General features: G+C 45.8%; 1 protein-coding gene across 6 annotated transcripts; it reads left to right on the top strand.

Annotated features, from left to right (window-relative positions):
- The first annotated feature begins 5131 nt into the window (after positions 1–5131).
- On the top strand, positions 5132–122173 carry INSC (INSC spindle orientation adaptor protein). Of its 6 annotated transcripts, none has more exons than XM_045194210.2 (13): positions 5132–5339; positions 36896–36996; positions 61609–61954; positions 62924–62976; positions 64111–64234; positions 76283–76396; positions 82940–83065; positions 97971–98142; positions 102353–102531; positions 110487–110553; positions 114627–114782; positions 116175–116251; positions 121528–122168. In XM_045194210.2, exons 1-13 carry the CDS (start codon positions 5322–5324, stop codon positions 121654–121656), a joined length of 1662 nt encoding a protein of 553 aa, XP_045050145.2. In that variant the 5' UTR covers positions 5132–5321; the 3' UTR covers positions 121657–122168. The 6 variants fall into 6 exon arrangements, with proteins under 6 accessions (XP_045050145.2, XP_045050147.2, XP_024414749.2 ...); XM_024558981.3 differs by lacking the exon at positions 5132–5339 and adding an exon at positions 6093–6228; XM_045194209.2 differs by lacking the exon at positions 5132–5339 and adding an exon at positions 6178–6228 and having other exon boundaries at positions 36896–36989.
- Positions 122174–126065: the final 3892 nt, after the last annotated feature.

Below are 126065 nucleotides of genomic sequence, written 5' to 3'. Positions count from 1 at the left end.
CAGGCATGTGTCCTGACCAGGAATTGAACCAGCAACATTTCGGTTTGTAGGCCGATGCTCAACCCATTGAGCCACACCAGCCAGACCCCTCGGCTTTCTTAATGCGGCATGGGCATGGGTGGGTTCTGGAGAATTTCCCTGTGTGAAGAAGGGGTGTGTCGGAGGCCAGAACTTTTAAACCATCGGTGAGTGTTGATGGCAGAGAATTTAAAGTAGATCAGTTTTTTTCCTTCCTACAAAGTCCAGGGCTGTGCATGGTTTCTATTGGAAGACTCCTTTCTGGGTAATTATCCACCCATCCTCAATAATGTGTCTGGGCATTGGCATTAAGCCTTTTCAATTATTCAAATTGTTAGAGTTTTCAGATCCTGGAGAAACTTTTCTGGAAGTTCCGATGGCAGCTCTTGTGTGTGCTTGATAGCGTAGCTGAAGCTCCTGCCTTCGTCCTTGACAGGCCCTTTGCCAAAGGTTGTAAATCTGGGAACCGACACGGCAACTCAGCAGCTTTCTGGAGGGTCCAGCGCATCTGTAGAGAGATTCAGATGAGAGGGGGGCTGTGGGGATTTAGAGAGTTTGTAGGTCTTGGCTTTTCTCTGGGTTCTGGTTATTTTCCATTTATACTGGCCACCCTCACCTATAGCTTTTCCACCCCTTCTGCTTCTGCTCTGTGTCCTGATAGCTGGGCCTCAGGTCACATCATCTAGGCTCTCTGGTTGGGTTCTACCTATGCAGGCATGGGCTGGAGATCAGAGGGAGGAGTGGAGAACTTCCCTGCTTTGGTGGCGAGGCTTTGAGATGTCCACTTCCACGCTTCCCCCGGAACACCAGCGAGCCATTTCCCCCCTTACCCCTCTAGACTTAGAGGTGGTGACAGCTTCCCAGTTGTCTGTCCCTGGGGGCTGGAAACCAGTTGTCAACTCTCTTAACATTGACCACAAATTCCCCTTTGTTAAATTGTCTTCCACACCCCATCTGAGTGGACTTCTTTTCCTGCTGGGACCTGCCTGGGATATGAAATTGTGCAGAATATGCAATGTGCCTGAAGATGACTCTTCTCTTTACTTTATGGGCTCAGAGGCTTTGTCAGATACAGCTGAGAGGACGCTTGGACTAGATCTCAGGTGCTACAAATCCTGCAACTCAGAGGAGAGACAGGGTCACAGAAGGAAGAGATAAGCCTCAGATTCGTATCCCCTGTGCTGTGCTCTTCCCGTGAACTGCTGGGTCTTCCCTTGGTGCTGTCTTTATGGAGGAGATACAAGGTGGGGGTGCTTTCCATGGTTTACCTTGTGTCTGTCTCACCACAATCTAATAATGTAGTTATTACCACCTCTGCTTTCGAGGGAAGGAAAGAGGGGCTGAGAGGTTTAAGTAGCTCTCCCAAGATCACACAGCCAGTGAGTAGAAGATCAGAGTCAAACCCATTTACCCACGTGAGTTTCACAGGTGCGCACAAATGCAGATGCAGAGGTGCACCTGGGTCAGGAGAACACCTGCTGCTGAGAGGCCGGGTACTGGCTTATATAGGATGGGGGAGGAGAGATAGAGGGATCCTGTGCTAAAGCTGGAGGCCATGTGACTTGTGGTGGCTACAGGGTCTTGAGGAGTCAAGGAAGGGAACAGAAAATGCATAGTACAACAGTACTAGTGTAGAGGAAAACATCAATACCTGTTAGTGTAGCAATAGTCATTTTTATTATTATTTTGTGCCTCTCCCCCAAACCTCACTTTTTCAATTACCCTCAAACTTCATCTTTCTCCCTGAACCTAGGAACACGAGAAGCAGAGAAAACAACAGACTCATGCTGGAGAGGCCACGTGGCTTCTAGAGCCAGGCCCTGGTCAGACTTCCTTCCAGAAGGGCACCCGAAGCCATCCCTAGGCTAGCCAGAGCAAGCCCCTGAGAATCCAAATGGCCAGGGAATGTCCACTGAGTCACACCCTCAATTAGGCACCAAGACAGTCACAGAAGTGACATTTCCCTGGCGTGCCTCTGCTGTGGTCGTCCTGCTGTTTTTGGAAAGGTGTTGCCCCTCGGACTTTGGAAAGGGGGCCTCTGTCTTAGCTCAGGGGGCATGGCCACAGCTCAGACTCCCCAGATTCTTCAGGACCATGGGGCTAAGGAGGCTGGCCAGGAAGGAGTGTGACAGGCCACACAGCTGGTGCTGGCCTGGCAAGTCAGATGGCCCTTCTTCCTGAGTTAATGGTCTTAGATTCAGTTGTTAGGGAGGCAGAAGCTGTAGCTCCTCCTACCAGAGCAGTGGTCCTGCCAGTTTAGCAAGCATTAGAATCACCTGGAAAGGCTTGTTAAACCCCAGCTTGCTGGACCCTAGCCCGAGAGTTTTTGTTCAGTAGTTCTGGGGGGAGGCCTGAGAATGTGCGTTTCCTGTACGACCCCAGGGGTTGCTGGTGCTGCTGGTCTAGGACCACTCTTGGAAACCCTCTACCCTGGGAAACTGGATATTTGCACACTCACTGTTTTTCTTCCTGTCTGAGGGCTAGATGTAGGGGCAAGACCGAAGTGCAGGACTCTTGAGTTCTTATTTCTATTAACTTGCTCCATGGCTGCATTTCTAAAGGTGGTTTTGGTTGTGAGTAATGGAGAATAGCTTGTTAATTTAATAAGACATGTCTTACGTAAGACATTTGTTGGGGTTTGGGAATCTCTCTGAATTCAATGAGGAGTTGAACAGCTGGGGCTTGGGAAGGGCAGGGCAGACCTGGACCCCTCAGCACCTGGAATTCACATGCCTGCTATCCAGGGCACTCCAGTCAGGTGATCTGGCCACCACTTACCTCTAGTCCTTCCTATTCAAATTCCAAATGCTGATGAGAGGCAATCCGATTGGCCCACAAGGGGCAAGACCTTCCTGCCCCACCCTTACTTAGCCAGTATGTTCCCTGAGGTGAGTGGTGGAGGGGACTCAGCAGAGGGGCCAGAACGCAGGCAGGGCTGCCCCAGTCCCGCCCACCTTGAAGTGAGCAGCTGGGATCCCACAAAAAGCTTATGAACGTGACCATGACTACGATTCTTCCCCTCATTGTAGAATGAGGCTTTGGGGTCAGAACGTCAGGACTGGATCAGTGTTTCTTTCTCAGAATGGGTCGGCATCATAGCTGCTGCGGTGCTTGAAAAAAGAGGCCCGTGTGCTCCACAGTGTGCTGTTGAACAGGCCACGACAGGTGTCCCAAAACAAAGCAAAGTAAAACAAAACGAAGTGCCCTGATTTGTGGTGTTTGCCCAGTTTCCAGGCTGTAAGTAAATACTCCCACTCTGGCCAATTTCAAGCTTGTAAAGTGAAGTCGGTGTATAAGGAGTTGGGAAGAGAGGCGCACCGGGCTCCAGACTACCACTGGGTTACATGGTCAGAACCTCGGAGGGAGGCCTGGGAACCTGCATTTTACCTCCCACAGGTGATTCTGGTGGATGATAAAATTTTCAAACCCCTGTCCCTAGAGATCTCTGAGGGCCTTGCCAGTCCTTCCATTGCCTCATTCTAAATGTGTTGTGAGTTCTCACACTGGCTCTGGGAGTCAGGGAAAATTTTCTCATCCGAGAGCAATGCACAGGGAGGCCTGTAGAGACTGATGGGCCCAGCTGAATCCACGGTGCATTCGCACCTGCCTGTGTGGCACCCTGGGGCCAGGTGCACCTCTGCCTGTCCCCCGTGAGTGCCCTGTCCCACCATCGCTCCCGGAGGCAGGGCAGCAGCATATCCGTGTGCACGTCTCAGGGATGCAGGAGGGGACTGCAGGACGGGAGGTCACAGCTGTGGACACTGGGATCCTGGCCCATCTCTTATCTGTCTGGGCGGGCTGGCCTTGCAGCTGTGTTCATCACCAACTTCTGATCTGGTGTCTCCGTCTCTGGGACAGAGAGCCTACCCAGTGTTCAGCTATTCTTGTACAGAGTTCTCTCCTTGCTAACCTTCTCTGAGCAGGTGGAAGACAGGGTGGAGGATGCCATCCCTTACTGGAGATGTGCTGAGGCAGAGAGAACCACCTCAGAGCTCAGGGGAGGCCCTCCAACAGACAGCAGGGCTGGAGCAGAAGCTGGGAAGGTGGTGGCCGGGGAGGGAAAAGGCCAAACTACTGACAGGAATGAAGGTTCTGTCTTTAGGGACTTTTCAGAAGAAACCATCTGCACTCTGAATTTAGGTTGCAGGTTTAGTTTTGAGCTGGAATGATCTCTGACGTCCTCTTCTGCTCTAAAGTGGTGGTTCTCAAAGTGTGACCCCCCAGACCAGTAGCATCTGCATCACCTGGGACTTTTGCAGAAATGCGAATTCTCAGACTTGGAAAGTTCCCCCCTCTTAGAGCCATTGCCTGACAACAAGATTCCAGGTTCATTCGAGGGGGTTAAGCAGTTCTCTCTCAAGGAACCCTTTTTCAGTTCAAATGCCCCACAGGGCTGCCAGGCTGAGCTGTCCTTCGACCACAGAGTGGATGGGCTGTGACAATAGAAGTGATCGGTGATTCTGGGCTGGGGAGGAGGGTGGAAAACCACAAGAGACATAAGAGACTGCTCTGAATAGGATAGGCCTTTCCGGGTGCTGTGTAGTAGGGCAGCCTGGGAGGGGGCCTGGGGCCATCACAGCCTCTGCTCGGAGATGTCCTGCTTAGTGTGGAAACTTCAAGCAGTAGACAAGTTCCTGGACTGTGAAACTCTTCTCCTCTCTTCTTCTGCAGTTCTCTTAACTTTCCTGGCTCTGGATTCTGCTACTTGTCCTCCATCATGGCCCTGCGCTATCTTCTCCTGCATTCTACCTCCCACCAGAGTCTTGCCTTCTCTGAAGTATGGCTCCAGCCTGTGCTCTGCACTACCCGAGGCTTCAGCTTTCATGCTCTACCTTGTTCTATGGGCTCTGTCCAGACTCATCTGATCTTTGAGGCCAGAACCCTCCTTGGCCATCCTCTGGACAGTGCCCAGAGTCTCTGAAGAGCCCCCTACATGATCCCTTCTGAAAAGTATACCTGCTCCTTCTCCTGGGAGAAGGCTCCAAACCTGGCTCCAAATCTGCTGGGCCAACTGGATTTGGAGCTGAGCCCGGGGATTGACCATTGACCTAGCTGGCTAAACTGTAAACCTGAAATCTTCCCTTCATTTAGGTCTGAGCTTGTCCTTCCTGAAGTGACTTGTGAAGCCAGTGGAGCTGGGATCAGCTTTGGGGAGAGCTGAAGAACATGGAGTCGGGCTGCACGTTTTCCTGGTGTAGCTCTGGACCACTCCTGAGGCTTCTTTGGTAGAAGCAACTGTCTGTGGTTGTGCCTCTGAGAGTGTGTGCGCCTGTGTCTCTGCTTGTGCATCTGCCTGTTTATCCATGAGGATTCCCACACAGGTATGTGTGCAGTCTCCCTTCATCTCACAAGCTGCGAGTCCACAGGCAGGCAATTGGAACTATCCAACCTTCATTTTCCTTGTCTGTATAGCAGGAATAGTTTCTACACACAGTTACTGCGGTGGTGAAATGGAACGATGCACATAAGCCCCTCATCACAGCTCCTGGTGCTCCTGTGGGAGGCTATTATTACTAGGTGCCTTATGCAAGTTCCCCTCCTTGTGCATCAGTTTCCTCATGTGTAAATTGAGGATAATACCAGAACCTAGTGCTGTGTGGGTTAGGGAAGTTGATATTTGTACTTAGTACCATGCACTGAATATTAGTAATTATAATGCTTATTATCTTTCTGTGTATGCATGTGTCTGGGTAAGAATCTCTGTGTTGTGAATGCCTGTTCATCTGTGTGTGTACATATGTGTATATGTGTGTATCTGTGTTTATATGACCAGGCAGCCTCCTGTCTCTGGGTGGAGTTTGCTGTTGGCCCAAGCCTGGACTCTGTGAGCCAGCCAGGGCTGGCGCCGGGGATGGAATTTCCATTAAGAATTAAGCAGGACAGCACTGGGAAGCCAGGCAGGCCGAGGGGAGGGAGGGGGTCGAGGGGGATGATGCTCCAACTCTGATCTCCCTTGCGTGGCCTCAGTTCTGGACTGTTTCAGAGAACGACTCCGCCATCTTCGCCTTGAGTTTCAGGCCTTGCCATGGCCCAGAAGGATGGGCAAGCAGAGAGGAGTTGCCCCCATGGGCCTCAGTAGGGAAACTTGGAGTTGCTGCAGCCAAGACTGGAGCCATGAGGCGGCCTCCAGAGAATGGAGAGGCAGCCAGCAAGGGTATAGGCGGCGGGGGCCTATGGGGCCGACAGGAGCCGAGGAGGCTGGGCTGTGCAGTACGTATCTGGGAAAGTGGACGTGTGGATGTGTGTATGCACGCATGTGTTCGAAAGTGCGGGTGCACACCTTGTGGGGTGCAGGTGGGGGATATTCATACTAAGTGTCCTAAGGGAACATTTAGCAAACCAAATCTGTTTGTCTCTTGCCCTGACACCTAGGCATTGAATTTGGTCCTGGGAATAAAAGATCTCTTAGACGTTTTGCTAATATTTATCCTCACTCCATTTCTAGCACACTAAAAAATATTTTTGCTTTCTAGGTACTTTTACATTCCTGATCTCATCTCATACTTTCAACAACACATAAGCTATTATGATCGCCAATGTAAATATGGGAAAACTGAGCTTCAGAGAGGTTAAGTGACTTGTTCAAGGACACATAGCTAGAAAGTAATAGAGGCTGGAGGCAAAGTCAGGTCTCTTTAAGGACAAGGTCCAGACTACTTTTATTGCACTACCTGATCTACCAGAAACGTACTCAGAGAAAACATTCTGCCAACTCCAGTGTAACTCCATGTGAGTGGCTGGGGCCCCAACTCTGCCCCCAGGCTCTGAGACAGCCTTTGTTGAGATAGGAACTGAATCTACACTCAGGGGCTGGGGGACAGAATCAGACTGTCCCTGGATGGATGGGGGCTAGAGACAGCTGGCCTGTCTGGGGGAAATGACTTGGACACCACTCAGGACTGGGGTCCCCAGAGCGCTGAGGCTGTTGAGCTAATGTCAGGAGCTGCAGTGTGTCCAGGGCCAGAGATCAATGGTCATTTTTAGCCAGGGCCTAACAAAGGGAGCAGGGATATTAGCGTCAAGGAAGAGAAGCCTTGGAGTGGTCATTGGGTGTGGAGATGGAGCCAGCCTCCCTCTCCCTGAACACCTACTGCAGGCACATTGACATAGTTTGCACACAAGGGATTTAGGTTAGACGCCAAGGAGAACTTCCTGCCAATGAGAGGATGCAAATTTGGGGAGAAGGCCCAAGGGAGGCTACGGGCTGTCTTTCCTTGGTGATCCTTAACAGTGAGTAGAGGCTCTCCAGTGTTTCCCCGCCATTCTTGGCAGGGTGGAAGGAGTTGGATGGAATGACCTTGAAGCTTCCTTCCAGTTCAAGAATGCAACATTCCTGAGCTTTTGGGTAGGAACCAGCCTTTTCTCTAGCCTTAGCCATGGGACACAAAGAAACCCAGAAGGGAAGTTTGATGTGCCCCAAGTTAGAAGGCGTCTCTGCCATTTTTGGCAGGTTGGTGATCTGGAGGTCCGTGATCTTATGAGGGGCTTCGGTTCCAAAGGGAAGCACCTGTGGTGAATAAACCAAGTCGCATTCCAGGCATTTGGGGGCTGCTCAAAGTCTGGCGGCTCCCTCCGCAGAGCGTGTGAACCGCACCCAAACCCCTCCTTACTTTGTTTCAGCTCCAAGGGAACAGATCGGTGCTCATTCCCTTCCCCTCTCCAGATGCTGGCATGAGGGGTGCATGTGGGCCACCCCCGCCTGACCAGCTCTGAGGCTCCCGCCCAGCCCGGGGTGAGCCAGGTCTCTAATTAGACTTGACTGCGCCCCCATTCCAGCGCTCCCCACAGAGCGCGACGTTTCCACTGCCGGGGGCACCAAAATAGCCTCGCGTCGGGGCTGAGACTCCAGGCAGCGGAGGCTGACGCTGGACGGGACAGAAGCTTGGCTGGGAGCGCGCTGTTGTTGAAGGTCCTGCCACAGCCCCGGGCGCTGGCGCGGGGGCAGAGCGGGGCGGGGGCGCGGGGCAGCGGGAGGCCCCTCGGGCTGGGCTGGGCTGGGCCAGCACAGCCACTTGCACACGGCCTCTGGAGCCCCAGCTGCGCCCTGCCACCGCTGGCTGCTGCAGGCACCCCCTCTAGCCCGCCAGCTTCCTCGGAGTAAGTAGACACACTGCTGGCCGGATTCAAGGGCCGGTGCTGGACCTGACAGCCTAGTTGGGGACAGAATATGTTTGTGACTATTTGGATAGTAGATCTCCGTGTGTTAGCGTGAGTGCCAATGGACGGGAGTGTGTCTGGGCCGATGTGTTAGCATGTGGAACATTCTAGCATATGCCTCATGGTTGAATGTGGGTGGGAGACTTGTCAGTGTGTATGGGGACTCACACGTAGGTGGGTCCAGTGTGTGCCCACAGGTGGCGTGTGTGTCTGTGGCCCAGGCAGCCCCATGTGGACCATGTCTGCTCCCCTGGAAGTGCATTCACATGTGTGCTAGGAAGGCTCCCGGTGGGCTGAGTGAGTGCACGTGCGGGTGGATAGGTGTATGTGAGCGAGCCGATGACGGCAGAAGCTTTGGAGTAAGGTGTGTTATCTGAACTCAGACTTTCTAGGGTGACCTGACTTGTCACCACCTGGGGTGTCTCTTCTGTGGGTCATGCGGCTTTGGTTTCTCAGGACTAAGCTGGGCAAGAGCTCAGAGCCTTCACCCAGCATAGAGTGACCCCAGCTGGCTGGCCAGAGTGGGGAGACAGCTTGGGGGGACCCCACTGTCACAACAGAGGAGACAAGAGGAAATTGAGAGGGGTGAACAGACCACAGCTATGCCTGCTCACAAACACTACAGAGCACCCACACCCACACACTCACAGCTGCCCATGAGCACACACTGCTGCCCGCACATGCCATTCTTGCATTGCACTTCCTCTCAGGACATCCATGCAAATACTCGCGTACTTCCAACGTGTGTTACCGCAGGCAATGACATATACGCAACAGGCACCTACATATGTGTAAAATATGCATATGTGCAAACACACAGCCTGGTTTGACCCACTCGCAGCCTCCAGGCCCCCTCTTCCGTTCCCCTGTAGCCTACATATGGCACCTCGGACAATGAGTCCAAGAAACTGGCCTCGGTAGGGAATGTCTTAAGTCAGGGGCTTTGGCTGGGGGTCAGGGCAGAAGGTGACACAGTGCCTTTCAGGTGCCCCATTGGATCTGGAACTGAGGCTGTCCATGGAGCCTGGGGCCTTAGGCTCTGGGCCTTAGAAGCAGCTTTGCCCCCCTTACAAGTGAAAAGGCCAATCTTGCAGGACTGAGGTGGAACTCACACCTGTAATTTGCTCCAGGCTCTAGTTTATACTCCGGGTCCTGTGCAGCAGAAAAGCAGTGGTCCTTCTGTGTGTGGACTGGGGCCTGAGCAGCCATGTAAGTGGTAAGTTGAGCTGGGTTGATTCCATCTCTTCTTCCTTTTTAATCAACACTATTTTGAGTCTCCCATCTGCAGGTGAGGATAGAGGAGCTGGCCTTTGCTTTGATCCTCTACCCTCTCCCTCTCTTTCCTTGACAGAATCTTGTTCTCCCTGACCTCCTTTCCCTGGGGACACACTAAACAGTACTTGGAAGAGTAGATGTCCTCAAATGTCATTTGGTTCTTGTTATTATTATTGTTTCCAGACCTCTCCCATCCTGGTCATTCTCCTCTGGACAGGCTTAGTGAGGTGTCCAGATTAACTTCTCCTTCAGTTGGGACTTTAGAAAGAAGACATTGGCTTTCTCTTCTTTAAGTGTTTGTGGTTTGGTTGGAGAAGTGCCTGAGCTCTCATTCCATTAACTCCTCTAATGCAGGGGAGCAGATGGGCTTCAGCCATTTCCAGAGAGGGTTCTGGGATCTACCTTCACCTGGCCTGGTCCCCGGGCTGACCCTTGGCAATGGTTAAATACAGGCAGGCTGTGGTCAGCCTGGCAGCATTCTTGCAGAGTAAAGGTAGGGAGGGGTTGGAGGAGGAATTCCCTAGCCTTCTCTTTTGTGGGGGTCCCCAACAACTTCAGAACACCAGAAAGGCTCTGGAAAACTGGAGGAATCATGGTGACTCAGTCTCAGGCTGCTTTCCTATTCTTTATTAATCAAATAATAGATCTGCCAATGAGAGCTTCAGACCATCAACAAGGAATCACAGAGCATCATGGGCAGCCCCACTAAATTAACATAATTTCAGTTTAAAGAAGAGAAATCAGACAACAGAATAATGATAATAATTACAACCACCATTTGTTGAATCTAAAATATGCTTTATTTCATTACTTTTCACAACAACTGTTATGTCAGTAGTCTCCTCAACCCCTCACACCCCCTTTTTTTTCTGACAATGAAATTAAGGCTTAGAAAGTTCAAGGGATTTCTACAGGTTTGTGTGACTCCTAGGCTGTTGACATAATTTGTGTGTTTCCCTTCTTACTTTGGCTGCTAGGAAGCTCTTAGTCCATCATATTGCTCCATTCTAGTAACTATGTTAATTGCAACCCTGGCTTTGACTTCTAATTTTTGCTTAAACAACTTTATAGTATATACATCTTTAACTGTAAACTCCCACATTCTTTGTAGAGAAAGATTAGAATAGAATAAGTGAATGAGCAACCAGCAATTGAGCATCCTCTTGGTCTCTGAGGATGAGAACCGTATTGCATAGATTTTTTGGAACATCTCCAATTTCAGATACTTTATCTGGGTTTCAAAGCATATGTCTCAGTTTTGGCTTCTGTATCTTTGGGCTCTGGTTTGAAACCATGTCTTGGAGCTTTTCTTCCTCCAGCTCTGGGAGATAATGCCCATCTCTGTGCTGGCTCAGACAATGGGGATTGTTGAGAATGAATTGGGCCTTTGATAAGTGGCTTCTGCTCTGAGTGCTTCAGCTGCCAGCTCTTCCCTGTCTCAAAAGCATGAGTGTCTGGGTGCCTGAAGGAGCTTGACCCCTGCCTTAAGCCTGGCCCTGTCCCCATGGCCACCCCTTCCTATGTGACCTTGCTTAGGCCCTGGGCTCTGCTGGGAGGTCTGTGTCTCTTGGACTTCAGTTCTGCCTCCCCCGGGCCACGTGGTATATAATCAGGGATGGCCCTTCTGGACAAGGAGTGTGGGCTTTGAAATGTGGAGGGACACTTGAGGGGGTTATTCTGCCCCCTCCCCTGGATCCGTGAGGCCATAGGCTAGTGCTAACTCCCTTCCTTCTTCCTCACGAGGGTGTCTCAAGTCTGCCAAGTGACTAGGGAGTCATTTATCACGTCTTACTTGCAAGAGATGTGGGTTACCAGGGGCATCTGAATGCAATTCAGGGCTCTAACCACACTGCAAAGTTCATGAAGCTTCTAACTAACTCACTGTAAGACTGAATATTTTGCCCTGCCCAAGGCTATTAATGTTTGCAAAGGGGAGCAGTGGAGGGCAATGCTTAGCATGAAATAATGCTTAGAAGGACTCTGATGGGGAGCTTAGCCGTTGTGTTGGGATTCTGCTTCTCAGTATGCAGTAGGTCACTCCACACTGGTAGCTGTTGCCCATGTTCAAGACTAATTTTTCCAAAAGCATTTGGTTACAAAGTGGGAAGGAGGACTCATTGGTCTGAGGCTCTGGGTAATGTGCTGGTGGGTTGGGTGGCGAGGAAGGGGATGAGGTGTTTGTTTCTTCCCAGGTAGATGTCATCTTGAAAAGATAAGACTAAGACTTGATTGCATCTCTGCTGAGGATTCTGGTTGTTCCCTTGACTTTAATCATAAACAGGTGGAAGCAGGTTTAAAATCCAGTCAGAGTATGTTGGGTGGGACCGTCGGACCTTCTGTAGGGGGAGGCTCACTCATGGTTACTTACGTTTACTTAGTATCTACTAAGGCCAACCATTTTGTTTGGTTATTTGCACCTTTTTGTTTTATGAAACCTCAGGACCAGTCCTGTGAGACAGGTGCTACTTTTAAAAAGTCAGGAAACCGAAGCACATGGGGTTAAGTGATTTGCTCAGGTCAGAGCCCACATGGATTCCATCCCAGGTCGGAATGTCCACTGATCACTCCCCAAGTTCAGAGGCCTTGAAAGCAGGAGAATCCACACCTTTAGGCCACCTGGAGAAGGTCTAAGGGCCTGGCTTCTCTGCCCTGGGACCTGAATGTCATCAGCACCATTGGCCTTTCCAGCCTGAGGCAGAGACTGCTGCTCTGTGGGAAGCAGGGGTGGGGTGGAGAAGCCCTCCTGGGCTGGTGGGGATCCCCCCACCCCCTTGGGGTGGGCAGCACTGGGCTTCTATGGCTTCACTTCTCTCCTGGAGCAACCTCTGTCCTGGGAATGGAGGCTTCACCCAGATTCTGTGATCCAGCCAGCAGGTTCCCCTCACCCAGCTCCAGGGTCCCCTCAGTGCCAAGCCCTGGGGCAGTGCTGGATCCTCAGAAGACGTCTCTGGGCAGACCAGACCCCGTTTGGTGTGATGCAGCGTCTGTAAGCGTCAGCAGTTTGGCTGGATAATTGTGTATAGTGTTCACTTTCTGTTGGAGAAATGGAGGTGTTGTCTTACAACCCAAATATCCTGGGTTTGGAAACCATGTGAAATGAAGCCTGTGGCCTGGGAGTGTGGGCGCCTTGTGGGCCTGTGTGTGGTGCTGGTTTCAAAGACACTGTTGAGGGACAGAATGATTGACTCAGGCCTCTCCTGTCCTCTGATGGAGGGTCAGGGCCTACACATGGCAATGCACAGAGAAAAGAGCATGGGCTTTGCAGTCAGACAGATATGACTTGGAGCCTCGGTTTCCTTGTCTGTAAAGTGGGGCTTCTTACAATGTAATGATGATGCTAGAACCAGCAAGTTTATTCAAAGCACAGAGTCTGACACAGACTAGGTGAACCACAAGTGGCATATCCTTCCTTCTTGTCCCACCCACCTACCTTCTGGGAAAAAACACTGGGCTGATCGGCAAGAGATCTGGTTCCAGCTATAGCTCAGCTCTGGGTACACTGTTATCTTATCCTTTCCAGACCTCACTTTCTTTGTGTGTAAAATTAGGGAAGAACTAATTTACCTCAGTCTCCTGTATTTTTTGAGAATAACAAGAGAGACTGAAGTCAGGGCCTCTCTAGGAAGATGCGGAAGGTTCAGTCACTATTATTCGTACTGCAAATGTTAATTGAGATCCTGTGATATGCCTGGACCTGTGCAGAGCACTGGGTGTGCAGGTGAATGGGAATCTGTCCTCAAGCAGCAACCAGACCATGTGACAAGGCAGGCTTGTAAACCGCATGCAGCAGGCCTGTCTGTGGGACATGACCATGGCAGGCAGTGGAGGTGTGCATGTGTCAGAAGTGACTGTCATTTCCCACTGGGGTAATCAGAGAGGCTTTCCCAGAGGTGAAAACTCTTGGTCTGGATCTTGAAATCTAATAGGAAGTTGCCAGGAAGGTAAGAGAAGGTCATTCTAGGCCAAGAGACCAGCACATGCTAAGGCACGGAAGTGTTGCCTAGTATGGTGAACTGGGGGACGTTTAGCAGGTAGTGTGATGGAAGCATGCAGTGTGGGTGGCCACCAGTGAGGAGAAATGGGACGGGAGATATCACAAAGGGCTCTCGGTGGATGTCAGCCTTTGAAGGCTGTGCTGAGGTGTTTGGATTTTTCTCGTGATGCCTATGAGAAGTCACGAAGGTATTTTAAGCAGAGGAGGGTTATGGGTGCATATGGGCTCCATCATTCATTCAGCAAACATAAAAACAAGCCGTTTTTCTGTTTCTTTTAATTTGAATATTATATCAAATGAACAAAAATTTGCAAGAGTGGTCATAGAAATCCCTCTTTAATCACTCATAGAGTGCTCCATTTACTTTATGGCTTTCACTGCCTTTGTCTCCAATAATATAAAAACATTATCTTTGTTATTTATTTATATTTTAATTATCTATATAATTTATATTTTATTGTTCATTTATTATTATATTTACTGTTTTATTTATATGTACACATAAATTGATATAATACTCATACATCTGATTAGTTGAAGAGTAAATTAGACACTTGATGCTTGAAAAGCATATATTCTTACCACGGTACACGTCTGTCCCAATAATGTCTTCATAACTCTCCCCTCGCCCCTGCCCCATTCAGGGCCCAACCCACAGATGGCATTTAGTTGTCATGTCCCTTCAGTCTCCTTTAATCCAGAGCAATTCCTCTGCTTTAGCTTCTATGCCTTTTGTTTTTGAATAGCACAGGGCAATTATGTGGAGTATCCCTCAATTTGGGTTTATGTGATGGTTCTGCATGATGAGATTCAAGCTATGCATTTTGGGCAGGAGTACCACTGAAGTGAGGTTGCATATCAGCAAGCACAGGGTGTGGGCTTCATCCTGAAGCTGGTGATAGAAGCCTTCATTCCTTACTTAAGGTGATGCTCATCAGTTTCTCCACTGTGAAATTACTATTTTCCTCTTTGCATTTAATACATAATTTGTGGAGGAATACTTTGAGGTTATGGAAACATCTTGTTCCTCATCAAACTTATACTCACTAATTTTATCATCCTTGATACTTTTGGATCCATAATTTCTTTTTTATTGATTACTGCTAGTTTGCATTCTACTGTAAGAAAGCTCTCTCCCTTCTCTTTCTCTCTCTCCCTTTCTTTCTCTCTCTCTTTCCTCCTTTCTCTTTTTTCCCTTTCTTTCTTCTTATGGACTCATGTATTATTAATTTATTTATTCAGTGCATTATAATCAATTAATAGATTTCATTTGGATATTCAAACCATCCCAGATTGGATAGTGGGAGGCTCTGCAAACTGGTCCTTGTTTATTTTGCCTCATCCCCATGGTTCTCTGAGCCCTTGCTTACGACCTGCTACAGCAGGATGTTCCAGGATCATTTTATTCTTTCCTTGCTCCATCCATGGAATTAGCCATGTTTCCAAGGATCCCTGGATCTTTTTAGTGGAGAATGGTATTTAGAAATCAAGCTCTGGGGCCACATGTGTATCATTGCTTCTATGCCCTCTTAACAAATGGAACTGGACATATATGTATACATCCATATCTATTTCTATAATAAAACTACAACACAATATTATATGTTTTTAGAAAGTAAAACCTCCAAGTGACTGAGTTAGAGAGTAATAGAGTAGGGGTACTTTAGATTGGGTGGTCAGGAAGAACCTCTTTGAGGAAGCAACACTTAGAAAGACCTACAGTGTGGAATGAATGGATTGGAAGGAGAAAGAGCCTAGCCTGGAGATTGTTTTAATTATCCAGGAGATAATTATAAGGACCTGAATTCAGACAAGATGAAAAGCAGGTAGAACCAGGTAGCTAATTGAATGGAGAGAATAGGAAGCCAATGGAATCAAAGGGACTCGCAGATTGACATTTCAAAGGCCTCTCAAACTCAGCATGTCCAAATGGAATGTCTGTGTTCCCCCTCAGCACTATCCTAGTCATGTGTGGTCCTCTTCAGGTATTTCATTTCTCACTGAGTAGCTCCTTCATTTATGCAGCTTCACAAGTCAGAGAGAGACAGCAACCATCCTCAGCACCTCTCTCCCTCTCCCTCAAAAGCCCATATTCAATTTATCACAAAGTCTGGGTGGTGTTCTTTTTTTATTTTTCAATTAATCAATATTCTTTTATATAAGTTTCAGATGTACAGCATAGTGGTTGGATATTTATATAATTTATGATGTGATATCACCCATAAGTCTAGTATTTGTTGATATTCTCCTAGGTCTTCTTAAATCCATCATTCCTCCATCTCCATCAGCATCACTCTAGTCAAGGCACCATTTGCATCTTTCTGGGGTACCACAAAAGCCTCCTAACTGGTTCACCTATATTTTGTTCTCCTCTCCGCAGCCAGAGTGCATTTCAAGACACAAGTTGATCACATCATTTTTCTCCTTAAAAATGCTTCAGTTGTTTCCTATTGATCTTCAGATAAATACCAACTTTTTAGTAAGTCCTGCAAATGTGTCTGATTCCTATGTCCTCCTGCCCAGGTCTCCCCTTGCTCTCTCTTCTTTCACACTGGTCTTATCTCAGTCCCTTGGGCTTGCAGTCTACCCCTCCTCCCCACCGCCATAGGCTTTTGCATTTTCTGTTCCTCTGCCTACCACACTCTTCCTTTATGTCTCTGCCTACTGAATTCCTACCTGTCTCTCAGATTACAGCTCAGCTATCACTTCCATGACCTCCATAATTAGGTCAAATCCTATTTTATAAGGCTTTAAACACCACATACCTCCTTCAAGGCTTTACATTTGTTTACAATTATTATGTGATAATTAATGCTTATTTTTCCTATTTGATAACAAACTCCATGAGGTCTGAGACCCTATCTGGTTTTGCTCATTAGTTTGTCCTAGCCAGGGGCACATTACTGACTCATGCCACAGATATTTGTTGGGTGAGTGAATGAAAGAATGATTGAAGTTTTATCAGCTGAGCAACCAGACAGATGGTGGTACCATTCAGTAGAATAAAAATTCTAAGGGAGTGCTAGCTTTGGGTAGGAAGAGAATTCATTTTAGGATATGTTGCATTTGAGGTGCCTGTCAGTCAAATGTCTGACCCCCAAAGTGTTTGCCATCCTCTGGGCAAACAAATTAGACTGTCATTCAGGAGCTTTGGGGGCACTGGTGAGAGGTGACATCTAATTTGTGGACAATTCTAAGGAGCTCCTTGGAGGAGGAGACAGTTAAGTCACATGGCATCCCTAAGCTGCGGCTTCTTCATCTAGGACCCTGCCTGATTTGTAGAGGACACAGGAGATCTGAGGGGCCTTCAGTGGTTTTGAATTAGCTCCTTGGCTGCTTTTATGAAGGATCTTTACAAACCCTTATGAAGGCTCCTTGGAGCTTGAGAGTTATTTGCATAATTTACACCAGTCAGGAGTTGCCAACTCCTTCCTACTCCTACTCTACCTGACCCTACCTTTATCACATAGGCCTAAAAGTGAATTCAGAGAGGTCTTACTAAGCCCAGTGAGCCTTCCTTACAAAGATGCCATTAGCAGTAGGACAGAAATCCTATTTAATCTCTCTGGCTCACTCACTCTTGGCATTTCTCATTCACTCATTCAATTACATATTTGCCTTCACTCAGTCTCTTAACTATCTACCAATCTAGCAGCCACCTCTTCATCCACAAACAGGAATTTATGTTGGATTTACAGGAGGACTCAAGGCTGAGTCACCCTCACACCACTCTCCCTCATCCCTCTTTCATATGGTCCTCCCAGCCCAGACCCAGGTGAGGAGACTGCTGAGGTGGGGAGATGTCCCTGTGCTGATTGGGTGCGATTGCAGGGTGCCGACAGAAAGACAGGGAGACTAGAAGCTGCCACACTGATTGCTCTTCTTATCTTTGACTTCTGCTTTTCTAGCCTCCTATTTCCCTCTTTTAGTGGTGATGAGAGCTTAGGAATTAGGCTCCTTGATCAGATAGATAAAAGGTGGTAGCTGGGCTCTGCAGAGGGGCTTGGGACTCAGGCCCCAACAGCAAAGAGAAACACAGCTCCCTATGAGCCCTGCCATGGAAAAGAGGATGCCTTTGTTTTCTTCATTTTCTACTAGGATTATACTTTTAACCCTATGGAATATGAAGAGAGGTTGTGGGCAGGGTGGGAGAACAGGATTTTAAAATGTGGCATTTAGAAACCAGGCAGTAGACGAATCCTGGCCCCACCCCTCCAGAAGGTTTGTCATTTACAAAAAGTGCCCCCCCCCCGCCCCGGAATGTGTGTTGTCCATCTGCCACGACATTGGACAGGCTGGAACTGAGCAGACAGGGGACAATGGCATCCACATCAGATAAGAGCATCTTGGAAAAATGCCCAAAGTTGCTAACGATCTAAGTTACAGACTCATTCACTCATTCCCTCCCTCCCTCATTCATTCAGCAACAATCTACTTAGCACCTACTCCATGTCATGCATTGTTCTAGGCACTGGAGATACAGCAGTGAGCAAAACATGTGCTCTTGTAGAATTTGCTCTCTGGTGGGAGAAGACAGTAATCAGGTTGATATACAGTATGGTGCTGAGTGCTATAAAGAAATAAAAGATCCCTGGCTGGGTGTCTCAGTGGATTGAGTGCCGGCCTGCAAACCAAAGGGTCACTAGTTCGATTCCCAGTCAGAGCTGGTGCCTGGGTTCTGGGCTAGGTCTCCAATATGGGGCGCTCAAGAGGCAATCACACATTGATGTTTCCCTCTCTTTTCTCCTTTCCTCCCCTCTCTAAAAATAAATAAATAAAATCTTAAAAAAAAGAGAAATATAAAGAATGGTAAGGGAGTGCTAAGGGTTGGAAGGGGTTTGTACATTTATCCAGGGTCAGGAGGTTCTCTCTGATATGCAGATATTAAAATAGAGAACAGGAGGAAGTGAGAGGGACATCCATGTGGATGTTGGGGGGAGAGCAATCAAGTAGAACAGTAAAGGCAAAAGCCACAAGGAAGGTTTGAGGAAGAGCATGAGGGTCAATATGACTGGAGTGAAATCAGAGTCAGTGCAAAAACGGGGGCTAGGTCATGAAGGCTCTTGTACATTACTTGGAGAATTTTGGATTTTAATTTGAGTAATATGGGTGGACTTTGGAAGGTTTTGCTTAGTGTAGCTTTTTTGCTTAAGCATTTGCATCACTATTGGTGCTTTGAAATCAATTTTAAAAACATGCAAGTTATAAAAACAGAAGGAAAGAGCAACTTACCAAACCTAACCTAACAAAGACCCCTGAAATTTTCCCTAAGACTATGCAGATTTCAGTTCTTCCATTCCTGTAAGTTGATCCAAACATCTGGAAGAAAATAACTAAAATTGTCTACATCTTTGTATGCATTTATTACTTGATATAATAAAACTTATTTTCATAAAATATACTCTGGCTGCTTTGAAGATAATAGATTATTGAGGGGAAGAAAGATAAGTTGGGAGCCTGTCATAGTAACATAGGTGAGAGATGGTGGTGGCTGGAACCAAAGCTCACTTATTTATTCATTTATCCATCCATTTCACTTTTTAGGCTACCCATGTCTATGCAACACTGCCTATGTATGACACCCTGCATCACCATTCAATATTCATTCCTTCTGTCCTTCAGTGATCTTTGCAGCTATCTTCATTGCTTTTGAACAAGCAAGTCTTTACCTGCTACATGTACAGCATTATGCCAGATGCTGGTTGATATGGGCATATTCTTCTGGGACTTTGGCCCTAGCAGGGGAGATAAGATGTGCCCATAGGAGATCACTAGTCAGAAAACCAAGCAGGCCCTTGAAAGCACAAGACAAATGGTATCAGCACTTCAGTATTCTAGGTGCTCGGTGGTCTGGGGATCAGAGTAAGCGTCCAGGTGGAGGTCACATTTAAGATGAATCTTGGTGGGTAGGGACAGCAAGCAGTCCTGAAGAATGGCAGGGGACTTGCCTTGAAGCTTGAATAGAAGGGACATGTTGGTGACTATAGAATGGAATTAGCCAGAAGGGGTAGGGTGGGCTGGAAACAGGGTCTTAGCACCAGGCTAAGGAGTTCAGACCTGAGTTGAGAGAGACTGGGGAGACATAATAGGTTTTCAAGATGTTACAATGAAAGCTGTGTTTTAAGAGGCTGAAACTAATTTTAGCACAAGAAGGGACAGGCTGGGAGCTGTGAGACCAGTGAGACGACAGTTGCCTTTTTAAGTTCTCTTGGCCTTATGGCCAACAGGGGCCCTAAGGTTGAGGGGACTGTTGGGGTGGCCCCCAGATGCATAGTGGGCAGGGCTGCAATGATGTGGGGGGCTCTAATAGCCAATTGTGCAGCAGGTGATATGCATGGCTGTCCCTGGGACAAACCCCAGAGAGCTCCTGTAATTTGAAGCTGTCTTTGAGCAAAGAACACACAGCAGCCTGGGCTCTGGGCAGGGCAGAAAGGAGTGGGAGCTGGCCTCTTGTCATGAATGGCTCTTTTGGAAGCTTCTGGGGAGGGGGGTCATTGGATCGTAGGAGCATTAGGGTCAGAGGTGGAGCTCATCTAATCCAGCCTCCTCCTCTTACAGAGGGGAAATTGGGAGCCCGGGAAAAGGGCCTAAATTGTCCAAGGCCGTATAGAGCACTTGTGGCAGAGAAAGGTTAAGCATCTTATTTGCACTCATGTTGGAGAAATCATTGTTCTGTTTAATTATGCATTACATATCTATTTCAATGGAACAGGAAATTTGAAGAAGAAAATCACTTTATTCACCTTGTTCTCTGTCATTTAGCTGGGGCCTGATACGGAACAGATGCCCTGATGACCCAGACTGAGGCTGATGTTAGACTGGCCTCAGGGTGGGCCACGTGTGGGACCCAAAAGACCTGCCTGTGGATGCAGGTAGTGCCTGGCTCCTGATCCCTCATGCACCTGCCTGTCTGAACTGTGACCATTTCTACCTCAATTACAATGAGAGCCCATGGCAGAGGCTCACTAGGGGCCATAAATATGTGTGATAAAGGGGGCTTCTCCCACAAAGGTGCCTGCTGAGAGGGAGAGGACACAGGTGTGGATGAGAGCTGGCATGTCTTGTACCTGAGGCTACTACAGGAGAGAAAGTCCCTGCTCAGCTTGAGAGAGAAGAGCAGCCCACAGGGGTTTACAGTCTCCAGGTGAGTACCTGGGATGCTTATTTGGGGCTTAAGTCTAGTGCTTGGTCTAGTCTGAGGCTGGGACCCCAGGGATTTCACCAGACCCACTTAGTTGCTAGCCTGCTGTCCCAAGTACCTGAAGGCTGCTGCTTGAAGAACGCGCCCTGTTCTCTTCCCACAGCATGCAGTGGTCTATGACTTGACACGGGATTTCAGATGGAATTGTCCTTTGTCACGCTTCCACCCTTGGATTCAGGATCCTAGTGGGGAGGACTGAGCTGGAGCCTTTTTCCAGAAAAGTCAGAGAGAGTTGGACTGTAGTCCTGCCCAGTCTAGCCCAGGCCCCTGGATCTGTGTTAGTGCTGGATAGGTAATTGCTTCTTAAGCTCATTGTCAACAGGTTCTGTTTGTCCTGTGCTTTGGAGTTCGCAGAGGGATTTCCACAAGGAAGAGGGTGAGCTATACTCATGAGCAAACTGAACTTGTAGACACAGGGAAGTAAGTGTCTCAAGTTCAGCATTCAGCAGTGAATGTCCTGGGGAAGACAATGGTATCATCCAAGGTAGCGTTATGGACCAGGCCAGGTTTTGGACAGAACCTGAGAGAGAGGGAAGAAAGAACTTGGGTTCCAGTCTGGGTTCAGCCACAAATTTACTCTGTGACTTGGGCAAATCCTTTGCCCTTTCTGGGTCTCAGTTTACTTTGTCATAAACCATAGGAAAATAAATTCACGAGGATCTGCCCTCTGTCCTCCTATAATATCCTATGTTTCTTGCTTACATTATACTAAAAGGAATTTTGGTTAGGACCTCACTTCCAGAATTCTATCTTGGCTAAGGGCTTGTTTTTCACTTTGTCTGAAATTCCACCTTCATAGATTCATTTCTTTGGGTCTTTTCGGAGACTCTTAGTTCCTCAGACCATGTTGCCTAACAAAATCCTTCTTATTTTTATGACCTCATGTAGGAATACAAAGCAGTGTCATCCTAATTATTATATTGCAGTGTTTACTACAGCTGTGCCAGGTGATCAGAGATGGGTTATCTCCAGTTTGCATGTGAACCATCCTTGCATCACAGGGACAAATACCACTTGATCATTCAAACTGAATTCAAAAGAACACGTTAAAAGGACTGTATGCCTGGTCTTCGTAATTAACCTTCCACTTCTCATTTTCAGAAGGTTGTCCTGGAGATGGGCTGGACTTTTCTGTCTGCAGAAGAGGGCTTGTAGAGCAACCCTCTTAGCTGTTTCTCTCCAGCTTGGACCAGCTAGATCTTTGCTCTGGGACAAGAGGGAAGCTCAGGTGCAGGAGTCAGGGAGCAAGAAGGAGCTCTCTCCTCAATGCCAGGCAGGAGCAAGAGTGGCGTCACCCCCCCTCACCCAGTTCACCTTCTGTTTCTGGTGTGAGATGTGTGTGTGCTCTGACTCGGTCTCCCTCTCTTTCCCCCTCTTCTGCCAGTAATCAGGTGTCCCCATTTCCTTTGGTCTATTTTGAGACTCACTATTTAATTCTCTAAGTTTATTCCAGTGTCAATATCACATAGTATTGACTCTTTGAAAATAAGTCATTGTTTAGCAAGAAAGTCCCCCTAATTTCTTTTTCCTTTTGAGGAATAACTTGTTTATACATTTCAGAGTCAACTCATCAGGTTGTAGGAGAAACTCCTGTGGGGCTTTGATTGTGTTGAGTCAACAGATGAGTTTATGGTGAATTAACATTTTCCTGTCTAAATACATGAAATAGTTCTTCATTTATTTTGGCCTTCTTTCATATCCACTAATAACATTTTATAATTTTTTCAGTGAGGGACTTGCACGTTTTAAGATTCTTTTGTATATACATTATATATATTTCTTGCTATTGTTCTGTCCTTTCCTAAATTTCACCTTATGTTTGCGCTGGTGTCTGGGACTATGTAGTACTTGGTTTTTGTATATTCATGTCTAGCCAACTTTCTAACCCCTTTTATAAATTAAAATAATATATTTGTAGATACTTTTGGGTTTTCTACATTGACAACGAGGGTGACCAGCTAGATCATGCTGCATTTTTTTATAAGAATTGGGGAAAGAAACCATGTCAGGGAAGACATGGACCCATGGAGATTCGGCTTGCCAAGTGGAATGCAGGTTTGTGTCTGGTGGGCTCAGCCCTGGGTAGGGCGTGTGGCTGGGCAGGGGCGTGGCCTCCACTTGATCCCTTGGTTGTGTGCTGTTGTGTGCAGGCAGATGTGGTCGCCCTATGGAAAATCATATCAACTGCAAATACTGACACTTTTGTTTCTTTCCCTTGTGCGTTTTATTGCCTTCTGTACTAGCTAAGATCTGTAACACAAAAATGAATAGGAATTGGGAGCTGGGAATTTTTATTTTATTTCTGACCTCACAGGAAATGCTTTCAACATGTCATCATCATGTATGTTATTCTTGTCCTTTGTTTTTTTGGTAAATGCTCTGTAATCAGTTTAGGGAATGTCTCATATTCCTAGTTTGCTAAAAAGTTTTGTTATGAATGACTGTTGGATTTTATAAAATTATTTTTCTTTATCTCTTGAGATGATCATAAATGTTTTATTCTTTTTTTAATTTTAATTTTTTATTGTTATTCAATTACAGTTGTGTGCCCTTTCTCCCCATCCCTCCACCCAACCCCAGCTGGCCATCCTCCCTCCCCCACCTCCACCCTCCCCCTTGATTTTGTCCAAGTGTCCTTTATAGTAGTTCCTGTAATCCCCTCTCCTCACTGTCCCCTCCCCACTCCCCCCTGCCCATTGTTAGATTGTTCTTAACTTCAATCTCTCTGGTTATATTTTGCTTCCTTTTTTCCTCTATTTATTATGTTCCAGTTAAAGGTGAGATCATATGGTATTTGTCCCTCACTGTCTGTCTTGTTTCACTTAACATAATGCTCTCCAGTTCCATCCATGCCATTGCAAAGGGTATAAGCTCCTTCTTTCTCTCTGCTGCATAAAACTCCATTGTGTAAATTGTTTTATTCTCTAGCCTATTAATATAGTAAATTTCATTAATCTATTTTCTAATCTAAAATAGCCATGTATTTTTAGGTTAAACCCAACTTGGCCATGCTGTATTATTTGTTACATATATAGCTGAATTCTGTTTACTAATATTTTAATATGTTTTCATCTATGTTCACTCATAAGATTGGCCCATAAATTTCCTTTCTTGTGTTCTTGTTTAGTTTCAGTACCAAATTATATCAGTTTCATAAAATGAAAATTTTTTTCTTTTTTCTTATTTTCTGGAAGAGTTTGGGTAAGTTTAGATTTCTTTGAATGATAGAAATTTACCTGTGAACTTCTTTGTTCCTGGTATTTTCCTTATGGAAAGATTTTTAACTACTGATTAATTTATAGATCTATTTCTTCTTGAGTCACCTTTGGCAAATTGTATTTATCTAGCTATTTATGCAAATATTCTTTTATCTTTGCTGCATCTGAAATAATAAACTTCGTTGTATTGTTAAAATTGATTATTTGTGCTTCCTTTCCTTTTCTCCTGCTCTTAGAAGAAATTTGCTTTATTTATGTTTTCAAAACTAAATTTAACTCTATTGATCATTTCATTTGTGTTTACATTTAGTTTTGTGTTTATATTTGCCTTGTGTTTTTGTCATGTTTTGCCTAGTGTTTGCTCCCATTTTAGTATTTGTCTTCTGCTATTTTCTATGGAATTATTCTTCTCTCCTTTTTAAAATTTCTTATGTTGTTGGAAGTTAGACGTTCTTTTAATTTTCAGATTTTCTAATTTAAGGCTGTAATTTTGCTCTCAATTCTACTCATCTGTATACTATATGATTTTTATGTGTATTATCATAATGATTCAGGTTTTTTATAATTCCCGTTATAATTTCTTCTTTGACCAATTATTTTTATGTTTAAAATATCCAAGTGTGTGAGGGTATTTATATTGGGGTAGAAATTGCAATCTGCAGAGCACCAATCATTGAAATTTGCTGAAACTTGCTTGAAGATCTAGAAACTAGTCATTAAAAAGTGACTCATTAATCTTTGAAAAGAATATGTATTCCTGATAAGTTGAATGCAGTGTTCTATTCATGAATATTAAATCTGACTTAATCATGCCAGTCATATCTCCCGTATTGTTACTGATAATTTTCCTACTTGACCTATTAATTAACAACAGAATGTGTTGGAATATCCATCTGTGGTTCTGGATTTGTTCATTTCTTTTTGAAATTTTATCAGCTTTTACTTTGTATAGCTTAAGAATATATTATTGTTTTTAGGTGCATCCTCATTATTGTATCATCTTGATGGGCTGAACTTTTTATTTTTATGTAGTGAATCTCTTTATCTCTATAACACTTACTGTCTTAAAGATTGTCTTGTCTTTCGTGAACTCATTAGCACCAGAATGCTTTAGGTAAATGTGTCTCTAGTATATCTTTTGTAACCTTTAACTTGAAGCTGTTTGGGTTCATGTCTTTTTGTTTTACAGATGTTTCTTGTAGCACACTTCTTCTCCTCTCTATCTTACATGCGTTGCAATCTCTGCTTCCTAGTGGCTCGGTTAGTTCATCTCCACTCACTGTGAGTACTATTATACATTGATACTCCCTCCTTCACACATTTTTCTTTCTTCTTTTGTTTTTTATTACTCATTTATTCCTCCTCTCCACTGCCCCTATGTATGTGAAAGGTGGTATCTATTTCTTTCTCTATGTATACTCCTCTAGTTGATTACCCTAGATATTCTCTCCTTAATAATAACCTAAGAAGGCTAAAGGTAATTTACATCTCCATTTTCCTCCTCCCCAAATGAAAGACACTTAGAACACTGTAACTTACTCTAGTCATCCCTTCTGAATTTATCTTTTTTCCTTGTCCCACAAATGAGGGATCATAATTGTTTTTTACAGTTAACATATCTTTGAATTTACTCCCATAGTTATATGTAAGTTTACTCATCATCCTCTCTCATGTCTGAAACTCACCAGCTGGTATTACATTCGTTCACCTGATATAAACCCTTTAGAATTCCCTTTAGTGTAGGATTTTTACTTGTTTGAAGAGACATGTATTTCATCCTTATTCTTGAGAGAGAGTTTCTCTCAGTGTGGAATTTTAGGGCAATTGTTTCCGTAATGAAGTTATGTTCTCACTGCCTGTCGACTGTCATCATTGCAATTAAACAGTCTCCTGTTGATTTAATTCTTTGGTGTTCTTTAGTCTTGTGAGTGGTTGAAGGGATGAATATCCTTTCTATTTTTCCTGCTTGGTATTTGTTTGTATCCTGTATTTAAAAGTTGTTTTGTCTTATAAAAATTCTTTAAAAAAATTATTTTATTGTTTATGCTATTACAGTTGTCCCATTTCCCCCCTTCACTACCCTCTGTCCTGCACACCCCCTTCCGCCCACTCCCCCCCTTTAGTTCATGTCCATGGGTTGTACATATAAGTTCTTTGGCTTCTCCATTTCTAATACTATTCTTACCTCCCCCCCTGTCTATTTTCTACCTACCATTTATGCTACTTATTCCCTGTATCTTTCCCCCAACTCTCCCTCTCCCCTCCCTGCTGATAACCCTCCATGTGATCTCCATTTCTGTGGTTCTATTCCTGTTCTAGTTGTTTGCTTAGTTTGCTTTTGTTTTGTTTTAGGTGTGGTTGTTAATAACTGAGTTTGCTGTCATTTTACTGTTCATGTTTTTTATCTTCTTTTTCTTAGATAAATCCCTTTAACATTTCATATAATAAGGGCTTGGTGATGATGAACTTCTTGAACTTGACCTTATCTGAGAAGTACTTTATCTGCCCTTCCATTCTAAATGAAAGCTTTGCTGGATAGATTAATCTTGGATGTAGGCCCTTGCCTTTCATGATTTCAAATACTTCTTTCCAGCTCCTTCTTGCCTGTAAGGTCTCTTTTGAGAAATCAGCTGACAGTCTTATGAGAACTCCTTTGTAGGTAACTGTGTCCTTTTCTCTTGCTGCTTCTAAGATTCTCTCCTTATTTTTAATCTTGGGTAATGTAATTATGATGTGCCTTGGTGTGTTCCTCCTTGGGTCCAACTATTTTGGGACTCTCTGAGCTTCCTGGACTTCCTGGAAGTCTATTTCCTTCGCTAGATTGGGGAAGTTCTCCTTCATTATTTGTTCAAATAAGTTTTCAATTTTTTGTTCTTCCTCTTCTCCTTCTGGAGCCCCTAAAATTTGGATGTTGAAACGTTTCAAGATGTCCTGGAGATTCCTAAGCCTCTCCTCATTTTTCCGAGTTCTTGTTTCTTCATTCTTTTCTGGTTGGATGTTTCTTTCTTCCTTCTGGTCCACAGTGTTGATTTGAGTCCCAGTTTCCTTCCCATCACTATTGGTTCCCTGTACATTTTCCTTTGTTTCTCTTAGCATAGCCTTCATTTTTTCATCTAATTTGTTACCAAATTCAACCAATTCTGTGAGCATCCTGATTACCAGTGTTTTCAACTGTGCATCTGATAAGCTGATTAGTTGGCTATCTCTTCATTGCTTAGTTGTATTTTTCCTGGAGCTTTGATGTGTTCTTTCATTTGGGCCATTTTTTTGGTCTTGGCCCGCACCTATTATGTAAAGGGGCGGATCCTTAGGTATTCACCAGGGCAGGGTAAGTCTCCTAGCTGCGCTGTGATGCTGTATGTTGGGGAGGGATCTGAGAGGGAGCAATGACACTTGCTCTGCTCTCTGCCGGCTTTCAGTCACTTCCCTGGCTACCCACAATCAAATTGGGCCCTTCTGGTGCTGATTCCTGAGTTGGTGGGTTTATGCATGTTCTAGGCCCCTGTGGGTCTCTTCAAGGAACTCTCCTGTGAGGCTGGGAGTTTCTCCTGCTGCTGCCTCAACCCCCACAGGTGTTTTCAATCAGAGGTTTGAGGCTTTATTTCCCTGCACTGGAACTCTGGGTTGCGGCGCAGTCTGTCACCTGGTCAACCAGCTGCTGTTCCAGCTTTGCCCACCCCGCTCCACAATCTGCCGCCTCACTGGGTCTGCCAGCCGCCTTGCCTTGAGTCCTCTCTGCCCCTCCTACCAGTCTGGTGACTGTTTCTTCTTTATCTCCTTGGGTGTCGGACTTCCATACAGTTTGATTTTCTGTCAGTTCTGGTTGTTTTTTGTTTTTAAATTGTTGTTGTCCTTTTGGTTGTGCGAAGAGGCGCAGTGTGTCTACCTACACCTCCATCTTGGCCGGAAGTTGTCTTATACAAATTCTGAAAAAAAAATATTGCCACTATTTCTTTGAGTACCACATTTTTCCGTTTTCTATCTCTTCTGTCCCTTTGGAAATCTGATTAAATATCTGTTAGACTTCTCTCTATTCCTTAGTTTTAGTTCTCACATACTTTCTCTCTCTTTGTCTCTCTGGGCGGCTTGGATAATTTTTTTGTCCTATCTTCTAATATAGCAATCCATTCTTTAGCTGTGATCAATCTGTCCAATGAGTTTTTTTCATTTTAATTATTAAATTTTTAATTCATAGAATTTAATTTTGTTGTTTTTCAAATCTTCTTGGCTATATTTCATAGTCTTTGTTCCTCGAAAATGTTTCCAAGATTCTCCTCTATTTCTTTAAAGTAAAGTCTTTAGTGGAGTTTATACTCCCCTCAGGGATGATGCGTGCTGAGGCTGCAAACCTGTGTGAAGGTCATGTTGTGATCATTAATTCTTAAGATAGATTTGACTTTCCTTTACCCAGCACCCAAGTTGTGACAGAAAACTTCTGTTGTTTGCACCTTCTGGATGGGAGATTTATTTCTCATTTACTTTTATACTGAGCTTCTGGCCTTCTGGACTCCTATTTGATTCTTTTCCTAGTCCCTAGGCTTTATCCCTAATCTATGTACCCACCCCCCACACCCCCCCATGAAACAGAAGCTTAGGAAATACAACTTTCAGCAGATGATCTCAGGGTAAAACCTCCCTTCAACTCTTGTTTATTATCCCTGGTTCCTGCTTTTGCTTTCCTTTTGGACTCTGCAGATTTTATTTTCACCAGCTCAGTGATACTGAAAAAAATTAAGACTGTTGCTATGAATTTTTTAAAATTCTTCTTATGAAGAGGCATTTTAGAGTAATGGTCTATCATATTGCCGCACATAGAATTTGTGTGTGAGATTTCTTTATAAAAAGAGGAATCAATTGTCAAGTAAAAATCAGGTGCTAAAAAAGTGTCATAGTATGGAGTTCCTTAAAAACAGGGTATAGCCTTTCTCCTCACTCAGCTCACTAGCTGTGTACCTGAGCGAGTTATTGAATCTCTCTGTGCATTTATTTTAATGTCTTTAAAATGGAGTAATAGTAGTATTAAGTATTTTGGGTTTATTTTTAGAAATAAATGAATTTATTTATATGAAGCACTTAGAAGAGTGTTTGGTACATAGAGCCCAATACCATATTTCATTGAATTTAAGATGCCATAGATTGTAAGCTGCCCTGTTACTTCATAAAAAAGGAAATATGCTTCCAATTAAACTGTGACACAGTGCCAAGATGTCATCAACTGAAACATACATCCCAATTTCAGATGTTAAAATATGAAAAAATAATGCATCTTGGGACTACCTGGCTGTAGTGAATTAGTTGTTATTATGAATGGATGCGTAGGAGCAGAGAAGGCTCCAGTTGAGAAACAGAATCTTAGTCTCAGAAGTGATAGGATTTTAAATGTTTGTAGGTATTTATTTCATCCCACCCTCACCTTATCAACTTCTGGACCCCAGCTGTATTGTGCATGAACTAGAGCTAGTGTCCAGTGGACTGGACAGTGTCTAGCAAGTGTCTGTAAGTAGACGAACACAATATTTCACCCTCTTCTCTAAGTCTGAGGAAGAAAAGAAACATTTATTAAGAGGCCACTGTCTAGCATAATTTGGGTGCCTTAGACATAGCATTTATTTTGATTCTTAAAATTAGTCAGGTTAATGAAGATTAGTTGCTGTAACAAACAACCTCCCAAGTATTATTGGCTTGGCACATCATGCTCATTACTTGTGTACCCCACAGGCTGTTGTGGGTTGGGTGGCTCTACTCAAAACTGTGATTCAGGACTCATCTTCTTCCATCTTTTAGGCTTGCCATATTGTGGTTTTCTGGCTGCTCTGGCATCACTCAAGTAGGCAGACAGGGGAAGAGAGAGAAAACATACTTCCTCTTAGAATGTAATTTAAAATTGTTCAAGAGCTTACAGTTTTATTTATTCCTAAGTAACTTTTCAGAGGGAGAAATTACTGTAAGTTAGGGTGATTTGAGAATGCCTCCCAAATGAGACAAGATTAGAGCTGAGTCCTGAAAAATCGGTATTACCTGGAGATAGAAAAAGAGAAGGGAGGAGATTTCAGTCTGAATGTGCTGCAGTGCCAAGACCAATGTTTAGAGTTATGGAAGAGCAAGGTTTTTTAGAGAACCATGGAATTCTCTGTTAGGGAATGACGAACATTTATTGAGCTCTTACTTTGTACTGGACACCATATAATGCACTGTTTGGATGCCTGTGTCACATGTGACATACTAGACATAAATGAGCCTTGGTAAGATAACACCATGAAAGGGGTGTTTTTTATGGTTGATTCATTCCGTGCCCCAGTGGATTAACTCAAATGGTCATATGTGGACTGTGTGGTTCAGGTACCTGACACCATGCTCCAACATAAAGGATTCTTTACCTGAGGATGTTGTGACAGTGACAGGAGGGCTTGTTGAGATTGGTTGCACTGTGCTTACATCACAGGACATTCTGCTTGTATACAGTGACTCTAGAGTAAGTTCTGGTTCTCTGTCTTTGGTTCCTTTTATTAATGAGCGGGTGAGAATTTGTGGCTGAGCCACGGTTCTAGTTCTGTCTGGATTTTCTGTTGAATGCCGCATACTACTTAGTTCACAGAGTGTATGAGTAGGATGTCAAATACTTCTTCAGGGCCAATGTTGCAATCACAGAAAATGTTTTAGTGTTGTTGTTTGTAATTCTTCAAAGCGTAGTTTTCTATGTACTAGGTCTTTATCAAATCTCTCCTATGGAAAGCTTTCTTTTGCCCAATGTATTTAATATATTTTGCTTTTTAATCCCCTAGTGGGAGGCTGCTTTTTGGGTCTGAGGTCTGTGTTAATGGTGTGTAGCACCATTAACTAGCCTCCTGGGTCAAAGTGGTTTATTTTATCATTATTTTACTTGCTCTTGTAAGTATTATGCAGGATACGTGACCAGTTCTAACAACAACCCTGAGAACAGGTCCTGTCCCCATTTTACGGATTAAGAGACTAAAGGAAGGTAAGTGAGGCCCAGAAAGAGACAGAACTGTGATGGGAACCTCAATCCTGAACTGCGGATTTCCATGATCTCCTCATGAGACTTCCCAAGTGTTACTGAGCAAACTACAGTTTGGAGGATTTGAGAAGGAACTAAAAAATCAGAGAAGAAAATTGGATTATCATGGTTTTGTTATAGCACTATGATCTGCTCATGTCTTTAGAGATAAGAGAAAATCATATTTGTGAAACTACAAAACATGATACAGTTCTCTCTCCTGTGTTCATTTTCCCAAGGGTGTGCAGACCCCCTCAACCCGGGTCCTCATCATGACTCAGAGAGCAAAGTAGCTTGCCCAGTATGACCTCTGGTTGTGATTTATGAAATGGGATATATCCAAATTTTCACCACGTTGGAGCTATTCAATTTTCTCTAATGGCTCTTATCTGAGAATTATGTCTATTTGTGGCGGCCACAACCAGTAAGTCATTAGCTTAAAGTATACTTATTGTTAATTTTAGCACCCTGGGACCTGGGCCCAGTGAGAGAGGGCTCTCGCTTTTGCAAATCAACATTCGGGCAGTTGGCTAACATTCACATCAGGAAAAGTTAGAAAGTAAAATAGGATCATTAAAAAGTTAAAGAGTAAAAAGCAGTTGACTAGCTGGACATAGTTCATAATGGCCTCCTTTGGGCTGCCTCCCTATTGCTAGGCACTGTCGGCACCAGAAGAGAAATTGACCCAGTCTTCCTCTCAAGCACCTCTGTGTGCCAGGTACTTCACATGCGTCATCTCACTGATCCACACGGCGTGCCACGAGGAAGGAACTGCTACTTCCATTTTATCATTTATCAGTTCTTTAAAATTCTTCTTGAACCTGAGTGGGGCTGAAGTCTGGGTGGGCCCCTTGACCTGATGCGCAGGTCCTTCTGGGCTGTCCAACCAGAGTTTTCAGTGCCTTAGGGGACAAGGTCTGGCTCTCTGAGTTCTGCTCTGCCTACTTGTGGGGCTCTGTTGCCTGGCAGCTGTGAGGGGCTACTGGGGCTTCCTCCAGGGAGCCAGAGCTCTCTATATTTCATGAGGCTCAGTCCATTCAGCAGGGCTGGGTGACAGCTTGTGCCTCCCCTGGGAATGAGGGCTTTTCAAGTATCTGATTGCTGCAGGATGCTGGCCATCACTCCTAGCAATACTGAAATATTTCTGATGACTATTGCCACCCTCCAACAGGTCAAACAGAGGCCCAAAGTGGGGGTGAGGAGGGAGGTTTATCGTCGTTATTTTCCAAAGCTCATTGCAGTCCTTCTTTCTCTTCCACGCCCCCACCTGTCTCCAGTCCCAGGCTTTTGTGGTCCCCCTGGGAGCTTGTGTCTTTCTCTTAAATAAACCCCTGCTGCTGGTCTTACTTCCTGGAGTCCATCCACGCTGCTGGTCAGCATGGGAGCTAAAATTCCACTCTGATCATTCACTGCCCTTCTCAAATACCTTCAATGGCTCCCTACCACCCACAGCAGAGTCCAAAGAACCAATTTCTTTCACTTGCAGGGTGATAGAGGCACCTTCTCTCCAGCCCCTGGGAGATATCTGCATCCCTGAATACCTGCTACATTTTCTGGTCTCCTTGCCTTGGCTCACACTGCTCTCTTGGCACTGAATGTCCTTGTCCTGGCAAAATCCCCCCTTGCATTTAAGGCTGAGGGGTCATCTCCTCTAACAAGTCTGCCCTACTCCCCCAGCTGAAAGTGACCACTCCTTTTTCTGCATTCCTGTGCCACTGGGATAGTTTCCTCCATACCCCACCACCAGCCCAGCATGCTCAGGCCTTCTAGATACACTTCCATGCTCACATTCCTGTGCTTTCACTGCTCTCCCCTCTGCCTGCATTCTCTTACTTTCAGCCCCTTCCCCTCCCTTTATTCCTTCCAGTGTCAGCTTTGGGGTCATGTCTTGAAAAACTCTGCCTGACCTCCTCTTCCCACCTTCATTCTCATTTAGTATTTCTGGACCTCCCTTAGCATCCTCTTGGTTACCTGAGACTGTAGTTTTCATGAAGCATTGGGACTATCTGTCTGTCTGTCTGTCTGGAGAACATGATGAGAACAGAGCTTGGGTTGAGGAGGGAGGCTGCCCAGCTGGGTATGACCAGACAGTGTGGACTATGAGAGCTCAGGAGGAATAGAGGGCTTTGTCTCAATGAATAGTAGGATGCAGAGCCCTTTCCAAGCAGCAACTGTAGTGGCAAGAGGCCCTCCCACAATCATCTCCCTGAGTACTCTTAACATGTGAGTTAGGTACCTTCATCTCCTGTTACCAGTAAGGAAGCTGAGGTTCTTTCAGGGAGAACCCATCCAGTCAGTCAGCAAGTGTTTACTGATCTGACTGCTATGACTGTGGGAGGCACTGTGTCAGGAAGGGGGAACTGGGAATGCGGCAGTGAGCAGGAGAGACTACTGGCCCCTGCCCCTGGGACCCTCACTGGAGAAAGATGGCAAGCTAACATTGAATTGTTTAATTATAATTGTTATACATTCTGTGGGGTATGGGGTCATATAATGAGGGACTTGACTGATCCCTAGGTCTCATTCCTCTTTTAACTCCTGCTCACCTGGGATGCCTCCTCCTACCTAGCACTGAGCTGGAGCTTAACTACTTTCCACAATATTTACTGTCCTGCCCCTGTGGACAGCCATAATGGATTCTGCAGATTAAACAATCCTAGCCCTGCCTTGAGCTGTACTTGGATTGGGCCATTAGAGAACGGCAGAAGCTGCCCTTGCTCCTGGTTTTAATTGAATAATTTACTGTAAATAGCCTCCCTTTCCTCCAGAGCCCAGGCTGGCTTGTTAGCCAAATGGAGGTGAGCAAGGGCTGCCTCTAATGGGATGCAAGAAAGAAATGAGCTGTCCAAATGAGCTGTTGTCCCAGCAGGCATTGAATTAAATCAGAGAACCTTAAGGCTTCAAATCTTTTTCATAAACTAGCCCCTCCTGTGAAGGAAGCTCAGCCAAGAGCCCTGCAGAACCAAGACCACTAGTGCCAGGGTGGGATTTCCAATGAGTTAGAGAGGTCCTTGGGGTGGGGGAAAGGTGATGGGGTTTTTTTGGTTGTTTGTTTGTCTGTTTTCCTGTTCACTCCTACACGTGTCCTTCTCACCTCTTTCACAGGCAAGATAGCATCTGTGCCCTGAGACATATGTCTCAGCTCCTACTTCCATGAGGAAGGGCAGTCCCTTTTTGAGGCTACTGTGTGCCAAATACATGATGTGATATAACATAGTAATATTATCCATTAGGGACTTTGTGAGTGATCTCGTTTAACCCTCATGAAGCTCCTGGGAGGCAGATATAATTGAAGAAAATGCATTCATGGGGGTTGATGGTTTTCCCAAAGCCATGTACTAATGAGGCATAGAGTCAGGATTTGAATACAGACCTGTCAGATTCCCAAATTCAATTTTATTTTGCAACACCAGTAAGGACAGAGTATGGGGCAAAGGGAATATCTTGAATCCATTCTTGGCTCCCTGACATGCTGTGTAGCTTTGGAGGGGTTCTACTCTGAGTCACTGCTCAACAGAATGAGTTTGGCTTAGGGCAGTGGGTGGCAGGTGGGGTGGGGTAGTCGCCAGGGCAGCAGGCTCAAAGCAGGTTTTTCTAGGAACCTAGAATTTTGTGTTCCTGGAATCAACCTCTTCGAAATTCAGAACATCTGCTTGCATCCAGGCTTCTGCTCATGGCAGCTCTCCCTCTGGGTCCAGATCCAGAGGTTCCCTCACTATTCTCGGGTGTGCTTCACCTCGTTGCAGAATCCTGACTGGCTCACACTTGAAAGGACCTTAAACTTCCTTATTGTCTCTGTCTTTTCACCTGCTTTAAGCTTTAATTCCCTCTTTAACAGTTTTTCTCTTTTCCCTTTTTGATATGTCTGACTAAAGAACCAAAAAAGTAATTCTAGTTTCTCCAAGTGAAAGTTATGATGTGCTCAGAGAGTGTGAAGAAGCAGGCCTTACTTTACCAGGGTCTTCATCACGGGGAAGAAAAGGGGACAGCATAACTTTTACTTGGAGAAGTTGGTACTACCTTTTTTGGTTCTTTAGTCAGACATATCAAAAAGGGAACAGATACCTCATTTTGTTATTTCTAGCTTTTTTCTTTTGTGTCATACTTTTCAAACTAGTGACTCACTGGGTTCCCAAAATATATTTTCTCAGTAATGATGATAATGATAGAAACAACAATGCTGAGCCCAGTGACGCACGCTGTCCTTGTGCTGGGGGCTTCACGGCTTTATCTCATTCTCTGCATCTCCGCTATCTGATCATGGGGCTGAGCGCACAACAGACTCTCAGGATACAATAATAAGAACAGCTTCTATTTACTTTGCTCTCATCTCTATTCCTTATCTCATGTCATTGTTATAAAGTTCTGTAAAATAGGTAGTCTCTGTTATAGATGAAGAATTAGAGCTCAGTAGAAAGGTATTAAAAAATCATTCCACTCATTCTTTCAAAGGGCACATAGAATGCTGGCTAAGTGTCTGGCTTTTGGCTATGTCGGGACCACAAGTGGTTCTTGCCCTTAAGCAACTCACAGTCTAGTAGGGCCCATAGTGGCAGTGAGTCTGTGGAATTATCTAAAGCCCTATTTTATTCTGAGCTTCTGCCTCCTCATACTTTTTAGATTGATGCATTCTTTTTTTTTTTTATTCCAAGCATCATAAGGGGCTCTTTATGTCCAGCCACATCACTATTAATTAAAGTCCTCCTCCGTTCTTTTTCATAAGGGTCACTTGTAATCACAGAGTAAGAGTTTGATTCTTCTGGGCTTATCTTGCCCACCTCCACTGTATCTTTCCACAAGTTCCTACTTGTGTTTTCTTTAAATGTCTTAAAATCTATTGCCCTCAAGCTCAGGGCACATCAGCTGACAGTAAACGCTCTCTTTTAATACATTACCTAGGCAAAAGTAACAGAATCTCTGTTTTCCTCAGGGAGGGCTTTTTTATTGGCTTGGAAAAGGAGTTGGCAGAGAGGGAAATATGGGAAGGGGGCAAGGAAAGGCAGGAGGGGACAAACTGGTGGGCAGCTTGTTTTATGGAAGAAGAAGAACACCATTGTCTTGATCCAGCCTGTGAAGCACAGGCAAGCCAAGGGGATCCTTGGTGCTGGGACTAGAGCCCTGGAACCTGGTTCACCTTTATCATTTAGCCTGCTTTTGTCTGTAGAGAACCCAGATCCTCACTTAAACAATGGGAACTTCGTTATCTTATATAACAGGAAGCCCAGGGGTGGGACCCACTCCAGGATCAGTTGATTCAGTGGTTCAGTGATCAAGGACCCAGAGCTTCGTTCTCCAGCTAGGTCCTCTGTTGATTGCAAGATGGTTTCTAGCAGCAATGAAATGACATTCTTCCTTGTTCAGGTTCAATGGGAGAGACACAGTCTCACCTTTGTGGCTTGCAGTTAGGAGAAAATTTTTCCTAGAAGCACCCTGTGTTGGCTCATGGGTCTGAATTGAGTCACATGCCTGTTCCTGGCAGTTTGGGTGAAATTACATCATCAGAAGTGGAATGGATTTGGGGAAGCAACCACCAAGTCCAATTACAAAGTCACATTTTCCAGCCATAATCACAGTGAATAAACCAATGCTGTGATGGTATACAGTTAGGGAATTAGCATGTAGAGTTGCCAGATTTAGCAAATAATATAGGATGCTCGGTTAAATGGGAATTTTGGATAAACCATAGACTTAAGTATAAGTTTTTCCCATGCTATGTTTGCTGGTCCCTGTGTTCTGATATTTGGTACAAAGCACAATGCGTCAGGCAAATATTTGACAATGGGAGATAAAAGAAAGTAGGAGTTTATAGTGGGCTAGGGACTTAGAACCAAGTCCAAGTCTGAGTCTTGTATTACTTATGTGAGGACAGCAGAGTATAAACTGGTTCAAAAAGCAGAGGAGGACTAGTGTGCCTTTTCTCCATTCCTGCTGCAGCCAGCATCTGGGAGAGAAAGAGATTGCACCTCCTCCCTCAGGGCCCTCATTGACCCCATCCCCATCCTGCCCTCTCTTTCCAGGGCCCCGACCACTGTGGGCAGGCCCTGCTGCAGATCGGGATCAACATGATGGCACTGCCTGGAGGACGCCATTTGGATTCCATCCCCCTGCCAGGTCAGCGGTAAGTCCCACAGCTGTCTCTCAGGGACAGACCTGGATCCCGAGGCTGCAGGTAGCCCCTTCTCTCCATTCACTGTCTTGGGGAGGAAGCTTAGGGCAAGGTATTAGGGATGCCCAGTTCACTCAGCAAATATGCATGGAATTGGAGCCTGGGACATGGAGGAGTCTGGCACGTCCTATCTTCCAAAGAGCTGCAGTCTAAGATCCAGGCAGGCAACGAAGCAAAGAATTGAGGGGGGTATGCTGCTAAGACAGGAGGCCCCAGAGGAGGCTAGGTGATCCCACCTAGGCCAGGAGACTTGAGTCACTCGGGGCCCTCGGGGTTAGTGAAGATCCTCTCTGAGCCTCTTGGTACGATCAGCCTACCCTTAGGTGTCTTCTTTTTTCCCACAGAGCACCAGGGAGAAAACTGAGCTCAGAGCTGATCTTTAGGAAGTACTTGTTACCTTGAGTTGGGCAGTAGGGGCACCAGGAGGTTGAGGGAGGAATACACTAAACAGGTAAAGCCTAGGTGATGAGGGTGGGAAAAGGAGAGACTCAGGAGCCCAGAGGTGCTTTCACACAGCTGAAAGGTGGGAGACCAGGCTGGTCCTAGAAGCCAGAACCAGAACCAAAGATCAAAGGACCAGGCAGCAAGTCTTTGGTGACCAACTGTCCTGATTTGTCCAGGACTGTCATGATTTTGCCAAAGAAAGTCTGTGTCCTTGGAAACTCCTCTGTCCTGGGCAAACTGGGAAGGTTGGTCACACTAAATGCAGGTTTGGTCACAAAGGAACTTTGCATCCAGAGTGCTCAGGGCTTCTGCCTTGGTTCTTTTGTTCTTTCTTTCTTTCTTTCTTTCTTTCTTTCTTTCTTTCTTCCTTTCTTTCTTTCTTTCTTTCTTTTTTTAAATTATTTATTCATTTGCAGGGGGACTGGAAGGGAGGGAGAAAGAGAGGGAGAGACACATCAATGTGTGAGAGAATCTTCGATTGGCTGCCTCTCACAGGCCCCCAACCAGGGATCTAGCCCACATCCCAGGCAAATGCCCTTACCAGGGATTGAATCAGTGACCTTTCAGTTTATAGGCCGGAGCTCAGTCCACTGAGCCACAGCAGCCAGGGCTCCCTCCCTCCTTCTCTGTCTCCCTCCCTCCCTCCTTTCCTACTTTCCTTCCTTCCTTCTTTCTCTGAGACATTTTCATGGGGCCATACAATCCAAGTAGCTTGGGAACGACTGTTAAGTCATTGTTGTTTTGTTTTGTTTTACATATTGCATGTGTCACTGACATCCTATCTTTACTCTATCTCTAACCTCCCATCTGAATCACAGGGGATTGCAGCTTCTTATCTCATCACGTTTATATTGTATTTCGTTTTTGAGTACTTTAAAAAAATGTGTGTTGCTTTGAAATCACAGGAAATTATTAAATATTTGCAAAACGTCTACTACAACTGGGTTAACTTCTATAAAACTGTCAGTCTGCCTCCCCAAAGCCATCATGATAAAGAGGTTTGAGTCTACAGAATACAGCTCATGCATGTTACTAAGGACTGAGAACACTGTTAGAAATGTAGTTAAGAATTTCCTGTGCAGCCTGAGGCTGAGAATAAGGGATGCCATCGGGGCCCAGATATCTTTCCATGCAATGTGACTAAGATAGAGGTCAGAGATCGTGAGATACAGACCTGTTGGAATGCATGTGCACTTTCAGAGATGGGAACTGGGCTCTGAATGGCTGATGGCCTTTTAGGAGATGAGCATCATCAGCTTTGAACACATGACTGCCTGGCTTTAAAGCTAGAATTTTCCTGTCAGTAGCTGTGTGGCCTTGTCCAAGTTTCTCAACCCTGTCAGCTCCTTGGTTCTCTCATGTATAATCATACCTGCTTCATAGGGCTGATGTGCAGATTAAATGAGTTAATATGTGTCAAGTGTCTGTCATGCGGGAAGAGCTATACAGGGCAGCTTGTGTTTTTGAGTGCCTACTGTGTGCCAGGGACACTGTATGGCTCTTCATGTAGGTGGTATTGGGGAATTCTTCCAGGTATCTCTCCTGTGACCCCTAGTGACCTCACTGAGAAAATAAGAACTTACAGACAGACACTCTCAGCAGTATAATGTTTTAAACCAGGAGAAAGCGGAACTGATCTAGATGAAGTGGGATGTTAGTCTTCCCAGCTCCTGTCCCAACCAGGTGGCAGGTCCATACCTATGTGTTCAGATGGGCAGGAAACAGCTCTGACAGTAGGACATTGGGACACTTGCACAGAGCCTCCTGGATCTGGGGATGGTCAGAGTAGAGCCTGTGCTGGGGGTGGAAAGCTGTTGTCACAGGGCAGTTGAGGACAGTGGTTAGGAGTTGGTACTGCCTCAACTTGGTTCTTGGTTCTATTACTTATTAGCTGTAACCTTGGGCTTCAGTTTGTCCAACTACGAAATGGAGATTTTTTACTTACGTCATTGGGTTGTTATGAGAATTTAAAATAATGTTTTATAAAGCACCTGTCTGCACCTAGGAACTGCCCTGTCAATGTTAACTTCTTCAGATGAAGACTTGGTCCCTGGAGTAGAGCATGTGGGGCCAAGGTACATCAGATCCTGGCGCCGTTTCAAGCCTCTGGGAACCACTGATATCTCTCTCTCCCATTTCCAACCTCCTCAGAAGTTAGGAGGATGAAAGCAAATTAAGTCACACAAAAATGATGTAGAAATTAGATTTCACTTACCGGTGGTCATCTGAGGTCTGAAAATATTAAATGGAAAATTCCAGAAATAAACAATTCATAAGTTTTAAATTGTGTACTGCTCTGAGCGTCATGATGAAATCTTGTGCTGTCTTCCTCTGTCTCGCCTGGGGCATGAGTCATCCTTTGTTCAGCAGCTCCCGCTGCAGACGCTACCTGCCTCTTAGTCACTTGGTAGCTGTCTCAGTTATCATCAGATTGACTGTTATAGTGCTCGTGTGCGAGAAACTTTTATTCTATTTAATGATAGCCCCAAAGCGCAAGAGTAGTGACACAGGCAATTTCAATATGCTAAAGAGAAGCTGTAAAGTGCTTGTGAATGTATCATTAGGAGATTAATATTAGCCTCATGACATGCCAGTGCCTACGTCATTCATTCACCCCATCACATAGGCATTTTATCATCTCACATCACAAAAAGAAGGGTGGGGACAATGCAAGAAGGTATTTTGAGAGACCACATCCACATAATTACTTTATGATATTGTTATACTTCTGTTTTGTTGTTGATCATTTACTGTGCCTAATTTATGAATTAAACTATCACAGTGTGTATGTATAGGAAAAAACAGTATGCATAAGGGTTGGTGCTATTATTCGTGGCTTCAGACATCCACTGGGGGCCTTGGAATGTATCCCTCGCAGATAAGGGGAAGGAGATACTCTCTTCCTTTGGTGGCAGCATAGGGTTTCTAATTGATGTTGCACAGCAAATACCTTGACAGAAAAAACCCAGACTAACATGACTCGAAGAATTCTAGCTGGCCACAAACATTGCCACTTGAGAAAATGTTTGTTTCGAATGTCTTCATCCTTACAGGGTGGGCTGCAAAGAGAAGCTGATATTTCCTTCAGTGTGTTCGCAGCCTGGCATTGGCAGGCTCTCCCAGAACACTGAGAGAATATAATCTCTGTGCCTCCTAACCTACCAATCGTGTGTGTTCCGGGGGCATGTGCATGGACCACCTTCACAGAGAAGACTCATGTGTATTTGCAGGATGTCAGAGGGGTTGATTTAGCCACTCTGAGGCTGCATTATGGGTAGACAATAGCAGCCACCTCTCCTTCCCTCTCGTTCCAAGCTGCACAGGCCTCTCTCATGGGGAGTAACACCATGGTTATTGTCCCCAGATAAATAATTAATGTTAGATAATTGAATTCTTTCTGTTGTGTTCCACTGAAACTCGATTTCACTCTGTAGTGCCATTGTTCATCTCAATATACAAAATAAATAAATGCTGTCAAGTTGCGTGGGGCCATTCAGCAGCCTGGGTGAAGCATGTGGGTTAGGCCTGTGGAGTATGAGACGCTTATGAGTAAATAGCCTCAAAAGGGCTCTTCTAGGTACAGTCTCCTGGATGAGAGTAGAGGGCAGGGAGCAACAGCCTCCCAGGCCAGGAGTTAGGATCCCATGCTGAACCGGCCTGGGCCTTAGGAGCGGATGAAACAGGGTTTGCAACTCTGACTTGCATCTGAATCTTCTGGGAAGCTCTCATGTTTAAAAGTAGTAATGAAATAAGCAAGCCAAAGTATAAAACCCTACTCTTGGAAACTTGAATGTGGGCCTATGTGGTGAAAGTTTATAAGGCCTTGGAATTGGAATTGGGCTTGAATCCCAGCTATACTTCCTACCAGCCATGTACCCTTGGCTGGCCCTTAACCCACCTAAGCACCAATTTTATCTTCTCTAACAGGACGGCAGTGATCATTGCTTGTGTAAGTGCTGGGGTTCAGGAAGGAAGGTCTCTCAAGGGCCCAAGATCCTTGGCAGTGCGTGACCCACACTTCACCAGGCCATCCCCTTGACAGTAACCAGCCCTCCTTCCATCCCTCAATAGTAGAAACACTTGCAAGCTAAGGTCCAGATACCTCCCTGGAGGTTAAAGGATTTATTGGTGGGAGTGAAGAGGGCAGGAGATCAGCTCTCCAGAGAGCAGGAGGCTATGGCTGCCATGTCCCTAGCTGATCTTTGTTTCCTTCTCTGGCCTCTGGGCATGGGGGTGGTGCTGCTGGAACCTAGCCTTGGTGGTCAGTCATGGTGGTCAGCTTGTTGGCATCTATCTGCACACTCCCTCTATCATTACACACGGCTCTCATTTTCTGCAGGGATCCTGATGGCGCAGTTCTTTCATTAACTATCTCTATGGGTAGGATCCTGTGGGTGGGTTGGAGGCCAGTCTGAGGACACACGGGGCTGTGTTCAGGCTTCCCCTCCTTCTCTCCCTTTCCTTCCCTTTCCTTCCTTTTCCTTCCTTCCTTCCTTCCTTCCTTCCTTCCTTCCTTCCTTCCTTCCTTCCTTCCTTCCTTCCCTCCTCTACTTCTTTTGACCACAGATCACATTGGGACACCTTGACACTTTCTCTTTGGGTTTCTGCCAGCAAGGATGGGGATACTGATTAAAGGGCTGGCCTTCACTAAACTCCACAAGAAAGTTGGCTCGCTTTTACTCAGCACTTGTATGAGCTGGGTGCTTTTACACACAGGCACTAATTTAGTCTTTAGCATGGCCTATATACATACTTATCTCTATTTTGCAAATGAGGGGTCATAGGTTGGGTTCTCTGGGAAGCAGCCTTGCACATGGAGTTTAGAGTTCAGGATGGTTATTGGGAAGTGGCTTAGGGATTAACACCTGAGGTTGTGGAAGGGAGAGGAAGGAAGCAGTACCAGGGAGAAGGAGAAGGTGAGCTGCAATGCAGGCTGAATGACAACCTCAGCTGTTCTCCTGGGGAGCTTTGGAATCAGAGTTCTTTCTCATTGACCAAACTGGCCAGGGCCTTCATATCCCACCTTGACCTGTCATGGGAGTGAGCAGTTCTAGGCAGGGTGTGACCTCAGGTGAGGTGGCCCTAAGACAATATTAGGAGGGCCTGATTGCTGGAGGCTGTTCATTAATGATACTCCCAGCAGCTGGAGGCAAGTCTTCCCTTAAAAGGGAATCTGAGCTGCACGTACAGCATTCGTCCATGAGGAAACTGAGGCTGGAGAAGGTTAAGGGACCTGTCAAGGACAGAGCTGGTAAGGGGCAGAGCTGGATACATGTTCCCGGGAGGTGCCCGAGCCTGAGTGCTGGCCTGCACTTTGTCCAGCCTGTCTTCTCCACAGTGTTCTTGGGGGCATCACAGAAACAAATTGTTCACGTGTTTATTCATCAGCTTTCAGCACAACGTTTCTACAAATATGTATTAAGTGCAGATCATCTGCCTTGTATGTTGCTGTATTGGTAACCGAACAGGGCACAGGCCATTCCCTCATGGAACTCACTGACTTATCTCTTGACTGATCAGGCCTGGATCTGTAGCAAGTATACAACTCGGGTGTTTCATTAGGGATCTCTCACAATGAGCAAGTCACTTTCTCACATGGTTTCTGTTCAGCCTGGAGTCTGAGATGCACCAGGGCTGGGTGTGACTGCAGGTAGTGACCGGCAGCCTCCTGGGTTGCCCTGGGCCCGCTGGCAAGGAGCTGTCAGCCTTTCTGAGCCAGTGGGGACCGTCACAGGCCAGCCTGTCTCCAAGCAGATAATGGCTTGCATGTGTGTGCCCCTGGTTTGTGGCTGCTTTTCTGCCGCTGGGCAGATTTCTCTGCCTGTGCTGCAGTGTGCAGACTGTAATTGTCAAAGGGATAATTGGATATTTTTCTCTTGTTTAAACCAAAAGGAAGGCCAATCAAAGTTAGAATCAAATTCTCTCCCTTCTCAACATTTCCCAAGAAAAATCCACAGAAGCAAAGGGCCTGACCTTGTGAAGGCAGAGGCACAATGATTCAACAGTTATTTTTAAGAAGAGAGTTAGATTTAAATTTCCATACAGTGCTAGGAACAGGGATCATAGAAGCATGGAATGCGGTTGACGGACAATTTCTCAGAGCTCATCTGAGTCATCCCTTCATGATGAGATGGGGAAACTGAAGCCCAGAGAAGGGGTTGGAGCTGTCAAAATGCTCTTCAGGCTACCTCCTGCACATTGTGCTGTCCTGCCTTCCCTGGGTCGTTTCTTTTTACGCTCGTTTTCCCACCCAGCCTCCAGTAAGTCCTAGAAGCTCTGTGTCCAAGCTGCAGTGTAATTCCCATTAGCAATGATCTGTCATAGACATCATTTCATTCATTCATTCATTCATTCATTTGAATGAGATTTACTTTGGACTAAGAACTTACTTTGGGCTAGGCCCTGGGTAGTACAATAATGATTTATATAAATATCATATTTCTTAGTAATGAGAGTCCCAAGGGGTGAATTCATTTATGATTCATATTTGTACTGCTATGATTATAATGTAGACAGTAGAAGCTCAGTAAGCAGTTGTTGGTATTTAACAAGTGTTTGATGAATGAATGACAAATGGATGAGGAATCTCAGGTGACTATGAGAAATTAAGTAGCTTGGATTTTTCTTCTTTCTCCAAAATACACCTGTTTCCGGCAAGCTATTCTCATTTTTTTTTTTTTGGTAGAAAATGGAAAGAGTAAGCTAGAGTTTTATCTCCATTAATTTAAATACTCTTTCTGAGTGAAAGCCAAATGTTTAATTGGTTGATGGAGTCAGAGAGCTGGGGAGACATTTTTTTTCTTCTAAAGAATAGTAATTTGGAAATATTTTTAGTGTTTGGTTTTAAATTCATTGGAAAACATTCTGCAGTTTTTTCATTAAATGTCTTGCAGGAAAAGAGAGTGCAGTGGGGAACATGGACTAGGAGCCAAAGGCTGGTCTCCCTTGCCTTCCTTCCTCCCTCGCTCTCTCTCTCTCTCCCTTCCTTCTATCTTTCATCCCAGCACTGCCTTTCACTAACCTGCTGTGTGTCATTGAGCAATTTCCCCCCATCTCTGTACTATAGTTTCTTCATGTGAGAATGAGGAGGTAGGCAAAACGTCCCCAGAGACGCTCCAGCTTTACTCTTCTAGGAATCTGTTTTGGATAGTCTGTTCCCTTTTCTGGACAAAAATATCCCACTCTAGTGCCTCAGGGTTGAGAAGGAAATCCCATTGACCAAAACAAGGTCTTCTCATTTTCTTCCTATGAAATGCACAGAGGTCTAGTGTTTGCCTTGCAGCTGGGATGGAAATTGTAAGATATAGAGGCTTAGAAGCCCCTTCCAGTTTCTGAGGCTGTGCCCTGTTCAGGTTTTACAAAAGCCTTTGTTATATTCAGAAGTGTTCTATGGAGGAGTAGGGGAATAGAGGGGAATATGGGACACAATACAGCTAAATCCATACATCCTAGCACTCCCCCATGCATCATGATTTGAAGTCCTTGCTTTTGACCTTTTGAAGCCCTTGCTTTTCACCCCTCTGATTATACTTAGCAACTTGCCATTTTCTCAAAATGTGGTCCAATGCCTTCACTCCTTTGCACAGGCTGTTTCTTCTCTCTGTAACCTTCTGCTTCTCCTGGAGAACTTGCAGGCATCCTTCCAGTGTGGGCCTGGGGAGCTTTCTCAGAGTCTAGCTTGGGCTAAGCCTTTCTTCACTGTGCTTCCCAAATTCTTTATGCTTACCTCCAAATGCCATGTAAAACTCTGTGAGCCGCAATTGCTTATTTGCAGTCATTTATTTATTCATTCAGTAAATGTTTATGAAGTGCCTACGATGTACCAGGTGCAGTGCTAGGTGGAAGGAATGTGTCGCTGTGCAATAGAAGGTCCTGTCCTCTCTCGGAGTTCATGTTCTCATCATTTCCCCTCTGTAATCCCAGGAACTTAGCCCAGTATCTGACACACTGGGGCACCCACTGAAGTTTAGCATTTAGCAAGTGTTCTCAGCTTAGTAAAGTGTTCCTTTACAGAGAATTCACCACTTCACACAGCAGGTGGAATAGAGTAAGGCAGAGACGTCCAAACTCTAGATTTTGAGAGAACAATTAAAGTCTATTCTTAGTGATAAAGATTAAAATGAACCAACAAGAGTTCAGGCATAGATCTCCACAAATGATTGGCCCCCAACATTTGGGGAACACTGGAGGCCAGGCCAGCAGGATTAGCTGGGGATGAGGAACTGGTACCAGCAGCTGGGAGCCTATGCATCTGCTGAGCTGGGAAATATTATTCCCTTTGGCATCTGAAGGGTGAGGCACCTTCCCCCAGTGATGTGCTTTCATGAACGAAGCGGGAAGTCTAGGGGCAGAAACAGAGGCAGGGCAAGGCCAGTGAGGGGTGGGGAGAGAGCTCTTTGCAGCTGGAGTCCTGAGAGGGTAACTTCCCACCTGTTGTGCATGGTCCCCCTGGCGTCCCTGCTCTGAAAGTACTTCTGGTGCAAACTCATCAGACGGCTGTGACGGTGGGGCCACAGGGCCAGCAGGTCTGTTCTGACTTTAAACAACGTATAACCAGATGACTAGATACATCATAGTCTAATTAATCACAAGCTGTAAAAGAGCATTTATATGTCACATAAAGGCAGTCCAGTAGAAAGAGCCCTGGCTGTGGATTTGAGGGTTTGAATATCAGCTAAATTGCTAAAGACATCAAAGAGCCTAGTATAAGAGTCAAGACTGCCTAGGTTCTTATTTCTACTTATCCACTCAGTGATCTTGGTCACATCACTTAACCTACTAAATCTCAGTTACGTGAGCCTCATGGAATTGTTTTGAAGGTTAAGTGAGTATTTAAGATGGAAGCAAATGCTTAATACAGTGCCTAGAATGTAATTAGTAAATCATTTTAGCTGTATTATCACTATTACCAGTGAATTTTTGGATACCTTATGTAATCCCTCTAAGCCTCAGTTTCTACATCTGTAAAATGGGATGGCAATCTGCAGCCATCAAAGTGCTATAAGGGGGCTTGCACTCACCTACCTAGAGTGCTTGGTCCATAGGGGAGCTCTATTGCTGATGGTTCTCCCTGCTTGCTGTGTGCATAGTTAATTCCCTCTGACTTTAGAAACATTTTAAGGAGCCCATTGTTTCCTACTGCAATTTCTTGGTCTGATATTATGCTACTCCCTTCTCCTACACCAACTCCACCCTGGATAATTCCAGCTTAAAAAAAAAAGTTATCCAGCCAGTACCCTGGGATGTAGAGATGACTGTGGTTACATCTGGCTTTGTGTTTAGAATCTGCCAGAATCCAGAAAACCCAGATTTTGTGGCTCAGTCACCTCCTTTTAGATGTTCCAGGAAAGCTGCCATCAGAGAGGAAGGAGTGGGGTGACTTGGTGAGCAGGCATCTGCTGAGAACTGGGCAGGGCTCCTGTGAGCCTCACTCACTGTCTGGGATGCCCTCCCTGCTCCCCCGGCATGGGGGCAATGTTTACAGCATCAGGCTCAGATTCGAGTTCACTGTGGAGACAGAGGAAATCCAAGCCCCATCCTGGCCCCTGGCCCCTCCAGCTCCTTGGCCGGAGACCCTACCGGCTTCACGAAGGGAATGCGATTCATTGCCAGTCCATCTGTTTTGACCTCAATGTTCAATTTCCTTCCTCTGTGTGAGTAATCAGAGCAGTCGTTTCTACTTGTAAAGGGAAGATTTCATGCAGTGAGATGGCAGCTTGCAGTTCATGGCTGGGGACCATTGAACCCCTGGGAATTGTGAGGTGCCGGGATAGCAAGCAGCTCCCACTGCACAGCACGAGCTGCCTGGTTTAAGCAGACCTGGTACATTAGGGTTAATCAGCAAATCCAATAGGAGAGGTGGAACCCAGAGGACCAGAAGCTAATGACAGAGTCAGACGAGCTCTGCAATTATGGGATGCTCTGTGCTAACACAGGCCAAACCTTAATGAGCTGCAGTCCCTAGACTCCAAAATTGAGAAGAGCAGCTCATTATGTGGCGGCACAGTGACCAAGTCTGGGAGTGGACTGGTGAATGGTGGGGCCGTGTGGGGTTCATCAGGCCTGGCCCCCTCCCTGGCAAAGTTTGGGGCCTCTTTGATGGATCTCTCTGCAGGACCTGGCTCCTCCTGCTGTGGCCTTGTACACCCCCAGCCCCTGCCTGGATGGGTTTCCTGTCTCAGCCAGGGCAGTACCTTCACTCAGACAGGAAACCCAAGAGTCAGCCTTGCCCTCGTATTCTGCTTCACCCTCACATTTTCTTGTCTCCCTCCCGGGTCACCCACTTCCTCTTATCCCACATCACGGCCCTTGTTCAGGCTTCTGTCTTCTCTCTTTTATAGCCATCACCTCCCATCAGGCCATCTAACCCTGCTCTGGTTCATTTTCTACTAACGCTCTGCACAGTCAGGTCACTGCCCTGCCCTAAGATGTTTTCAGTGGCTCCAAACTGCCTTCAGGAGTAGATTCAAATTGCTAATCCTGTCAAAGTCTTTGATCAACTGGTCCCTGTCTCTCTTTTTAGGCCCCTTTCTGGCCACTTCTTCATAGGCCCCTGGGGCTTGTGTGAGCCCAGTGAAACTTCTTGTCATGTTGCTATTTTATACCTCAAGGCTTCTCACATTTATGTACAAATCCTTTTGCCCTTGTCATCCCAGCCAACTGCCCTCCTCTAAGAACCAGGGCAGATGTCACTTCCTTTGTGTACATATTCCCAGGCAAAGTCAGGCCCCCTGTCTCCTGTGATCCTAGCCTCCTGCAAACAGCTTTTTGATGGCAGTGTGGTTTTCAGCTGATAAGACCAGAGACCCTGGACTGTAGACACGGAGTTTGAGCAGTAGCTCCAGCACCCGTTCACCGTGTGACTGACCTCTCCTGGTCTGTAAACGGGGGTGATAAAGCCTTTTCTCACATGGTGGTGGGGAGAACTATAGGAGATAACACAGAGAGAGGGCCTAGAACACTCCCTGGATCGTTGCTGGTACTCAGCGCATTAACAACTGTTATAATCATCACCAGATTGCCTTTCTGGTGCTCTTTTGCCTGCTGAGGGTCTGTATAGAGCTGGGGCATTTTCTCCTGGTCAGCTTTGTCCTCAGCTCTGGGGCTGGCTGGTAAGCAGGTGCACAGAAAACGTGAGCATGTCAGGGCTCCAGGCCCGGCCCCAGCATGCACTGTCTATCGGACCTGGTGGGACATGCAGCTTCTTCTGGCCTCTGCCAGTGGGGGCCCTTCTGGAGGGCAGCCCTGCCAGTACAGCCCGATGGGAAGGATCTTTTGTCCCTGCAGTCTGCCCACAACTAGGGACAGAGAGCCCTTGGTCAGAGCCTGAGGCTTGGAGATAGGGTGAGGGTGTGCTGGAGGAGAGGGGTCCAAGTGGTGGAGCTTGGAGGCTGACCTGGGAGTCTGTGCAGCCCTGCAGACTGGGTCTACTGGCTCTTGGTACCCCTCTAGTGGTGACTGCTGTACTCTCACCTGCATTTTCCAGAACCACAGGGAGGTACCAGTTTTGCAACTGACATACTAGGTCTGCAAATTCTCCTAAACAGTTCACTTCAGCAAATGAAAAGCTCTCCCTAAAGAAAAGAGGAGAACAGAATGGGAAAGACAAAGCCAAACCCTTTTTAGTTTACACATCAGGTCCCATGTTCAGTCATGAAGGTCGAAGGCAAACTAAGGCGGAGTTAGTGCATGTGATGGTGCATTTATAATGTCACCTGGCAGTACTAACATGCTGTTTGGACAGAGCACAGTCTTTTATAAAGCAATTTGGAGTAGCATTAAGAACATGGGGTCCAGAGTCTGATGGGCTGGGTACAGAGCCAAACTTTGCCACTTACAAGCTGGGTGATCTCCAAGCTTCAGTTTCCTCATCTGCAAATGTAAGATGGTACAAGGACCCTCCTCCCAGGGTCACTGTGAAAACTAAATGAGATGATACATGAGAAGCCGGCCGCATGACAGCTGGCACAGGGCCCAGTCTCAATAAATGTTAGCAATAACTATTATGGATTTTTATCTCCCTTGACCCTCACAACAACCCAATGAGACAGATAGTACAGCAGCACAGATTATTGTCATTTCCATCTGATACTTAATTCAGTTTTATAAATATACACTGAGCATCTTCAGTGTATCTGGTACAGTGCTAGGGGTGGTGTGTAGGGGGGACATGGCAGACACAAGCCCTCCTGTGCTGATGGCCTAGGACAAAGCAGATATTAATCAAAGAGTTCAACATTTGAGACTGGTGTCTTGATGGGGGAAAGACGGGGTGTTGCAGACAGGAGGGACACACGGGACATAAGCTCATCCAGGGGTCAGAGAAACCTCCCTGTAAAGAGTCACTGAGGCTGAGATTCGAGGAGGCACAGGCACAAGCAAAGTGAAGAGGAGATGGGAGACAGGGATCAGTATGTGCAAAGTCTGGGAGGCTGGATGTCACAGCAGAGGGGCCGGGAGTGCGGCTGGGGCACTGGTTGGAAATGAGCGAGAAGGCAGGTCAGGGACTGAGGCTCCGAAAGGGCAAGTAGCATGTTCAAGAACGCACAGATAATAAGGGGTAGAAGTGGGAGGAAGACACAGATGGTGCTGCTCCATCAGGTGTCCTTGCTGGCTGTCACACAAGTACTGGAGAAGCATATGCTGATGTGTACCCTCGTTAGAGGTTTAAAATGAGTTGTTCCTGAGTTAATAAAGGCCAGGAAATGTTAACAGTGCCCCCGCTCTCTCTGAGGGCATCTAAAAAGTGCCAGTTAAGATGATGAGCTCTGAGTCATCGAAAGGAGGCAGTTGTCACACGTACGCACTGGCTCATTGGACAGGAAACAGTTACCTGGAGCCAAATTCATGTTCTTTGGCTTTCTGAGGCAAACAAAAACCTGCTCTATCAGGGTGCTGGGCAGGCTGGGGAGGAGGTGAGGGCTTTGGAGCTGGGCAGACCTGGACTGAAGTCTGGGTTCTGCCCTTGACTAGCGGTAGGCACCTCTCTGAGCTGCAGTTTTTCCTCCTCTGTAGAATGGGGATGATAAATAGTCTTGCTCTGAATACAAGATAGATATTATGTATGAAAGCACTTGATATGTGCCCAGCAAACAGGAAGTACTCAATGAAGTTTTTTTATAGCATACTTGGAAATAGGCTAGTTTTTTACATTGAATTTTTAGAGTGGTCAAACCTCTTCCTTACCTTCAAACGCTTCTATAGATTGATGGAAGGCTACAACCTGGAGAAATGGATGGAGCGAAGTGACATTATCCATGCTCCTTCACAAGTTACTCCCAGTCATTAGCTCCGAGGTATAAGGTAGGCTCCGTTTCCCCTTTCCCAGCATTCCTGGCAATATCTGAAATGTAGGATCAACTTTTCCTACCATGCTAGATTGGGAATTTCTGGGTAACAATCTGAAAGCTCTTTCCAGTGCTGCAGCTTGGAGCAGAGGGTCAGTGCAGGAGATGGCAGAGAACACAGGATCACAGAGGGAAAGAGGCCAACCCCAGGGTACTAGGTGGGTACAGGAGGCATTTTGCAGAATCCAGTGAAGGAGACAAAGCCTCCTTGCTAGCTCCGGCATTGCACAGATAAGTCAGCTACAAGTTAGAGACAGGACTGCTGTGACCTGTCCAACACCATACCCTGCGAAGGCTCCGCACTTGAAGTGTGAGGTTGGAGTCAGAGATGGAGAATTGTCTGCTCCTCACACAAAAGCCCGGATGCACAGAAAGGCCTGTGCCAAAGCAGCTCAGTGTGGGATTCAGAAGTGGATCAGAAGCAAGGTCAGGAAAACATTGGAAGATTTGAACAAGATCAGAGAAGCGACCTTTTCTTCAGTCACAACTGGCTGGGCCTTCATCAGTGCTTAGTGAGGAGGGGCTGGAAGTTAATGCCCTAATCTGTAAATTATTTATAGCTTGTTGCATAAATAATTAGGCTTAAATGAACTATTTAGTAAATAGTTTATAATTCACTGCATAACAGAGGCTAAGACATTCTAAACTAATCTATGTGTTGTTTTTATAAAGCCCTTAGTGAGAGGGTCTTCCAGGTTGGGTTGTAGAGAGGTGAATGGGCAAGGTGGACCCAGCTGACATCCGGTGACAAGATTCCTCAGAATACTTGGAAGGAATTCTCCTGTTTATTTGTGTGAAACCCGGAGTGCTTGCAATGGCTGCCAAGGTCCTCCATGATGTAGCCTGAGGCCCTTCTTTGAGTGCGCTCCCTACTGATCCTTCCCTCGCTCTCTGCACTCTAGCCCACTTATGTCTGTACTCTTTCCCCAACAAGCCAGGCATACTCCTGCCGTGGGGCCTTGCACTGTCTGTTCCCTCTTCCTGGGTGCCCAATGCCCATATTGCAGCTTAATAGATTCTCTAACCTTTTTGAAGTGTTTGCTCAAGTCTTGTGTTCCCAAAGAGCCCTGCCCTGACCACTTCTTTCAAATGGCAACTGCCTCCCTGTCCCCTACATGAACAATCTTGTCCGCACTTATTCTGATTCTACTTTCTAATAGAAACTATTGGCTTTTAACAAACTATGTGCTTTAAATGTATTATATTTATTATTATTGTCTGTTTTCCCTAGTTATAATGTATCCTTCACAGGGGCAGGAATTTGTTGTTGTTGGTTGGTTGTTCACTATTGTATCCCAAGCAGCTAGAAGAGTTTCTGGCACATAGTAGGCACTAAGGAAGTATTGAATGAATGAATGAATGAATGAATGAATATGCAGGGTGAGACGCATGAGAACATGTAGGCTGCACATTCTGCAGGGAAGCTGAGAGTGCCTGGAAGTTTTTGGAATGCAGGTTTTTGGGAGGTCCAGTCTGTGAGAGGGCCTGGGCAGCTTCAGAAAAAGACACAGTGGGTCCATTAGACTTAACGTGCCTCAGACAGAACCCATCTTCCTATTTTCCTAACTTGTTTCTCCTATTCATTCTGCTCCTCAATTTAAGAAACTGCGTCACATCTTTGATTATATTTAGTCATTCATCATCCATATGAATCAGCATCCGGAGTCCTGTTGATTTTGTCTTTTTAATTATTCTGGAACAATTATTCTCTAATGTCAGTGCAAGCACCGTGGACATGTAGAGGGAGGCAGGGTTCAGGAAAGCTGTTCTAAGTACATAGAGCTTCATTATCTTTTGTTTTTGCGTAGGATTAAAAAATATGGTGCCCTGCTCTCTGAGAGTTGCTAGCTCTGTTATCACTCCTCCCACTGATGATCTGACATCCTTTGTCTCTGATGTCCTTGTCCTGCTCCATTCTGGTTCTATTCCCAGAAGCTTCTTCTCAGTGTGGTACTTTGCTGTAGGAGAGATTCCTACTGGACCAGCTTTGAGAGTTCATTTGATGCCTTGCACTCACCTGGACATTGGACAGGCAAACCTCCTCCTAGGTTCAGTTACTATTCTCAAATTGTCCTACTGGGCTTCCCAGTAAATACCCCATAGCTGCTTTGGGGGTGTCTCCTTTCTCATATTCACTGGATGCCCCCTTATTGCTTCCTTCTTCTTCCTCTCCTACAGATGACACCAAGCAGGTCTTGGTGCTGTAGGTGACTTGTCCTCACCTGCCTGTATTTAGAGGTTTGTGGGGATATTTTACCATGTAGTTTTGTTGTAAAGACTATCTATGGGATTTTGGTTTTGTTGTTTAATTGCTCTGTCAGTTTTTATGTGGGGATTTGGAGAGATTAAAAAACTATGCTGCCACCACTGCCATCTTGTGAGAATTTTTCTTATTTCCCTTTTAAGTAACTAAGTTCTGATGATATAGCTTCTTTAATTAAGACTGCTTGAATAGTCACTAACACATAATACTGCTTGTCAGGGATGATTATTCTCAGCAGATGTGTAGGTAAGAGAAATGGTGGCTGTGTCAGCCTGAGGTGTCTAGTAGGGTCCAGACAGCATGAGACTACCCAGAAGGCAAGGCGGTTGGTTATGCTGGGTGGACCTGGCAGGACCTGGCAGCTAGAGTAATGCCCACTGCAAGGATGCTAAGGGAAGAAAGGGTGACAGAATCATCCAATGCAACCTTGTGGTTGGCTGCACTGGTCTTTTTTGGGGGGCGGGGCTGGATGTATGTGAGATGAACTCTGGGGACTTGTGGAAGTACTTGAGACTCATGACCCGTCACTTTGGAATGAGAGTGAGGTTGGGTTACATTTGTTTACGTCTGGCTCTAAAGTGTGAGCTTTCTAAGGGCAGGCAGTGATCCCCAGCACAAGGCCTGGCCCACGATGAGTCTCGAATGTGTTTCATTAAATCAGGGTGGTCAGGGATTGACCAAGAGACACTGCTTAATGTTTTAAACCTTATCGAACTGGTTGCGAGTATCTTATGTTTATGACTGGTATCATGTGGGGACAGACACTTCCCCAAAGAGCTCAGATCTCCCTTCAGCCACTTCCCCAGGGCTTGAGTAGATCTACCCACACCTCACCAGAAAACCATTTACCTGTAAGTTCTGGGAAGTGGGACAATGGTTGCTAAGGATGCAAGCTCTACCCAGCCAGAGCATTGCTTTAGTGGAATATAGGAATGCTTGCAAAATCTCTGGTTCCATCAATACCTACTTCAAGTATTTCTATTAAAAAGAAACATTTTTATTATCGTCTTTTGGGATCTAGTTACTTGCCCAACTCTCAGACTTTTACCACAGTGCAGGCAGCTTACCTACATTTTGCCTGAGATCCCAGCCAAAGACAGAATCTGCAGTCCTGGCATGCAGTTGAGAACAGAGGAGGGAGTGAGTTCAGGGGGTCCTATGTGCCAGGCCAGGGCCTCATGCTCCTCTTGAGTAACACTCTGCAAGTTCCGAAAATACTTTCAGCTGGTGGGGCAAGGCTTACAACAATGTTTCCCAGGCAGTCTCTGGTTTACTTGATTCCATTAAATATTTATGGATACCTACTACGTGTCAGTACCGGTGCCGCTGAGATAAATCAGGCAGTGCGTGCCATTGAAGATACCTCAAAGACTGCTGGAGGAGTCAGACAGCTAAAGAAACTGTCTCGTGTAGTCAGTAGCTACACAGTCTTTGGAATCAGGCAGCTTGCATGGAGTTCTAGCTCTCATCAATCACGTACGTCTTCTGTACCTGTACATTTTCATCTGTAAAGTGAACACAATAACAGTGTGCACTAAATTAGGTTATTGTCAGAATAAAATAATGCATGATAAGTGCGCAGCCTTTGGGGCACTCCACACAACTGTATTATTATCTGAACTGTTTACTTGTAACTTGAGCCGTTGGGATGCAGAACATGCTGGGAGCAGTCAGGCTGGGTGGGAGGTATGTAGATGCCCCGAACAGCCAATCCACTTTGCCCTCCACCTGCTGGTGGGCCAGAAGCTCCTGATGTCCTCCCTTGTCTTGGTCAGAGTTGGCCTTGGACCTAAGTGGGATGTGTCTGCCTGGCAGGAGCTGGGGACTAGCCACTGAGTGGGGCTAAGAAGAGCCAGGGATCCACGCCTTTACTTATCTGCTGTGTTTATTCTTCTCCATGTGTTTGGTTGCTAGTTGGAGAGAAGGACGAGGTATCGAAACAGAAGTTATTTTAAGCTCATTCTTAAAGAAAACCAGATTCTTCTTTCCCCACAGGCGCCCACTGTCCGTCCTCATTTATGAGGCTGTCGCCCTGGAAGGGCTCCTGCGGCTGGACAGCCAGGAGTGGGTGTGGCCTGAAGGCAGCAATCACATCTCTGGGGCTGGAATCCTGGTCTGCCAGCCATACCAGACTTTTGGGCAGAGTTAGGGGCTCACAGCTCCCCTTTGTCTTCTTTGTTGATAAGCAGCCCAGAAGAGCTTACTTGGAAATGGTCCTTTCTGTCTCCCTGTGTTAAGGCAGCCTCATCTTGCTCTCTGCTCCTCTATTTATTTTTATTGAGAGGTGGGCAGAGTGAGAGCAGTAAAGCATAGAAGCTAAGAGTGGTCTGCAGTCAAAGAGACCAGGGTTTCAATCTCAGCACTACTACTTTCTACCTGGTGATTTTTCTCTGCATCTCAGCTTCTTCATCTGTAAAAACAGGGATGACAATGGGACCTAACTCAAACATTTGTCCTGAGAAACAATCAAACAATTCACGTGATGCACTTGGCACAGTGCTCAACATATGGAGTGTGTTTAACAAATGCTAGCCACTTCATAGTTATTTTTCCTGGTGCTAAAGGATTACACGCGGGAAAGGACAGCAAAGAGAACTCACATTTTTGAGCATCTCCTTTGTGCCAGGCAATGTCCCAGGCCCTTCACATCTACCATTTAATTTAATTCTTCCAACAACCTGGTGTGGAAAGTTCTGTTATTATCTCTGTTTTACAGATGGAGACGTTGAGGCTCAGAGAGTTTAAAAAACTTACTCAAAAGACTAATATATGTTGTCAAAAATCAGGATGCTGGTTGCCCTGGTTGGGGAGTGACCAGAAGGGGGCTTAGGGGGACTCCTGGGATGCTGGTACCATTCTGTTTCTTTATCTGGCTCCTGGGTACATGGGCATGTTGACTTTATGAAAATTCTTTGAGCGGCAACTCGATATTATGATGTGTTCACTTTTATGTGCATATGTTATTTCAATAAAAATTTCAGAAACAGGAAAAAATAAATAGCAGCAGCAGACTGCCTTTGGTCATACAGATTATGGGGAGCATAGCCAGCAATTTCTACCCCCGCATGCTGACGGGGAGCCTTGGCATGCCAGAGCTCCTCGGATGCTCGACACCCTTACACCACAGGCTGTTCCGTCCCAAGGAAGCTCTGGTTCAAGGCCTGTTCAGGCAATTAAGGAGGGAGCAGGATCATCATGAGCTGGTCTGAGGACCTGATTCTGCCAAAGGGAGGCTGCCCCGAGATGGCTGAGCACAGAAGGTTTGCCTGGGACTCAGCCCTTGGTGGGCTCTAGGGCAGATAATGGGGCTGACAGGAAAATGAACCCAGCTGGGCTTGCTGTGTGTCTTTCTCCTGAGAGAACGACTTCCATCCCTTAGCCTACATAGGGACCCCTTTTTGTCCACTTTCAGGTTCTCTGAGAGAGCTCCCACTCCTGGCCCCCTAGCTAGGTTCTAGCTACCCATCCACTGGCACTTGGTTCCTCTAGGTCTTCCTTCCGTGGGGCATGCACCATGAAGCCAGAGAGGCAGCCTGTCTCTAAGCCTGTGCTTCTGGTTGGGGAAGAAGCAAGATAAGTGAAATTCTTTCTGGGGAAATGGGGTAAAAGAAAAATTCCCCAAGCCTATCATCTAGACTCTACCTCCTTCCCCAAACCCTGTATTTGTAAAATAAACTTTTTCTAAATTTTAAAATAATTTTAGATTTGCAGGAAGCTGCAAACATGGTACTGAGTATTCCCCTCCACCCAGTTCCCCTGACTGTTCACATCTTACATGAGCAACGTATGTTTGTCACAACTCGAGAACCAGCACTGGTCCCTTGTCATGAACTAATTGCCAGGTTTTGTTCAGATTCCAATAGTTTTTCATGAATGTCCTTTCCTCTTCCAGGGTTCCATTCTGGATGTCCTATTACACTCAGTCATCTCCTCTGGTCTGTGACAGGGTCTGATTCTTCCCTTGTTTTTGATGACCCCGGTGACCTTGAGGAGTGCTCATCAGGTGTTTTATAGAATGTCCCTCAGTTTGGGCCCCTTATGTCCTTCCCATGATGAGACTGAGGCTTTGTATGTTGGGGAAGAATGCTGTAGAGGTGAAGTCTTCTTCTCAGCACATCACATTAGGGGTACACACTGTCAACACAGCTCATCAAGCGGTGAGGTTCACTTTGGTAACTTGGTTAAGGTGGTGTTTGCCAGGTTTCTCCACTGCAAAGTTACCTTTTCCTCCACTTTCTAAACTCTTTTCTTTGGAGCTAAGTCACTAAGTACAGGCACTCCAGCCCCATTGCATGTTTTTAATCGAGTTTATCTGATGCAAGACCTGTAAACACACACTCATCCGAGCACTTGTGCAGGTAGAGACACAGAAACTCACACCCAGATTCCCAGACTCAGGCATGCAGATAATATAAACAGACACCAAAATGAATTCATATCCACAAATAGACACGCACGGGGACAAATGCACAGATACTGGAGAAATCAATAGTTTTGTCATCCTATTTCTCTTATCAGCAGAGTGATAAATCAATTAGGATTTTGATCAGCACAGCAGCTGAAATCCTACTTTCTTTCTAATTTTTAAAGATCTTGAAGAGCAAGAACCAAGTATGCCTCCGTGTTGAGTTGGGAGTGGAGGGGTGACAAAAAATGTGAGTTTGGGATCTAATCAGGACTCAGTTGGCTCTTCCTCCCTTTCTCTCCCTTCCTGGATCTTCTATGGCCCTGTCCTATGCAGGCCAGGAGGGAAGGGGTGTGGATGTCTCCTGCCTGAGGGTCCCAGAGCCCCGCCCCCACAGGGAGACATGCTGTGAACCCACTCAAGTACCACAGGTTTCCTCTGTGCCAGGTGCTGTGACTTGGCAGTCTTTCACCCCCTCTAGTCTCCATCTCTGTTGCCCTTCCCTGTGACCCTTCAATAGCATCTCAGAACTTTCAGCATAAACCTCAACTCTGGCATTCAAAGCTTCTCAAGACCAGGGCCCTGGGCCACCTCTCCTGCTTTTCCTCTCATAGCTCCCTCTTTTCCAGAATGTAAAACTCAGCCCAACTGACCTACTCATTGTCCCATTGTTTGCCCCAGCCTGGAAAATGCTCCCACTGTCTTCCTGTGTCCAAACCCTACAGCTCTGAAGCCACCTTCTCTAAGCACCTTACCCTGTCCTCTAACTGGTAGGGACAGCCCCCCTCTTTGAATTTCCAGAAAACCTTTTCTGTAAGGGATGGCACTAACTCAGTTCTGCTCAGTTATTTGTGTACTTGTGTTTTAGATAAAGTTCTTTTCATTACAGGCAATAGAAACTAACTCTTGGGCTTATTCTTTAGGTCTAATTGAAGTTGCTGTCATGAATATGACTCATATTCAACAACTCTAGCCTCTGTAACTCTTGGCTTTAAAGTTTCACACTTTGGGGGGACGGAACTGGATGTGTGCAGCTTGGTTCAGGTGCCCACATGTGGATCAACAGCAACTATGGCTGGGGACATTTTCACAGCACAGGCGTGACCCCTGGGAGAACATTCCTATGTTTGGAAGGAGAAACCTTTCCCAAAGAGAGGGGGAAAGCTGAAGCCCAGGTTGCCATCCCAGGAGGCAGCTAAATGTAACTTGTCTTTGCTATTGACAGAAGAAGAAGGGGGAAGGATGCTGAGAAGCCAAAAACAACAGATGTCCACTGTGAAGTGTTATGGAGTGAATGAGTCAGTGAGTGAGTGACTAGATAATTCGTTGCCTTTTAAAACCCCAAGATCAGTTTGTCTCTTAGTTCTCTGTTTCTAGAACATGATGGTCATATGCTCTTCCATGTTCTACATCCCCTCTCCAATCCTGAGGTCCTGGGGCAGTCTCTGGGTAGCCTGGGTGGTGTATGCATGGGGCATCTTCAGCAGGGGGATAGCGGTCAATGCCTGCCTCTCTGCCACTCATTCACTGGCGAACATTTACTGAGTGGCTGGTGTATGTTGGGCACTGGCAATAAACTAGATATGAGGGACCGTCCCTCATAGGACTAGGAGAGTTTCAGACAAATACACCAGTTACACTAGAGTATTATTAGTGCCCCAATGGAGGGTGCTTGAAGAGGTATGGGGACCCCAGGGAGCAGCTGATAAGCTCTGGCTGAGGCTTTTCAAAGAAAGTATGTTACAGCTGGGTCTTGCAGGATGAGTAGGAGCTTGCCAGGTAGAGAAGAAGGAAAGAGGATTCCATTTGGAAAGAACCATCTGTGCAAGGCCACAAGAGTGTGTAAAAGAAAGTGGTAGTGTTGGGAAATAAGGAAGTTGAGTCTGCCTGGAGTGTAGTGTGTGTTTTTGGCAAGGGTGCTAAGAGTTGGGGGTGGGGGAGCATGGAAAAGGGAGGGTTGTGGGAAGGGAGTCCGGGGCCAGGTCTTGGAAGCCCCTGGTCCAAGCCTCAGGAAGTTTGACGTAGGCAGGGCACAAAGGTGGGGGGCACACAGGGAATAACTGCACACACACACACACACACACACACTCCCACTTCTGTAAAATTAAATATGGGTTCATAAGGATAGAATGAGCAGCAGGGTGCTGTAATTCGAGGCAACTCTCTCTCATTATATTGATTTACAAAACATAATAGCTATTTTTATGAAGGGAGAGGGAGAAAGAGAGGTCATTGGTGTTTTTGTTTTTAACAATTTAAAAGGCAATTTGGTATAAGAAACCACGTGCACAATTTCCCTGGTTAAACATTATACGCTTTGTGGTTAAAAATTACATTTAAAAGCCTAACAAACAGTTTCATCATTCAGAAAGGCCTGCTCATTCTCAACAAGTGACAGTAAATATGAAGGCATGATTTTAACATGCTAATTGGAGCATGCCAGTATAATTTCAGTTCTGCTTGATACATAGCTGGCCTCATCAGTGCCATGTGTGTGCCATCCTGACTCAGAATAAAGTCCACTTCCTCCCCTCATCTTACACAGCCTTATGGGAGCTGCCTCCACCGCACCCCCACCTTCTACCTCTCTCACCTCACACCTCACGTCCTTCATCCCACTCTGCCTGACGACTATGGCGTCCTTGCCAGTCCCCACAGATCTCAAGGACACTCATGCCCCAGGGACCTTGCACTTGTATTCTCTCTCCCTGAAACAATTTGCCCCCAGATATCCACGTAGCTCACTCCCTCATGTCCTTCAAGTCTTGGCTCAAATGTCCCTTTCTCGGTGAGCCTTATCTGACCCACCTATTTTGAATTGCTATGCCTAAGGCCGCGTCTACTCCCAGCACTCTCCAGCCTTCTTTCCTGTTCTCTCTTCCTTCATAGCACTTACTGCCTCCAACACATTACATGCATTGCTTGTTTATTTTGAAAATTACTTTGAAAGTTGACTGTCATCTCATCTGAATATAACCTACTCAAGGGAAGTGAGTTTTATCTACTTGTTTGCTGTTACAGCCCAGGGCTTACTACTTGGCACATACTAGGCACCCAATATGTTTTTTAGAATGAGTGGAAGAAGGTGGCAGGTGGAGAATGGCTTGAGGCAGGCAAGGTTAGTGACCGAAATACTAGTTAGAGAACTGTTGCAAGCCAAAGACAAAGGGACTTGAGCTTAGCCTTTAATGATTAACTGCATGTCTTCTGTCATAATCTTCAAATGGTGTTGAAATCTGCCATTTTTCAATTTCTCACCACTTTGTCTCAATTCTTTCGGCAGATCCAAAGCTCCATGAGAGTGGAAGCTTCGCGTGTTCATCTCCACTTTTTTCTGTAGTGCCCGGCATTTACATAATATTAAATGCGAGGCACTCGACAAATGTTCAGTACTTCATTAATGATGTTATTACTGAACTTAATTTGACTAAGTAAATTTCAGAGTAAATTATATTCTTGGGATCTAATCTATATTCTCATGCTGTTGTACTAAATAGAGTTAATTTTGTTCTATTACAAAACTAATATACATGCTCATGAGAGAAAATTTAGAAATTAGGGAAAGTTGAAAAAATAAAGAAGCCTTAGTTCCACCACCCATAAAGAACCACTAGAATTTTAATCTTTCCTTTAAATATTTTCCCAGATGGCTTTTTAACATAATTACAATAATTGTGTATTTACAGTCGTGCATACTGCTTCCCTCTACTTTATTAGTGGACACATTTTTCTCTTCTACAAACTTTGGAAAGCACTGTTTTAAATAAGTGCACACTAAATAACCAAGTAACTGTACCATAGCTTACTTAACGTAACTAATATTTGATAGTTACACCATTCCCAGTTGCCTCTTATTGCAAAGATCACGTGCTACTCTGAAGACTTACTGCCTGTTGTTTGTCTGGTCATCTGCCCCCAAACCTTCTGTGTCTCAGTCTTATTATCTGTAAGATGGGCATAATGAGAAAAAGAGGATTAAGGTAAATGAGTGCAAGAAACAGTGATGAGAACATTGGTGTTCAGTAAACATCAGGTGGCTTGGAATTGAAACCTCTGGAAGCTGAGGAGTGTTGATAGCCATCACTCGTGTTGTTCCCTGGCTGCAGGCTGCACCTGATGCAGGTGGACTCAGTCCAGCGCTGGATGGAGGACCTAAAGCTCATGACCGAGTGCGAGTGCATGTGTATCCTGCAGGCGAAGCCCATCAGCCTGGAGGAGGACGCACAAGGTGATCTCATCCTGGCGGGTGGCCCTGGCCCTGGAGACCCCCTGCAGCTGTTGCTCAAGCGGGGCTGGGTCATCAGCACCGAGCTGCGCAGGATCGGGCAGAAGCTGGCCCAGGACCGCTGGGCGCGAGTGCATAGCATGAGCGTGCGCCTGACCTGCCACGCCCGCTCCATGGTCAGCGAGTACAGTGCGGTCAGCAGGAGCTCCTCACAGGAGATGGGGCAGGTCAGTGGCCCTGGGTTGGGCATGGGTGGGCATGCCTTCCAGAAGAATGGGTCTGAACTGTGTGGTATCTGAACTCTTGTTGCCCCAGGGACCTCCTTCCTCTTCCAGTAAAGCAGGGAAGGCAGCAAGGACCTTTACTGAGTATATACTCTGTGCCAGGAATTGTGTGAGGCCTCTTTACACACATCTCATTGAACCTGCACATGCTCTGAAGCAGATAGAACCACTACAAGGGGCTGTGCGGTGGTTACGTGTGCCCACTTTAAGGCCAGACTGCCTGGGTTCAAATGTCAGCTCTGCTGTGTGACCTTGGCAAGTCACTTAATTTCTTGTTCTATCATCCTAATGAGTATAATGATAGTGTTTGTTTCATAGAACTGTTGGGAGGACTGAGTTATTACATGTAGAACATTAAAAACAGTTGATTAAAAATATTAGCCTGTATTATTGTCCTTCCTTTATAGATGAGGAAACAGAAACTCAGAGAGCCCTAAGTAACTTGCCTAAGGTTATGCAGTAAATGGTGTAAGCAGGATTCAACCTAAGTTTTTCTGATTCCAAAGCCCATGACTTTGAATCTTCTTCTCCAAACCTGAAGTGAACCATTGATAACCCTCCTTACCCCCCTATTTCTCTTTTCTTTGGCATTTACTTTCTACCTCAGCTCTTTTCCTTGCTTCACTTTGCAGAGAATACACTTCTATTCATGCTTTGAAGCCCAGCTCAAATGCCCCTTCCTCTCTAAAGCTTCCCAGATTCCCAGGCATAACTAGTTGCTCAGTTTTCCGTTTTTGAGTGCTCCAAGCAGCTGATGATGATCCCTTTTGCCGTATCACACTTGGCATAGTGTATGTGCCTGTTTCCCAAATCAGATGATTTGATACTCCATCTTTAGGCCACAGAGGGCCCAGTGCAGCAGTTGGTCTTCAACCAATGCTTATTGAATAACATCGATCTGTTTTTCTGCAGATTGAGAAACTGCTAATGGAGAAATGCTCAGAGCTCTCAGCAATCACCGAGAGGTAAATCTGGATGCTGGGTAAATCTGGACAGAGTCTACTGACCTGTCCTCAGGCAGTGGAGGGGGCTGGTCTCTTCTCTCAGCAGGAGAGTGGGAGTGGAAGGCCTGGTGGTGGTCTGGGAGTTTCCTTCTGCTGACTCCCATCAGCAATATTGAAAGACTCCCCTGGGATTTTCTGCCCCATTTTCAGGCCCTAGGGACAATGTAGAAGCCAGAGGAGAGGTGTGGGCTTGGGAAGAAAGGGTTCTTAAGGGTTGGTAATAAGGAATAGGTTTCCCACGGCTTTGAGAAGCTCCCCTGATCTCAAGTCAAGGCAAGGTGAAAGCAGACGCTCACACCTTATACTCACATACACACAGAGAAGAGTTTCATAGACACCCACTTGCTCATACGCAAAAATATAAACACACACTCATGCAATCACAGAAATACACTCCCGCCCTCTTCTCTGTATCTCACACATACCCATACATCGTTTATTCTCAGACACATACACACACTCAACCTCACATGTACACACACGCAGTTATATGCTGACACTCTCCCTTACCCCTTCTAGCCCCCATGCCCTGGAAGAAAAATCTGGAAATTAGCATCTCCTAGGCCCCCATGAGGCCTTTGGTCTTTCAGTGTGGAACATTCTCAGGGCACAGGGATACTTTGGGGCCTAACCCCAGAAGTTTTTGCTGTCTGGGGTAAAAATCCTCAAGGCTCCTTTCTGCACGCTATAGGGAGCTACTCCTTAAAGGGCATTGCCATACACCTTCGGAGTGATCACCTGCATAACCAGCACTCCAGCAGCCCTCCTCTGCAGCCCCCAGCCCCTATCCCTGGACGCTGGCTGCCATGATGGCAGATTCTCCCAGGGAGAAGCCCAGGGGTAGGATCTGGCTGCTTTCTTCCTGGTGACAGGGACTGTTACCTGCCATCTCAGGCCAGCACTTATCCAAACACTAGGAGGCCAAGGGGTGAGCCATCTATGGAATGTTCCATCTTGGCTCCCCAGGAATTGATGTGTGCTCCCCAGGCCACTTGTACCACCAGACCTGCAGCAGGCCCACGTCCGGCCTGTGCAACGCTCTGGTCTGGCCGCCTGCCCCTTCCAGTGGCCCACCCCATGTTTTACTTTCCCCAGGTGCCTCCAGGTTGAGAATGAGCATGTCCTGAAGTCAATGAAGGCCTGTGTGAGTGAGACCCTGAGCACGCTGGGCCAGCACTTTGGCCAGCTGCTGGAGCTGGCCCTGACCCGGGAGGTGCAGGTCAGTGAAGGCTGGGGCAGAGGGGGGAAGGATGGGCAGAGAAACTGGGCCAGGCTGGGGGAAGCTCCGAAGTGGCTTTTCTTGGGAGACATCCTCCTTAGGGCACCCAATCCAGTGCATGAGAGACAGCCTTGTCAGCACCAAGCAGAGGCTTCTCAAGCAGTTAGCTGGAACCTGCATTTTCTAGAGGTAAAAACTATAGCCCAGAGAGAGAAGAGGCTTACCCAAGGTCCCACAGCAAGACAGTGACAGAGTCTGATGTTGTTCAGTTGCATGTTCAGATTTGCTTCCCCCCTCCCTAAATCTCCGTTGAGTTAGCGTTCACAGTGCACACATGGGATTTTTATCGTCTGGGAAGACTGAAGAAAATAAGCTAATGCTGGAAATTGTGGCAATAGGCAAGAATCTAGAAAGATAACATAGTCCAGCCCCAGCCTCTAGGCAGGCTCAAGCTTGGTTCTGGAAAGAGTGAGGGTTTTGGAGCCTGACAGATCTGTTTTCAGCCTGGGGTCCACCATTGGACCTTGGTCTAGTTCTTCAGTCTCTTAGCTTCATTTTCCTCATTTATAAGCGCAACACTTGCCCAGGAGGAAAGTGAGAGGACTAAGCAAACAACATATGGAAAGTGCTTAGCACGTAGTATGGGTTAAATACATGTTATTTCTCTCCTGCATTTTTCTATTTTAAAATACTTCCAGTAGAGCAGATTCCATAAGGTTTTCATTATGAAAGGTATTTACATGTTATTTATAGTTGCAGAAATATTGTGTTACATATTTGCCATTCTTTTCCCACCACCAAATAAAAGCCTTCCACAAATAACACACCCCTTTGCATATCGGCTTTTCTCCAAAGTCTCTACCAAGGCCAGACTTTGCTTTCTCTCTTTCCTGCATTTGGCTCCATTTACACGTACACAGGCCCTTCTGGCCTGGCTCACCTGCTGGTCAGTGCAGTTGGTCCCACGCATTCTCACCCTCCCAACCCAGAAGGGTCTGCAAAAGCCGCTCTCCCTGTCTTGAGAGTCTGGGACAAGGGGAATGAAGGGCCAGGGCTTGGGTGCTGGGGTTGGCATTTAGAGCTGATGAGCAAATACTGACAGTCACATGTAGGGGCAGCAGAGGTTCAAGCTGGGGTCATTGTGCCAAACTGAACCCAGAGGAACCCAGTGGAACATAGAGGCCAAAGTGGGTGAAGAAATCAAGGGAGTGATGAGTGAAAATCTTGAAGTTAGTGGAGGGGAGGAGAGGAGCCCGGAGGAATTTTTGAGCAGGGGCATAGGTGCTGCTGACTCTCTTTATGCCACTTTTGTGTTCTGTTGCCTGGAAGTACCAGGTTCAATGAAAAGGGCTGAAATCGCAGGGTTATCTTGGATTGTAAACAGAAGGCAGCTGGGTTTGGAAGTACCAGGGGCAAAGGTTGGGGTGTCTTTTTGATGCTCTACTCTAGGTCACAGAATCCTGAGAAAGCTCCCCAGGCTGCAAAAAGCCTACTTGGGCTTTTTGGACTACATGACTAATTTCTTCCAAAGGTCTTCTCCACACATTAATAGTATTTCTTATCTGGACTATAGCTTTCATAGGCAAGGATTTTGGTGTGTTTTGTTTATGGATATATACCTGGTGACTAGAACAGCACCTGGCATACAGTAGGCACTCAATAAAGATTAACTAATGAATAAATATTAACCAGTATATTCCAAAGTTTCATAGTCACAGAGCTTTTTCATTCTTAAAAAAACACTCCCTTATTCTGGAATGCTGGTGTTTTAGAAAATGCAACATGGGAAATACTATTTTTTGTACCATGGAGCCACATAGGCTCTTGAACAGAGGCACAGTGTTCTTCCCACTCCCCCACTCTCCATCCCACCTCCCCCTCCATACCTGGTAGAACAGTGCTTACAATAAGGGCAGTGATCACCTAGCAGTACCCTGCACTGGCCTGGTCCATCCTGGAATATTATGTCCAGTTCCAGACCCCAGAAGTGTCATCAGCAATGATTGTGCCCAGAGGCTCCTAGAAGGATGGGCAGGGCTGATGATCAGCATATGTGGGGAATAGGTGGAGGAGCAGGGGATGCGTACTCTAAGGGTGGACACTGCTATCTCCAAAGTTCTGTGCTTTGGAGCCCGGAAGGGATGAAGGACCTCAGCCAATGGGGCAACGCTGTAAGACATTCCATATAGAAAGGGGTTTGTGAAGCAATAGGACTGCTCCACAATAGAAGGGCCCCTGTAGGAAGTCTCCATCCCTGAGATGGGCAAGTCGTGCCTGGAGGACCCGGCAGTGGATGGAGGTTGGACTGAGTGTCTGGCAAGGGTTCTTCCAAGCTGGGAGTGTGTGGCCTGTGAGTGTGGGCACTATGGGGTTGTGCACTGAGCACAGAGTGTGCAGACACATCAGGGTTCAAGTCCTGGCCATGCTGCTTACTGGACATGCAAACTTGGGCACGTTGTTTAATTTCTCTGATCCTCAGCTCCTCACCTCGGCAGTGGGTTGTAAATGGACAGCACACACGTATTTGGTGGCACTCTTCTGAGTGTGTCGCTGAGTAATTTACAAGCTTTGCCGAAAGAACTTGTAATCACCTAATAAAGTGTTTATTAAGATAATTTACTTGGTGGGCATGGAAAAATGTAAGGCTTAAATATAAGGAGTCACCAATGGGAAATTAATGAGCATTGATAATTAGTCCATCTGGGAATAAAGGATTAGCCATGTGGGAGGTAGAGGGTAGAAGACTTGACTTATAAAACCTGATTTACTTGAAAATGACTTCTAGGGGACTCTCCATTGAATCCCTGACTCATCTTCATGTGGACAGAGGTTATATTCATTCATGCATTTATTCCATCAATCCATTTTTCTTTTAAAGTCACACCTTTATGCTAATAAAACTGACTGGGGACTGTATCCTTGGCCCTATGCCTGAGGGAGCTTGTTAAAACTTTGTCTGACAGTTAAATTTCCCCTTAATGGCCCAGGCAGAGTTGGACAACCTCAGGCCCCACCTGAGGGACAAACACCTACCCTGTGACAAAGGTCAAACCAGAGACGGACACTTTCTAAGAAAAGAGGGACAGGCACCAAGCAGAACGTACTCAGGTCCTTCTTTTGCACTCACTAACCCTTCCCTTCCCTCTCAGCATGGCGACATGGAGCGCTGGGGAGGGAAGCCAGTAGAGGTGGTGCTGCTGAAATCCCAACCTGGGGAACAGCAGAAGTCGGGATCAAGTGCTGCTCCCTGGTAGTTAAAAGTTCTTGTTCTATTATCTCATTGGCTTTATCCTTTAGGCTGTGCTGAGGCAGGCGTGTGGCTGAGACCCTTGGAGGAGGAGGTTGCCTGCCTGCAGAGTGATCCTTTTCCACCTTTATGAAGCCATTTCCCTGAAAAACAACTCCTACTCCTTTGTACATTCTTTTGGAATCACAGTGGGCAATTTTGACTTTGCTCCCAGCAGGCTTGGAAATGACTCACAATATTACGTTCATTAAATTAACTGTAAGGAGGCTTTGTAACTAACGCTCAAAATTGCTTTCCTGTTTTATTCCCCGCTCTCAGATTTTGCTCAGCTCTGTTGTCTGAAATAAGTAATTAGAGGCTGCGATGTGATTAAATGGCAACACAAAGATAATCCAAACATAATTGCCAGATGAGAAATATAAAGACATCTAAAAATTTAATATAGTCTCCAATCTCATTTTAAAGTTCCCTTGGAGAAAATAATGTATAAGAAAAAAATGGAATCTCTTTACCCTCAGGAATAATTCAAAGTCCCAAATTCTTCAGTTGATAACAATTCTCTTCAATTTCCTTATTTCTGCTTGTTCTCTGCCAGGAGGGTTTCATCCCAGCGTGTGCAGAGATCCATGTCTCCTGGGGCAGGCACAGTCCAGGCTGTCTCCCGGGCAGTGAGCAGGGGCCTTCAGGGCTGCTCACTTTGTCTTTCCCCACCTTCCTTGAAAGGGCCCGAGAGTAAGTGCATTGGATACACAGTCTTCTCACAGTACTATCCCACCTTGCAGAAGCTCATCCTCAATTTCTAGGGCAGGGACTCTCGGCAACATGTTGTCCCATCCTTGCAACCAAAGTCCCTGCAGATACTCACCTGTACCTGGGAGCAAGAGGGTGGGACAACACCCTCTTGGGTGCAGCTGCAGCAGGTTGTCAGTGTATTTCCTTGTCCGTAGTCCACAAGGATTTATGATCATGCGTTCCCTGGGGAAAAGCATCCCTCATAGGTTAATTGTGGTACAATGTTTACCATATATGGGAGAAAAATGTCTCCTTTCTCTTAGAGAGCATTTGGCAAGTGTTCATCTTCCTGAGAAGTCAGGCATTTGCGACTCCTTCACAAGGACTCTGATTGATTGGCACTCTGTCCCATCCAGTATTTTCACCAGTTCTTAATTTCCAGCTCCCCTGTAAACATTGTGTTTCTGCCAGCCAGCCCAGGACGCGTTGATATGAAATCCTTGAAGTGACTCAGGCCAGAGGTCTTCAAACCACTCCAAATGCGCTGGTTCTCCAAAGGTTTCCTGGGAGAAATGCAAGTACATATGGTTTTAAGGAAATTAATTTCCAGATCTTCAATTTGCACTTGTTTTTTCCCATGAAATGATCTTCCCAATACTACACTGAGTTTTTTATAGTCCTATAACTTTCCAAAAGAAAGGCATACGCATCACTCGTCCCAGATCTTACAGTGCATTGCCTGGCTGTGCCGAAACCTTGGGACATGAGTGGGGAGATCAAATAGAGGAGAACCTCCATGCATGGACCATAAGACCCTTCAGCCTCCATGAATTGTTTTACACGTATTTCTGTTGACAAAGGCACTAGAAATTGTGTCTTTTGCCCAGTGTGGGGATTTTCTGAGTTCAGATATATGGTTGTGTGTGTGTGTTGGAGGGCACGTTATGAAAGTTTCCAGTTTATCTTATCCCTCCCACCTCCATTCATCTCAAATTTTGCATGGCTCCTGAGGGACATTCTCCTTAGACAAAGCACTGGTAGAACACGCTGAACCCTAAAAATGGTTTTTGGGGGGCACAAAAATTGAATGCAAGCAATTTTTTCAGGTATATTTCATAGTCAGTCCTATTCATTAGCTATAAAGAAAAGTATCTTGAAAAAGCCAGAGACTTGAATGAGGTTAATGAGACGGACTCCTTTAAATGTGACTGGGATATTTTTGGGAACCACCAAATTTTTCAAGATATATTGGTTAAAATCCACAAAGACAAGTTTTACATGATTTTTTTTTCAGAATTGGTACACATGATTTAAGAAAGAAGTTAAAGCCTATTTTGTCAAAACATTTTATGAGATATTTATGGTAATTTCTACTTCCTGTTAACAAAAGATAAAATTAATTGCTAGCAGTAGACTAATTAGTTTAAGCAGTAAATACTTTTTTGCCTTCTTTAAATACATGGAGTTTGATCATGAGAGCTACTAAATATAATTGAATGCTTTTGAGATTTTTCTTCTCAGATCTTGTTTAATTGTTCTGTAAAATGAACACCAGAGTTTAATACATATATACACATCTATTTACTGAAGGAATGCAGTGCCTTTTTAATCATATTTCTAGATTTATAATTAATTTACAATGTTAGCTGCATGCTACTTTGCATTATTAAAATTTTAGTAAATGGTTTTATTTTGGCTTTATAACATATACAAATAAATCAAACTTTATTTTAGGTCTACATTATTTTCATATTGACAGTTTTTAGCATTTTCCCTTAGAGAATGATTTCCATTAATTATTGTCAGTGGGTTTTTTTTTAGCATTTTTTGAATGAAACACATATCAAAACATTTTTTAATTAAAAATGAAGTCAAGTATTTATTGAGAGAAAGTTAAGTTGATTTCGCTAATTGGCTTGACTAAAAGAACTGTCTTTGCCAACTAATTTCTAGGGTAGATATTTTCCACAAATTAAATAAGAAAAACCTATAGCTTCAAGGTTTTGGTAAAATGTATTTGGAATGCACAACAATATTAGATTTTAAAATTGTATTGGCAATAAAATTAATAATATTTTGACTTTCCCAATCCTTTCTGAATAATTTGGATAACCCCAAGGTCCTCTAAGTGAAAGAGTAGTGGGCATAATTAATCGTTACTTGATAAGCCTTGGTAAAGTACTTTTGGAATTCTTCCCAGAAATCAAGATAGTGAATAAATGATTTTAATGATAGGGTAACAAATGCCTTTGCAAGTCAAATGGTTTCCAATTCTTTGCTTTTACCAATGTAAAGGAGGACCAGTTTAGAAGAGTTATCAGCTGGCAGATCATTAAAAATAGTGTTTGATGATAGATCACTGTGTGATTACATAACTAAGAATGTGCTCAAAGGTTTGACTAACTTGGCTGTACAAGGTGGCTATAAAACTCCCATTCCTCTCTACAGAATGATGGGAACAAGATTTTTCAGGGTTTACGTGGAAAGATACAGCATTAAGTCAATAGTCAATCATGGATATGTAGATGAATTAGAAAGTCTTAAAATAATAAAAAACTTCATTCATCTCATTCAGAGATCTATTTGTACTATTTTAATTTTTATGATATATAATTATTTATTAAACTTGTAATCTATACTATTTTTGACTGTTTGTACTGGTTATGATTGTAGTGGTAACGCAACCAAAAAGAGATTATTTTTAAACACTTAGAGTTTTACAATCAGAGGAAATAAAATAAAATGTCCCAAATGTCAATGTTAAATAATAAGGATGATCAATAAAACACTTTAAAACTTAAATGTATAACATTAAGATAAAATTCTGAGGGAGAATTGGAGTGGGAATATAAATATAAGGATGGAAAGAAAAAATGCAAATTGTTCAAACATTAAAGAGATAATTCATGTATTTTTAAGTAGGTGATGATGGTATCGAGTTGTTTTGATATTTAGATTTCATTTAGATTTCATGGAACACATCTGCAAGAGTGATGCAGTGGTTACACTTTATGTCGATATTTATGATCTGCTGAAAATTACATCCTTCCCAACTTTGTTTTTAAAATTTATGATGAAAAATTTTACCTGTCAAGTTAAAAATGTGCAAGAGGTCATATATTGAAAACAATTCTTTTAGGGCTTAATGAGAAATAACACTTGACTGGGACACACAGGCACTCTGGTTCCATGTCCGGATGGCTATTGTCCCTGCCCCTTGCTGGAGAATTGCTTAGGCCTCTAGGGAGGCTGTTTCCTTGGGATACTCCTGAAGTCTGGTCCCTGAGGGGCCACGTGAGTCCCTTTGTCATGTGCTTCTCAGGACACCTTCTTTCCATCTCTTTGAATATTTTAGTCTCAGTAGCATTTCTGTCTGCTACATCTTTTTTTCCCCCCCAGTAATGAATTCTGCCTCCAGTGGCCTCTTGCCTTCTGTTACCCCCCTATTCTTTTTGGGGAGACTCAGCTGAATGTCCAAGTTTACCCCACATCTCACGTGGGTTTTTTCCTTCTCTAATTCATAGAATGAGCACTAGTTGCTGGATCAGATGGGCTTTCCCATCTTGACTTCTCTTTCTTTTCTGGCACATTCTTTTATTTAGAAAAAAACAAAAACAAAAACAAAACACCACCTCTTCTAGATTTGGGGATTTGCCTTATTGAGAGAAATGAAATTAATTCAGGTCCAGGCCTGCCCCAAACCTCCAGTTTTAAGAGGTGGAATCCACATTTGCTTCCCTAAATTGGATATCCCCTCCCCAGGAGACATTTCCCCCATCAAACCAACAGCTAATCCAAGCCTGGATTGAGTTATTATTTTTTCTGTCTCCTTTTGAGTAGGTCCAATCTTTCTGCATCTTTCTTCAGAGTCCTAATTCATGCATTTCTTCTAGCAGGGGTGTCCAACCTTTTGGTGTCTCTGGGCCACACTGGAAGAAGAAGAGTTGTCTTGGTCCACACATTAAATACATTGTGACACATAATCACAAAAAGTCTCATACTGTTTTAAGTAAATGCATGATTGTGTGTTGGCTGCAGTCACAGCCATCCTGAGTCACCTGTGGCCCATGGGCCGCAGGTTGGTCACCCCTATTAGGACAGAGGTAATACTGTATCCACATTTTCAAAACATTTCACCTGGAAATTTGTCTAGTAATCCCTTGAATGTTTCATAATGATCTCTGTTTTTTTCCCATGTTCTAGAACTCTATTAACGCATAACAGACAACTCCAACAACAGCCATTTTTATACTATCTCATAATTTTCAGGGTTTGGGCAGGCTGAGAGAGTCTTATGTTCCATGAGGCACCAATGGCGGTCACTTGATGGTGTTTGGCTGGCAGATGGTTTGGAGAGTGGTAGAAAGCTTCATCTCGTGTGCGGTATCATGGTGGGGATGGCTGGAAAGCTGGCCTCAGCTGAGAGCATTGATCAGGGGTCCTACACATGGCTTCCCCGGCACAAGAGTCGCAGATTATCAGACTTTTTACATAGTAACGCAGGACTCCGAAAGAGTATTCCAAGGAGTCTGAGTGAGCTTCAGGTTTTCTTATAACCTAGTCCTGGACATCCTAGAATATCACTTCTGCCAAGTGCTGGCTTCTGTTGGTCACCGAGGCCATTCCAGATTCAAAGGAGGGAAAGTAGAACCCATGTCTGTGGGAGGAATAGCAAAGCATTTCCGACCATCTTAAACGCACTGCACCATGTCAAATCAGCCTGTATTTACAGCTCAGCTATGCAATCCTCTTGCATAGCTGAGCTGCCCCAACTCTGTGTAACTACGGGTTCTCTACCTGAAGCTTCAGGAAGAGGCTTCATAACAATTCTTCTGGCTCCTTCTGAGAAACTCATTCCAGGCTGCTGTGTGGGGGCTTACCTCTCTTGAGAAGTACCACTGGGAAGCAGTCATTCTTTCTAATTGAAAATCAATTAGAAATCTATCCTCATTTTCTAATTCCTTATTTAGATCAGTTAAATTGTGTCCATCTCTTTAACTCTTTCTCATCCCTTTCTCCTGCTTTTCAATATCTCATTGTTGTGTTTCACATGTGCGTAGTCTGCCTTTTAAGAAAACATGTCATCATTCAGCCTAATCAGTTCATTTTCCTTTGTTTCCATTCTTTCAACAGTCTTTTCATGATAGAGGATGAAGCACATTTTTGAAACTTATCCAATTCCTCATTGATTTCCTGAAAAAGCTTGACTTTAGAGACTATGTGAGTTTAAAGCTAACAGCAACATAGAATTTTATAAGAAATGTCCATGAAGGATAAAGGGGAGGAAGCAGGAGCAGGGGTAGAAAACTACATTGCAAGTCTGACAGCTGAGAAAAAAAAGGAGCAAGGAAGAACTGAGTAGAAAGAGACTTGGCATTTTCAAGTCAAAGTCACCCACTAGAGAAGTCCCCTGTCCCACAGTGATGGGCCTGTGCTGTGGTCAGGTACAGCTGGGAGTAGCTCAGGGGAAGTATGGGCTCGGCAAGAACCCAGCAGCTGGGACTCAGTCAACTCTGCCCCCTGCAGCAGGAGCCCTGGCCACCAGAGGGCAGAGTGTTGTAGATGCTTAATGGAACGCAGGATGGGGAACCACTCTCCAACTTGGTGAAAGCTGCTAAGGAGGCTGGATAACCTCTTTGCCCTGATACTTGCATCTCTATTGGTTCAGCTGAGGTTCCGTCCACTTTGAAGGCGAAGGATTCACCAACTTTTGAAAACAGGACATTGGATTCATGTGGTTAAGGTCCAACCTCATTATGTACCACTTGTCAGACTTCTGTGTCTCAGTTTCCTCAATTTGTAATGACGTTTGTACAAGACTTTTGAGGGCCCTTCCAGTTCTGACATCTGATGATACTTAGGGCCCTGGTGATTTCAGAGGAGTCTCTGAGCTTGCCTTTCCAAATTCATACCTGTGAAAAGGATGCTTAACCACTCTTCATTGTCAGAGAGATGATTCAGTGAGACATGTCTGGGGAGTAATTACTGTAATATGCATATAGATATTAAAATAAATTATTCCCAGAAATAAATTGTCTAATAGTAGCAGATGATTGCAAAAGACATTGGGTTTGAATTGTTTAATGTAATGCTAATTTGCTTCAAGTGCAAACACTAATCAGGAACATTAGGTAATTATCATTTAGGTACAGGACCCCAATATATGAAATCTGCATTTTCATGCGAGCATTAGTATCACTTATTTAACTGCTTACCGTAACGACGGGGAAGGATTCTAAGAAATACGCTCATTATAGAGATTTGTGGTGACAAATCTTGATTATTAATTTTACCTTTTGTTGAATATCTTACAAGAGGCATCTATCAAACCCTAGGGATAATTTTTATATTTAATTTAATTTGATTAAATACACACTTAATCTTAGTGTGAAGAATCCTGTGAGTTTGAATAAAGGAGAAAAAAGGGAGAGTCATTTATCTGGAGCCTCAAACCCCCTTAATTTTCATCATTTTACAAATGGGAAAACTGAGGCCTAGGGAGATTATCTCGATTGCTCAAAATCACAAAATAATAACTGCTAACAATTTTATTTTTCTTTTCAGTGCTATGTACCTTTAAAAGTCCTTTATATGTATTGACGAACTTAATAGATGGGTACAATCACCATAAGAGATACACACTTATTTCCACCATTTTGCAATTGAGGAAACTGAGGCATGCAGGGCTAAGTTACTTGCTGTAGGGCACATAGGTAAAAGTGGCAGAATCAGGATTTGAACCCAGGCAGTTTGGCTCTGAAGTCCATGCTTTTATCATATACACATTTCCTCAACAACATAGTGTTTTTTAAAAAAGGCAAGCTGGGACTAGAACTCAGATCTCCTTGTTTCCATTTAAGTATCTTTTAAATAATACCAGAGTTAATTAAAAATTAATCCATTTAATATTTCAAAATAAACATTGCAACCGAAAGTGCAAAAGTGATTGCTCACAGCACCCATCTCTGAAGATCTTTCTTTCTTTCTTTCTTTTTTTTTAAGATTTTATTGATTAATTTTTAGAGAGGGGAAGGGAAGGAGAAAGAGAGGGAGAGAAATATCGATGTGAGAGAGAAACATCAACCCATTGCCTCTCATACGCACCCTGACCATGACCAGGGACCACACCCACAACCTAGGCACGTTCCCTGACCGGGAACTGAACCAATGACGTATTGCTTTGTGGGATGATGCCCAACCAAATGAGCCACACTGGTCATGGCAAGATCTTACTCTCTTTCACAAGGCCCCCACAAGCCACTGTCCCCAATCTCCATCTCCATGCTTCTCAGGAAAAAACTCAAGAAGCAGGTAGAAATTATTTATAATCAATGAATAACATGCTTCAAAGCAAATGGCTGATTATGAAGTGAAAAGCTTTTCTCAGAAATAAGCTAAACTCCCCTAGGAATAATGTTCTTACCTCCTTGATAATTTTTTCATGTGCTGTTCTTCCCAGGCCTCCATGGGTCCTGTGTTTAGTATTCCCTGCCCTCTCTCCACTAGCCTTGGATCCCTTTGCCTTGATACTCACCGAGTTTACTCACTTTTGACAGGACTCCAGGGTTGCTATTTTGGTCTGGCCAGAAACCTAATGCAAGTGACCCCACGCAGTAAGCTACTGTAGAGTGCTTCTTTTGACTCGATCCCTTAACCCATTCAAAATCAGAAACTCCTTTGGTCACAGCTGTAGCTGTGTTTTCAACTTGATGGCTGGCTTATTTAACTGATGGTTTCTGTTCTCTTAGGAGTCAGTAGCATAACAAAATGGTACTCGCTGAGAACATCAATGCTGGGAGCCGGTTTTCTGATCCGCTGGAGCTGCACATGTTTGTCATCCATGCTGTAGGGGTTTGAAACCATCCCATGTTCTTGAAAGGCAGCTCTGATTCCATGCTGACTCATGTCTTTTCCGAAGTTAGAACCTCATCACCCCCATAGTAGGATGGTGGATGGGACAGGATTATAGATTCTAGGGGACTCTTACGAGACCCACTGATATTTTGTTAAGGAAGTTGCACAGAAGGTACCTGGGGGTGAGTAACCACTAAACCTTGCTCTTTTCTTAGGCACTTGTGAGAAAAATTGATGCCTCGGACAATATCTACACCACGGAATCCACCACAGGAAACCTTTTTAGCCTGACCCAGGAGGGGGCTCCCTTGTGCCGTATAATAGCCAAGGTGAGTTTCATGGTTAGGGGCCAAAAGTGGCAGGCCTTCGGAGGGTGTGAGGAAGCTAGTTTGGCTCAGGAAGTTGTCCTGGCTGTAGCATTTGCTTTCTGTGTGACCTTGGAAGAGCCACCTCTCCTCCCTGGGCCTTGGTGTCTGTATCTTTAATGGGGGCCTGCCCCTCTGATTCCCTCCCTACTTGATGTCCTGGGGCCTTCAGACCCTCTACTGTCTTTCTTCATGTAAGTTGTCTGTTATAAATATCAAACATTTTCCCTCATCTCCACATATCCTACCAAACCCAGACTGAAAATATGCCCAACTCACGTTGTTGGCTGGACCCCAAAAATGTCTGCAGCCACTCCTATGTAAGGGGGAGACACAATGGAAGAGGGTGGTAGTTTTCAGAAATTACAATGGGAGTTATAAATCATTAGCTTCATGACCAATTTGCCTGTGCACTTGAGGTCCAAACATTTAGGGCAAATATAGGCAATTGATAACCTTTGAACCTCACCAGCGTCTGTTTCATTTTCACTCTTTTACTTGAGAAATGACGTCACATTGGGGACAGAACCAGTGGTCTAACTTGAAGCAAAGTAATGGCCTTCAATAGACTTAAGACACCAGTCACAGGAAGGTGCTCCAGCCCAGTGGTTCCCAGTCCTGACTCTGCCTGGAAAACACAGATCCTTTTGCCCCACCCCAGACTTAATGAGGTCCATGGTAAGACTGGGAATCTATAGTTTCACAAGCTCCACAGGTGATTCTGAGGCATGGCCAGACTCTCAGAATCACTGATCTAAGCCCTTAAGGAAATCTAGAAGAGTAGGTAACTGCTTATTAACCCTGATCAACAAACAGAGAATGACATTCGAGTATTGCTGTCCACCACACTGAATGGCTTGCATACAATATTTCTTTTTAATCATGAAATCACCCTATGAAGAAGGTATCGTGTTGTTTCCATCTATAGTTGAAGAAATGGTTTAAGGAACTTGTTCAGGGTCCCACAACTGGTAAAGACTGGGGTCAGAACTAGAACTGAAGTTTCTTTAATTTAGAGTTCATAGTCCTAAAGCCCACTCAAGTTGTGACTTCTGGTTAAATCTTTGGTCTTTCAGGTTCCTGGACCAAAGTGTGACTCAGATGTTCTGAACTCTACACATTAGGGTCACTGAGGAGCTTTAAGAATGTTCTGATTCAGATTTGAGTGGTCTGGAATAGGCTTGGGGGTGGACATTTTAACATTCGGCATGAATCTAATATGCTTCTTGGGTTGAAAACCATTATCTCTTAGTGATTTAGATGTGATTTTACTTGGGAAGTTGGGGCAAAGGGGACAGAGAAACTTCAGATCTGTCCTCTCCAAGGATTCGGTGACTCAGTCATTCAGCCCTATCAAGAGCGTTGACTCTGCAGAGGTCGGCCCAGTGCCGTGGGGGCGGAGAACTGCTCCAGCCTGGGGCTGGGACTGACTCAGCGTCAGCTCAGTGATTAACTTCAAACAGAAATGAGCTGACGCTCTTTTGGAACAAGGACTATTTTCTCCTTTCAAACTGAGTTGCAAATATTGGCTGGATTTGGAATCCAGGAATGGATCTGAGGTGTGGAAGGAGCAAGGGAATCTTCTGAAGGGCACTGTGGGGTCTGAAATCATTTTTTTGCCTTGGAGAGAAGAGACCTTAAACCTTTGCTGGGAAGAAAAGTTCACTAAAGCTCTTATTCTGTTCCAGGGCCTGGGCACTCCCGAGCTCTGTCCCCACGTGCTGTAGGTGACTCCTACTGCCTGTCGACACTTCAGAAAAGCAGAGAGGGATCTAAGCTGAAGATGGCTTTATCTCCTCTAGGGACTGGGACTTACCACTGGTCAAATATTGATCCCAAACATTTCTGGTGTTAAGAAAGCAGGGGAGAAAGGTTTGGGCTGGGACCTGCTCCTCAGCTATTTAACTACCCCCAACCCCAGCACCAGCCCTGGGCTCTCAAGAACTATGACCAGTAGTTGTTTAAAGATTTGGATGGTCCTTTGAGTGTGGACATGAGCCACATCACACCAGAGCCTGCTCAAGGGAATACACGTGTTTCATTGAATATTAACAAGAAGAAGAAGAATGACTACTGACTGGTTGCTTTCAATGTACCAGGCCCTGTGCTGGGTGCTATGCACACAGTTATGTCTTGCCTACATACATCCCTCTGAGATGTGTATCAGTGACCCTGTTTTATAAAAAAGGGACACCTCACAATGGTTGAATACTTGGAGCAGTTGACACTTGAAACCATATTCATCCAGCTGTGGAGTCAAGGTTTTTTTTTTTTCCATTTTACCAGCTCAATTGGCTAAGAAACTTAGAGTACCTCTCTATCTAGGCAGATCTCTTGCTTCAACAATTCTGTCTCCCTCTTCAACAGGATTTCCTCTTTCTCTGAACCTGGTGCGCCTTGGCCACTCCAGGCCTGAGCCTGGTGAAAGCTGACCCCTGGAGGCATGAACAGGAGTGGGGAAGATGTGGGAGAACCTGAGCTTTCTAAAGCCACAAGTGGTCAACTTTTATGGTGATGGTGGTGGTAGCTGTTGGAGTAGAAATAAAAAAATAAGTATTTATATAGCACTTCTTGTGTGCCAGATAGAATGGACAGTGTTCTAAGGACTTCCTACGTAACAACCTATCTGAACCTCATCCCAGTCTTCTGTGATAGGTGGTATCTCCCTGCATCATGAAGGACGGGGAGCTGAGACAGTGAGGAGGTCATGGACCTAGCAAGTGTCTGTGCTGGAATTTGAGCCTGGCTGTTGGGCAGCCAAGGTCGTGCTCTTGGTTACTATTCTCAACTGCCTCTCAGCAGCAGCTCCTCTTCCTTTTCCTCTGCATCCCTTTCCTCCCTTTGCCCACTTCCCACCTTGCACATCCTTCATTATTTACTGAGTCCTTTCTATCTGTTAATCATTATGTTAAGCATTCCATTCATTATATTAATAATCTTGTAATGTATTATAACTATAATTCCTACTTTTAAGATGAGGAACCAGAGGCTCAAAAAGAAAGTCATACATATTTAGTGCAGATCTCAGATTTTAACCAGATCTGCTGACTCCAGAAACTTAATTTCAAACTTCTCATGTATACAGTCCCTGGAAAAGAGTAGACAGAAAACAGAAGCAGAGAGAAGACTTAGTGTTGACTCCCATCCTTGTAGTCCAGAGGACAATGAGACTCATTTTTCCAGTGGAATCAGTGTGTGTTTGGGTTTCCAGTCCTGACAGTGATGGAGGAGCCAGAAGTCCTTGGTACGCCCTGCACAGCATTCTCATTGTCCATGCTCAGAAAATGTGCCCAACACTGCAACAAATGAGGGCCACTTCACCTAGTGGCCTGCCGCACCCACCTCTTTGGGGCCCAGTGTGACCTGTCTTTGGGTCTTACATCCATCTGAGCTGCCTCTGGGAGATGATTTGACAGCTTGTCTGAGGTCCATCATCTCAGATTCTTGGGCTCCTCTGCAAGCCAACGAGCAACCCAGTCTTCTTTAGGGCTCTGTCTTTCTGCCCCTCCCTTTCTGACTATAGAGCACAGCAAACTTCCCTGTGCTCTGTCAAAATTACCCTGCAACCCTGCTCCTCTATGATTCTCCCCACCGCTAGTCTACACACTCGCCTACAGCTTTGATAGCTTATCTCAAGTCTGTCTGAATAATGCATATCATATACAGCTGGGCTCCGAGCCCGGAGCTTTCTATAAAATTAAATAAGCTCCAGCCAACAGCGTGATTCTGCTAGCTCAGGCGATTCCCGGCTCTATGCTAAGATGAGTGCTGCTCCTGGGTCCTCGATGGGGACTTCAGGGTGGTCCATGCCACGAATCCATCTCACTTCCTCACTGTCTCATTCCACCTCACTGCTCACGTATTGCAATGCTTGAAACACCTTTCATGAGGGTATGAGACACTCTTCCAACTGGGAAGCCTTCCCTAGCCTGGCCATTGCCCGGCCGTCCAGAGCGGGCTGCTGGGCCCTTGCATATACATGAACTCAGTTACTCCCCCAAAGGCTTAGTCATGTGGCTATTGCGACCCCATTTTGGGGACAAAGTTAAGCAGTAGCAGAGCCAGGATTTGAAGCAGAATCTCCTCAGTTTGGGTTCAGAATTTCCCCCCTTCCTGTCCCAGGAACTAAAAATGCTAAGAAGGCCATTTTTCACAGGCTTGGGAAAGGGTGTGATGAGAATCCAATGCAAATGGGTACAGAGGCTTAAATATAGTTCTGCTGGGCTCAGTCCTTCCTGAGCCAAAGGGAGGCTGCCACATTGATCCTGGCTTTCGGCCTGGACCTTGGCACTGTTCCTTCATTGGCGGTTACAGATGTAAATTATCTATATTGATATCTATCTGTCTATCTATAATTTACCGATAATATCTATCATCTGTCTCTATGTATCTGCCCATACAAAAATAATATTTGTATAATACAGATGATTAAATAGAAATACATATTTAGATATGCATACTAGGTAAACACACACATGTAAATATTTGTGACATCTGGAGGGCGGTCACTAATGACCAGCAGCTGGCTGTTTCTTTTCTTCTCACTTTGAGGAGTAATTTGACTTTACTCCAGTGACTCTCTGAGTAATGTCTTTATGTGGAACCTTCATTAGATGTCCCAGGAATGGTGGCAAAACAAGAAGGCAGAGACGAAGACTCATGGAGCAAGGAAGTCCGAGAGGAGGGTGTCTTGTCCTGTACAGAGCAGATTTTTATTGGAGAGGTCATGTGCGTCTGAAATTGGAGTCCCCCCATTTGACCTTTCTACAACCCCCCACAGATTATGTCAGGAGTGCCTGCTTTGTGTCCCTTTAATCCTGTCCCCACCCACCCCAATTCACGGCACTTTTACCCAAATTTCTTCCCGCTTTAAAAGTTACCTGCCTTCCCGTGACTCATCGTCCATTAGACGTGAGTTCAGTGTAGGCGGGAACCAAGGCCGCTGCGCTCAGCGCCCAGCACAGTGTCTGGCACATAAACCACTAATGTTTTGGGCTGCCTGAATGAATTTACCAGTCCTAAGATGTGCCCCTTTCCCACCAAATGAACTACCTCGAGAAGAAGTAGGAATATACAAGTTAAGGAGCACTCTTAGCTGATTATAAAATGTCAGAAATTATGAACGCCCCCAGAGTTAGACGCTGTCATCTTGGTCCCTGCAGTGGTAAGCCATGAACTCTGAGGATGAAAAGGGCCCCTGAGCCTGTCTTTGTGGGGTTCCGGGTGAGGGATGACGTGGGATGACTCATTTCAATGAGTCTGTGTGGGTGGTCTCTGCAGTTCAAGGTGCTTTCGTGAGCAGTTCTCACAAAAGGAAAAGTACAAGCTCAGCCTCAAGAGTCTGGCTGATTGTCCCTAAAGGTTGTGTTTTTTTCTTTTACAAAGAGGAGTGAAGGAGGTAAAACAGGGATAATGTGGATTGGGGGTGCATTATGTCACCCATCTGGGTTTCAGTTTTTTCCATTACAGGATGGGAATAAAGTATAGCATTGATATAACTAAAACTCCTTTTCTGCCCGTGGTGGTTAGGAGAGTCTGAGAAGTAATGGGTGCTTGCTGGCAGAGCGAGAACCAGCACGGGGCATCTAGGCTTCAGCTCCCTTCACCTGCTTCAGACTTATTTCTGGAGTCTATTTCAGGCGACTGGAGGCTTGCTCCGTAGGGGGCTGCTGAGAGGGCGTCACCAGGCATGTACTGCATGGGGCTGAGCCTGGCCCTGGCACCCATGCCTGCCCTGGCACCCACGCCTGCCCTGGCCCTGGCACTTCATCCCCAGAGCCTCTGGGGACTCCCACTGCCAGCTTGGACAGTCGGGGTGACATTATTTCTGGAGCGAGCATTTAACTGCAGCCTGCATGTGCACATGGGATTGTGTGTGTGTGTGTGTGTGTGTGTGTGTGTGTGTGTGTATGTGTAGGGGAGGAAAAATTCTTTTATCTACTACCTTCCCAGGCTCTCTGGCTGCAAACTGGACTGACAAAAGACAGATTAACAAGAGAAAAACAAACAGAAGTTTATTAGCATGGACGTGTGGGAACACACTCAGAGATGAGTAATTCAAAGAGTTGGTTAGAACCTGGGCTGTATGGAAGCTTAGCAAAGGAATAATCCGTTTTTAGAGAAAGTCTCTGGGACAGCAAACTGTAGGAAGGCAAATCTATGGGAAACTAATAGGAGCTAAAGGCTGGTGGTGAAGTTTGTCACGCAGTTTCCTGTGATGCCATCTCCAGGCTGATAAGGGTCAAGGTTGCTTCTGGTGCTTAACTTTGTGTTCTGCTTTCAGGCAAATAGGAGGATGGCAGGGATCTTCTCTTGTATCTGCTTCTTCCCAGCTGCCTTCAGTTCAACATCATCCTTATGCCTAAGTGTCGTATTTCGGTGTGCCATATTCTGTCACCCCACAGACTCAAAAGTGCATCTGCTGAGTGAGGGATGTCGATTATTTTTGAGTCAGCCTTAGGAGAGGTCTCACGGTGGGGTCATGTGACATTTTCTTTTTCTTGCCAGGAGGGTGGGGTCGTGGCACTCTTCAAGGTCTGCCGGCAGGACAGTTTCCGGTGTTTGTACCCCCAGGCACTCCGCACGCTGGCCTCCATCTGCTGCGTAGAAGAGGGTGTCCACCAGCTGGAGAAGGTAAGCAGGCACCTGGCTGGGGGTGGCCCTGAGGTCCCTGAGTCAGGTGTGTAGATGGCAGAAAGGACCTCTTGGTGGCCGTTCGGACATCTTCATGGAGCAAGTCATCTGAGTCCCTCCTTTTCTGAGGCATCGTCCAGATGGGGCTGCTGGGATCTTGACTGTGGGAGTTGACGAAGTTGTGGAGGGAACAGGGACTGAGGAGGGTACAAAGGGGCACTCAGCACTTCCTGGGTGGAGTGGCCAACAGCGTCCAGTGGGTGGAACAGAACTGGAGGCAGGAAGTCGAGTGGGAAGTGGTGTCCAGGTTCAGGGTGGTTGATTCTTCACTCATGGCAGGCTCCAGCAGAAGAAGGAGGATACAGCTCCTCAGGTAGCAGAATGGGCAAGAGCAGGGTGGGCACCAGGTGCCTTGGCGAGGAGGTGGGACTCCACCAAGACTAGAGACCAGACAGCTTGCGTAAGAGAAAGTGAAGCTGAAAGTCCAAACATATGCTAGGTCAACATGGCACAGGGTTGAGCGGGGTTAGGGTGAAGGTTGTGATTTGATCAGTCCAGGTACCTCAGCTCCAGACTAGCCTAAGGCATCGGGACCAATTCCAGCCATTGCACTCACCTCAGTTAGTAGGGCTGAGGCCGCGCCTCTACCAGGACCTGAGTGGGTCTGAGCCTGAGGTGGGTCCTCAGGGACTGTAGCCAGGAGGGTTGGGGAGGCTAGGGCCAACTTTTAGGGCAAGTTTCAAGGAAAGATGCTAAAAATTTGTATGGAAGAGAGATAGAAAGGCCTGGTATGTCCTGGTGACAGTTGCGGAGCTTGCGGGGCTGGGGGGTGGGGTAGGTACCTTGAGTCTGTTCCTGTGCCTGGTCTAAATGGGAGTGGGGCAAGCAAGCTGCTCCCCTTCCTCTGCATCGTGTCCCGCTGTCTGGTTCAGGCTGTCCAGAAAACCCTCACTGTCCTCCAGCTTCTACATTTTAGTCTGGACTCATAGACGGATCATTCTGCTTCTTTCCAAATGTACGCAGATTATAGGACAGGGTCACAGGATCATGGACACAGAGATGCTCTTAGCTGAGGATGGAGGATGGATGGGGAATTGCTCAGTTTATAGATGAGAGGGCTGTGGCTCAGAATGGGGAAGTAATTTGTCTGAGGTCACATAGCAAGGTGGGGGAGGAGAGAGTGCCAGCCTTCTGGACAGAGTTTCCCTTCCCACGGGATCAGAAGCCTTTGAGTGTGTGTGCTGCTTAGAGGGCCAAATGGAGCAGGGGTGATTGTGAGAGAGGCAGGCGGGATCCATGGGGTAAATGCATCAAGAATCCCCAGATTCACATGCTGCATATTCCTCTCTTCTGTTATAAGGTCTTACCTTGGACAGTGGAAAAATGACCAAATGGGGTTTGTTTCTCATCTTTTTTCATGTTCGTTAGCTGGAAGAGAGGAGAAAATAAAAGTGACTAGACTCATCTGTCCTCCAAAAGCAGTGGATCTCTTGGCTGTAAAAGTTTGCGAAGCAGCAGGAAATTTTCAATCTGGTGAAAAAAACAAAAACAGCAGGGGTTTTTGTTTGGAGCTGAAAACCTGTACAAGAAGGCTGGAAGCTGGAGGCAGTTCTTTTTGTACTAACTTCCTGATGCTGCTCCAAAGCCAGAATGTGTCTTTACCAGGCCAGATGGGCCACCTGGCTTGGGAGTCAGACCCTGCTCTGCAGAGCAAGAGGTGAAACTGAGTCTCAGTCAGCTTAAGTGATTTGTCTAAAATCACATAGTAAGTTTTGGAGACTTGGGACCTGGTCAGCCTGAGTCTAATGCCCAGTCTATCTCACTGCCTCGCTGGTTTGATATTCTCAGAGCATCGAAAAAGTCTCTGTAACAAAACTCTGGACCACTTTGATGCTCCTGGCCAATGTCCTAGCCCTTCATTCCACTCCCAGCTGGCACAGGAGAAGGTATCCCTATCTGGGCATTCCCCTCTCCAGGGCAGATTTCCTTCTGCACACAGGCAACTCTCATTTCCACCCCAAGCCTGGCAGAGGGAACATTTCATTTCAGGAGTGTCTGGAAGTGAGAGTTGCCTAAGAAGAGCCCCCGTGTGGTCAGAAACAGCAACTACACTTTACATCAGTGGTAGAGCTTAAGTGTCTCGAGAAGCATTCTCCTTTCATTCGATGTTTTCTACAGCACGCAAACATCCCCATGGCACCAATGAAGAAACCAAGGCCCAGAGGGGTTCAGTGACTTGTTGCACAAAATCGCACGGCTTGTAATTTGTTCTTTCAGCACATATTTATCGACTATCTGCTTTTTGCCAGGCACTGTTTTAGGTGCTGAGAGTATAGCAGCGAACAAAGCAGACAAAACCCCTTGTCCTCATAGAACTTACATTCTAGTTCAGGGCGTGGCAAGTGATGGACGTGAGCCAAAGTCAACCTGCTCTCTTTTCTGGAACATATGACCCATGAGCTGAGACTATATATGTATTTTCATCTCTACATGGTTAAAAAAATCAGAAGAAGGATTTTGTGTCGCATGAAAATTATGTGAAATTCAAATTTTGGAGCCATAAAGTTTTACTGGAACACAGCCACAACCAGTCCCGTGGGTGTTGTCTATGTGTGCGTTCACACCACGACAGAACCAAGTAACTGCAACAGGCCACGGGGCCCGCAAGGTTAGAAAAAACAGAACAAAAAAACACTGCTGCCTGGCACCGCGCAGGGAATGTTTGTTGTCCCCTGTTTTATTGGATAATAAGGGTATCATGACAATGATGAAAAGGACAATAACCAACTTACATGGAATGCTTGCTTTGGGCAAGCACTTTGCTGGACCCCTCCTTCCATTGTGTCATTTAATTGTTGATCCGTTGGTGCTGTTAGAGGAAGGAGACTCAGAGAACTAAGCAACTTGCTGAAGAACAGACAGCTAGTAATGGCCAAGCAGTAACTGAATTCCAGCTCTGCTGAGCCAGAGCCAGCCTGGGCCGTAACCCACCATGTGGATAGGGCTCATCCAATACTGTGAAGCCAGTGTCCACACTCTTTCCCCCTGCATCAGGCTGCTTCCCAAAACTGTGAAGTTCTAGAGACACCCAGGAAGAGCCTGGGTTTCCCCTGCCCTCTGCCTCTGTCCCCACCCAGGGCCCTGCCAATACCTGTCCCCCTCTGGGGCCTGGCTGCTGAGTCCTGGCCTTAGAGATTCCAGTGAGGGTAGCTGTTATCTGTGCTTAGGGTGAAAGGTAAAGTCCAGGGACAGGCTGGATGGTAGAAACCACAGCAGGACAGGGGGTAAAGACAGGGTGGGGGTCAGGGTGCCCAGGGGCTCTTGCCAGCCCCCCACCCACCAGGCAGTTTGTGCCCTAATGAGCTCCTTTCAAAGTCCTAGACTTCCCATGATTTACTGGCCTGCCCTCCTCAATGAAGCTCGATTAATTAATTGGCAGTGAGAAATTGTGCTGAATTTGGTGAAATTCATCTCTGTCATATAGCTCACCGCTCACCACCCCCCAAACTTAAAGAGGTTCATTAAATCATGCACAGACGTTGGCAGCAGTGATGTGGGTCTAGTCAGGTCACCAGACACCCCATCCATCCCTGGGCCCGCTGCACGGTGTCTGAGCTCTGCTGGGTTTGGGGCGTTTGGGTAGCCATAGATTCTGTTATTTCATGCATTCACATCAAGTCACTTAGTCATCTGCTTCTGCATTCCTTGTGTCATCTGGCCAGTCACTTTCAACTCCCTCACCGACTTGCTCACTCCCTCACCCAGTCCCCATCTAATCACACTACTAATTCATTCTTTCATTGCACTTTTGCTGTGAAGCAGCCTGATGCAGTAGGGAAACCAAGACCTCTGGGAGTCCTGGACCGAGCTACTGAAATCACAGAGACTCTGGGCAGGAGGGAACGGGTGCAAGGTGGGTGGTGGGGGAGGCTCTGATGTTCCAGTGCCTGTTCCCTGTAGGGTAGCAGATGGGCAGAAATAGGTAATATTTGAAAAACAAAGGTAACTAGTTTTTTCTTTTCCTTTGCTTATTTGATTCTCACAATCACTTTGCAAGGAAGGCAGGGAGAGATGGTCATGGCCTTTTTACAGAAGGGGATGTTGAGGCTGAAAGGCATACGGACACCGGGAGAGGCAAAGCCTGGGCCGGGAACTGCATGCTTTTGCTCCCAGCCAGAAGTACAGTTTGCTACAACTCTCCCCTCCCAGCTGAGAGAGGCATAGTACGCAGACCCAGGGCAAGATGACTATTTTGTCTTGATTGAGTCAGTTCTAATATATAAGTGAGGCTGGGTAGGGAGACAGGAGCTATGAATGCCAGGCAAGAAACACTTGCTTAGTTTGACTTGCAGCCCCTTCTTTACCTAGGAGTGGGAGGGAGGGAGAAAAAGAATGCTTCTGAATGGAGATCCCAGATGATTTCACATCTCTCTTTGGGCCTTAACTCACATAGGCTTATCACTTCTTCCACCCCTCACACCCCATGGCACAGGCTTTCAGCTGCCCTGGGGAAGGGGCTGGAACTGTGCAGAGAACCCCAGGGTGCCAGGTCAGCTGTCTGTGCTGTGACTGGCCATCAGGCAGACTGGAGTGGGGACTGCCACTGTCACTTTCCCCAGCCCTGTAAATGGGCTTCCCTACTGTCTAGTCCATCTTTCCTGTTTGGGGAGGGGTGGGGGGTGAGGGGAGGACTTGAAGAAGGCCAGGATGCGAAGAGGTGAGAACAAAATTAGGTACACTGCCCCGTCTTCCCCTCCTTCCCTGCCTGTAATGCAACCATTCATGCTGAGATTACCAGCCTGTATTGTCCAGACTGAAGGAAGGCCCAGCTGTCTCAAGGGCTGCAGCTCAAGGTGCAACCTGAGTCTGGAGACGGCATGGGGCCACCTGGCGGCCTGAGTCCTTAATGCAGCAGTAGGCAAAGGCTCTTTGGCAGTCCTCATGCACTGTACAACAGCGGCCTCTGGTGGTCAGAAGTGGCAGTGGCACCCTTTCCAGGGTGCTTGGGGGCTGTTTGCTCCTGGAACTTGGTCAGGAACCGAAGGCAGGGCCAGTGTGTTTGGTGGGTGTCCTGTGTATTGGGGGGAAGAAAATGCAAGACAGCAGAAGATTCGTCTTACTGAGCCAGGCTCTTCCGGAAGGAGAATGTGGATACATCTTGCTATTTAATAGGTCTCCAACTTGGCTTCCACCAGCAAGTCTGTCTTTTGCCTTGTTGGAGCACAACCCTTAGCCTCAGCCCCCCAGTTCTCCCTGGGAAAACTCCAGACCCATCAGCCACTGAGGGATCCCTAAGAGCAAGCTGCCCCCAGCACACTGCCCCTTTGGTAAGCAGGCCTGCGTGCCATGCCCAGCTTCACCACTTGCTCACTATGTTTTGACCTTGCACCTTTCCAAAGCCCGGGTGAGAGATGAGCTCTCATCATATATAAGTGGTGTGGTAAACCGTGACAGGGAGTGGGGAGGGTGACGAGATGGAGGAAGAGACCTAGGAAGAAATGAGGGTGAGGGGAGGCGGGAGGGCACCCACAGATAATGAACACACACCCCCATTCTCCTTGGGCTGCATCAAAAGCACAAAGAAGTAGTTTGCAGCTTTGTGATAGCTGGACACACAGCTCCCTGATTGTGACCTGCTCGGGTGGAGAGTAACATCTCATGATGATTTTCATTTCCTTTTCCTGATGAGTGATGATTTTTGAGCATTTTTCCACATTCTTATTAACCATTTGATTATCGTCTTTTGTGAAATGTTGTTCTGAGACTTTTGCCCATTTGAAAAAATTGAGTTGTTTGTCTTTTTCTTATTGAATTACAAGCTTAAAAAATATTCTACATATGAGTCCTTTGTCAGATATATGTATTGAGAATATATATTTTCAGCCAGTGGTTTGCTTTTTCATTCTCTTAATGGTGTCTTCTGAGGAATGGAAATTCTTAACTTTCATAAAGTCCAATTGATTGATATTTTCTTTTGTAGTTAGTGCTTCCTGTGTACATTTAAGACCTGTTTGTTTTTACCAACTCATAGATACAGAGAACAGACTGGTGGTTGCCAGAGGGGAGGGAAATTGGGGGTGGAGGGAATAAAAGGGGAAGGGATTGAGACTCACAAATTAGTAGTTACGAAATAGGTACAGAGATGTGCAGTACAGCATCGGAAACGTAGACAATAATATAATAATTATGTGTAGTGCCAGGTGCAGATGCGTACGGGACTTATCCGAGGTACCATTTTGTAAAGTACACAATTGTCTAATCACTATGCTGCACACCTGAAACGAATACAAAATAACATTAAATGTAAACTATAATTGAAAAAATAAAATATATAAAAAGTAATGCTTGGTTTTTCTAAAATCATGAAGATAACCTCCTATTTTTTTCTTCTAGGAGGTTTATTTTTTTTACCTTTTACATTTAAGTATATGATTTATTTAAATTAAAATGTTTTCAATGGTGTTCAAGGTTGAGTGTTTTCCAAATGATATTCAATTAAACCAGCACCATTTATCAAAAGGACCACCTTTTCGCCACTGAATGGCAGTGGCGGCTTTGTTCTGGGTAAAGTGATGACGTGTGTCTGTTTTGGGATGTTTTCTGTTCCATTAGTGTTTTGGGCCATTTTTTGGGGGGGCCTATATGGCACTATTTGAGTTCCTGAATAACTAAATAACAAAATAATACATTTTGGGTTTAGTAATATAAATCCTACAACTTTGTTCTCCTTTAAGATTCTTCTGGTAATTCTAAAATTTTGTTGCATTTCTATGTATATTTTAGAATAAGCTTGCTAATGCCACAAAAGCACCTGTGGAGATTTTGATTGGGACTTCTTTAAATATATAAAGAAATTTTGGGACAGTTGACATCTTAAACAGTAAGAGGTGCTCCGATCAGTAAATGTGCTCTACCTCCCTCCTTCCATAGACTGCCTGTAATTTCTCTTGGCAAAGTTTTGAGTTTTTAGTGTTGACGTCTTAAACATCTATTTTAGACTTATCTCTAGGTATGTTTTTACACTGATGTAGGCATTTAAAATATTTATTTATTTATTTAAAAGATTTTATTTATTTTCAGAGAGAGGGTAAGGGAGGGAGAAAGGGAGGGAGAGAAAAATCAGTTGCTTGCCTCTCACGTGCCCCCAACCAGGAGCCTGGCCTGCAACCCAGGCACATGCCCTGACTGAGAATCAAATCGGCAACCCCTTGGCTTGCAGGCCAGCTCTCAATCCACTGAGCCACATCAGCCAGGGATAAATTTTTATTTTCTAATTGTTTGTGGCTAATTACAGAAAACACAATTTTGAATATTATATCTAATTACTGTGCTAATTAATTTTAATGGTGCTTTTGGATTTTATACCGATTCGAATTGTATACAGAGGTATACAATTTGAGATCTGTAAACTATAGCAGTTTGCTTCCTCTTTTCCGATCATTGTCCCTTTTTACTTTATTTCCTTGTCACATGGCCTCGGCTAGGGCCACTGTAAAATGCCGACTAGGAATGGTGAAAATTGATATCCCTGTCTTGTTACTGATTTCAGAGGGAACGATTTTAATATTTTATTCCTTCTTTCATGATGAAGTGTGATGTCACTATCATTTTAAGAATTGGAAAACCAAGGCTCAGAGAATGTAAATATCTTGCTTGTGTCACCAGGTCCGAAAGTAGTGCCGCTGTGCTGTGAACCCAGCCAGGCTTTTCTCCTAAGCCGGGGGAACTTCCACTGGCCCGCAGGCTCCTCGAGAAGGATGGTGTTCGACCCGTGATCACCATCAGCATTACTTAAGGAATTTTTTAAAATACTCTGCCAAGACTCCACCTCACGCCAATTACATCAGAACTTCTGATGGCGAAGCCTGGGAATTAATATTTGAAAACTTTCCTAGATGATTCTAATCATCTGAGAACGAGGGGAAGAACCAGTGACCTAGAGAACTTTTGGTACAGTTCAGATCCCAGCTGTACCCAGTGGTGCTTTGCTGAAAACTCGGTATTTTCACATTAGCACATGCCTAATAATTATGCCGAATATTAACCCCAAGGGAAATGGACTTGTTCTTAGTGACCTTTTGATGCCTCCTCACAAACTCCAGTCCTCTCACCCCCCAAATACCTTCAGGGCACCTGTTTGACAATCTGCTGTAAGGGAAGTTATATATAAGAGAAACCATCTGCTTGACGGGGAAACTATTTTCTTTTTATATTATTAAGTGATTTAATTCTTGATTTCTTTCCACCTCAAAGACTCGGCTCTTTCTACCTCACTGACTTGCCTCCCAAACAGGTTATATCATCTTTTTCGTCCACTGTTCCATTCCCTATTGCTTATTAACATTTGTATTTATCCATTTTGGCAATTAACTTTTAATCAAAGATTCTTGTTTGAAGTAGCAGAAGAAGGCTGAGGGGGTCTGGGATACATTAGTTTGGGAGGAGGATAGAAGGTTCGTTTTACTTTCTGTAGCTTTTATTGAGCTGTAAGCTCTACCACCATTCCTTAAAAGGAATACCTCATTTCCTACAGCTGCTTTTAACCCCGTGCAAGGCTCACAGACTTTGTCCTGAACCTGGTTCTGGTCTGGCTTCCATCCACATTCAGATCCTGCTTTTGGCCCTAGGGCTCGGTTACTCTCTGCAAAGCCTTGCTCTGCCTGCTGGCTGACACTTTATTTGCTCAGTTGGGTGTTACCCGTTTCCCTCTCTGACTGTATGGAATTTCCCCTCTGGCTCTCCCCTGGGCAAACAGATCCGTCCTGCCTGGACCCAAGAGCAGGATTCCAGCTTCTTTGTACTTCCCAATTGTCTGTTTTCCTTTTTTATGCAGAATGTAGGTGCCTGAATGGATGGAAAGAAGGAGGACATTTCGGGGATCTTTAGGTCATGCTCCCTCCCCTGCATTTGCATGATTCTATTTAACTGTTACAACCCAGCAACCAATTCTTCTGCCTTTCTCTACAAGCTGAACATGTAAAAAGGAACTGGAAATTAGCAGACCAGCACCAGTGATATATGCTGGGCCTTTGTAGACCAGCCTGTGCCCCTGAGATATCCGCATAGAAGCCACCATGGGTGCCTTTCCAGTCATCAGTAGGAACACATGGCTCCCAGATCTTGAGTACTATATATTTGGGGTTCTTCTGCCCCTTCTCCCACTGCTCAGGGAGAACCTCCGTGTTCCCCGGCCCTGGGCACCCTCCGTGTCCATCCTCCAGGGGCAGTGGTCCTGCTGCCCAGGTGATGACCTGGCCTTGCCATCCTCACCACCGCTTGTGTGTCCTCCCATGAGGGAAGCTTGGCCTTGGCTCAGGCCCATCCCACTCCATGTAAGAGCTAATTACCTATAAGTACTTCCAGCAGTAATTTCTTTAGGATGTGAAAGCGCTTTGATTAGATTGTTCTCTTGGCATCATTGAGTTTATGCCTGTGGGTAGAAGTGGGTGGTTTGGGGATGAGATGATCCAGAAGTGGGACCAGTGTTTGAGAAGCTGGCCTCAGGCTGGGCTACTCCTGGGTCCACTGCAGGAGCTGAGCTGAGCAGCCCCCACCAATCTGGCCCTCTCACCTGCTTTGCCCTCCATTGCCTTCCCAAGGCCCTGCATAGGGGGCACAGGCCAGGAGGGGGGGCTGGGAGGGAGGAAGTCCCGGCCTTGGCATCAACTTGCTGTGTGGCTTAGGCAAGCTCTTCCCCTCTCTGGGCCTCTGTTTCTTCATCATTCAGCTTGCACTTAACCAGTGAACTGCTGTGTGTCAGGCCTCAGCTGGGTGCTGGGGACCAGCAAGGACTTAGAATGGAAGCTGCCCTGAGCAGCTCAAATCTAGTGCAGGGATGAGCATGCCCACTGATAAGGATGGCCCAACACCAGCGCTGTGGTCGTGTTCAGACCAAGGGGGCTGGCAGCTGGGAGGACAGAGACCTCTGTCTGGGGAAGGCAGGTGCCTGTCTCCGGAGGAGGTGGTTTCTCACTTGGGTCTGAGAGGAGAGTAAGGAGGGAAGACATGGAAGATGACCACTTCAGGGGTAAGAGCACTGGGTTTCAGGAGCCTGTGGAACATCCAGGCAAATTGGTTTCGGAGTTAAAGAGTTTCTGCAGCAGGTCTGAAATGTAGATGTGGACCTTAGGAAAGAAAGTCAGGGATGGAGGGCTGGGTATGTATGGGGGGGGTCACCATGAGGGGGGTCACCACGGGAGTCACTGAGGCCACTAGGGTTTGGCTGCCACAGACTGAGATGGGGCAAAGTGGGAAGGTGGCAAAACCTGGCATAAGCCACCTTAGATGGATGCAAAATGGTAATTAGTAGTTAGCTAGGGAGGAGTTGAACCCCCAAAACTGGGGTATCAGGGAGTCCCAGGAAGGCAAGAAGTCTGAGATGGAGAGAGTTCTCTGCAGGTGGAGGTGGGCCAAGTTAGACTGTGAGGCTGGGCTCTACACCAGATAAATTCCCAAGTTCTTTTAAGCATGTGATCTCTCTCTCTCTTTTGTTTCTCTATGTCTTTGTTTTTTCATCTCTTATTTCTTCCTGACTCATCTCTGTATCAGGGCTGAGTACAGTGCCTATCACAAGATATGCGCTCCATTAATGTTTGTTAACTCTAAAGAGATGCAGGGATAGGACTTCCTTTCTCTCTGCTGCCTTCTGAGGGATTGTAATTATTCATCTTCTCGTTCCTGGTCAGGAATTAAAACAGGACATACTCTGCTTTTAAAAAGTTCTAGTTCTGGGCTGCATGATCCAAGGATGTCCCCACAAGTAGGTAAATTTATGTGCCCCAGCCAAAGGGCTGAGGCTCTTAGCGGGGTCTCAGTCCCAGAGGAACCTGCAGAAAAATGAAGTAGGACCAGGGCCCCCCTGGTCTAGAGCCTTGACTGCCACAACCAGATGGGAATGAAGTGGAATGATGGCGCCACCTTGTGGCAGGTATTGTACATGCGTTATCTCAGTCACCTTCCAATGTCCTCTGAGGTTGGTATTTTTTTTCCCCATTTTATAGATAAGGGCTCAAAGTAGGTAAACAAATAGTAAAATGCAGGGGCAGGATTCATACCCAGGTAGGTGCAACTGTATAGCATGTGCATGTTCTGACGCTACAGGAACTGGTTCAGGAGCCAGGGAGCCCAGAACCCAGTGCTGCGGGGCCCCTTAGGGCTAACCACCTGGAGCTGCTGAGATGGAGCTGGTGGCAGCTGGCTGGCAGCAGGTTAAGTGGCAGGTCGATAATATCAGAGCCAAAGGCCTGGGAGATAGACCCACATGACAAAGCACCAGATAGAAAAATGCATGGAGAGGCACTTCATAGAAGAGGAAATCCAAATGCCAAAAACCATAACCAAAACCAAAACCAAAGCAAAACAAAAACATGTGAAAAGACTCTCAGCGTCACTGTAGTAAGTAGAGACATGCATATTAGAGTAACAATTTTACACACCCAGCCAAATGGCAAACGTTTAAAATCGGACACAGCCGAAATGCTGGCAAGAATACGGAGTTAAATGAGGTAATGCCTTGCTGGGGGGACTGTAAATTGCTGCAGCTGTTCTGCAAAGCGGCTTGGCAACGCCAGCAAAGTTCCAGGTGTGTAGACTCGATGGGATGGTAATCCCACTCCTAGACTGAGACCACCGGAGAAACTGGCACGTGTGCCCCAGAAGACATGTAGAAGAATATTTATGGCAGCACCGCGCATTATAGCAAAGACTGGGAAATGACTCAAATGGCCACTGGCAGGAGAATGCATAAATGAATTCTCTACTCAATTGCAATTGATTTATACAATGAAATACCACACAGCAGTGACCTCAGCCACAGACATCAGCCGGAAGGAGTTTCCCAAACATAATGCTGACTGGGGAACAAAAGCAATTGTCTGTATATTACACAATCCAATTTACGTCAAACTCAAACCCTTGTAAAGCCGAACAATATACACGTGCAGCACATCTCTCAAGAAAACAAGGAAATAACAAGCACACCATTCAGGGGAGCGTCCCCCCCCCCAGCAGAGAAAGGCAGAGGTAGGAGATCAAGAATGGTGTACAAGGGTTTTTCTGCTGTTATTTTATTCCTAAGATTACATTGGCCAGATATCAGGTGTCTACACATACGTATAGTGTAGATGCTCATTTTATTACTTTTGAGGCCTTACGAATTTGCAATATCTATATACTCTAGTTTGAAAGGATGACGTAGTTCATAATTAATAAATTGCCAAAAGTGATGTGGAGCACCCAAAACAAGTTAGAGGGAAAGCACGACAGTGGGCAGGTGCACAGACAGGACACCAGCTCCTCTTCTCTGGGAAAGCTAAGGGCAGAAGAGAGATTGGAATCCACGCCGGGCTGGAGTCAGGGGCACTTTCCTGGGGTCAGGAATCCGTGGAACCCCTTTCCAGGCTGGCTGTTTCTTCAAAGCTGCCCTTTGCTGTCGCGGCCTTTGCTCACAACATGCCCTCCATCCGCATCGCTCTTGCTTTGCCTTTGCTCCTCTAAGGTGTCCATGAGGCCTCTGTCAAGTTTTACTCTCTTGAATTTATTCCCCGTTTATGGAAATCCTGCCATCTACCTGGCCTGGAGCAGCCCCCAGTAAGCAAGCCTGGTCCCCAGGCTTGCAGAGCTCCCCAGGTAACGGGGCAGACAGACAGGTAGACAACAGAGCAAGAATCACATTACAGTTGGGCTTCTCCAAATTGCTGGTGCATAAAGTTCACTGCAGAAGATTCCAGGTCTCCTCGGAGTCCAGTTGAATAGGTCTGGGTGGGGCCCAGGAAAGTGCTTTGAAGAAACCCTCAGGGCATACCCGGTCCACAGGAACCCCCATTGGAGAAACAGGGCCAGTCTGTGTGATAAATGCTGTGATGACAGAGGATGTGCTTGGGTGTGAATCACAAGGAGGGCCGCCTCCTCCCTCTGGGCTGTGGGTGTTAAGTCAGGGCAGCTTGCAGGAGGCTTTCCCTCCCTCACTGGAAGTCACATCACATAATGGCTATTTGCCCCAATGCCCCCTGCCCCTCCGCTCCAGCGCAAGGCCTAGCACACAGTATGTGCTCACGGAGATTGTGTTTGGTGGGTTTGTCCAGCAGCATCCTGGGCTGGGGAGCTGGCCTGGCGTCCAGGTCTTGGGTAGCATGAGACCCATGGGCACCATCAACTCCTTGGCCTCTCTAGTGTGTTCCCATTGGCTCATCCCCAAGCGTGTGTCGGGGACTTGGTTTGGGTCTGACCAGCATTCCCAACTGGGTTGGGAATGTAATTCCATCAGCGTCTAAGCTGAGATTAGGGAGACTGGATGATTGACACATTCCCCTTTGGGAGACCCTGTTTTACTACAGCTTTGGATGGTGCTGGAAGGAGAAAAGGGATGAAGGCCAGACAGGCCTAAGAGGTTTCTTTTGTTGGCAGTAATAGGGCTGTTTCCTACTTCCAGGCCCAAGCGAGGCCCCTCTCTGAGGCCCTGTTAGTCAAACAGCTGGCTCGAATCCAGTCCTGCCAGGGGCAGCCTGGCTGCTGTTTGTCCTCTTTCATTAAGCACATCCAGGTGAATTTCATTGAGGACAGTTCCCTGGGCTCTTGTTTCCACATTTGTCTCTTGAGTCTGAGATTGCCAAAGGCTTTCAGAGCTAATGGACCTTACAGTTCCCAAGAGCCATTTAAGGGAGGCTCAGAACTCAGAGGTGGGGGTGAGTCAAACAATGCAGACCTCTGGAGAGGGCAGGAGCTGAGCCACAGGAAGTCAGGGCGTGGAGCCTCAGGCCTGTGGCAGGTGTGGGGAGCATTTCCCCAAAGCACCTCCTCCCTACTCCCCTACTTCTTACAGGGAAGGACTCCTCAATTCCTGGCTGCAGGGACCTGAGGCAGGCTGGTGTCCTGGGCTGTCTGAGGGGCCGCAGTAGCACTGCTGGGCTAACCTTGACAAGTTACTGCCCCCCTTTCTCCCAAAAGTCTCATCCCCCTGTGCTTGGTGCAGGCAGAGGGCCTGAGCTCAGGAGGCACTTCTCAGAGGGAAGTCTAATGTGTTCACAACCATGGGCTTTGAGGCTGGGCCACTCGGGTTCAAATCTCAAGCCAACTACTTTTAAAGTTTGTGATCTGGGACAAGTCTATGAACCTTTCTGGGTCTCAGTTTCTTCCTTCACTGGTAATCCAGGGATGATAATAACACTGACCTGAAAGGGTTATTTCAAGGATCAAATAAGGTGCTACCTTATGCACCTCACGTAGAGTGGTAACTGGCACATATTAAGCATTCAATAAGCAGAAGCTATTATTATGCCAAGAGCCAGTCTGACTGGGGCAGAACTGGGAAGTGAAGTCTTTATCTAGCCTTCCTGTTCTGCTGTGCCCAAGTTTGTTCCTCTTTGGCTGGGCAGAGAGAGAGCCCTCTAGGGAAGCAGCCCTCTTTCTGTGGAGGAAGGTGGGAAAGGAGAGACATTGAGCTCAGCCTGCTGCTAACCCAAGGGAGGGAGGACAGAGCCAACATTTGTCAAGCATATTTTCTGAATCTGCCATCACCTGCTTCATCTTCTTAACCCTGCAACACCCTGTGGGTGGGTGAGAAGAACCGCCTCAGAAGAACTAAGTGACAAATGCCAAGTCCTACCATGCAGGCAAGAGGGGGCCAGGATGGAGCTCTGGGATGTGAGAGTGCTAAGTGACTGTTTCTTCTATGAGGGTTGCTGTGGTGGATGACCAGGGCCTGCCCCCTGGATGGTTGGCGTGAGGCCTGCTATCTAAGAAGCCCATGGGAGCTTGCTGGTCTCTGCTGGAGCTGAAGAATAGGCCTCCAGAGTCGCTGGGGATCCAGGGCTGGGCCATGAGGGGACGTTGATTCTCTGTCTCATTACCATCATGGGCAGTGGTGTTCTCCCAAGATACACGGGCTGTGCCCTCTCTCACCCTACAGGTAGACGGCGTTCTGTGCTTGGCCGACATCCTGACCGATGACAGCCACTCAGAGGCCACTCGGGCTGAGGCTGCGGCTGTGGTCGCCCAGGTCACTTCCCCACACCTGCCTTTCACCCAGCACCTCAGCAGCTTCCTGGAGAGCATGGAGGAGATCGTGACAGCTCTCATCAGTGAGTCATGCCGGGTGGGTGGGAACCGCTGAGTTGAGGGAGCCTTATCACAGCTGTCTTCAGGAAGGCCCGGGAAGGTCTCACTGTGCCACACACGTCTGTGGCACAGATGATCACTGCAGCTGAAGTCCCACTGAAGTGTCAGAGTCAGGCTTGAAATAGGTCTGTTGTCAAGTCTTCCATTAAAATGCAAGCAGCCCTTCTGGAAGCTCCTTTATTGGGATTAATTTGCCTTTCAGATCAGAAACCAGGGCAAGCTCCAGAGAAGAGGGGCCTCAAATTTTGAGGTTCAGATACTTGACTAGAAAGGCTCTGATGATCTCGTTCCTGAAATCTCAGTCTGTTGTGCCTCACAAACACGAAAGCAATCACTGGGGCTGACAGCTTCTCAGAGAGCACCAGTGCAGCCCAATATGCTACCTGCCACCCCACCATTGGCCTCACGTCATGGGGCCTGGAAAGCATTGATTCTTCCAGGTTTCTCAGTTCAGACACATGTCCTCCTGGCAGGGGAATCATAGCCCAATATTGAGAATATCGTCGTCCTCCATCTTTCTTTGCAAACCTGCAGAAACTAGAACTCATCTGGCTAACAATACTTAGGAAATTTGTTTTGCAAACCACGTCCTCACATTCTTTGCTTTGTAAGTGCTGGGGATGAGCGGTGTTTCTGCTTCTATCCCCCACTGTCACTACATCCATATCTTATTGAAAGTGAATGAAAATGAATTTTGTCACAAATTGTTGGGTTAGCACCAGGGCGGGGAATAACTGGAACGGCACAAATTTCGGGGCAACACAGAACACGGGCCTTGGAGTCAGAACACTCAGGTTGGACTTTTGCCCTTTCGTTCATCCTTTCTAATCCATTCTACAAGGAGCTATCACCCAGCAGCCCTGCACAAGCACTGTGTGAGACGCGGCCAACTCCCTGGCCACGTCCCATGTAAAGCTCACTTTACAATTTCCCTAACCTATAAAACAAGGGTTTTGGATCCATTTCTCTCAAGGGCCCCTCTAGTTCTAGAATTTGAAGATGTACAATTACTTTGCACAAAGGAGGCTCTTGACTTCATGGCTGATTCTAGTCACTGGGGCAGCGGCACCCACAGGCCCGGCTGGGAGAAATCAGTTTGCCAACATGCACATTTATTCAAAGTCAAGAAAATGCAGATGCCAGTTACTGAAAGTCTCAGCTGGAGGGAACTCAAGAGATCATAAACTTTAATGCCCACTTTATAGGAGAAGAAACCCAGGCCCCGAGAGGTCGAGGGTCTTTCTCAAGGCCACAGAACAGGGTTAGGGTTTACTTCTGCCAGGAATCTCACATTCAGTCAGCCACCAGAGCCAGGCAGGGAACATAAATGAGTTGAGTCCAGATGGAAGGAGGCAATAAGGAGATTTGAGTCCTGTATGGAACGGAAAGGCATCCGCAGCAACTAAAGGGGGACAGTCATGGGTAAACTCCAGGTGATTTTTGCCATGGGGGGAAGGCTTGTTTTTTTTAAAGGTTTTATTTATTTATTTTTAGAGAGAGGGGAAGGGAGGGAGAAAGAGAGGGAGAGAAACATCAGTGTGTGGTTGCCTCTCACATGGCCCTCACTGGGGACCCAGGCATGTGCCCTGACCGGGAATCCAACCGGGGACCCTTTGGTTCACAGCCCACGCTCGATCCACTGAACCATACCAGCCAGGGCTTGAAAGGCTCATTTTTAAAGGTAAGACAAAAATCCTAAGTTTTGTCAAAAATCTCCTAATTTGTAAATGATAAAAAATCATTTAAAAATGATAACATGTAAATAAAGTCCAAATGACCTTTCACTATGGCCATTCCCACTTCTTTGCCTGGGCTGGGTCCCTCCATAGAGAAGAGGAGACTCCCCATTTACTTCACTCTGATGAAGATATATCGTGGAGTCTTCCCCAGGAGCCAGCAGATGGGAGCTATCTGCTGGGCAGGGCGCCCGGGCTCTGTTCTTTGGTGGGAAATAGCCCTCCAACTTCTTGCCATTCCCTGGAAACATTTATAAATGAGTCACTGGACTCCTCAATTTAATCTTCCTAACACATCCCAGGTGACTCAGACTGTAAATGTGCACCAGATCAGTGTGCACCCAAATTAAAAGGCACTTAGATGGTTGTGTTAATTGCTGTGTCAGCAGCAATGGTGACTGCGTAAGAATGAGGGTGGGTGTTCAGACCCAGGAGAGATCCTGAAGCCAAGTAGTGCTGCTGAGTCCTATGGTCTCACCCTGAACTCTGGATGTAGGGATGTGGCCTGGAAGGGGTTGGTTGTCCCTCCCCTAAAAATGGGAGGATAGGGCAGTCATTGGAAAAGGGGAATTAATAGAGTTCTCAATTCCTTGGCTAGTCCGTTGTCTCAAGGGTGGTTGTTTAGATGAAGATTCTGACTTGTTTAGTGGTCACCCCTGGGTGGTGGGGAGCAGGGATGCCCAGAGGCAGACAGCGCCCTCCTGGTAGAACTGGAACCTGGATCTGCAGGAGTATCACTGGGAGTGAATCAGAGGCCTGAAGACAAGAGGCATCCTGGAGGACGGGAAGAACTGGGACTTTGGAGCCAGGCAGCCCTAGATTTGATTCTAGGTTTCAACAGTTGCCAACAATCCTCACGTCCACAATGTCGGGAAATCACTTAACATTTGGATCCTCAGATCCTTCATCTATAAAACTGTGGTACGAATTGGCGGCTGTGAGGATGGAATGACTTAAGGAGGGAAAGCACTGTACAGCAGTGCCTTGCACAGATTGAATGAACGCTCAAGATAAATCGTAGCTGCTGCTGCTGCTAGCTTCTCCGAGTCTCAGCTTCTACCTCTGTAAAGGGAGGCAACCATTTTCTACTGTAAGGGTGCTGAGAATTTAATGGCAAAGTGTAAGGCACACTGCAGGGGTTCAACTGATGTTATTTTGTGTCCCTTTATAGGTAGGGACCAGGCACTGGAAGGTGCCAAAAAGTGCCTGTTTCAATATCAGAACCTAGAAGTACAGACTATTTGTCTGGAAGCAAGAATTAAAGATCAGGATAGAACATAGTTCAGTCTGTCTTGGAAATTTTATTTCTCCCCTGGGACCATTTTCCTGAAGTGTGGCTTCTCTTCCTGTATTTTCATAGAGGTATTATCAGTAGCAGAGGGCTGGGATCCAGGAAGAACCTCGATGGACAGTAATTGGAGCTGAGAGTCAGAAGTCAGATCCATTGGGATGGGCTGGCAGCACCATGGACAGAGCCCTTCCATGCCTTCTCCTAAGGCAGGAGTCCATTCTAGGTCAAGTGGAGCCCATGGGGGAATGTATTAGGTGGTGGAGGGATATAGGGATTAGGGGTGGTCCTCGTGCCTTAAAGATCCATCATAGCCATCAGTACTATTACAGATGGCTAAGTAGGGGAATCTGGTTAAGTCTGGCTTGTGACCACGAGGATCAGAGAGCAAAAACCTCTTCAGGGTCTTGGTATGTGACTTATTCTGGGACCAAAAGGAAATACTGAAGCTTTGCTGATGGCAGCTAGAGAGGCAGAACCTTTATGTTTTAACTTTAGCCCTTTTCTCAAGGCAAATGCGGCAATAGTTTAGTGTACGTTAGTGGTGTAAATGGACCAGGAGCTCTCTTCTGCCTCAGGGCTTTTGTACATGCTGTTCCTTTGACCTAGAACATACTCTTCACCCAAATATTCTCCTGATTGCCCCATTTTCCTCTTAAGGGCTCAGCTGTCACATTCCTAAGGAGACTTTCCTTATGCACCCCATTGGGCTTCTAATTTCTCTCTTAGCATTTGTTTATTTTCTCCCTTACATTTATTATAATTTGTAACCATTTATGTTAATTTTTTAAAAGCTCAAGTTTTTCCTGGCCACTACTAGGATGTGGGCTTAACAGGGACAAAGACCTGATCTGTTTTGCCCACCATGTCATCCCAAGACACCAGCAGTGCCTGCTACATTGTGTTCACTCAGGAAACAGTTGTTGCATAAAGAAGTGAATAGGAGTCACACACCAGGATTCAAATCCCAGCTCTCCCAGTTAGCAGACAGATACATTTCTCTCTTTAATAACCACTCTTCTTATCTGTAAAGTGGGTGTTATAACTCTTGCCTAGGTTCTCTCCCAGAGCTATTGTGGGAACTAAATGAGAAAACTGATGTGAAAGCACTCTTCAGTGGAAGCTCTTTCTTGCCTCTTCGCCCTCCAGAACTGTGCCAAGAGGCCTCATCTGGGGAAGTCTTCCTGCTGGCCTCTGCGGCCCTTGCCAACATCACCTTCTTTGACACAATGGCCTGTGAGATGCTCCTGCAGCTGAACGCCATCCGGGTCCTGCTGGAAGCCTGCAGTGACAAGCAGAGAGTGGACACGCCTTATACCCGGGACCAGGTGAGAAGCTCGGGAGAGACCAGGCACAGGGCCTGTCACCAGGAAGACAGAAGTCAGGAGGTCAGGGCTTAGGTCCTTGGGGAGGCAGCATGGCCTGCTACCCTCGGTCAGTCCTGCTAGTCTCATTCTGTAGGAAGGTAGAGGAAAATCTCACAGCATGCCTCCTTGCCCTTGGAGCATCTCTGTGAGCCCACTTGCCATCACTTCCCCATCCCAGGCACTACCGACCTTTCTCTATCTCCATTCACACCTGTCCCTCCTAGGAGGCAGGGATGCCATGGGAAGGCCCCTGGACCTACACCAAAAGTCTGTGTCCCACTCTTGTCGCTGCCTGTCTGACACTGACCTGCAGCTCGTTTTGTCCCTTCTCTGCCTCCATGAAAACAGGGGCTTGGAGTAGAGCCTTAATTCTAGGCCTCATAGCCTCTGTATCTGTCTTAATGTTTTTGTGTATTTGAGCTTCAAATGTAAAGTTTTGTTGGGAAAAAAGGATTTTACTGCCAAATGTATCTGAAAACATTGAGTGAGGGGATTTTAAGGGGCTTTGAGCTCTGCGGTCATGGTATCTGTCCTGTCCCACCTTGGCCATATTCAGCCTCCCATTCCCCTATCCAAGGGTGGGATGGTGGATCAGGTGGGTTTCAGGTCTTTGTTAGTTCTACCAGGTGCCTAAGCTCTAAGTTAGTTAGATGATCCCTAACCCCCAACCCAGCTCATCCTTTCTGCCTTTGAGCCTCCAATCCCTGCCTGTTTTTTTCAGCCTTATTACCTAGTAAAGCTGCTGTAGCTTCACATTCCAGCTTCTACCCAGCAAGCCCTACAAGCCCTCCCTGATGGCCCCAGTTCTCAGGAGGCTACACCTCACAATGCAGTATTGACTTTTCTAATGATATTTATTCACCCCCAGTTATTTCATGTCAGTTCCATCTCTCCCCTTCCCCAGAGCATAGGCCATGTTTATACTCCCCTGGGATTTCTTAAGGCCTCTGTCAGGAAGAAGCAGGTCGCACTTCATTAGTTATTTCTTATCCTTAGAATCACTGTCCATAGAAACTCACATCCAGGGCAAATTTTCTAGTGTGTAAGCATTTGCCTATGGGGGTTCTAGTCATTCTGTGAGGCTGGTAATATTTGCTCCATTTTACAGATAAAGGTATTTGGGTTCAAAAGGATGTCCCCCAAATCATAGGGTTGGCAAGTTGCTAGCCAGCTTTTCAGTCCTGGCCTGACTCAGGCTGACTCAGATGGCCTTTGACTGTCATCTGCTGTCCTCTTTGAAAATGAAGCAGAGGTAGCATAGCCAAGGAGTCAGAGAGACTGAGCGTTGATCCTGGCCCTCTATTCATTGGCGATTTGGGCAGGTCACAGCCTCCTGGGTGTTGGTGTTCTCTTCTATTAATTGGGCCATGAATGTCTACCTTGCAGGGTTATGGTGAGGGTGAGTGAGATAATCCATGTAAAGAACTTGACACAATGCTTAGCCCCTACTAAGTCCTTAATACACAATAAATACTGTTTTTTAAAACTTGATGCTCCCAGGAAGAGCAGAGAGAGTGAATTATTCAACATCCTTAACTTGCCCTCCCCAGCCAAGCATGGTAGGGTTTCTGATTTCCTCTCCAGTCAAGTCTCTCACGTCTTAGAGTTGAACAAGCTCCCCACACAAATAAGGTATGATAGTTTGGACAGAGACAGAGCGATGGCCGATGGCCTGCTTGGTTTCTCAGGGGGACATGCCCAATGTCCACTGTAGCCACAGCCTTTGGCTGTGGGGAATGGGGCTAGACAGCCTACCCTGTGCCATGTGCCTTGCTCCTTCTCTTCTCCTCTTCAGCAAGACACCTCCAGTTTCTGGGTCTCTCATCTTCCTGACACACTATTAGGTCCCTTCACCTTCACGTGCCTCTCTGTGGCCAACTCTGGTCACTTTGTACAAGATCCAGTAGTAAGTCAAAAAGAACAGGGATTTTGGGGTCAGATGAACCTGGATTCAAGGCTCCTCTACTATGATAATCATGTAACTTTAGACATTTCACTCTAAGCCTTACTTTTCTCACTTGTGTATATGGTGAATAGAATATACTTCACAAAGTTGAAGAATTAAATGATGAATGAATAGAACCTCGTGGTACAACTCCTGGCACAAAGGAACTGTTAAATAAACGGAAGCTCATGTCAGTGTCATTACTCCTGTTGGCCTTCGGATGTGTGGCACGCTGCCCTGAGTGGGGGGCCTCTGGAGTAGAGTTTTCTCATCTGTAAGAGGGGTGTGATCTCTTTCAGCTCAGACATCCCCTATGCCCCATGCGAAGAGGCCCTTGTTTCATCATGAGAAATGACTGGCCCCTCTTGAAACCTCATTGATTCCTAGGAAGGAGGGGGTTCAGGGTGGAGAGAGAATGGGGTCCAGTTCTATGTAGAAGGCAGCTCTCTGAATCTGGACTCAGGAGTTTTTCTGCCTCACTCCCCAACCACTCTGTCCCCCCAATTCCATCTTCCTCATCCCTCTTCTCCCCCTTTCCCCCCACCCTTCAATTCTGAGCCAGGCATGGCTCCCACTGTCCTCAGGATGGCTCACCTTCTGCCCTGACTCAGAGCAACCACTTAGCTAGTGAGAGTGTTCCCATTAAAGAAACAAATGGCTCTTTCCTGTGGCAGAGGGAGGATTAAGGTGATCAGAGAGCTCTCTGTAATGAAGACAAAAAAGATGAATTAGACTCTGAAGTGCTCACCGCCCCCTGAAACACTTAGGAGATTAAATGCCCGTGAAGTTTCCGGTAATGCATCTGCCAATGACGCCAACACTGTGCGGAGCCTCTTGGTCTTGGATCTATACTTGGTCCGTCTCCATTTGGACATCTCGATGAGAACCTTTCCATCATCTCAGCAAGCTGAGTCCACTCCATTTGTCCAGCAGAAGCCTCGATGGCCATGCCTATCCTGTACCCCTCTTGGGGTGTGGACTGGGGTGAGGGCAGCACTGTGTCTGGGTTCTTCCTTCCCCAGAAAAACTCCCTGCTAAAAAACCATCTGTGTGGCCCAAATTGTAATCCCCAGGAGGTATTTTCTAGGGGTCCTGTTCCCCAGGGAACCCAGCCACAGGTGTGACGTGGGCGGTGGGAAAGGAGCTGTCTCATGCTGGCTCACCTCTGCCCTGCCTGCCAAGCAGTGACAACTGAGGGTGAAAGAGACCTTGCTGTCTCATCTAGCCCACAACACCGACTTCCCCTGAGCCTGACCTTCTGTGGCCTTCGGAATTCATTTCTGTCACAGAGGTGGGGGATGCCGGTACACACTTTCCATGAAAACACATTGTCTGCTTGGCATTTTAGAATGTCCAGATTGCGTAGCATTTCTGAGACCTCACTGTGAAAACCATCACTAGGGATTATAATTTCAACTCACATCCAAAAATACCTCTGTAATTTATAAAGTCCTGTCATATACATATATGACATAGTAGAAACAACACAGGCTTTGGGTTCAGACAGACCTGAGTTCCAATCCTGGCTCTGCCGTTTCCTAGCTGTGTGACCTTAGACAAATCACTTGATCTCTTTAAGTCACACTTTTCTCATCTGGGTAATGAGAATAATACTATTTTCTCCCTCCTGGTGTCATTATAATGATCAGATGGTATGATGCTCGTCAAGTGGTTAGCACCGAAGTGTATACTCAGACACGAGCAGGACAGAGGTCTGTGACGGAACCAGGAGCTGGGGTGGGTCTGAGATGGGGAATGCCAGCTTTGGGCCAGGAAGGGAGGGCCAGGGAATGTACTTAATGTGGTGGTGAGTGAGTGTTGTTTCAATCTGTGTGTGTGTGTGTGTATGCAAGTTGTGTGTGTGTGTTATGAGGGGGTGGTAAAGACAGTGAGCCACTTAGAACAGTGGACACAGTGTGTTCAAAGAGACCACACCCTTCTTCTCTCAGACCCCTTTGTCCTTCAGACCAACATCCTTGTCTTGGTTCCTTCTGCTCCTTGGTAGAGGAAGTGGTGTGGAGGGAAGACGCAGGGCAGGGAAAAGCAGTGGGCTTTCCCTTGAAGCTGGAAGGGATTTTGCTGGCTGGTCTCAGGGCTGCAGTTGGCATGGTTGATACAGCTTTTAGAGAGTAAACACAGTGATAACAGAAATCTGAATATTCCATCTAGCAATTAAAGAGTAATCTAATTACAGTCATATGAACTGTTGGCCTTTTTGTCCTAATTACTGCACAGCATAAGAGCAATAATAATTTTTCATTAAATATATGGCAGCTATCCTGTGTTGCAAGTTCTATTAGACAGAGCACCTGCCTGTATTTGGTCATCCTGGGTAATCCTCACTTGTTATTTATGTGGTATGGTCTTCAGTGTTAGTTTACACAGAGCACACAAGGGACAGAGACAGAGTGGGTGTGTGGGCACAGGCAGACATCAGTAAGGATGTGAGACAAGGCTGGTTCACGCCTTTGGGGTGGGTTGGGGACAGGTGTCCCTGGGGCACCTGCCCTGGGCCAGCACAGAGTAAATCTTTTCCTCCATGTATATGCTAATACCAAAAGGCTTTGCCGAACTTCTTCTTCCCACATAGGGCCATTTCTTTTTGAACCAGTGACATGGGGGGCTCCCTTGCTATTATGGTTCAATTTGCTCTTCACCTCAATTTTCCTTAGGTGGTCCATCAGTCTTTGGGAGGTAAAAGGGAAAATGATTTCAAAATATAACAGAAAGTAATAAGCACAACATTTGTTGGGTTCTCTGCTGGGAAGATCTGGGAGCTTGCCTCCCTTCGGGAATGATCTCACAACCGCGGAACATGTGGCAGCACTGGGTTAGTGTGCCTCGACCCAGTCCTTCAAGGTCTGGGTACTTGCAGGTTGTTTCCTTCAGGCAAATTATACTCATTCTATTTAACAAATGTTCTAGGTGCTTGACAAAACATTAACTAATTTAATTCTCATAATAGTCTTATCAATTATCTCATTTGGATCTCCTGGGTTAAGCCAAATAATGCACCCCACCAAAGATGTCCACATCCGAATCCCCAAACCTTGAATGAGCTACGTTACATAGCCAAAGGGATTTTGCAGATGTGATTAGTTGAAGGATCTTGATATTATCCTGGATTGTCCAGGTGGGCCCAGTAACCACAAGTGTTCTTCTAAGAAGGAGGCGAGAGGATCGGAGTCAGGACTGAGGTGTGATTGAGGAAGCAGGGTCAGACTGATGTGGAACCATGTGCCAAGGAATGCAAGTGGCCTCCAGCAACTAGACAAGACAAGGACATGGGCTCTAGAGTCTCCTGAGGGATGCACCTCAGTGAACCCCTTGATTTTCCCTCCGTTAGACCCATATAGGACTTCTGACCTCCAGAACTACAAGATAAAACTGTGTTGTTTTAAGCCACTCAGTTTGTGGTAACTTGTTAGAGTAGGAATAGAAATCTACTACACCATCATTAACCGAGGCACAAAAGGTGAAGTAGCATGGCCAAGAGCACATGGAAAATGAAGGATAGAACCAAGATCTGGGACTAGGCTGACGCATGTGCTTGGCCAGTACACTACCTTGCCTCTCAAATAGGGTGGCTCCAGAGCCTGGTGTTCTCTCTGTTCACCAAATAACTGCAAAAGGTACAGTGCCTTGTCTCTCAGGAGGAATCGGACTTAATTGAAAATCATCAGACAGGATGGAATCAGCCTGGGCCAGGGGAGAACTGCCTTCCTGGCTCCTGCACTCTGTCCCCTGACAGCGTTGCTCTCTGGTGTCTGAGATAAACCAGTTGTCCCTGAAGTCCCAGCCCTGGGCTTGACTGTGAGAAGAAACTTTGATCTCCCTTCCCCGCTACATCACGGTACACGTTAGGATGTTTCAAAATAGGGGCCTCGAAGCAAGGGCCTAATTGGCATTTATTCAAATTGTGCTTAATTGAATGCTCCATCTGTGCCTCAGAAAACCACATGGGGTACGGGTTCTGTAAAGAGGAAGCAATTTTCATTAACAGGGTCTAAATTAGTCTGACACAAAGACCTACCTGTGTCTGTGACACAGCTAATAATTGCCATGTAATGAACTCGATGCTGCAGACAAAGGTTTTTTTTTCTTTTTTAAATTTTATCCTTCCTCCCTCTCCCCCTCCCTTCCTCCCTCATTTCCTCCTTTCCTGCCTCGCTCCCTTCCCCTTTGGATCAGTATGTCAAGCATCAAGCAAGCATATCTATTCAGAGAGGCCAGGCTGGTGATGGTTGGAGTGTAGTGGCTGCTGTGTGGTGGGAGCAGAGGTCAAGCTCCCTGCCCCTGCTGACGGCCTAGAGAAAGCCAACCCGAATGTAATCTGTCATGGACTTGGCCTTGGGTCTCCTTTCTCAGATTGTTCACTCTGTGCCTCTTGGGGAACCTTTCATTTTTCAACTACATCTTCAACTCACATTTTTCCTTTAACTCCTTCCACTCGCCCACAAACACTCATAATCTTAAAAGGGTGGGGCTTTCAAGAATGAACCCTGCTTTAGTACAACTATCTTTCTAAAATGCAAACAGGAGTTCCTCACTCCCTTCCTAACACATTTGGTAGGGCAGACTTGCCTTTGGGACCAAGAGTTTGGGGGAGTCTCCTGTCTCTCCCCTGGCAGCCCTCCCCAGGCATGCTCACCCAGCCAGGCCCCTGCCCAGATCTGAGCTGGAAGGGGCTGACACACACGGATGCCTCAGCAGCCTGGGATGCATCTCCCTTTTCAACATCTGTTTAGTGGGGAAGTGGGGAGGTAGATATTCTATTAATATGGCAAACTTTTTCTTTCTGTTGAGAAGAGAACTATTACATGCATTTGTTATCCAGAGTCTTATGTCAACATTGAACCAATTAAAATCTAGCTAACACCCTTTCTTGGTGAATGTCATATCGCTATCCAGTAATAAGCCAGTTTCAGAATTTAAGCCGCCCAAACTGTCCTCAGGAGACTGCCAGCTGCCTCCTCAGAAGCAGGGCACAACCTCCAGTTATACTGGAGAAACCTTTCAAAGGAGATAGGCCTGCACCAATGAGAAGTATTGTTTTATTTTACTACTCATTGCGATTGCCACGTGGGAGTGCTGTTTCCGTGGATTTTCATTTTGCTGTTTATGTCAGGAGCAGTGGGTGGTGTCCGAGGTAACATGCCGGGTTTTCCACATTTTCCAGGGGTAAATTGGCACCCTGTACAGTTTGGAGGTCTGCCATGGGTCCCTTGATGGTTCCTTAATCCAGTTTTGTGCTGTGAGCTCTCTCTGCAACCTTGACTAGGCCAGGGGGCAGGGATGGGTGAGCTGTTGGCTGCCCAGCCCATGAGGTTGTAACCATGGCTCACTGTCCACCTGGTGTCAGCATCCCTTTAGGACAGGCACAGTCCCTTAGTGATGAACAACAAACAAAGCTTGCAGGCCACAGACTTGTAAAGTGCAGCTGAGCATGAACTTTCTCAGCAGATTCTATATAATACCTGATACTTGGGGTGTATTGCTGCCCTTGTAGCCCACTCATGTTCTCTAACTTGACCTTAGTCTCCATTAATTGTAGGTTGAAAGTAGGTGGGGTTCAGTGTCAGGGCAAAAAGCTAGGTGGAGGGAACCCAATCCAGGGCAGAGGCCAGCCAGGAACCTGCCAGTTCCATCTGCATTTCAGGGCCTGGGACCAGAAGGACCCTGCAGAAAGTGTCACTTGTCTTCACTCAGGTGACATTGTTCTCTCCAGTGGCATCCTGGGTTTCATCCCAGGGCCATATGCTGATGAATAGGCCTCAAGTCCCTGGAGAAGCACATCTGGGTGGCAGGAGTCCAGAGGATAAAAGAAAATACCCAGGAAGGATGGGCCAGGTGCACAGTAAGGAATCACAGGCTGTAGGAAAGTATTGTCATCCCTGGCTCACCTGTGTGTAGAGAGCACCTTTTGGCTCAGATGTGCCCATTTTCTTAGCTTCTCAATTCTCTTTTCCAGATTGTGACCATCTTGGCGAACATGTCTGTTCTAGAGCAGTGTGCCTCTGACATCATTCAGGAGAATGGTACGTATTTTTAGCAGAGTGCAGGTTGTGTGTGCTATGTGCCTATCCAGAACCGTGTGCCTTTGTGTTTGTGCGAAGGCCTATGTGGAAGCATACAAATTTGTACCTGCAGGTCTCCACAATTGCGTGAGTATGTACGTGGGTGCTTCTGTGTGCAGCTGGACCCGTATGTAAATGTTCACTCCCCTTCATGGAGCTCCAATCCTAGTGGGAGACAGTGAACAGGAGACAGAGATCAGATGGTGGCAGGGCCACGTGGAAGATAAAGCAGGGCACAGGGTAAGGTAGACACAAGGTGGGCGGGCGGCAGTTGCTCTTTTCACTAATGTGGTGAGGGAAGACAGAGATTTCATGATCCAAAAAGTAGAAGTCTATTCCTACAGGAGGATGCGTTCTAGTTTCAAATCATTCCTATCCTCTTGGACTTGGCCTCAGTGGAAAGCTGAAGAGCCCAAGGAGTGTGGGAGCAGGTCGGGGCCAGCTGGATCCCTTGACCCCTCACCTGAGAGTACCTGTTTTGCACTCTCTCCCCTGCTCCCACCTTGTGCTGGGAAGGGATCCATGGGAAGGGAGCCAGGTTCCCTTGGACAGAAGCTGATCTAAGCAGTCTGTGCTGGAGGACAGGCCAGCCTCCTTGCAGCTGGGAGCAGAGTGTGAGGGCTTCCTGTGACAGGGAAATAAGGGAGCAATTAGCAACCGGTTGGAAACCAGACGCTGATGAGGACAAGGGGGCTGGGAGCCAGGGCCAGTTGCCTCTGCTCTTGTTAAAGCCCCTTTTCCGGGGTTGCCCTGTTGTTTTGACTAACATACACATTCCTCACCCCCCATTGCTCTATTGCTAATTGAAAGACACCATTTTGTGTTAATTCTATGTGATGAGCTAATAATGAAAAACTGACCTGAGCGCTGAGGTGGGGAGTCTGAGGGGTGTCATTTGTGGCCTGTTCCTTCAGCACTTGAAGCCTTAAGTTCAAGTGCTTGGCAGGAGTGGGTCACCAGAGGCCTGTGGGTTTGGGACTGGAATATCTAGCACCTGTAGAGGATTTTGTGGTTTATACAGTACTATGAATGAACTCATTCAGTCAATAATTATTGAGACCTAGTATGTGCCTAGCATTGTACTAAACAAATGAACACAGAGGATATCAGAGTCTAGAAGGAGAGGCCAGCTAGACAGAAGTGATAATGTGACAAAAGTGTGACATCTACAATAAAATAATGCAGGTGAGGGAGGATGGCGTAGCAGTTGACACCGTGAAAACTGAAAACAGACTGAACGGCTCTGCTATTTACTAGCTGTAGACCCTCTGTGTTTCCACCTGCAACATGGGAATAATACTGATACTGACCTCACAGGAATGATGTGAAGACGAATAGGAAGCATGTCAGAAGTGGATCCGGCACAGAAGGAGCACTGTGCTACGTGTATCTGCTCTTTCGGGGAACAGTGGCGGTCTTACGTGGTTCTACTGAAGAGTTTGATGAAGGCTATTTACAAAAGGTGGCTTGTCTGTGGGATGATGGCGCGGACAGCAGGCCTCCTGGGCCGGCCAGGGCAAGCCCTGCTGTACAGCCTGGGCTTTGGAAGGCAGTCCTCTTACCGGCATGCATGAGACTCTGAGGTACCTTGCCCTGCACTCTGGTGATTTTGTCTCTGCCCTGCCCCAAATCGTGTATGTTGTTGGTGATGGGAGCTGGATGAACGGGGCCACAGGAGGGCAGTGACTGTGGTCGCTAGTCATCCTTACCCTGGGAGGCAGGCCAGGGCAGCCCCAGCTCTTGGTTGCCAATCTATTGGCCTCAATATCCCCCTTTCAGCTAGTTTTGCTTCTCCTTGTGGGGCTAGGGGCTGAGCTGGAGAGACTGTTTGGGGGGAACCATGATGTTGGGGGCTGGTCACCGAAGCTGCAACTCCCCACAGCTCCCAGGAGATGTTTTTGCCATTGAGCCTGGCCAGAACTTAGGAAACACATTCTGGATTTTCCTAGGCAGCCCCAATTTCATAGCATTTTACCTTTTTCTAGACTTATAAACTATATGTTTAAAGACAACTTTGTTTTTATACATCTGTAAGACTTTTAACATGAATGCATTAACATTCATTCATTTGATAGTCACTCTGCAAATATACAAGCTAAGCACTACCTGGATCCTTTAGACATATGCATGCAGGAAATGGACAAAAATCCTTGCCCCGTGGAGCTTACCTGCTGGTTATGTGAGAAACTATTCCAGGTGCTAAGCTGAACATGGGAAAATGGCTTCTTTATGGAAACCTTAACCAGGAAGAGCTAGTAAAATTTCTTAAGCTTGTGGAATTTCCCAAAGTTGTCAACACGGTGCCCCCAGTTCGTGTCCTCATAGGCTATGACATTCATATCACAGGACATTAATAGCCATGAACTTGTCTTAGGGACATGTGGGCACAGGGACCTGAAGACCATGTTCTAATCCGTGATGATGGAGACAGTTTCGGAGAGAACCACCTTTCTCAAGGTTAGAGTAGGTGGTGGCAGAGATGATTGGTTCTAAGAAAGGCAGGACCTTCAGAGTCCCTTGTGCCCATAGAAGGAAGAAATGGGATACTTACAAAGCTCCCCAGAGAGAGAAATGGCCCCTCCCCAAGCCTAAATAGTCTTAGGGTTTATAACTAAGTAACTCACAGTCCCTGTGCATAGGGATCTAGGAGAGTTAAAAATTGTATGTGGTTCAAATAAGATTCAGAGATGCACATGGCCGAGGCACTGGACTGGAACTGACTCCTGTGTGACCTTGGGAAGTCACTTCCTCTTCCCAGACCTCAGGCACTCGTCTGTGAAATGGGGGAGAGAGAGGTGTTGGACTATAGGACACTATAGGACACCAAGGACACTTCTGGCCCTGTGGTCGAAGTTAAAGGCTGCAAACTTAGATGCCTACAGCACCCAGACAGGTAATATAAATGGGTGATGTGGGCTCAGCAGGGACTGGATCGGTCTCATTTAAAAGAGGAAGCTTATAATAAGCTTCGACCAATTGTTGTCATGAAGCATTGTGGGCCCAGGGATGTCAGATGAGGCAGTAATTTTTTAGAAGGTGGAAATCTCCCAATTTTCATATTATCAAAAATTTAACAAATATTTTAGACACTGTGTGAAGCAAGAGAACAAAGCAAAATACATCTGTGGGCCATGTCTGGTTTAAGTTCCAAAGTTGCAAGTGCCACTGGGTACAGGAAAGGCGAGTGAGGGCTAGTGCAGTACCTCCCATAGAAGGCAGAATTTTGCTACTGCCTGCAGATGGGAACTGTTAGAGAGTGGCAGGGAAAATGACGTTGCCTGCAGAGAGACTTAGGTGGGCAAAAGCACGAGGTGGCAGTGCATGTGGGTGTGAGTTTGTGGGACAAAAAGAAGACAGATCTGCTCTCACGGGAGGGTGGGAAGGCTTCTCAGTCAGCCAAACAAATTCAGGCCTAACTCTCTCAATCCAACTACTCTAGCTTCCTCTAGGGTTTAAATCACTTCTAAAGTATTTTGATCTATTGCTCAGTCAGCCTCGGTTTGGGTTACCTCCCACCAGGGGACCCATCACTGCTGGACCTGACTTAGGATGCAGCCGGCATCAGAGGTGAAGAGGTGATGGGGAAGAGCCATATTACCTGAGTTCTGATACCAGCTCCCCAACTCCTAACTGCATGACCTTGGAAAAGATACTTTACTTCTCTCTGGACCTCAAAGTGAATTATACTAGTACCAAGTTCATGAGGCTATTGGAAGATTTTAGGGGATCATGCATGTGTTGGGCATTTAGCACAGTGCCAGGCATGAGGTAAAAAAACTCAGTAATAGCATTAAAAAAGTAAAATGAAATGTCCTCCAAATGTCCTTTCCAAGTACGGTGACTTGGTACATGCATTCAGAGACACGCCCAGGGCAGAAGGAGAAGAGGTGTCCTTGTCTAAATTCCTTTCTGTAGGAGACCACTAACTCATTCTGACAGCCTGTGCTTGAGCCTTGCAGCTATCCATCCAGCTGGCCCCAAGGGGAGGGCTCCTCATTGGAGCAGGTACAAACTATTCATTTCCTCTTGTCCAGGGGTCCAGCTTATCATGGGCATGTTGTCTGAGAAGCCAAGATCTGGGACCCCTGCTGAGGTGGCAGCCTGTGAGCGAGTCCAGCAGAAGGCTGCAGTGACCCTAGCCCGTCTCAGCCGAGACCCAGAGGTGGCACGGGAGGCTGTGCGGCTGAGCTGTAAGTGGTTGAGTGCTGGCTGTGGAAGGGGGCAGGGGCTTGGAGATGGGAACAGCCTTGATTTCGTGATAGCAACAGAGGAGTCAGAGCAAGGACTGGCTGGGTGAGCCCCGCTCTCTGGGAAATGCTGGGACAGAGGCCCGGGGTACAGTCCCTAGTCCAGCTTGTACTCTGGGCTGCAGCAAGAGACAGGAAAGGCCTAGAGAAGTCTTAGTTGGCCAGAACAGTGACTCACTGGCAGTATTCCTGTTACTCAGGACCCCGTTCTTTCATTCGCTTATTCACTTCCTCATTCATTCACTTAATTACTTATTTACTCATTTGTTCATTCACTCATGAATTCATTCTTTTGCTTATTTATTCATTAGCACACTTATTTATTCATCATTAATTCATTTATTAATTCACTCATGAAATCACTCATTCATTCAGTTAGTCACTTATTTACCCAGTAAATGTTTTCAGATACCCACTCTATGCTAAGCTCTGTTCCGAGGGCTGGCGTATAACATTGACCATAACATTGTCCTGACCACAGGGACTTAGGCCTAATAGAGTGGCAGGTATGAAAAGAAACATCTGCATTTGAATGTCATAGAGCAATGCTCAAACTATGTCCAGTAGCCCACATTTATTTGGGTGGGTAAAAATATATTTTAGTAAGGAGGTGAGTCTCCAGCTGTGCTTTGAGGAGTTACTCTGCTGTGAAGGCTGAGAAAGGGCGCTGCTCCAGGCACAGGCCTAAGAACAGGCCTGGCAAGGCTGCCTGTCATCCAGGTACAACAAGGATGGCAAGAGGTGACCCTGGGGCAACAGAGGATTCCAGATCCATAAGACTTGTTGTAGACAATTGACTTGTTGAATAAAGTCAACTTGCATTGAAAAGCAAGTCATTTATTTAACTTATTTTCTGTGAAGGCCTAGGCAACATTAATTTAATCTGTAGTTTTCCATAGTTTCAGCTACAATATATTTTCTGACTGATAAGCAATTGGGGGGGGGGAAAGAAGGTACTGACAGTTCCACTGATGAAGATGTAAACACTAAAGCTAGCTCTGGTAAAATCAGAAATGCCTGCATGGAAGTATCTCTCTTTCAGAGAGACCTGTGCTACCTTCACTGCAGTCTTAACTAAGTTCAGTGCTGGCCAGTATCCTGGCCCTGGCACAGGTCTGTTCACACCTGAGGTAGCAGGTCTCCACCACAAGCTCCTCCAGGTGGGTTCACTCTCCTTCCCCAGTTGATTGGAAGGCTGATAGGGGCCCTGGGAGCCACCTGCTTCCACAAGCCCCACACACGGAGCTGAGTGAGAGAGAGTGGAGCACCCCCAGGTCAGGCCTGGCCACGCTGGTCCCCATCCAGGGCTTGAGATTCTCTGCATGTCTCACACAGGTATGTCCCGCCTCATTGAGCTCTGCCGATCACCCTCCGAGAGGAACAGCAGTGATGCTGTGCTCGTGGCCTGCCTGGTGAGTTCTCAGTCTTCCCCCATCTTTCTCCCTGGTCAGGAGTGCTGGCTATGCCATAGCTGGTTTGGGTAAGCCCTGGAACTTCTGTGGGCTTCAACTTTTCTCTTTAAAATGGTGATAAGAGTAATACTGGTTCACATAATTTATAAAATTTTGAAGAAAATTATATTTGGTCATATATGTGAAAGATGGGGGAACCACAAGCCTTCGAGGTTCTAGGGAATCCTCACAGCAATCAAGACCAGAGTGGCTGGGTGGCGGAATGCTACATGGTTAGTGACATTCTGGGGCTTGACACACGTGGGAGCTAGGGTCTGAACATCTCCTGCCTCTCCAAACTGGACATAGTGAGCGAGCCTCCCTTCCTCCTTGGAGGAAAGCTTCGTGGCTTCCTTCTCTCCTTTGCCAAATAGGACCAGGGCAATAGGATAGGACAGAGTATTATTCAGCCAGTCCCCAGGATCTTCACCCTAAACCAAGCAAGCACATCCTGGGAGGTCCCCACCCAGCTTCTCCTTGATGCCTGGGTCACTGATTAATTCATCCAGGAGCACCTGATGGAAGATGCATGCTTTGTCCCTGTACTCCTCCTTGCTGGGCTATAACGAATCTCAGACTAGAGCAGCTTCCAGCTGGAAATGTGGAGGAGCAGGGAAGCCATTGGATATATAGGCTGTTTAACATCCAGAGCCTTGATTGGTCCTCAACAAATGCAAGGGAGAAGTGATGGATTTAGAGATCCTTCAAGCTGTGTCACTGTAAAGCCCCTTTCTCACCCATCTTGTTGTAACAGAGTTCCCATCATCTCTGGGAGCTCCTGATGGGCATTGTGTGGTAGAAACAGCAGGGCATTATAGTCAGACACACCTGTCTCAGTTTTGCCGTTAATGACCTATGTGATATTGGGTAGGTCACTACATGCTATACATTTTATTCAGTAAATATTTACTGAGTAATTCAATGTATCATGCACTCTCCTATGCTACGGGGAGATAGCTATGAAACAATAAGACAAATATCTCTGCTCTCATGGGGCTTTTATTCTGGTACATGCAGAGCAACCTTAACCTTTCTTGTGCCTTTGGTGATCTGGCAAAACTTATGGACCCCTTCTCAGAATAATATTTTAAAGGCATACAATAAAATAATATAGAATTAAAAAAGAAACCAGTTACTTAAACACATGATGTGTTAATATACACACATTTTACTTAATAATTTAAATAAGATCTGGCAGCAGGTCTAGTAAGCGTCGTCACCTGAGTAGCGATGAGCGTGAGTGATGTTTGAAACTGCAACCGTCCTGACAAACGAAAGGTTCTGGGATTTCTGCTGGTGAACAAGCCGCAGGAACTGCTGAGGCTTCATGGTTTGTTGCTACATTCACAACTGAGGGAAAGGCTAAGTTTCAGCTGGAGGTTAGTGAATGCAAAAACATAATTTTTTCATCCAAGTTTGCAGAGCTTCTTAATTTTGTCTGGTCTAGGGAGTCAAATGGGGAGAGAGTTAATACCTGGCAAACTCATAATAATTGGCCCCAACTACCATTACCTCGACAACTCGGGCAGCTGGCAACTGCTGACACTGACTAAGTGCTGAGAAAATGCTGGAAAACTAAGCTCCATTCAGATATGTGGGCTTGTTACGATTCCTTTTTCATTGTCATTATAAGTTCAAAGAAGAGCACACAGAAAGGTGTGGCTACTGTGTTCCATCTCTTAAAGGGCTTCCCAGGGAAAAAGGGATTAAATTTCTTGCTGGGGACAAGTTGCTGCAGGCTAAAGAGAGCCCTTCTCTCCCTAATCCACCCTCTACCTGGATGCTGGGCTCATTTTCCTGATGACGGTTTATAGCTATGACACTTCCATGGTCCTCAGTACCTATGGCTACTGTCCCTGAGGTCCAGCCCTTCACAGTTGGGCTCTGACACCCCCTTGGCATCTGAAGGCCTCCCACTGCCTCCAGGCCCCATCCTTCTGGCTCAGCCAGAGTGCGGTGGGCCACCCTTGGCCCTTGTTCCCAGCAGGTACCCTTTCTACAGCTCTGCCAGCAGCCCCTTCAAGACTTAGATCAGAATCCCTCTCCTCCACGAAGCTTCCTGGGAGCTCTCCATGCTTGAAGGCAAGGAGCACCCCGACGCACCTGGGCCTGCCTGCTTGGATTTCCTTTTCCTCATTAGGAGGCAGGTTGTGTTATCTGGGGTTCCAGGTGTTACACAGTGAGGCTCTTGAATTCAAACACAGGCCTGCCTGGTGCTGCAGGTCTTGACTTTTGACTGAACCTTCTTGTTTCTAGCCATGCTTTCTCCCCCTATGTCGTGCGGCCCTGGTCTTTTTACCTTGGCTCATGGGGGGATTTGAATTTTGCCCCCTCTAGCCTGAGACCTTCTTAAGGTTGTTATCCTTTTCCAGCTCTTTGTTTCTCCTTGGGTTTGGTGACTATTTCTGGCCTGGCTGATAGACTGTCTCCCCGCCCTCAGTGCGACCCTCCCCCCATGTTGATGGGTGTTTGTGGTTTGGCTGGTGGAAGGGAATCCATATTTGCTGCCCCCTGGCTGGTGAGATGGGGGCCACTGGGAACCGGGCCTGACGGATGGAGTTGGAGGCTACCTCTCCTGCCCATCCTCAGTTTCAAAGGCTCCTTTCAGGCAGATGGAGGACACTTCAATCCTCTTCTCCCATGTCTGGGGAAGTGGCAGCACAGAGTGCCTCCTGCAAACAGGATTGATTTTTCCTTATTGGAGTGGCTGTCAGTGGGCTGCCAGGCTTGTTAAGTACTTAGGTGTTTTCAGACTGTCTGGGGATGAGATTCTGGGATGACTGGCTGTTAACCCTCTGAGGAAAGCAGCCGCCGAGAGAAAGGCTTCAGAAAGGTTAGGGTCCTTTGAGCCCCTGGATGCTGAGAAGGGGGTGCTTTTAGATGGTTTGGGTTCATGACCTGCAGACTTTCTGGGGACCCTGGGTGTCTATTGCCTTTGTGTTTTTTCAGGTCTGTTTCTAGTTCTCTTGTGTTTTGTAGAGGTTCCCTGCTCTCTTAGGGGTTCCTCTCTCGCCTTTCTCTTTCTCTCTTTATCAGCACCAGCCCTCTCTCTCCTCCTCTTCCTGACTCCTCACCTCCTCCAACCTCTCTCCTATGATTCTCCTGCCTTGAAGTGTGCTCTCTTTTTCTTTGTCGTCATCTTTCTCTCTTTCCATCTCCCTTTCACTCTTGGTCTCATTTTTTTCATCAGTTCATCTCTGTGTCTCGGTTTTAGTACTTCCTTTTTTGTTCTGTTTTTCTGTTCTCTCCTTTTCTCTGCCTTTTCGCTACTTTCTTCTACCTTATTTTCTCTTTTTGGGTCTATTTTCCTCTATTTCTTTGTCTTTCTTCCTCCCTCCACCTTGCTTTATTTTATCGCCGTTGATATAAAATACAGTGATAGCCTCACACCCTCATCTGCTGAATATCCCTGGCTTGTTTTTACTGTGACAACTCAAGGGTAATGGGGTTATTTCTCCCAGCTGGATCAAGAGCAATCAGAAAGTGCCATGCAGTCAGCCTCTTTAGCTCTTAGGGAAATCATACCCCTGGAGAAACAGGGCACACTAATATGAGACAATCTCCTGGAGTGTGCTTCTTGCCACTAGTGTCTCAGACCCTGCCCCTGAACACAGAGACACATGTCCCTTCTTGATCCACTGGACATGACAGAGCCTGTTAGTCCAACAACCAACGAAAGGCATCCTCTTTTTCACCATCTTGGTGATTTCTCAGCAACAGGTTACCTCTCATGTCTAGGTAATGGGTTCTATTCCTGCCTTATACTCAGTATAAACTAATGTCCTGGGTTTGCAGCATCCTGCTGTTATGTGTTGGTATGAGGACCTTGGAGCTGAACTGCTATGTGATCTTGGGAAGGCCACTTTCCTTCTCTGAACCTTAGTGTCCTTATTTCCAATTGGAAATCATGATAGTTACCTTGCAGTATCCTGTAAGTATTAAATGAAACACTGTGTCGGCATTCCTCCTTCTTTGCTTCTTCTGCCATTTCAGCTATTGCCCCTGTCTATGTTTCCCAGGGGAAGGGCATCCTTAAGCTTCCGCCTTGTTTCCTGATGTGTAAAGGTTCTAGAAGAGGGAAGGAATTAGTATTTATTGAGCATTTAGTATGCACTGCCTCAGCTTATGGGTAAAGAGGTCTATATAGATACATAGTTCACATTTACAGGTTTAGGTAGCTCTAGCAGTCGACTCAATTTTAAAGCACTTTATTTGATCTTTTTTTTCAGCAAACATTTACTGAACTCTGTGCCAGCTTGTTCGACCTACTGTAGATACAGGTCTACTGTAGAAACCAAAAACAAAAAGCAGAGTCTCTACCCTTGAGGAGCTCGGAGTGTAGTGTGGGAGATAAACACCTCAAAGACAATTGCAGTAGAGTTTGAGAAGGTTAAGGTCAGCGCAGGGGCTGTGGATGCACAGAGGTGGGAGGAAGTCTCTGCTCCAAGGAATCAGGGAAGGCTTCTTAGAAGATGTAACAGTGGGACAAGCCTCGCAGGGTAAATGCAACTGCTGGCTAGAAAGGAGTGGGGAGGGACTTCATGTCATGGAGAAGAGCTGAGCAAGTCCACGTGGGTGTGAAACACAATAGCACGCTCAGGAAGGAGTACACTTCTCAGTACATGCAGACCTGGGCAGTGGTTTCATTCTGCCTGCACCTCTCTTCCCTGTTCATCTCCATCTTGATGGCAGAATCTCCATCTCCTTCAACTTCATGATCTTCCTTTCTGTCTCTTCCTTTCTTCTCATTTCATTATGCTTTACTCAGAACCTTGCTGAATTTATGAATACATGAATAGTCCTTTCCATTCTAAGGTTTCTCTAAGGACTTGGAAGCAGGAATATAATTCTACTGATGCTTCTGGGAATTCTAGTCTCTAGGATGAACAAATATTTCACTAAGTTGACCAGATACTTAAAATGACGGATCTTGAAAACAAGCAGGTTCCTAGAATGACTGAAAAACCAAGATGGCAATACCATTATTAAGATCATGAAGACTTTCAGATGACGTTCACCATGGTGACCGAGATACAAATGAAACAAGTGATGAGATTGCTGTGATAGTCAGGTGACCAAAAGGACTGGATGACTAAGCTGTCAAGGTGATAATCAGACCAAATTGCCTGGTAAACAAGCCACTTCCTGAAATGCATCTCTCTGAGTAGTTGAAGGCAGTACATGCGCCTGAGTGGGGCGCAGTCTGACCTGTGTCATCTTTTCTGTTTTCTCCCCAGGCTGCTCTGCGTAGATTGGCTGGGGTCTGCCCCGAAGGCCTCCAGGACTCCGACTTCCAGCAACTAGTCCAGCCCAGGCTTGTGGACTCTTTCTTACTCTGCAGCAACATGGAGGAGAGTTTTGTGTAGTGAGTGTGGAGGAGGAAAGGCATTTGGTCCCATTTTCATGCCCACTCTGAGTACACACCTGTGAACACACCTGAGTAAACACCAGCCACCTCAGCTCCTTATTTATACTTAATTTATTTTTTACATGAAATGGACATAGGGCTAAATATTCTAGCAACATCATCAGGCAATCTGTGTTCCTTGGAAGTCTTTTTTGTTTTTATTTTTTGACTTCTGTGACTTCTCAGTTGCAGATGTTGAAATGCATAATGGCTAATATGACAGATGGTCATAAGTGATTTCACTTCAGCTTGCTTCCTCTACTCCCACTATGTAATCTTGCCTCATTAAAAAAAAAAAAAAACAAAAACTTGGGAACCAGAGTATTATAACTGCCCAGCAGTTTTTTAAAAGTTGGATTTGCTCTTTCTAAAAGATTTTAAATGAAATTCGTAGTTGGACAGAATATATTAGAAGGAAACTTTTATTCTTTAATAAATGAAATCATACCACATTTGTCTTGGATTACATTATGTCTTGGACTAATTTGGATTAAACTTTGTTTTGGACTAATTTCTTGCTTCCCAAGGTTTCATGCCACAAAAATTTCTAACTGCTAAAACTGCATAAAGACTTGTATTGTTTTCATAGGTACATAAATGGGTCAAGTTCTGAGTAATTTAGTGAGAAGTCAAAAATATTTTCAAAGTTCCCAGAAACTCAGTTTCCTTGGGCTTCTCCACTTTTGTGTAGCCTCCTGGTGAATAGCTTTCTCCAATGAGGCTTTAGTGAATAACACCTCTTCAAAAGTATACTTGAAGGTGGTGGTGTGCTGGAGCTCGCAAGGGACTACCGTGAGAATTCTTCTCAATTCTACATTCAGTGAGAGGCTAAAGAAGAAAAACCACATGGTCCTATTAATAGATACAGAAAAAAAAACCGTGACAAAATATAATACTTGTTCATGATAAAAAAAACTCTTAGAAAATTGGGAAGAAATGGGAATTTCCTCATTTTGATAAGAAGTAGCTATAAAACCCACAGCTAACATCATACTTGAAGCTTTCTTCTTGAAGTTTTCCCTAGAGATCAGGTACAAAGCAAGAGTGTCTCTTTTTATCTCTCCTTTTTGATATCACACTGGAGATTCTAGCTAATGCAATAAAAACAAGAAAAGGAAATAAAATGTATACACAATAGGAAGGAAGACAAAACTGTTCATGTTCTTATATGACATGATTGTTTATGTAGAAAATCTGAAAAAATCAACAGAAAAACTCCTGGAACTGTTAAGCAATTAGAGCAAAGTTCCAGGATATAAGGTTAATGTACAGAAGTGAATCACTTTTTTACATACCAACAATAAAGTACAATTTGAAATTAAACACAATACTGTTTAATTAGCACCACCAAAATGAAATGCTTATGGAGAAATCTAACAAAAGTATACAAGATCTACTTGAGGAAAACTACAAAACTCTGATGAATTAAACCAAAGAAGTGAATAAATGGAGAGTTATTCCATGTCCATGGGTGGAAGACTCAATATTGTCAAGATGTCAGTTCTTCACATTTTGAGCTATAGACTCAATGCGGTCCCAGCCAAAACTCCAGAACATTACTTTGGGGATATCAACAACTGATTATAAAGTTTATATGGAGAGCCAAAATACTCCAAATAATTAAGACAATATTGAAGGAGAACAAAGTTGGAAGACTGACACTACCCAACTTCAAGACTCTCTACAAAGCTACAGTAAAATCCAGACAGTGTGGTACTGGTTAAAGAATAGAAAAATAGATTAATGGAACAGAATAGAGAGCACAGAAATAGACCTCTATAAGTACAGTTTACTGATCTTTGACAAAGGAGCAAAGAAAATACAATGGAACAGAGATTGTCTCTTCAACAAATGGTGCTAGAACAACAGGAGATTCATGTGAAAAAAAAAAACCCAAACAAACCTAGACAGAGACCTTATATCCTTCTCAAAAATTAACTCAAAATGGGCCACAGGCCTAAATATAAAATGCAAAACTATAAAACTCCTAGAAGATAACACAGTAGAAAACCTGCATCACTTGGGTATAGTAATGACTCTTTAAGGCATGACCCTTGACAGAAATAATTGATGAGCTGGACTTCATTAAAACTAAAAGCTTTTGGTATGCAAAAGACAATGTCAAAAGAATGAGAAGACAAACCACAGACTGGGGGGAAATATTTGCAAAAGATGCATCTAGTAAAGACCTGTTCTCCAAAATACACAAAGAACTGTTAAAACTCAATAATAAGAAAACAATCCTATTGAAGAAAACAAAAACTTTAACAGACACCTCAACAAAGAAGATACTCAGCTGGTAAATAAGCATATGAAAAGGTGCTCCATATCATATGTTATCAGAGAAATATACATTAAAACAACAAGGCACTACACACTTATTAAAATAGCCAAAACTGACAGCACCAAATGCTGGTGAAGATAAGGAACAACTGGAACTCTCGTGCATTACTGGCGGGAATGCAAATGGTACCCACCACTTTGGAAGACAGTTTAGCAGTTTCTTAAGAAACTAAACACACTCTTACCATATGACCCAGCAGTTATGCTCCTTGGTGTTTACCCAAAGGGGTTGAAAACTTAAGTTCACACAAAAACCTGTACATGGATGTTTATAGAAGCTTTATTTGCAATTGCCCAAACTGGAAAGTGACCAAGATGTCTTTCAGTAGGAGAATGAATAAATAAATCCAGACAATAGAATATTATTCAGTGTTAAAAATAAATGAGCTTTTAAGCCATGAAAATACATGGGATAGCCTTAAAAGCATATGACTAAGTGAAAAAAGCCAGTCTGAAAAGGCTACATGCTGTATAATTCCAACCAGATGACACCGTAGAGAAGGGAAAACTATGGAGACAGTAAAAAGATCAGTAGTTGTCAGGAGTTGGGATGCAGAGGGATGAACAGGCAGACTGCAGGTGATTTTTAGGACAGGAAAACACTCTGTATGATGCCATAGACACATATCATACATTTGTTCAAACTGATACAATGTACAGCATGAAGAGTTAGTCATAATGTAAACTGTGGGCTTTGGGTAATTATGATGTGTTGCTGTATGTTTATCAGTTGTAGCAGATGTACCACCCTGGTGAGGGATGTTGATAATGGGGGAGGTTATACATGTGTGGGGACAGGAGGTTTATGGGAACTCTCTGTACCTTTACCCCAATTTTGTTGTGAACCTTAAAAATAAATGAAATCTAAACATTAAAAAAATAGGGCGGGAAGATAGAAGACAAAAGGGATCAAGAGTTTAGTCAAAGGCCAGAACACACATGACACTAAGGAAGCTTCCACTGTAAGACCCTCTTGCAATGAGAGTTTCTGCCACATGGTGATATAGTAGGCAGTTAGACAGGCATGAGCAGAGTAGGAACAATAAGGGCGGGTCCAGAAGGTCACCAGGGCAGAAAGCCAGGGTGCCTAGCAACAGAGAATTATAAAGTGGAACCTCACAGGGTGACCTTTCCTGTCCTAGCATATTGCTGGTCATGCAGTTTAGACCCCCTGACCTCTTACATTGCTGGTCATGCAGCTTGGACTCCACCCTAATTGTCCCTCCCCTGGCATGTCACTAGTCATGTGGTAGACCCCCTTAGAAGAGGAACAAGAGGAACAGAGGATAGTCTCATATCACCCCATAGAAACCCTTGCATGACTACTCCCTTAAGCCCTAAGTCCTCAAGACAATAAGATACTGACCTGCATCAAAAAAATCTTAGGAACAAAGCCTTGGGAGTGTTGACCACAAGAGACAGAGTTTTGGTCAAACTGGAGATAACATCTAGTCTTAGCCAAAACTCAAGCACTGAAGCCTGACATCTGTTGCTGTTCACGGTTACCAGTGGGACCTGCAGCTTCATCGTATATTTTCTCTGGCTGTTTCAAATGTCAGAAAAATTACTGTTCCTTTAACAATATTTTTTGTAACACCCAGAAATTCATAGCAAGAAAGGATAATGTTACATAGAATTAAAACTTTATTAATAAGCAAAAAAAGAAGAGGAAGAAAAGGAAGTTAAATGCAGAGTGGAAAACTCATGCCAAACACTTGTAAAGTCCTTGAATGAGAACAAAAATAATAGGTATGGAGATCATTTGGAGGGTTATCAGCTGGGAGGGGAAAGGGGAAATGAGGGAAAAGGTGCAGGGATTAAGAAACATAACCGGTAAGTACAAAATAGGAGGATGTTAAGAATATTGTAAGAAATGGAGAAGCCAAAGAACTTATATGCATGACCCATGGACATGAACTTAGGGGTGGGGGATTGCTGGAGGGAAGGGGGGGTACTGGGCGGAGGGGGTAAAAGGGGACAAATTGGAACAACTGTAAGAGCATAATCAACAAAATATATTAAAAA

This window comes from Desmodus rotundus, chromosome 5 (genome assembly GCF_022682495.2).
Source record: "Desmodus rotundus isolate HL8 chromosome 5, HLdesRot8A.1, whole genome shotgun sequence".
Lineage (NCBI taxonomy): Eukaryota > Metazoa > Chordata > Mammalia > Chiroptera > Phyllostomidae > Desmodus > Desmodus rotundus.
This window is presented reverse-complemented; position numbering and strand designations above follow the sequence as displayed.

What these genes read in the sequence shown, in the direction of transcription:
- INSC (XM_024558981.3), top strand. Translation starts at nt 6,133, where the DNA reads ATGAGGCGGCCTCCAGAGAATGGAGAGGCAGCCAGCAAGGGTATAGGC. An exon ending in CCCTGACCCGGGAGGTGCAG is followed by an intron (nt 64,235 to 76,282) that starts GTCAGTGAAGGC and finishes CTCTTTTCTTAG; the next exon opens with GCACTTGTGAGAAAAATTGA. An exon ending in CTGTGCTCGTGGCCTGCCTG is followed by an intron (nt 116,252 to 121,527) that starts GTGAGTTCTCAG and finishes TTTTCTCCCCAG; the next exon opens with GCTGCTCTGCGTAGATTGGC.